Consider the following 117,828-nt stretch of genomic DNA (forward strand, 5'->3'; position numbering starts at 1 on the left):
TCAACGGCTGCTCTGCTGTCTCTCACTCAGAGCATGGAGAGGGTTCTAAGAGGACTCCCAGCCACAGTCTGAAGAGGCCCCAGTCAGCCAGACACACACAGACCATAACACATTTTCTTGTACGCACGCACACACTCACCTGCTACAAACTGAAATAAAGGCAATGATTGCATGTATACATCACAAACACACATGCATGCAGACCCACTCCTCCACAAAGTCGGTAGACTATGTTGATGTGTACAGAATATCACCATGGTACAGACAATCCCATTGTTTTTTTAGGAACTGTACACACTTTACTCAAATGATAGCAAATGACAGAGGGAAAGGGAGAGCAAGATAAATAGCCAGTGAGGGAGAGAGAGAGAGCAAGGGGCAAGATACATTGGACTGCCCGGTGACTGAACTTTGTGAGTTATAGAAAAGGGATCATGAAGAGGGGAAGTGGCGCTGGCAAGTAGTGACTGCGCTAACTAAATCATCTGCTCTGCCTATATTCAAAAAATATTGTTTTTAAGCACTGTCGACTACTAGTTCCATTTCACAGCTAACTGCCTCTCTCTCCTCTGATCCTCAGCCTAGTGATCATGGGGCTACGTCACAAGGTGATTTTTTACGGAAAGGGCTGCGCTTCAAGGGAAAGAGAAATTAAAGGAGGAGAGGCACAGAGAGATGAGGGAAAAGGAGAGTGAGAGACTAAAACAAACAGATAAAGAGAGAGAGAGCCTCCAACAGTAAACTCGGTCCTGAGTAGCGCAGCGGTCTAAGGCACTGCATCTCAGTGCAAGAGACGTCACTACAGTCCCTGGTTCGAATCCAGGCTGTATCACATCCGGCTGTGATTGGGAGTCCCATAGGTTGGCGCACAATTGGCCCAGCGTTATCCTGGTTTGACCGGGGTAGGTCGTCATTGTAAATAAGAATTTGACTTGCCTAGTTAAATAAAGGTTAAATAAAAAAATTAAAAAAGTATTGACCATAGCAATGAGTCCGCGAAGTAAATGTAATCTAAATGGGACAAGGCAAATTGAAATACAATGAATGCATACTTGACTGATATTAGGAACTGAAAGTGTAAAAAATGTGATAATATGGACAGATCAGACCCAGATAACCAGCCTGGCCTCAGAGCCACGTGAAGGACATTATGTATATTTTTTGTGCAACTCCAAGATTTATGATAATATCATGTATGTAGCAATGGTCTGGTTACTTCAGACAGGAAATAAAGTAGGGTGGTTGGTCAGGGAGGATGGCTGAGCGTATACCGCGACTGTCTAGCAATCAAAAGGTTGCGTTTTTGAGTAGCGTTGGGGACAACCGCAACATTTTAGCTAACCATTCCTCAGAGCAGTCTGTCATTATTTTGCCAGCATTAGGTAGTGATGGCATTGTTTTTAGAGCAATATGATGGCTTGATGTCAGGTGGCGTCTGGGGCCCGAAGACCATCTTGAGATATGCACATTTCACGTATATTTTCACACAAACCATGCATCTATGATGTCAATGATGGCTTTGCACACAGGTTTGCGTTCTGATGTACATACCACCTCAATTTGGCCGACCGACCAGTGCTCCCGCACTTTGGCTAACCGGGCTATCTGCATTGTGTCCCACCCACCACCCACCAACCCCTCTGTTACGCTACTGCTACTCTCTGTTCATCATATATGCATAGTCACTTTAACCATGTCTACATGTACATGCTACCTCAATCAGCCCGACTAACCGGTGCCTGTATGTAGCCTCGCTACTTTTATAGCCTCTTTTTACTGTTGTTTCATTTCTTTACCTACCTATTGTTCACCTAATCCCTTTAAGTAAGCATTCACCTGTTGTATTCGGCGCACGTGACAAATAAACTTAATCAACCACTAAATCATTACTGAATCAACCATTTGGGGAGTTGAGAAATCCGCAGGAATGGATAGAGAGGAAAGAAGAGAACAGTAAGATTTGAGAGAGATTTATGTTGTTACCGTTATTGCTTCACTGACATTTTCAACCTCACTGACCCAGTCTGTAATACCTATATGTTTCAAGCAGACCACCATAGTCCATGTGCCCAAGAAGGTCAAGGTAACCTGTGTAAATGACCACCGCCCAGTAGCACTCCCATCTGTAGCCATGAAATGCTTTAAAAGGCTGGTCATCACTCAAATTAACACCATCAGCCCAGACACCCTGGACCCACTCCATTTCGCATACCACCCCAACAGATCCACAGTGATGCAATCTCTATTGCACTCCACATTGCCCTCTCCCACCAGGACAAGAGGAACACCTACATGAGAATGGTGTTCATTGATTATAGCTCAGTGTTCAACACCCTTGCGCACTCAAGCTAATCACTAAGCTCAGCACCCTGGGACTGAACACCTCCCTGGATCCTGGGCCGAGCATGTCCAAATCCACATCGAGGGGGCTGTACTGGAGAGGGTCGAGAGCTTTAAATTCCTCTGTGGTCCACACACACCAAAACAGTCGTGAAGAAGGCACGACAACGCTTCTTTCCCCTCAGGAGATATATTCGGCATGGGCCCTCAGATCTTCAAAAAGTTCTACAGCTGCAACATTGAGAGCATCTTGACTGGTGGCTTCACCGCTTGGTACGGCAAATGCTTGGCACCCGACCGCAAGACGCTACAGAGGGTGGTGCGTACGGCCCAGTACATCACTGGGGCCGAGCTCCCTGCCATCAAGGACCTCTATACCAAGCAGTGTCAGAGGAAGGCCCTAGAAATTGTTAAAGACTCCAACCACACCCAAGTCATAGACTGTTCTCTCTCTGCTACCGCATGGCAAGCGGTACCGATGCGCCAAGTCTGGAATCAACAGGACTATGTACAGCTTCTACTGTACCCCCAAGCCATAAGACTGCTAAATAGGTAGTTTAACAGTTAACCAATAGCTACCGGGCCTATCTGCATGGACTCTTTTTCCACTAACTCATCACATACGCTGATTATATCTATCTTGTTGCCTAGTCATTTTATCCCTACCTATATGTACATATCTAGCTCAATTACCTCGTAACCCCTGCACATCGACTCAGTACTGGTAGCCCATGAATATAGCCAAGTTAGCGTTACTCATTGTGCATTTAGCTATTCCTTGTGTTATTATATTTCTCTTTTTCTCTCTGCATTGTTGGGAAGGGGGCCACAAGTAAGCATTTCACTGTTCGCCTACACCAGTTTTTTTCTAAGCATATGACATAACATTTTTACTTGATTCAATTTATTTCCACAAATCTTTCCTCTCCATCCTTTCCTTTTCTGCCTTTTATTTGCGAGAAACAAAATAATTTCTCCGGGGAATCTCCTGACGCCGATGCCTCCTCTAGCCCATAATGACCGGGACGACAGATATGAATAATTTTGCCCGGGAACGGCAACCATACTGTGCAGACATCACAAAGACGAATGGAGGACACGCACTTTTCATTAGTAAGCAAAAGTTCAGCAGCCCAGAGAGTGGCAGTGCGTGTGTATGAGAAAGAGTATGTTCAGGCCCACTATCTTGGAAATGCCAACCTCCGATACTTATAACAAGCGACTCCATAGCTACATAACTGACATAGTTATTGCATAATAAAGTGACATTTTCCTTTTTATTGACTGCGAGTCATTTTAAATCATCATCAGGAATCCCACTGTGTCATAAAACACAAATGGGACATTTTCATATAAGTTGTAGAAAGAAAGATCACTTCATGTACTCAAACACAAGTGGCATCGTTTTATAATAAGGAAAATACTCATTCATAATGGGAAAACTAGGTTTAATATAATCAAGGACTGGGTCCTTGTAGAGAGCAAAGCCATCTGTCAAGAGGTGGAATCAATCAACCTAATTGATTCAGATTGATCACTCACAAACCAAGGACATTAAAGGGTGGATACGCGCACAAACACAAGACACACAGAAGGTGGACTTGACTGTAAACACATGTCATGCACACAGACTGAAATTAAACCGTAACCATCGATTTGGCCATTTGTTCCTTCGGTCCTTCAGGTGCAAACAAACGATGCACATGTCATAGGGGACAGCTAGCTAAGTGCATTTCATTTGAGGCTTTATCAAAAATATGTAGTTACAGATTCAGCTAAATTAAGAGCATACAGAACTGTCAGGCTACCCTTTAGCTCGTTATTGCTAATTAGTCCTAGGTGAGTACTTTGCTGCACATTCTTCTAAGTGTTGTGTAAGATGCTCTTCTGACTTCAAAATAAGAGCGTGATAATTGGCACTTCCCTCGCTGTACATTAAATGCTACCCAATCAACGGTCATCAAGATGTTCCAAGAGAAAGAATCAGACGTAATGAGAGCAAGGTAAAAAAAAAAGAAGAGTTAATTCTTTAATAAAAAATACATTTATACATTTGAGATCGGCAGCATTAACTTGCATTTGCCCTCTTGCACAATTCCGAACACCCAGGGGGAAGGGGGAAAATCTACTGTACAACCATGTGAAAATAAAACACTTCCTGGGAAAGTACATTGGTACAGGTATGTCGGATTGAACTAACAAACCAACAAAAAGGTAATACAACCATAAAACATTTAAAAAAAACATGAACAGGAGAACATTGATTTGGGTAATAATACCACAAGGTCGTTTCAGTCCTTCTACAACTACAGCAGCTTGGTATCAAATATATCAACGGTGTAAGACATGGGGACAGGGTCGCCTTACGGTGACATCATCAGATGGCGCCACTAAACATTTGGAACTACAACATGGATTTTGATGCATATCAAGTTCACAGCAATGGAAGCATTCTCTTTTTGTCACGGCTGAATGGCCTTGACTGTTTGGAAGAGGATATTTATTATTGCGTACAGAAAAAGTTCAACAATGGCTGTGTTCCAAACCAAAAACGTGTACCCTTTACCGCAGCCCTTTGAGGATTGGCTTGCATAAATCCTTAGGGGAGGATAGGTAAGACAGATCGCCTCACTCTATTAAACCCTGCGTTAGGCTGTGTGGCGTACTGTCAAATTGATTTAACACATCCAGACCTTATCTGCGAGGGCAAACGACTGAAAGAACAGGGCAAAAGGAGACAAAGTTTGAGTTTGGAACATGAGCAAAGTGTTTATGAGACAGTGCACTGTGTTCACAAACAGACACCGGAGAATGTCTAGACAGTCTGTTTCACACACAGAGACAGGCACAAACCCAGTCGAACGTCCAAATTGGTACAGTGACTACAGAAAGACTGGGGAAAGACCAGCCTGCAAGCCCGCTACACTGTTAGGAGTGGACTACTAGGAATCTGCAAGTTTAACCATGTTAGTCTGTGCTGGAATTTTAGCTGATTTGAGGTCAGTTACAGCCCTTCTCAGGTAAGACTTATTTACATATTGGAATCAACTATAAAAGATCTTAATGTTCAAAAACATCATTTGAATCATAACACACAGAAAACCAACAGGTTGCGTGCAACCGTTCCAGAATCTCTGCTCCACTGGTCTACGATGAATACAGAGGATAGCACAGTATAGAAAACAGACACTCACATTTTACAATACAGTTTGCTCTAGGTTTTGAGAGGTCTGCGTACTTTATTGGCCGAGTCTAATCCAGTATTGTGACATTTTGGATCTTGCATGTGCTTGATGTGCGTAACGAACTAGGGCAGGTACTGACATTTCTTCCCCTCAGAATTCTCTGCAACCTATGGGTGCTGACTAAAGGTTTTAGCTCCTAATAGTCGAGGTAAAGACTAGTTACGAGGGGTATCGTCTCTGCTCGGGGGAATCTTTGTCCTGGAGCACTGGCAACGTTGTTAATTAATTATTTAAGTATCAATGTGCTTTGAATATAAACAAACCAGTGGGCCATTTTCAACAGTAGTTTTGTGTGGGAAAAGTGCTTCGAGTAGATAGTGAGGGGGCACAAAAAAAAGAGTCAGGTGTCAAATACACTGCACAAAAAAATAAAGGGAACACTAAAATAACACATCCTAGATCTGAATGAATGAAATATTCTTATTAAATACTTTTTTCTTTACATAGTTGAATTTGCTGACAACAAAATCACACAAAAATGATCAATGTAAATCAAATTTATCAACCCATGGAGGTCTGGATTTGGAGTCACACTCAAAATTAAAGTGGAAAACCACACTACAGGCTGATCCAACTTTGATGTAATGTCCTTAAAACAAGTCAAAATGAGGCTCAGTAGTTGTGTGGCCTCCACGTGCCTGTATGACCTCCCTACAACGCCTGGGCATGCTCCTGATGAGGTGGCGGATGGTCTCCTGAGGGATCTCCTCCCAGACCTGGACTAAAGGATCCGCCAACTCCTGGACAGTCTGTGGTGCAACGTGGCATTGGTGGATGGAGCGAGACATGATGTCCCAGATGTGCTCAATTGGATTCAGGTCTGGGGAACGGGCGGGCCAGTCCATAGCATCAATGCCTTCCTCTTGCAGGAACTGCTGACACACTCCAGCCACATGAGGTCTAGCATTGTCGTGCATTAGGAGGAACCCAGGGCCAACCGCACCAGCATATGGTCTCACAAGGGGTCTGAGGATCTCATCTCGGTACCTAATGGCAGTCAGGCTACCTCTGGCGAGCACATGGAGGGCTGTGCGGCCCCACCAAAGAAATGCCACCCCACACCATGACTGACCCACCGCCAAACCGGTCATGCTGGAGGATGTTGCAGGCAGCAGAACGTTCTCCACGGCGTCTCCAGACTCTGTCTTGTCTGTCACATGTGCTCATGTGCTCAGTGTGAACCTGCTTTCATCTGTGAAGAGCACAGGGCGCCAGTGGCGAATTTGCCAATCTTGGTGTTCTCTGGCAAATGTCAAACGTCCTGCACGGTGTTGGGCTGTAAGCACAACCCCCACCTGTGGACGTCGGGCCCTCATACCACCATCATGGAGTCCGTTTCTGACCGTTTGAGCAGACACATGCACATTTGTGGCCTGCTGGAGGTCATTTTGCAGGGCTCTGGCAGTGCTCCTCCTGCTACTCCTTGCACAAAGGCGGAGGTAGCGGTCCTGCTGCTGGGTTGTTGCCCTCCTACGGCCTCCTCCACGTCTCCTGATGTACTGGCCTGTCTCCTGGTAGCGCCTCCATGCTCTGGACACTACGCTGACAGACACAGCAAACCTTCTTGCCACAGCTCGCATTGATGTGCCATCCTGGATGAGCTGCACTACCTGAGCCACTTGTGTGGGTTGTAGACTCCGTCTCATGCTACCACTAGAGTGAAAGCACCGCCAGCATTCAAAAGTGACCAAAACATCAGCCAGGAAGCATAGGAACTGAGAAGTGGTCTGTGGTCACCACCTGCAGAACCACTCCTTTATTGGGGGTGTCTTGCTAATTGCCTATAATTTCCACCTTTTGTCTATTCCATTTGCATAACAGCATGTGAAATGTATTGTCAATCAGTGTTGCTTCCTAAGTGGACAGTTTGATTTCACAGAAGTGTGATTGACTTGGAGTTACATTGTGTTGTTTAAGTGTTCCCTTTATTTTTTTGAGCAGTGTAGGTCTGTATACCAGTAGGGAACGATTAAATGGACATATGGAGTGGATCAAATTAATAGCACTTAGAGCCACAAGTGAACTCAATTCAGGGGGAGCACATTCTAACATAAACGGCTTAACTGATCAAATGAAAATAAAAAATCTCAAGAGAGTTGAACGTTTTCAATATGTCCCCCTTTCAAACGACCGGTTCAAAAGCAACATATATGAAAGAACAGAGAACTAAAAACTAAAAACACCAACTTTCAGCGCATATTCGCTGAAAATATATAAACTCAAAACATCTGAACTCTTCTTATATATAATATATATAATATACTGTATGTGTGCATAAAAAAGTAATTCCTCTCCTTAATATAAATCAAATAGAACTCTGTAGAACAGAACATAAAAGAAGGAGTCGACTTAAACGTGGACCAGCTGCATATTGTTTAGTTCTCTTTAATGTTCGTTCTCTTCTTCCAGGTGGGCTTTTTGAACTTTGACCTCTGCTGAAACGCAGTAGAGCACCTTGGGAGGCCTGGGGAGGCGGGCATTGCAGCAGAAAGATGCTGACAACCCGAAAACAAAGTCCCTATCCAAAACAAGGAGCCTAACACAGCACACATACAGTAGGGGTGCAGGGGAGTGCTTTGGCAGAGGAGAGGTCTACTCTTTTTCTATGGTACTGCAGTTTCTGTTGATTTTCAAAGGGATGCAACACAAACCTGATTCATATAAGTTAGTAATAACACAAGGGGGAATCTAAGTTGGTCAAAGGTCTATTGTGGCAGTGATATAACTGAATTGGGTAGACCAGCACCAACATAGAGGACATTTTTCCTTCAGTGCTGAGCTATAGGTAAGGGACCAGCAGACAACATGGTCCCTTCAAGAGTATGGTTCCACTCCCTGCGTTCTAAGCAGACTTCCGCTCCTATTCGGTGTTAGTGCGGGTTAGCCTCCAGGTCCTCAGTGTGGGGAAGACTGCATATTGGATGCATCTGGCAAATCGTAACGGAGAGACGGGAGCAGACTCCGCCCCTTCAAAGACCGCTGATGAATGAAAAGAGTTCTGAACGGACTTAGCCGTGGCTCCTTGTGACATCGGTCACCGCCTGCAATCGGAGGAGAGGTTTATTTTGATGTTTCGAAAACAAATCAAAGTAAATTCACAATTCCATCTAGTTCTTTTGGTGCTAGATTAACGTGAGTCAATACTGTTGAAGTTGTGGATAGACAGAGTATATCAGAGGTTATAGGGCTGGACCAAGCAGCAACACACAACTAACTGATTCTTGATTAGTAGAATCAGTGTCTTGTACCAACCTGAATAAAACTGACTGAAATGGGGACTACCTTGACTTGCCCAATAAGAAAAGTTAATTTACATTTTTTATTTAAAAACATTTTGTAACAGTGAGTGTGCCCTACTGAACATGTCCCAGTTGTATGCCTGCTTGTCTGGAGCAAAAGCCTGCACCAGCAGGGTTAGGTTCTCCTAAATTCTCTAAGTTCCATGGGGTCCCTATTTTACCTTTGCCTGACGGAGCCGTAGGAGTCCAGGAGCTGAGTGCTGGCCACCTCCAGGTTCCAGTCATACATCTCCAGCACCTTGAGACACTCCGCCCTGGTCTTCAGGCCAAGACAGAACAGCTGCTCAACCTGAGAGCAACAGGATCAGTTACAACTCACCATCGGAACTTATGTATCCGTCATCAGATATTTCAATCCCGTTTTTAAGCTAGTGCTGTTCTATTTGCACAACGTACTAAAGAATAAATGAAGTCACACAATCTACATAAACTGCCTGTTAATAAGTTTATATTGCATGTGAATATTTTTTCACAAGTTTACTATTCCGTTAGTCAGCAACTCTCCAACTGTGGGTCAACTCATGCTTTTTCACACACAACTTCCAAAGGCTCAGATCTAATTATTTACTCTTGACTTATAGAAGGTTAACTAAGGCTGTGCAATTAAGGTGGATGTGCAACCAGGCCAACGAAGTACAGCTCAATAGTGGGGCACGGTAATAGTGTACTACCGCCAAGGGCCCCTACCTTGAGGTAGTGCACAGCTTTCTGCACGTTCCAGTTGTGGTTCTGGAGGGCTGTCTGACACTCCTCTATAGTCACGCCATGGACCGCCTCCTGCACCTGTGGATGCCACACAAACAACCAATTAGGTCAATGTTGCTGCTACACTGACCAATCAGCTCGGCAGACCTCTGCTGTCAATCAAAACAACATGAACAAAAACTTTTCAAAAGAGTAATCCACTTTTGCTTTTTTGAGTGTCTGTCATTCTTTTGGTGTGAGGGAGTGGCTACATTACGTTTCTCTACCCTTATCCCGAAGTGTGCACTCATACACTCCCCCTCATGGATTTAAAAGGAATATACTGGTGTGAGGAATATGGTGGAAAGTGTCTGCAACCATCCTTGCACAAATCCAATGCTGTTAAATGCATGAGGGAGTAAATGAGTGCACACTTTTGGAGAAGGGTGGTGAATCAGATTGCAGTGAGTGAGTAAATTCTATAATGAGTGAGTGAGTGCTTTAATTAGGGATGCACGATATATCGGTGAACATATCGGCGTTTGGTCTTTGCGTTTCAAAAAAGATACACGTCAAATAACACTATTTTCCAATAACACTATTTGACACGTCAAATAACACAGTTCTATTATAGAATGTTGTGTGTTCTGAATTTGCACGTGCAAGCCAAGTGCCACCACTACTATCAGTAGCACTGTCAAAGCTGTACAAAAAAGTCTGCAAACAAGCAACCACCGGACAGGAACGACGTGTTCACAATACCGCGTTGGTAATAAAGCATTATTTGTTCAACCGCAACTTCTGGGGTAGCTAGCTAGTTTGGTACCTAGCTAGCACCAATACAACCCGCCTGAAAACAATGACTAGTGAAAATGACTGCAGTTTCTAATGTTCTTAGCAGTGATTTAGGACTCCTTGTGAGTAAGTATTAGCTAGGTTGCCACTTGTTGTTCGCCTACTGGAATTGAACTTCAGTTCATGAAAATAAATAGCTAGCCAGCTACTTAAGCCTGTTGACAAAAGCTAACGTTATAAGCAGCCAGCTAGCTTCATCTGGCTAGTGAGGCTCGACCGGACCGCGTTGTGAAGCTAGCCACAATAAGGATTAGGCACAAGTGGAATTTGCGGATGCAGAATGTTACAGTAGGTGGAATCATGCCATATTTACACTAGATAATGTGAAGCAATGAAATGGTGTATCAGTCTACACACTGACACCCACAGAATACAACTGTGAAGAATTTACGCAAATATTATCGTTGTAGCGCTTATCGCGGGACTGTGACTGTGAAATCACCACCCCAGTCAGCCTATTGTGTGTATTGACATTGATATTGCACTGTACAGTTTTACCTAAGGATTGGGGATCAATGAAATGGGGTATCAGTCTACTCAATACCCAAGATATTTTTTCCCCAACGTCCTCCTCAGAGTTATCACACTCCAAAACATCCACGCAGCATTGTTTTTCCTCAAGAATAGTGTTCAATACACAAAGGTTGACAATAAATAAGAGCTACGACGCTAATGTTCTCTGGGTGTCACGGAGTAGACTGATACCTATGGATTGTGGATCAATGACATGGGGTAAGGCTGTACAGTGACATAAGTATGCCCCCAATGCAACTCTAAAGTATAATACATCCAGTGGGATTTCAACAGAATTTTGTCAAATTAATAAATTGTCTTGTTGATTTTATATAAAAACATTCCAACCTCATTTAGCATGATCTATTCAATTATGGCATAATTCTACTATTTGTATTAATTTGCATCACTGTCAAATACATACTTTTATTTTGAAAGCTAACAGCAAAGTCCACTATTGTGGCTAATCCTTATTGTGGCTAGCTTCACATAGATGGGTCCGACCACCATTAATCAAATAAGAACTGTCTTATAAATTAGGGTTATTTTAGATGATGACACCTAGCTATATATTAAGCTAGCTAAATATAGCTACTGGAACAGATTATTTCGTTTTGCTATGTTTTTGGGGAAGAACATTGTTGGCATCCATGAACTAGCTAGCTTTTTTTTAATGACCAGCACTGTAGGTGCACGAGACAACTTTACCAGCATCATAGCATACGCATCGATTAATCGTTGCGAATTTGAAATACGAGTGATAGTGTAATCAATGTGTAATAACTATATAAAAAAAATGTATGAATGCATTAAATTATTATGTTATTAACAAAATAACTTTTTGGTCAGTGTGGTGTGTGCGTAACCTTTATTTAACTAGGCAAGTCAGTTAAGAACAAACTCTTATTTACAATGACGGCCTACCTCGGCCAAACCCGGACGACGCTGGGCCAATTGTGCGCCGCCCTATGGGACTTCCAATCACGGCCGTATGTGATACAGCCTGGATTCGAACCAGGGACTGTAGTGACGCCTCTTGTACTGAGATGCAGTGCCTTAGACCACTGCGTCCATGTGTGTGTGTGTGTTAACTATTTAACTGTACTAGAACGCTTCAAATTCCGCATTTAAAAAAAAATTATTGGTTATCGGTATTGTTTTTTGAGGCGTAAGGAAAATATTGGATATCGATATTGGTCAAAAATATCATAGCAGTGCATCACTAGCTTTAATGAGTGAGTGACTGACAGACTGCTTTAATCCAGACTCCCTATTGATCCTTTTCCAAGACCTTTTGTACAGTATAGTCATCACCCAAGTGGTCTCTGTGCACAAATGATATATTTGGTTGTTATATATCAATTGCAATTTGGTTACAGTTTGTAAAATTTGAATTTCAGTTTAGTGAGGAAGCAATCAATCCACCAGTAAGGAGTAGATGCAAGCAAGCAAACAAAACAGTAAGCACACAAAGTGCCTAAACATGAGTTAGTGTTATGTAAAGACTGGTCAAGAATTGCCTTCTGTTGCCTCCTCCTGTTCAATGAGGGCACACGCAACAACCAAACAACGGCTGCGTCTGAAATGGCACTCTATTCCCTATAATATGCAGTATTCATACGCTTTGACTTATTCCACATTTTGTTGTGTTACAGCCTAAATTCAAAATTGCTTAAATAGATTTTTTTCTCACCCATCTACACACAATACAAAGTGAAAACATGTTTTTAGAAATGTTTGCAAATTTAAGTATTCACACCCCGGAATTAATACTTAGTAGAACCAACACCTGGATTGTGCAACATTTGCCTATTATTCCTTTCAAAATTCTTCAAGATCTGTCAAATTGGTTGTTCATCATTGCTAGACATTTTCAGGTCTTGCCATAGATTTTCAAGTAGATTTATGTCAAAACTGTAAAAATCTATTTAAGCCACTGTAACTCGTGTAGATTTGGCCTTGTGTTTTAGGTTATTGGCCTACTGAAAGATGAATCATCTCCCAGTGTCTGGTGAATCAGGTTTTCCTCTAGGATTTTGCTTGTGTTTATACAGTGGGTCCTCATTTAAAAGTTGCGTCATACAGCAGCACAGCTTGCGGGATGCTGCGGAATGTTATGGCATGTTGGCGTGCATGAAGTCACAGTAATTTACGGTCAGCCATTGTTGCCATTAATGCTAGTTCGACCACCAGAGGGGATCTTGGAGGGCGTCTTCAGGACGCGTGTTGTGCTTGCTTACTTTTCCAAATAATCAAACAGAGGTCCATGCAGGTCAGATGCTTTGATTGCTATACCCTATCTGAAAGAGCATATGCCAAGGTTTTTAACCTTTTTCAGCTAGGGGGCACTATTTTTATGTTTGGAAAAATTACATTCCCAAGGTAAACGGACTATTTCTCAGGCCCAGATGCTAGAATATGCATATAATTGACAGATTGGGATAGAAAACACTCTAAAGTTTCCAAAACTGTCAAAATATTGTCTGTGAGTATAACAGAACTGATTTTGCAGGCGAAAACCTGAGGAAATCCAACCCGGAAGTGCCTTTTATTTGGAAAAATCCCTGTTCCATTGCTTGCCCATCCTCCATTTAAAGGGGTATCAACCAGATTCCTTTTCCAATGGCTTCCTCAGGCTGTGACCAGGCTTTAGAAAGTTTCAAGCTTTTATTTTGAAAAATGAGCGAGATTTATCAAAACGCGTCAGGTGTCCTTTGATTAGTTCATGCGCCCGAGAGTTGTAGCTCGACATTTTCTTTCTCTGTAGTATTGAATAGTTTACCGTCCGGTTGAAATGTTATTGTTTATGTATGTTAAAAACAACCTGATGATTGATTATAAAAAACGTTTGACATGTTTCTATGAACATTACGGATACTTTTTGGAATTTTCATCTGCCCTTCAGGCCCGGAACGAACCTGTGGTTTTCTGAACATAATGCGCAAACCAAATGGCGGTTTTTGGTTATAAAAATAATCTTTATCGAACAAAAATAATATATATTGTGTAACTGGGAGTCTCGTGAGTGCAAACATCCGAAGATCATCAAAGGTAAGCGATTAATTTGATTGCTTTTCTGACTTTCGTGACCAAGCTAATTTGCGGCTAGCTGTTCTTACTGTTTTGTCTAGTGATTGATAAACTCACAAACGCTTGGATTGCTTTCGCTGTAAAGCATATTTTCAAAATCTGACACGATAGGTGGATTAACAACAAGCTAAGTTGTGTTTTGGTATATTTCATGATTATAAATATATATATATATATTTTGGGGCGCTCTGCAATTCAGCGGTTGTTTACGAAAATTATCCCGCTAAAGGGATCCATGCGTCAAGAAGTTAATGAACCTAGTTTTGCCAAACACAAGTTGTTTTACAGATAGTCTCTCTTTCAAAATATAATATTTTCATAGAATAACCACAGCTTACTGATTACAATCAGCAAATACAGATTTGGGGAAAATATCCTTTCTATTGTATTCTGTTATATTCCATCATGTTCATATTGTAAAGGGCTGGGGAATATAAGCATGTGATGTCTGCTAAATTAACAAGTTAAATTCTTTGACATTGCGCAGCCATAGCCTCAGCTACTATAGCACAGATAAATAAATGCTATTCTGTTATTTTTAAATAAATTGTCTTAGTAACATTTTTTTATGACCTCCTTACACAAAAAAAGAGATTTCTTTGTGATTGTGTATATTAAATAGATTTATTAGACTTGCGGCTATTGGTAGGCTACTCATCGAGTCCGTCTATTCTACTGTTAATATCCATATTGCGCAGGAGACCTTCATGGCGCTTGGAGGATGAAATGCTCAGGAAGTTTTAGTCTTGTATCATATTTATCTTTATGTAGGCCTACTGCTAGAGTGGAAAATATTAATACACTGCTCAAAAAAATAAAGGGAACACTAAAATAACACATCCTAGATCTGAATGAATGAAATATTCGTATTAAATACTTTTTTGTTTACATAGTTGAATGTGCTGACAACAAAATCACACAAAAATTATCAATGGAAATCAAATTTATCAACCCATGGAGGTCTGGATTTGGAGTCACACTCAAAATTAAAGTGGAAAACCACACTACAGGCTGATCCAACTTTGATGTAATGTCCTTAAAACAAGTCAAAATGAGGCTCAGTAGTGTGTGTGGCCTCCACGTGCCTGTATGACCTCCCTACAACGCCTTGGCATGCTCCTGATGAGGTGGCGGGGAAAAAAAGCATCCGCCAACTCCTGGACAGTCTGTGGTGCAGCGTGGCGTTGGTGGATGGAGCGAGACTTGATGTCCCAGATGTGCTCAATTGGATTCAGGTCTGGGGAACGGGCAGGCCAGTCCATAGCATCAATGCCTTCCTCTTGCAGGAACTGCTGACACACTCCAGCCACATGAGGTCTAGCATTGTCTAGCATTAGGAGGAACCCAGGTCCAACCGCACCAGCATATGGTCTCACAAGGGGTCTGAGGATCTCATCTCGGTACCTAATGGCAGTCAGGCTACCTCTGGCGAGCACATGGAGGGCTGTGCGGCCCCACAAAGAAATGCCACCCCACACCATGACTGACCCACCGCCAAACCGGTCATGCTGGAGGATGTTGCAGGCAGCAGAACGTTCTCCACGGCGTCTCCAGACTCTGTCACGTCTGTCACATGTGCTCAGTGTGAACCTGCTTTCATCTGTGAAGAGCACAGGGCGCCAGTGGCGAATTTGCCAATCTTGGTGTTCTCTGGCAAATGCCAAACGTCCTGCACGGTGTTGGGCTGTAAGCACAAACCCCACCTGTGGACGTCGGGCCCTCATACCACCCTCATGGAGTCTGTTTCTGACCGTTTGAGCAGACACATGCACATTTGTGGCCTGCTGGAGGTCATTTTGCAGGGCTCTGGCAGTGCTCCTCCTTGCACAAAGGCGGAGGTAGCGGTCCTGCTGCTGGGTTGTTGCCCTCCTACGGCCTCCTCCACGTCTCCTGATGTACTGGCCTGTCTCCTGGTAGCGCCTCCATGCTCTGGACACTATGCTGACAGACACAGCAAACCTTCTTGCCACAGCTCACATTGATGTGCCATCCTGGATGAGCTGCACTACCTGAGCCACTTGTGTGGGTTGTAGACTCCGTCTCATGCTACCACTAGAGTGAAAGCACCGCCAGCATTCAAAAGTGACCAAAACATCAGCCAGGAAGCATAGGAACTGAGAAGTGGTCTGTGGTCACCACCTGCAGAACCACTCCTTTATTGGGGGTGTCTTGCTAATTGCCTATAATTTCCACCTTTTGTCTATTCCATTTGCACAACAGCATGTGAAATTTATTGTCAATCAGTATTGCTTTCTAAGTGGACAGTTTGATTTCACAGAAGTGTGATTGTGATTGTGTTGTTTAAGTGTTCCCTTTATTTTTTTGAGCAGTGTATAATGTAGGGTTAAAGACACATTCTTTCTGACTGTCTTTAGCATATGCAGTCTCTCTCCTCTTGCTACAGCTAATTTCGTTTGAATTATGTGGATTATAATACATTTATATATTTGTAGGGATGCTATTTTTGTTAGGGCAAATCAGGTCTGTGATATTGAGTTGGACATATAAAACTTTAGATGACTTAAACGTTGAATACATTTGCACTTTTGCCCTTTTTGGCCATTAGGCTACACTCAACTCTGACTGACCGCAGCATCTATCGGTAGTCTAAACTGTGGCACAAACTGGGGGGTTTACACCCCTAGCCGAGCTATTAGACTATTAGCCTAATTTCGTCTGTCAAACAGGTAGGATGACCTTTTATTTCTTAAATAGAAGGAAATATGCTCCAACACAAAGCCAACTTGCTGTTAGTAAAGTCTAATTAAAATGAAGACGGTTGAAATTAATTATGCCTACCTGAATTTGCCTACTTTCAGTATACATGAGCTGTCCATTTCCGATAGATTGTGCTGCGGCTGCTGCTTCCAGTTACTGAAATCTGGCTTATTGTGAGGTCAATAACTCTGATAAATACATAAATGGGCAAGAAACATATTGTCTTTAATAAATTAAATTATAGTAGTAGGCAGCTATCAAAGTTGACCACCGGTCCACCTTCTCATCTTCGCACACTCCTTCTCAAATTGGGCAGAACATAGGCTAGTCAATGAGCAAGATGGTGCATTTTTTGGACTAGGCCTAATCAAAAAAAATATTAAAATCAGAAGAAACGTTTGACTTTTCTCCTGAACTGACAACGTAGCCATACACAGCACAGCCATTGGTTAAGCAGCACACACAAAAAAAAGTATTTGATCAGCAAGAACAGAGAAGGCCGGGGGCTAAGGTTTGGTGTGTAATGCAACCTAGTTTTATTTACACCTTCCCAGCAGCTATCTTAGAAATATAACTTTGCGCTATGCTTCTCTGAGCATGTACTTCATAGCCTATGGATCATTTGATCGAGACCACACTAAACAATTGACATTACGCGCCCAGTGGAGAATCAGAGATGAGGGGCTGCATCGGGCACACATCGATATATAGCCTAATAAGCAACTAATACTAACACTGACAAATATTGACATTTTGTCAATTCAATTACATGACCCTCCCCTGGACTAGATTTAAATACTAAATCTTCCCCTTGACTGAAATTGAAAAAGCAGGACCCTCCCCCATTTTCCTCTAAGTAGCCATTCTGTAAATTCCTATCCGTCCCTTAGTATTGTGGAGTAACTACAATGTTGTTCATCCTCAGTTCTCCTATCACAGCCACTAAACTATGTAACTGTTTTAAAGTCACCAGTCACCATTGGCCTCATGGTGAAATCCCAAGTGATTTCCTTCCTCTCCGGCAACTGAGTAAGGAAGGACGCCTGTATCTTTGTATTGACTGGGTGTATTGATACACCATCCAAAGTGTAATTTATATATCTTCACCATGCTCAAAGGGATAATCAAATGTATTTTTTTCTTCTTCTCCATCTACCAATAGGAGCCCTTCTTTGCGAGGCATTAGAAAACCTCCCTGGAATCTGTGTTTGAAATTCACTGCTCAACGGAGGGACCTTATGGGGTACAGAGGTACAGAGATTCCAGGGAGGTACACTACATGACCAAAAGTAGACTATATGACTGCTCGTCGAATATCTCATTCCAAATTCACGGGCATTAATATGGAGGAGTTGGTCCCCCTTTTGCTGCTATAACAGCCTCCACTCTTCTGGGCAGGCTTTCCACCAGATGTCGAAACATTGCTGCGGGGCCTTGCTTCCATTCAGCCACTAGAACATTAGTGAGGTCGGGCACTGATGTTGAGCGATTAGGCCTGGCTCGCAGTCAGCGTTCCAAATCATCTCAAAAGTGTTCAAATGGGGTCGAGGTCAGGGTTCTGTGCAGGCCAGTCAAGTTCTTCCACACAGATCTCGACAAACCATTTCTGCATTGTCCTTGCTTTGTGAACGGGGGCATTGTAATGCTGAAACAAGAAAGGGCCTTCCCCAAACTGTTGCCACAATGGTGGAAGAACAGAATCGTCTAGAATGTCATTGTATGCTGTAGCGTTAAGATTTCCCTTCACTGGAACTAAGGGGCCTAGACTGAACCATGAAAAACAGCCACAGACCATTATTCCTCTTCCATCAAACTTTACAGTTGGGCACTATGCATTCGGGCAGGTAGCCAAACCCAGATTTGTCACTCGGACTGCCAGATGGTGAAACATGATTCATCACTTCAGAGAACACGTTTCCACTGCTCCAGAGTCCAATGGCGGCGAGCTTTACACGACTCCAGCCGACGCTTGGCATTGCGCATGGTGATCTTAGGCTTGTGTGAAGCTGGTTGGTCATGGAAACCCATTTCATGACGCTCCCTACGAACAGTGCTTCTGCTGATGTTGCTTCCAGAGGCAGTTTGGAACTTGGTAGTGAGTATTTCAACCGAGCACAGAATTATTTTCAGGCACTACGCGCTTCAGCATTTAGCGGTCCCGTTCTGTGAGCTTGAGTCCATGCAGCTCATTTTTACTCCTAAACTTATTAAGGCTTGCCATGACAAAGGGGTCGGATACTTATTGACTCAAGACATTTCAGCTTTTAATTTTTAATACGTTTGTAAAAAATTCTATATTTTTTAAAATATAATTACACTTTGACATTATGGTGTATTGTGTGTAGGCCAGTTACAAAACAATTATACATGTCATACATTTTAAATTCAGGCTGTAACACAATGTGGAAAAAGTCAATGGCGTGTGAATACTTTCTGAAGGCACGTTCTGAAGGCAGATTGGGGCTGTGTCCGAAATGACACCTTCTGCCCTATATAATGCCCTACTTTTGGAGATGGGGTGCCATTTCAGACGCAGCCATACTTTCATCAATTGATCAAGAGCACAACAAGATTATGTTCAATTTAGGTGTTTATTGCAACTTAACCCCCAGACTTGCCTTTAGGAGTGTTATGCCTAGAGCTTACCTTAAGACTGTGCCAATGACATGGGTCAGGGGCAAAGATGTACTGTATTAGTGCCGCTCGCAATTGTACACTCTACACCTGATTTATGGCTAGCCCCAGGTAGAGAACCTCTTGGTATGGTAAGTCAATAAATGTCCCCCCTCTCTCTCTCTCTCTCTCTCTCTCTCTCGGACTCGCTTGCTGTATATCCTGTTGAGGATGGGGGCGCTGTTGTGACTATTTATGCTAATCGTGTAATTTTTGAAACGGCTTCCCACAAAATCCTTGATCGTACAATATGCATATTTTTATTATTATTGGATAGAAAACAGTCTATAGTTTCTATAGGAGTTGAAATTTTGTCTCTAAGTGGAACAGAGCCCATTCTACAGCAATTTCCCTGACATGGAGTCAGATTTCAGAAATTTTGGCCCCTGATCTGGAGTCAGTTAAAAGGGCACTGTTATTGCTATGAGTATACGGACACTGCTTACGTCTTCCCCTGGATGCCTTTACGTGATGACGATTTGAATGGGGTCGATTGCGCGTTCACAGGCACTACAAATTAAAAAACCCTGAGGCTAGTCACTCTTTTGGAGCTGCGTCATGCGCCTAGAGGACACCGACCCGCACCTGTTCCAAGCATTAGTGGAGGGAGTAATATTACTCGGGTCATGTTTCTACTCGATATGGGAGTTAAAAACATCATAAGGTAGTTAATTTAAAGCGTTTTATAGCAATTTATATCCGTTTAGTGCGATTTTGGGACATTTATTTCTGAAACGCTGTGAATTGCTGGGCACGCTTCCATTTCATCCCGAACGCAGTTGGCATTTCCACATGGCAAGAGGACAGCTTTCCACCAAAAGACGATTACTCCCAAGAAAGGATCCTTTGCCCAAGATACTGATGGAAGAACAGCTCAAAGTAGGACATTTTTATTATGATAAATCGTGTTTCTGTCGAAAAATGTTAGTGGCTTAGGACGCCATGTTTTTTGACGTAGCTTCGCTTGGCGCAAACTGTATTGAAAAGTAAGGATAAATAAAAAAATGTAATTCCGCGATTGTATTAAGAATTAAATTGTCTATCAATCCCTGTCCACCCTATATTTTTTAGTCACGTTTATGAGTATTTATGTATAAGAGTAGATCACTGTCTAAGTGGCGCACGGACATTTTCTCACCAGCTTGGCTACATTTCACATTGTCTAACCATGATTTTGGTGGCTAAATATAAACATTTTCGATCAAACTCTATATGGATTGTGTAATATGATGTTACAGGAGTGTCATCTGAAGAATTCTGAGAAGGTTAGTGAAAAAATTAATATATTTTGGCGATGTTGACTTTTATCGCTCACTTTGGCTAGAATTAATGCTGGGCTGCTATGTGCTATGTGCTATGCTAATATAACGATTTATTGTGTTTTCGCTGTAAGACACTTAGAAAATCTGAAATATTGTCTGTATTCACAGGATCTGTGTCTTTCGATTAGTGTATGCTGTGTATTTTTACGAAATGTTTGATGATTAGTAAGTAGGTAAACACGTTGCTCAATGTAGTTTTTCTAGTCCATTTGTGACGGTGGGTGCAATTGTAACCTATGCCATCTACCTGAAATATGCACTTTTTTCTAACAAAACCTATCCCATACCATAAATATGTTATCAGACTGTCATCTGATGAGTTTTTTTCTTGGTTAGGGGCTATAAATATCTTAGTTTAGCCGAATTGGTGATAGCTACTGGTGTTGGTGGACAAATAAAAGATGGTGGATTATGCTAATGTGTTTTTAGGTAATAGATGTACATCTTTACATATTGTGTCTTCCCTGTAAAACATTTTAAAAATCGGACATGTTGGCTGGATTCACAAGATCTGTGTCTTTCATTAGCTGTATTGGACTTTAATGTGTGAAAGTAAAATATTTAAAAAAAAATTTTTTTTTGAATTTCGCGGCTCTGCCTTTTCAGTGGGGGGGGGGGGGGGGGGGGGGGAGTGCCGCTAGCGGCACCCTCATCCTAGACAGGATATCTCTCGTTCCTTTCCACCCCCTCTTTTGCTTTCATCCACTCTCTCTATCTCCCACTTTCTCTCTCTCTTTCCATCCTCCTCTCTTACTCTCTCATTCTCTTTCTTTCTAGTCTGTACCTAGGGAACCCAATTTAAAAGTGCTGAGGAATGCTATTCTTACATTGTGTTCTGTACTTTAAATTTATTTTACATTGTATTGATCGCTGTTTTGTTTCAGATTGTATTTGATTGTTGTCTTACTGTGATCAGGGCACCCTTGTGAATTAAACCCTGGCCTCAATGGATATTCCCTGAATAAAAAAGAAATACAACAAATATTTTTCAGAATGTCATTCCAGAGTGTAATCTTTTAAATCGGTTTTGATGGATACTTGATTGGTTGAAAGTGTTGATTTAGATCGATTGGTTAGAAAGTTTTGCGCATTGTTGCAAAAAGTTAAGGCATGTGTGTGTGTCTGCGGACCACATCTCAGTACTTTAATACACTGCCCTGCTGTGGTTTATTTACATCATAAAAGTCTAAAGTCCCTGTAGCCAAGCCTTTGATTTGGCATCACAGAACAAAAGTACAAACGCAGCACAAACAAATACTGCAAAAAAATACAGTGGTGGCTGTATCCTCGATTTCTTATTTATTTCTACTTTTTTGTATCCCTTTTCTTGTGTTCTTCATTACTCAGTCTAGTTTTTGTAATATAACAGTAGTGGTTTCCTCCCCCTTTGATTTTGTGTATTAGGCCATGTTCTTTCCTGTGTTCGTTTGTTATTGAAAATCAAATCAACTGATTACTGATTAAAAAATAAATAATCTGAGGCTGGAGCCTTTGGTACTACTCACCATCTTGACCCCGTCTGCTGTGGTTCCCCCCTCTGCCCTGCCGGCTGACCCGTCAGAGGTGACCCTGGGCAGGCTGATGGAGGACTTCATGCCCAGCCGGAAGCCCAGGCTAGTGTTGTTGTTGGAGGAAAAGTTGGGCTTGAGGTCTCCCCCCTGGTTCTGGGGCTGATGGTTCACCATCATGGGCCTGACCGTGGCCGTGTTGGCCTGCCGCCTCTCCTCGCAGATCCCACCACTGCCACCAGTCGGCACATTTTCCGCTTCCCTGAAGAAGCGGTCGTAGCGGTCCAGGTAAGGCGGCCTCTCGGGCAGGAGGTAGTAGTGCGTGTTGCTGATTTTGCGGCCGTCGCGGACAATGGGCAGGATGCATGGCCCCTTGGCCAGGTCCTTACCCTGGGCTTGTGCTTGGATGACCTTGGGTGCGGCGTATTTGGGGTCCAAGGCAAAGCTATGTGTGGTGGGCATGAGTTTCCCCGGGGACGTAGAGAGGTAGGATCCGTATGTGGGCGGAGGAGGGGCACTGGGGAAAACCATTGTCCTTTGCTGGGGGGAGCCCACCTGTTGGCCCATGGGACTGGGGGTGCGCGAGCCCGGCTGGGACAGAGGGTCCCGCGGGGGGATCTGAGGGGGCCGGTCCTGAACTTCCTCAGAAGCTGGAGTCAGGGACAGGGAGAGGTCACCAGACCAGCGGGTGTAGTCCCCCCGTTTGACAGGGCGAGGTGGGATGGGTACGCGTGGAGGGATCTGGGGCTTGTCCTCAGAGAAGAACAAGATGATCTGGTGGTGGACGTCCTTGGACTGGAGGCCTGAGCTTGGGGACAACGAGGGGGGCTGGGGACCTCCTCCCGTGGGCACATTGAGCCTCCTCATGCACTCCTGCTGGAGCTCCTGAAAGATCTCAGCTGACTGAGAGAAGGATGTGGAGGCCAGGCCCTGCTTAGAGGGCAGGAAGAGGTTGTCCTCCAGGGGTTTGTCGGCTGCACCGGCCATGGCCTTCTCCTCACCAGCCGGCAAGGTCTCTGTGGGGCTGTGGCTCTCACCCATCCCCCCCTTCTGCTGATCCAGGCTGTTGATGGAGCTCACCTCCATGTCCTCCTCGTCCTGCGCCACATCATCGTACGCAGGAGGTGGAGGTAAGGGCCGGGCGTCCCAGTCCACCACTGGCGTGGGGTGTAAGGGGCGGGGCAGCGAGCGCCACGGGCTCTGGGTAGGAGTACGATCCAGAATAAACTCTGCGTCCAGGGCCAGTTTGGCCAACGAGGGCACCTGGAGCTCCACCACCGGGGAGGGGGAGGATGCGGCCGGGGGAAACTCCTCCCCAAAGTCGATGAGTGACACATCACTGGGGGTGTGGCCTGAGCCCATAGTCCGACCCCCCTGTTTGGAGGCGGAGACACATGTGGCGGGTTTCAGCTTGAGGCCTTTGATGGAGCCCGCTTTCAGTAGCGACAGCCCCTTGAGGCCTGAGGCGGTCAGCTCCTCGTCCTCAGTCACCGAGTCGTAGCACGGCTCTGGAAAAACCAACAGACAAATGCAACTTAACGACTTTGGCAACTAATGACTTTGGCAACTTTACAATACTTCTACGCCGTAACTGCTCATTACTCATGTAGCCCTGTAGTCCATCCACAATGTCCCAACGGTCTACCTTGAGTGATCAACCTTAAGCCTGCCTTTGATGCAAGATTTATATATGTACATAATGAATGACTCTGTACTTGTCCCTGAAATGAAAAGGTAATAATCCTCAGCGTGTCTATTTGTAATGTGCGGATATAAATAAACTGTTTACCATTTCATACATTGTACATGAATGGAAACAAACAACATCTTACAGAGAAGATTAGAATATTTTTTGGTGATGGAATCATACACAGACGTTACAAACAACCATAACATGTCTTTTAAGCCAGGCTGCAATACACAACAAGTTGGTCCACACATGCTTCATTTCTCAACTCTCCAGTTCGGCGTTAACCACTCAATGCACAGAAACCCAGACTGCACACCTGTTAGTGAGAGAGGTGGAGAAACAACAGTGTTAGGGAGGAGGAAGGGAAATGGAGTAACTGGGAAGAGAAGGAAAGAGAAAAAGGGAGGGATGGGGAGAAGAGGGAGAGAGAGATGAGAGGAGAGATTGCACACGGTGTTCCTTTGAAGACTGGAGCTAGGAGATAACAGAGAGGGCAGGAGCAATGGGTGAGCTGGAGCGAGAGACTACACTTACTCTTGACAAGCACCAACGGCTGGGGGGGACGAGTAGGTGCCTCCTCTGAAAATGCCACCACCAGAGAGAGAAGGAGAGGGGTACAGGAGAGAGCGATAGAGGGAGATCACAAAAGTGTGTGAAAGAGAAAAAGAAGAGGGCGAGAGAATGGAATAAATAAAGTACAACCACGGAGACGGACAAACAGATAAAAAGCAAAAAGGGACGAGTACAAGTCAGATTGGACTCATTGTGTAAACAGTCAAGTTTAGAAAAGATCAACCAAAAAATATCAACCACGAAGAAAAACATGCCATTGTGACGATCATTTCTTTAGCCTGGTAGGTTGTTTAGAAATGGGCCACTCACTTTTTGCTCGTCCTGGTAGCTGAGTAGGCCGGGCAGCGTTGAGGTCCAACCCCAAGACATCTGGTGGGTCCATGGGGTTCCCTAGGTACAGACTAGAAAGAGAGGAGGAGAGAGAGAGCCAGAGAGCAAGAGAGGAGGAGGGGAAGAGAGAAAGTGGGCGATAGAGAGAGGGAAGATGAGAGAGATAGCGGATGAGCGCAAGAGAAGGGGTAGAAAGGAAAGAGAGAGATACAGAGAGAGAGGGGACATTTATTGACTTACCATACCAAGAGGTTCTCTACCCGGTGCTAGCCATAAATCATGGTGTACAGAGGCTCGGCCCAGGTTTCACATCTGCTTATCCAACCCTGGGCTAGGTTCAGTTGTCGAACGATGCAGATAGAAATGCCAAGAATAGAGCCGAAGTGATTCCTTATTCTAAGGAGGCATGTCCTACATAGCATATTTGTATCTGACTGTTTCAAAACGTTGCGTCCTGCTGAAGGCGCCCCAGGTCTGCCTGCTACTGTCATTTCAGCTGACTAGACAGTAATATGAACAGTCTAGTCTACTGTCCTCTAGTGGTAAAAAAAGGCTGTGGGTCCTGCAAGTATAACAAATAATTACAAAAAAATGTATGCACTGTAAAGCGGCACATATCACTACAAGTAGATGGAAGCACAAGTTCTGAGGATATGTCTTACTCGTCGATGCGGTCTGGGAAGCCCCAGCAGCGGTGCGGGTCTGTGTCTCCGTGGCCTGTGTGGATGAAGCTGTGTTTGAGGGGCCTGCTGATGTCGTGGGCCGACAGGCCTGCAACCGAGGTCACCACGTTCCTGGGGAACTGGCCCAACTTCAGCGTGCGCTTGTTCTGGCCCCGCCACCAGTAGTTCTCCGCTCTGACAAAGAGAGGGAGGTAGGTCGACGTACAGGTGAATGTGAGAAAACATCCAGGTACAGACCGACACACACAGGTGGGACGCATGGCACGCACGCATCCACCACAAGCAGGCATATCAACATATAGACATAAATATAAGCAATAACAAACTAGAACAAAGCGGTTCTCCCCACCCGTTTTGGTAAAAAGCTGAGGGATGGGGCTGGAGAAACGTAACCACTCTCGGATTAATAGAGGGAGCTATGGATGCAAGGACTGACCATCCATGATATCACAATTATAGTTTTAACCATGTTAGGAGGCTTTATAGTGTGTGTTTACATTTACTTTGTTTACAAACATTGGAGTAAAACAAGCTTATATTTTGGGTTCTGATGGGGTACGACTGTTGAACTAAAAATGTCCGGGGGTAAAAATGTATGTAGCAACTGCTGATTGCCCCTTTAATGTTCTGTATTATGTAATGTGTTATGCTTTGTGTGGACCCTAGGAAAAGCAGTTGCTCCTTTAGCAACAGCTGATGGTGATCCTAATAAAATATTAATATTATACACACAGGCAGGTTGGATAAGCAGATGTGAAACCTGGGCCGTGCCTCTGTACACCTGATTTATGGCTAGCCCCGGGTAGAGAACCTCTTGGTATGGTAAGTCAATAAATGTCCCCTCTCTCTCTCTTTCCTTTCTACCCCCTCTCTTGATCTCATCCGCTCTCTCTCTCATCCTCTCTCTTCCGCTATCTCCCACTTTCTCTCTCTCCTCCTCTCTTTCTAGTCTGTACCTAGGGAACCCCATGGACCCACCAGATGTCTTTGGGTTGGACCTCAATGCTGCCCGGCCTACTCCGCTACCAGGAGAGCAAAAAGTGAGTGTCCCATTCCTAAACAACCTACTAGGCTAAAGTATTGTCTTTGTGGTTTATCTTTTTTGTGGTTGAGCTCCCTCTCATTCTGGCTTTTCTAAACGTGACTGTTTACACAGTGAGTCCAATCTGACTTGTACTCGTCCCTTTTTGCTTTTTATCTGTTTGTCCGTCTCCGTGGTTGTACTTTATTTATTCCATTCTCTCGCCCTCTTCTACTTCTCTTTCACACACGCATACGCCCACAGACACAGACACACTCCCAAAGGCATGCAAGAAGTTGCAGACACATGCACATACACAAGCATGCATAGAAAAACACAATGACAGAATATTGATTTTACAGTTCATTAGTGTGATCACACATACCTGCCCTCGATGACGGTGATCACGTCGTCGACCTGAATCTGAAGCTTGTCGGACTCTTCAAAGTCCTGCAGCGCGCACATGTCTGCTGGCATGGTCTGGAATGGAATGGACACACACATACATACGCACACAAACACCAAGTTTGAGTACAAGGCATCAAATTGTAGTCATTTGGGCCCAAAATCTACATTGAAATCAGTGTTGAGTTTTGCCCCCAAAAAATCTTCTATTGACATAAGTTCAGCGCGAACATCGAGTTAGGATTCCTCCGATGGTAATGCCCATACAGTAGAAGATTCACTAGGTGGGGCTATAGGTCCATTTAACACATGAAGGTTGTGTATTCAATCTGAAACGTACACATTGAAAATAGACTCGGGCAAAACACACTCGTGAAAACATGCACGCGGACGACTAACACTGGCTTAACACTGATGTACCCACACACACACACACAGAGAAGTGTGTACCTCGAGCAGGAACTCCCTGAGGGCGACAAAGGTGGGCCTGTCATCAGCTTTCTGGGCCCAGCACTGCAGCATGACGTTGTAGATGTCCTGGGGACAGTCCTCTGGCTTGGGTAGACGCTCACCCTCCTTGTCTATCTTGTGTAAGATCTGAAACACATACACATTCACAAAATACTTAAATCGAACCCACAATGAACCATTAACATAAAACCCTAAAATATGAGTATTTCTATTTTGTGTGTGTGTGTGTGAGAGTGAGTGAGTGTCTGCACGTGTGTTTGCTTTGTGTCTGTGTATGCGTGTACCTGGCTGCCATTGAGGCCCAGCCAGGGCTCCTGTCCGTGGGTGTACATCTCCCACAGCGACACCCCGAACATCCAGGTGTCTGTGGCGTGGGAGAATGTCCGCGTCTTCAGGCTCTCAGGGGCACACCTGGAGGGGGAGGACACACACACAGCAAACACACACAGCAAACACACCTTAAGAAGATGAGGAGAAAGTGGAAAAAACACACACACTATGCATAGCCACATCAGGGGCTCATTCCCCAGGGCACAATGTTGTAGAATGTTCAGATAAAAAAGACTTTACTTAGAACAAACATGTCCCATGCATGTAAAATAACAGAATCATGTCAGCTCTATTCGTGGCATTCTATCTGCAACGTCAGACAACGTTTGCCTACTGAATGTGGCCCTGATAACACCCGACACACGAATACACGCCGACCTCTCCTCCCCCGGTGGCAACACACACACTCCCTTTCCCACCGCACTCTCCCCCTCACCCAACCACCATCCCCTTTCCCCGTCCCGCTCACCACGCGAACGGCACCTTGCGGTGCTCCTGCATGACGTAGTGCTCGTGGTTGTCGGGCAGCGCCCGCATCAGACCGAAGTCGCCGATCTTTACCCTCTGGGCCGACGCCAGCAGGATGTTGCGGGCGGCCAGGTCGCGGTGGATGAAGCGCCGCTGCTCCAGGTAGGCCATGCCGCACGCCACCTGCACGGCGTACTGGCACAGCGTGTGGATGAGGACGGGGCCCTGCGGCCGAACGCAGCGAAGGCGCTCTAGGAGGGAGCCGAGCGGGGCTAGTTCGGTCACCTGGAGAAGCAGGGTGTGTTGTTAGTGAGCTCCCAAGAGTTTAGAGCAGTGTTTCCCAAACCTCTTCTCGAGTACCTCCAGGTATGTGATGTATTCCTGAGCTAACACACAAAATTCAAATAATGAAGGGCTTGTTGAGTAATTGAATCTGCTACCAGTCCGGCAATACGCAGAACAAGTAGAACAGCTGGTGGTACTTTAAGAGAGGTTTGGGAAACCCGGCTTTACAGGGAGTGGTGCTGAGGAGAGCGCCGGAGGAGGGGTAAGGAGGTGACAACAATAACATTATTGATCGACTCCAAACACAATGTACTCCACATCGATACAAAATAATACCGAGGAAGTACAGGGAGGTAATGACGCAGAGATGAAAAGAACAGAGCGGAACAGGCCTTTAGATTCTCCCCTAGATATTATTTTAAAGGGTTCACACAGTTTGTAAACTTGACATTGCCTGCGCTTATGAACAGTATAGGTTCCGAGTGTAAGCTGGTGGTGCTGCTATTTAGGCATGTACACAAGCATGTACAAAAGATACCGCTCCGTGTCAGCTGTCATGGGTGAAGAAGGTGCATTTTGCATCCATGATCCTTTCGCAAAATGTAATCTGATTTGAGGACTCAAATTAAATATTTAACACGTGTTGTTGTGTGTGTCCGTCCATACCATCTTCATGGGTTGTGTGAGCACCACTCCGTACAGCCTGATGAGGTTCTGGTGGTCCAGGGAGTGCATGGCGTTGACCTCGCCGATGAAGTCGTCCAACGCCTCCGGCTGGCTCAGCATGTCTGTCTTCAGACACTTGACCGCTACAGTCAACTGGAGAGAAAGATGGGGGACCATGTTAGCAAAATGCTAAATCCAAATCCAAAAGGGAAAGCTATTGATAGCCAGTTGCACTTGCTAACAGTCTGGAGGTCGCAGAACATTCTTAAACAAGGAGACAATAGAGCATTTATATTATAAATTATAAATTATGCAGTAGGATAAAAAAGACGGGAATGGAGGTCCTACTACAGCATAACATAGATCAGATGACCTTATTCGCATTAGATTGGTGGTTAGCCACTGAACTAGATGTTCTATGGCCCTCAAATTCAAATCAGGACCTCAAAGCCAGTTCCACTGCTTATTTTCATTCTTCCCCTCAAAATCAGGGAGTGATTGAGACCTGGGTCACCATGTAGGTGCAATTAATTACCAGATAGAACAGAAAAAAAAGCAGGCTCCGGACCTCAGAGGGTAAGATTTGAATACCCCTCTTCTAAAAGGTTTTGTAAACTATTCCCTTGGATACTGTTCTGTTGTGACTGTTGTGACACTGCACCTGGCTTTACTATTTCATGGGCTAATGGCCATGTTGTGGTCACTGCTGGAGAGTGTTTGGACAAGGTTCTCTCTTCATCACTCCCTTGCTCCTTCCCTCTCTCAAGGTCAAATCTATAGGGATTAGTGATCAAGGGTTTGACCAGAACGGATGTTGAAGGGAGGGTGTTTTGGTCATTTTCTCACATGCTGTCATGGTTTGAACTTTGAACCCACTGATACTTTGTTTCCCAGGGTGATCATGAGGGACTTTTATATCCTATTCCCTCTCTTCCTCTGTCTTTCTATCCTGATCCCTACTACTGTATACCTCAAGCGTTCCATAAGTGTTCCAGAAGCACGTGTGGTATTAGGTGTGTCTAGATGGGACCCTGTTTTCTAAACGGGGGCCTATAGGGGGTAAGTTGCAGACCAATACCAGTCTCACTACCAGCCTTTCCAACACACATACACATACAAACAGTACACTCCCACCCCCCAGTCCCTCTCACCACTTTCCCAGCAGGCGTGAACCACTCGCCCCTCTTGACCACCCCGAAGGAGCCGTCGCCCAGCTTCTCGAAGAGAGCAAGGTCCTTCTCGCTGATCAGACAGGTGAGGGCCTGGTGCTGGGGGGGCTGGGACAGGGACTGAGGACCCCCCTCAACCGCTGGGGGTGGCGTGGGGGACAGCTTGCGAAAGGAGGAGGTGGGTGACGCCTGCTGGAAGTCCCCGCCATCCGGACGCTTCCCACTGAACACCTGGAGAAAGAGAAGAGAGGGAAAGAGAGTGTTAATACAACATGAACAAAAAGATGTGCTCCACTCTTACTAAGTTCTGTAAACGAGTCTTTGGGTGCTGTAGCCCAGGAGTTATCCTCTACAGGATCAGTGTCCCAAAATCGGGACAGGTGCTGCTCAATATGCGATATGTGACTAGAATGGTGTTGTAAACAACAGCCAACTTTCCAGGATAGACATGTCTTATATCGTCAGAAAGCTTAAAATGATTGTTCATCTACCTGCAGTGTCCAATTTACAGTCGCTATTACAGTGAAAAAATACCATGCTATTGTTTGAAGATAGGGCAACACAAAACACTTATCAAGGCAACTGGTTTGATACATTCACCTCTGACAGTAAATAATCTACTTATATTCAGTAATCTTGCTCTGATTTGTCATCCTGAGGGTCCCAGAGAAATAATGTAGCATAGTTGTTTGATAAAATACATTTTTATATCCTAAACCGATCCATGTTGCATACAGCCTTTTGAGTGAATTCCAACTCTTTCAACAAAACAATTTATGAAATCTAAAAATTGGCAAAACGTTGTTTAACCCTGTCATGTTTGGTTTCTGTGCATTCCTCAGACACTCTAGAAGGCAACCAAACTTGTTTAATCATTCTACATTACGTATTGGCTACACAACATTTCAAATTAGCCCATGAAGGTCAGCCATTATTACGCACCAATGAGTCGAGCGGTGTTCACTTGATTGAGAGTGTCTTGGTCCAATGACTACCTATTGTTTTGAAACATAGCTAGCTAGATAGCCAATGATCTGGGCTTTCCTGAAGTATGTGAACGCCCTGCGTACGACAAACAGCCATCATGCTAGAGCTGTGCACAACAGTTTCATTTTCATGTGAAAGCAAACAGGACGCACAGTAGTTTACATTATGCAGCGGTTCGTTCTCTTCTACAAACTTTTCTCAAAACTGAAAAAGTTAAAAATGGCTACTAATAGTGGAAAAGCTCAATCGAAGTCAAAGTATACAAATTTGGATGAGATTATTGCAGAAACTGATCGTGAGAGCGACAAAAAACGAATGGATGAGGACGAATTAGTGAGCACAGTTTTGATTCTCCCAAACGTCCTGCACGGTGTTGGGCTGTAAGCACAACCCCCACCTGTGGACGTCGGGCCCTCATTACCACCCTCATGGAGTCTGTTTCTGACTGTTTGAGCAGACACATGCACATTTGTGGCCTGCTGGAGGTCATTTTGCAGGGCAGTGCACCTCCTTGCACAAAGGCGGAGGTAGCGGTCCTGCTGCTGGGTTGTTGCCCTCCTACGGCCTCCTCCACGTCTCCTGATGTACTGGCCTGTCTCCTGGTAGCGCCTCCATGCTCTGGACACTACGCTGACAGACACAGCAAACCTTTGTGCCACAGCTCGTATTGATGTGCCATCCTGGATGAACTGCACTACCTGAGCCACTTGTGTGGGTTGTAGACTCCGTCTCATGCTACCACTAGAGTGAGAGCACCGCCAGCATTCAAAAGTGACCAAAACATCAGCCAGGAAGCATAGGAACTGAGAAGTGGTCTGTGGTCACCACCTGCAGAATCACTCCTTTTTTGGGGTGTCTTGCTAATTGCCTATAATTTCCACCTTTTGTCTATTCCATTTGCACAACAGCATGTGAAATTTATTGTCAATCAGTGTTGCTTCCTAAGTGGACAGTTTGATTTCACAGAAGTGTGATTGACTTGGAGTTACATTGTGTTGTTTAAGTGTTCCCTTTATTTTTTTTGAGCAGTGTATATACACACATACATACATATACATATATAAATATATACATATACACACACACTACATACATATATACACATACCATAAACAGACAAATAAATACATTAAAAAAAGAAACAGTCACTTGAACCCAATCTGACCCAATCTATATATACACACACCATTAACCACATAGTGTCACGCCCTGGCCTTAGTATTCTTTGTTTTCTTAATTATTTTAGTTAGGTCAGGGTGTGACATGGGGAATGTATGTGTTTTTTGTAGTGTCTAGGGTGGTTGTAAAGTTTAGGGGGTTTATTAGAGTAGTTGGGTTTATGTTTAGTATAGAAGTCTAGCTGTGTCTATGGTTGAGTGTAGGTATCTAGGAAAGTCTATGGTTGCCTGAATTGGGTCTCAATCAGAGACAGCTGGTTATTGTTGTCTCTGATTGGGAGCCATATTTAAGGCAACCATAGGCTTTAGCTGTTTGTGGGGAAATGTCTATGTTGAACGTAAGTAGCTTGTGTGTGCACTTTCGTTTGTAGCTTCACGGTTGTTTGTTGTTTTTGTATAGTTTGTATAAGTGTTTTGTTTCGTGTTCATCTTCAAAATAAAGAGAAGATGTATTTTGCACACGCTGCGCCTTGGTCCACATTCTCTAAAGAAGACGATCGTGACACATAGAAGATAAATATTTGTACTATTTCATTATAGGTATCCATTTTTCTTTTATTCCATGCTTTATGTAAATATACCATCAACAGAAATACACAATGGACAAAAAAACATTTCAATATCTCCTCATCACTCAGCCACATAATGCCAAGGTATATCTGGTGTGCTTTCTGGAATAAGAGCAAGCGTATATCATGGTAGAAAGGGAAATAAAGGATAAAATGAGTTTCATTCTCTATTTCTTCCAGGTCACAATAAATACATAGTCTTTCCTCTTCCATTTCGCCACAATACTGACCTGTTTCAATATGCAAAGGCAATATCCCTGATCTTACCTCTGCACATAACGATCTCTTGTTTTTAGGTAGGTTATACATAATATATCTCTCAAACACTAATTCACCCTTAATCAAACAAAAGGTTCTCAATTTGGATTTATGACTAATCTCCCCCACCCATTTCCCCCCCCATATTGCATCAACAGTTGTTTTTTTAATCATATCTCTGTCTCCCTTAATTTGGTTTTCATACAGATGTTCACAGGCAGCCTGTTGCCCAGGCTCCCCCTATGGATAGATCCCATTGAAAAACTTCACTAGCTATTCTGGCAGTTGGGATATCCAACAGTCTATTCCAAAGTCTCACCATACACACCTTCCATCTCACCTCACAGGATTCCCAGCCCATGTCCTCTGTTATTGCAAGTATAGGTGCAAACTTGTGGACATCTAAAAAGTAACCTACTGCTCTGTTATGAACATGTTCGTTTTTAAAATACCTCTTGGCACCCCACACTCGTGCTGAATAGTCCAGAACAGGACACACGCATGTCTGACACAGTTTGGAGTACGTAGCGTAACCAATATCTTTAAGTGTTTTTGTTTTTCCTGTAACTCCCCCAAGAGCTCTACTTCCTGAGTCGGCTAGAGCAGATGTTGGTGTATAGAAAGGTCATATGTGCATCAATAAAAGGCCCCAAATATTTATAAATGCCATGTAAACTCAAGAATGTCTTCACCAAAACAAAACTGAAAAACACTTCTCTTAGTAGCTGCTTTTCTAAAATGTATTATCCGTGTTTTTGTCTGGTTAATCATGAGTCTCCATCTTTTACACCAATTGACTACACATAATAACATGTTCTGCAGGTCTTGTTCAGTTTCTGCCATCAAAATAATATAGTCAGCATATAAAAGAAAACTTAGCATTTCATCATCATATCTTACTCCAGTATTTAACTGTTTAATTTATTTTGCCAAATCATTTATAAACAAAGCAAACAGAGTCGGTGAAAAGGCGTCTCCTTGTATTACACCCGAGGGTGTGGGAAACCAATCTGTACGATATTCATTAACACGCACACAAGCAACTGGTACTTTGTAGAGAGACTGGATTGCTTGATCAAATTTCTCATCAACCCATCTTTAACAAACTATAGGCTAAAAGATCCCTATTTACAAAATCAAAAGCTTTCTGGAAATCAATGAAACACGCAAAATAGGCTTCTCTTCATGTAATCTATTTCTAATTACAGGCTCTGGATTTACAAAAATTATTTTGTTCTTCCACCAGCATGTTTTGGTGTAATTGTAATTAGCCTATTGTTGAGGATGGATTAATATAATTTATAAAATGTACTTAATAAACTTATGCCACTATAGTTCAGTGGCATTCTCGGGCCTTTTTGAAGATTTGGGAATGGGATTCACTATATAGACTTATACCAAGTGGATGGCAGTATACTGTACTCAAAACATATTTGGACCAAATTATATAGGACGTCAATTAATTTAGGGGATTTTAAAACCTCATTAGGCAATTCATCAATATCAAACGATTACCCATTTTTTGCAGGGTCAATAACCTTAACTTCTGCCACAGACAGCTCCTCATTTAAGTATGGGTTACATATATAAGAGGGTTCTAACATTGTATTTTCCAGTTTAGTCCTCAGGGAACATATGTCTTTGTAAAATTCATCCTCAAAATATGCCACATTTTCGTTACATGAGAACAAACTAGCAAACCCCTTCTCCCACTCCTTAAGTACCTGTGTAATATCAGAACTCAGCCCCCTGCTCTTCCCTGACTTCCATTGGAATTTTCTTATGTCGTTTTGGTCCTAACTTGTTTATTTGGCTCCGAAACTGTTGAGGATTTCTTGTCTGTATTTCCTCAAGGTGTAATAGCTACCCTCCCTGATATCTCCGTTTAAATAGGCGCAGTCTTTTATCAAACACATGCTGTTTTCTCTTAAATTCCTTCCTACACTGTTCTCTTGTATTCCCATCTTAACACTGTAAAAATAAGTACTCAGCCTTGCGCATTGCTGACCATAGATCCCTTAACTCATCATTCCAATAAGGCTTGTTCGGCTTGTAACCTTTCCTGGACTTGGGGGTGTATTCTTTATTCAATTTTTTTGCCATTTCAGAATATATAATATCACAAAATGTTTCATACCACACATCTAAATCAAATGTTGTTTATTGGCACCTTTCCAGAGTTTCGATGAGTTCCACCAGAGCTCTACATGCCATTTCAGTACATAGAAAGTCATTTGGCACATTTATTTTCTTCATTTAGGCCTATGCGGGGTATGTATCACAGCAATACCTGGTTGAGGAAGTTTGTGGCCAACAGAAAAGCTCATAAATAAAAGAGCATAATCAGGAAGTCCAATTAAGTCAAAACATCCGTATTTTTCAACCATCCGTGTCGGAGATAACACCTTGCGTTCCAAACAAGTTTCTAGACAGTCGTGGAGGGAAACTATATAGTCCACCACAGCTTTTCCTTTGCCAGACATGGATGTAAAGTTATCGCATGAGGGGCTTTTCCTTCCATTAATAAAACACATTTTAGGGTCACAAAGGAATTCTAATAGGGTTTCCCCATGATGACTAACAAAGTCATCCAAAGCAACACGTGATGGAATATCATCAATATAGTCATCTAACCTCCCAATTCGACTGTTAAGATCCCCACATATGTAAATAGCATCTGCATCTGGTATACTTGACTTAACAAATGACTATAGAAGGAGGATGCATCTACCCCATGTGGACTGTCAAGGTGGCAAATAGCATGAAAACACAACAAAACAAAAATCTGACTCCCTGTGTTCAAAGCGCAAACCAATAATTCCTTCTATGGCTTTATCGATCATTTAAATTGTATATGCTTTCATCCTATCAGACTTTACACATATTCCCACTCCCCTAGAGTCCCTGCGGGCGTTCACATGAGTGTTTCTGTTGTGTCCATACCATACATACGCAAATGCGTTTAATTTATTGAGATAATGTCTGGGTTTAAGGATTTTAGTAGTATTATTCGTAATTTATTGTTCAATGTAGTCCATCCGTTAACATTCCAATGTGCTATTGAAATCAAATATCGTAGGGAAACGGGAAGCCCCTCAGTATGTAGTATGTCTGTCCACCCCATGTCCTTGTCCGCGTTGTCCTTCTGGTTGATCTCGTTTCATGACCCGTCCGCTTCCCATGACAAAATAGTCCTTTCCTCCTGGTATTTCTCTCAGCAGCGTCTTGACGTTCAGTTCTATAAGGCGATCGGTGTGGGACTTGGCTGATCGAAGGAAGACTTTGTTATAATCAGGATGGTCTCGCAGCTTTCGTTTTTTCCGTAACAGAGCCACTTTCTCCTCCACAGACCGACACTCCACCTTCACAACCCCGGGACCTTTACCTCTCTCCCTCATCCTCTCAACTGCAATCATCTCTGTTTCGCAGCCTAGCCCTACCAATATCAACTGGTTCACTTTGGAGATTAGGTCCTCGTTTTCATCAGCTGGCAGTCCTGCCACTATGATAGACACGTCTGGGTCTAACTTTGTTGTTTTGGCAGAGCCTACTCTCCCAGATTCTAGGAATTCTACACGGGACTCCAGACGTCCAACTTCAAGAGCTATGTGGCCTTGTAGCTGCTTGATATTATTCTCTCGTTGAGTCAGCAAAGTTGTATGATTATCCTGAATGGCTTTCTCCAAAGATGCAGCTTTCACCTTTACTATTCATTCCTTTTTCAATACTCAGCTTCATTTTGTCCATATTTTTTTCCATTTTTGTACATAGACTCCTTTTCTCCATCATGAGATTAGCCATGCTGTTGGCACTTTCTTTCTTTGATAAATTCGGCGCCATGCTTTTCTCACCACTGCATAGATTTCTACCGGAGTCCATATGTTTTTAGCGGTTAAGTGTTTCTGTTATTGCTGGTCATGGTAACGTTAGATAGCCAGCTAAATGTAATGCTAGGCTGTAATGCAAGTCTGTCTATTGATCGTCTTTCACCCTCACGGGATTCAGACTTCAGCTACCTCCATTTATGATTGGATAGCTATGTTTTAAACTTTGAAAACGTTTAAATTAAAACAGTTTTTAATTGTTTGGTCCCATAAAGAAGCAGCAGTGATTTTCACTGTGTGCACCTGTTAATTGAAATGAATTCCAGGTGACTACCTCATAAAACTGGTTGAGAGAATGCCAAAGCTGTCATCAAGTGTGCAAAGCTGTCATCAAGGCAAAGGGTGGCTACTATGAAGAATATCATTGTTGAACACTTTATTGGTTACTACATGATTCCATTTGTGTTATTTCATAGTTTTGATGTCTTTGATATTATTCTACAATGTAGAAAATAGTAAAAATAAAGAAAATCTCTTGAATGAGTAGGTGTCCAAACTTTTGACTGGTACTGTATATGTTTATAGGTATGTGCTGTGTATTTGATGTATTGATGCAGGGCTCATCCGTAAAAGTATTGATGCAGGGCTCACCCCCTGATAAAATACAGGTAAAATAAAATAAGTAATAGTAAACTTGCGTTCTAACTGAATTAAAACAAAACTTCAATAGTGGTAAAGACTGACTCAGATGACTTCTGGGAGCCAACTCCAAAGAGACCACATTCAAGTCCTCCATCCCCCACTCATTCAAACGTAGGAACTGGTTCCTCCAGTCTGATCCCTGCTGCTGTCTCTGGCTCCACACCCACCCCACCCAGCCCAGCCATCTAGAGGTGTGAAGAGGCCAACCCAGAAGTGGAGGAGGGCCAGTGCAACAGCAGCGACTATCACCAAGGGAGAGGACTGTTGGCACACTGTGCTAGAGGATGATGTGGAGCCACTTGCACCAACATTTTGACCTAAAAGGAAGCCAGGACCTCAGCTGGACATGACTGGAAAGTACAGCCCCCTTCCTTCATCTTTTCCAGATGTTTTTCTCCAGATGTTCTTGGTTCGCTGGTGTCTAACACCAACAAGTATGGAGCTAAGAACCACGTAGGCAAGAAAGACGCATGGAAGCCCATTTCCATCCAATACCTATACTGTCACATCTCACTGGTCATTTACATGGGGCTTGTGAAGTTGAAAAACCTGAAGCTGAAGACTACCAACTGCCTTTCCCCACCACTGTCATGTCTTCTAAGAGGTTTTTGACTATTTCATGGGCACTTCATATCAGTGACTCACAAGCTGACAGCGACAATGAGAAGAAGAGAGGCACAGCAAGCTTTGATAGGCTCTGAAAAATCAAACCTCTCTACTCCAGCATTGTTGAGGCCTGCAAGACCCATTTTCACCCCGCCCAGAACCTGTCCAAAGATGAGGATGTTAGTCTTAAAGGCTAGAATTGACCTCAAACAATATATGCGTAACAAGCCAACAATATGGGGTTACAAACTGTTTGTTTTGGCTGATTCTGTGTGCCTACACTTGGAATGTTCTTGTTTACAATGGGAAATTCATCTCAGCCACCGGTAATGGACTTAGTTATGATTCCATTATGGAAATATTGGACTTTCCACTGCTGGGGATGGGCTACAAACTGTTTGTGGACAACTTACACTAGTCCTAACCTGTTTACAGACCTGAGGAAGCTGAATGTATGGTCCTGTGGCACCATTCATCCTAACAGAGTGGGTTAATTAGGGCCGATTTCAAGTTTTCATAACAATCGGAAATTGGTATTTTTGGACACCGATTTGGACTTTTTTTTACACCTTTATTTAACTAGGCAAGTCAGTTAAGAACACATTCTTAATTTCAATGACGGCCTAGGAACGGTGGGTGAAATGCCTTGTTCAGGGGCAGAACGACAGATTTTTACCTTGTCAGCTCGAGGATTCAATCTTGCTACCTTACGGTTAACTAGTCCAACGCTCTAACCACCTGATTACATTGCACTCCATGAGGAGCCTGCCTGTTACGCAAATGCAGTAAGAAGCCACGGTAAGTTGCTAGCTAGCATTAAACTTATCTTATAAAAAACAATCAATCAATCATAATCACTAGTTAACTACACATGGTTGATGATATTACTAGTTTATCTAGCGTGTCCTGCGTTGCATATAATCGATGCGGTGGCATTCGCAAAAAAGGACTGTCGTTGCTCCAACGTGTACCTAACCATAAACATCAATGCCTTTCTTAAAATCAATACACAAGTATATATTTTTTAACCTGCATATTTAGTTAATATTGCCTGCTAACATGCATTTCTTTTAACTAGGGAAAATGGTGTCACTTCTCTTGTAACAGAGTCAGGGTATATGCCGCAGTTTAGGCCGCCTAGCTCATTGCAAACTGTGTGAAGACTATTTCTTCCTAACAAAGACAGCCAACTTCGCCAAATGGGGGATGATTCAACAAAAACGCATTTGCGTAAAAAGCACAATCGTTGCACAACTGTACCTAACCATAAACATCAATGCCTTTCTTAAAATCAATACACAGAAGTTTATATTTTTAAACCTGCATATTTAGCTAAAATAAATCCAGGTTAGCAGGCAATATTAACCAGGTGAAATTGTGTCACTTCTCTTGCGTTCATTGCACGCAGAGTCAGGGTATATGCAACAGTTTGGGCCGCCTGGCTCATTGCGAACTAATTTGCCAGAATTTTACGTAATTATGACATAACATTGAAGGTTGTGCAATGTAACAGGAATATTTAGACTTATGGATGCCACCCGTTAGATAAAATACGGAACGGTTACGTATTTCACTGAAAGAATAAACGTTTTGTTTTCGAGATGATAGTTTCCGGATTCGACCATATTAATGACATAAGGCTCGTATTTCTGTGTGTTATTATGTTATAATTAAGTCTATGATGTGATAGAGCAGTCTGACTGAGCGATGGTAGGCACCAGCAGGCTCGTAAGCATTCACTCAAACAGCCATTTTGTGCGTTTTGCCAGCAGCTCTTCGCAATGCTTCAAGCTGTTTATGACTTCAAGCCTATCAACTCCCGAGATTAGTCTGGTGTAACCGATGTGAAATGGCTAGCTAGTTAGCGGGGTGCGCGCTAATAGCGTTTCAAACGTCACTCGCTCTGTGACTTGGAGTAGTTGTTCCCCTTGCCCTGCATGGGTAACGCTGCTTCGAGGGTGGCTGTTGTTGATGTGTTCCTGGTTCGAGCCCAGGTAGGAGCGAGGAGAGGGACGGAAGCTATACTGTTACACTGGCAATACTAAAGTGCCATCCAATAGTCAAAGGTATATGAAATACAAATAGTATAGAGAGAAATAGTCCTATAATTCCTATAATAACTACAACCTAAAACTTCTTACATGGGAATATTGAAGACTCATGTTAAAAGGAACCACCAGCTTTCATATGTTCTCATGTTCTGAGCAAGGAACTTAAACGTTAGCTTTCTTACATGGCACATATTGTACTTTTACTTTCTTCTCCAACACTTTGTTTTTGCAATATTTAAACCAAATTGAACACGTTTCATTATTTATTTGAGGCTAAATTGATTTTATTGATGTATTATATTATTGACTATCGAAATGGCAAAAAAGAAAGAAAAAAAATAACGTTTTGAAGTGTCTGTCCTAAATCTAGGAGAAATGTAAACTCAGGAAATATTTGTTTTTTTTGGACACATTTAACGCCTTTTTTTATTGGCACAAAACTACCTCCATACTTCCATTAATTTGTATGAGTTACCTTCAGATGAGTCCTGTGACACTTGTGGGGGACGTAGATAAAACATATTAGTTTCTAGGCACTACAGACTTTTTCGTGAGAAGACAGATTTCAGGATGTCTTATTGGTCTATATGTATTACAAGTAAAAATAAGTGTTCATTCAGTATTGTTGTAATTGTCATTATTACAAAAAAAAACAAAAAAAATGGCCGATTAATCAGTATCGGCGTTGAAAAATCATAATCGGTCGACCTCTAGTTGTGAGGCTGCACAACGCATCACCGGGGGCAAACTACCTGCCCTCCAGGACACCTACACCACCCGATGTCACAGGAAGGCCAAAAAGATCATCAAGGATAACAACCACCCGAGCCACTGCCTGTTCACCCCGCTATCATCCAGAAGGCGAGGTCAGTAAAGGTGCATCAAAGCGGGGACCGAGAGACTGAAAAACAGCTTCTATCTCAAGGCCATCAGACTGTTAAACAGCCATCACTAACAGTGAGTGGCTGCTGCCAACATACTGACTCATCTCTAGCCACTTTAATAATGAAAAAATTGGATGTAATAAATGTATCACTAGTGACTTTAAACAATGCCACTTTATATAATGTTTCGATACCTGTCACGAACTGACCGTAGAGAGCGTTTTATGTCTCTATTTTGGTTTGGTCAGGGTGTGATTTGGGTGGGCAGTCTATGTTCTATGATTTTCTATTTCTATGTGTTTGGCCGGGTGTGGTTCTCAATCAGAGGCAGCTGTCTATCGTTGTCTCTGATTGAGAACCGTACTTAGGTAGCCTTTTCCCACCTGTGTTTTGTGGGTAATTATTTTCCGTATGTGTTTGTGTGCACCTCAGTTGCGTTATGTTCTTTGCTGTTTACCTGTTTGTGTTTTAATTGTTTCGGTTTCACTTTATTAAAAGATGTGGAACTACATCTTTTAATAAAGTGAAACCGAAACAATTAAAACTACAACTTGGTCGATTTATGACAGGGAGTTTGAGGATAGCGAGCGTGACAATACCCTACATTACTCATCTCATATGTATATACTGTACTCTATACCATCTACTGCATCTTGCCTATGCCGTTCGGCCATCGCTCATCCATATATTTGTATTTACATATTCTTATTAATTCCTTTACACTTGTGTGTATAAGGTAGTTGTTGTGAAATTGGTAGATTACTTGTTAGATATTACTGCATGGTCGGAACTAGAAGCACAAGCATTTCGCTACACTCGCATTAACATCTGCTAACCATGTGTATGTGATCAATAAAATTTGATTTGATTTCGTTGTACAGTATTCAAAGAAGGAGAGTAACATTGGTTGTCTGTGTGGAGGCGGTAGGACCGCAACACCTAGTTGAGTTGAGATAGCTCAATGACCGTTAGAGTTGAAAGACATGCTATCTGCTGAGGCACTTTGTAAAGGGGAGACACGGGCTTGTGCTGTGTAGAGGGGGACGTGGGCCTGATATTGCCTTCCCTCTTTCCGTCTCCCCCATTTCTGTCTCTGTATCTCGATCCCCCCACCCATCTCCCTGTATCTCGTTTCTCCCTCTCCCCAGCCCCAGTTGTGTGAAGGGTCACTCTTTTCTCTTTTCTCTCTTCACTCTCTCCCCTTCCTCCCTCCCCCCCTGTCAACCAGTGTGTGTGTGCTGTAGCAGGTGTGTCTTGAGGCGAGCCAGGACTCAATTATGTCCAGCGCCCCGCGGTCGGCTCACTTGGCCAGGGGTGCCACAGCAGGGAGGGTGCAGAGTGATCCCTAGTCTGTTATCTTGATATGGGGGGTGGTGTGGGCAGGGGTGTATGCACACACACACACACACACACACACACACACACACACACACACACACACACACACACACACACACACACACACACACACACACACACACACACACACACACACACACACAACTAACCTTGTGGGGACACACAATTCAGTCCCATTCAAAATCCTATATTCCCTAACACTAAACCTAACCTTAACCCGTACTCTTACCCTAACCTTAACCTGAAAACCTAACCTTAACTACTAACCCTAACACTAACCCTAGCTCCTAACCCTTAATGTAATTCTAACCCTAACACTAATTCAAACGTTAACCCTAAAACCCCCCTAGAAATAGCATTTGACCTCACGGAGACTAATAAAATGTTCCCAGTTAGTCACATTTCTGTTTGTTTACTATTCTTGTGGAGAATAGTTAAACACGTCCACACACACACTCAAACAATACTGCCACAAACATGAACAAACAGACAATTACTACACACATTAACACAAATACACAAGCGTGCACGCAAGACAAATGGATGAACTCAAAACTCAGACACACATTAGTTAACACAGAATTAACAGACACACATGCACACACAAAATGATATATTCCCCAATAACTCCACGATGGTCCATTATCTTTATGAGAGGAAGAAGGAAAAATTGGCTTAAGAGCAGGCAACAGGCAACATTTTTAAGCCTGGTTCCTCTCTAGGTTTCTTCCTAGGTTCTGGCCTTTCTAGGGAGTTTTTCCTAGCCACCGTACTTCTACACCTGCATTGCTTGCTGTTTTGGGTTTTGGGTTTTAGGCTGGGTTTCTGTACAGCACTGTGACATCAGCTGATGTAAGAAGGGCTTTATAAATTCATTTGATTGAACACTGCATGAATTAGACAGCCGATCGGAAGAGCATCCGTTAGAGCACCCTATTAGTGGGCTCCCCCCCCCTCCCCCCCACCAAGCCTTGGGCTTGGTTAGAGTGGAGGCAGGGGCTGAAGTCTTAGGTAGCAGGGAGGTGTCAGTGAGTAGGAACGAATCCTCAGTATCTAAAGCTGGAGTTGGACATTACTGGCTGAGGGGATTTTTACAGCTCCACATGTCTGTGGTGTGTGTATCAATGAGTCTTCTTCAGTGTGTGCGTGTTTGTCTCGGTGGTGAGTCTGGTGTTCTAAATAGGGGACGGGACAGTTTTTTTTAAAATAGTGAAGATGGAAGACCAGCACACAACCCTAAACTGTAACCACACACACACACAGCTAGCCATACATACAAACGAACACTCCGAGCTCCCACACACACACACACACACACAGTCAGTGGCTGAGGAGGCAGATTATTTGGACGGGTGGTTGGTGCCAGAAGCGGAAACAAACACGTGTAATTTTAGAAAGCTATCATCTCCTCAGCCTGGCTGCATTCTGGCTGGAGCGGCCAACACTGCAGTCTGCATCCCAGAGGCCTGCAGCTCCGTACTACTAGACCTCAGAGGGTGACATGGCAGTGAGTAAGTGTGTGTGTGTGTGTGTGTGTGTGTGTGTGTGTGTGTGTGTGTGTGTGTGTGTGTGTGTGTGTGTGTGTGTGTGTGTGTGTGTGTGTGTGTGTGTGTGTGTGTGTGTGTGTGTGTGTGTGTGTGTGTGTGTGTGTGTGTGTGTGTGTGTGTGTGTGTGTGTGTGTGTGTGTGTGTGTGTGTGGTTATTCAGCAGAGAGTTTGGGGTACAGTTCAGAGTTATACAAGCCGACTCAGGGGTCATATGCAAACTCAATTGACAGCGATAGAGTCAGCCAAGCTGTGTGTGTGCATGCATGTGTATGTGTGCACTGTAAGTGTGTGAGCATACTAGAGTCTGTCCGTCTCTATGCGTTCTGTGTACACTGAGTGTACAACACATTAAGAACACGTGCTCTTTCCAAGACATAGAATGACGGTGTGAATCCATGTGAAAGCTATGATCCCTTAGTGATGTCACGTGTTAAATCCGCTTCAATCAGTGTAGATGAAGGGGAGGAGACAGGTTAAAAGAAGGATTTTTAAGCATTGAGACAATTGAGACATGGATTGTGTATGTGTGCCCTTCAAAAGATTTAAGTGCCTCGGATATGGTATCCTCTGACACCGCCTGGTATATAGGTCCTGGATGGCAGGAAGCTTGGCCCCAGTGATGTACTGGGCCGTACGTACTACCCTCTGTCACACCTTACGGTCGGATGTCGAGCAGTTACCATACCAGGTGGTGATGCAACCGGTCAGGATGCTCTGGATGGTGCAGCTGTATAACTTTGAGGATCCCATGCCAAATCTTTTTAGTCTCCTGAGGGGGAAATGGTGTTGTCATGCCCTCATCACTAGTGTCTTGGTGTGTTTGGACCATGATAGTTTGTTGGTGATGTGGACACCAAGGAACTTGAAACTCCCGACCCGCTCCACTACAGCCCCGTCGGTGTGAATGCGGGCATATTCGGCCCTCCTTTTCCTGTGGTACACAATCACCTCCTTTGTCCTGCTCACATTTAGGGAGAGGTTGTTGTCCTGGCAAAACACTACCAGGTCTCCGACCTCCTCCCTATAGGCTGTCTAATCGTTGTCGGTGATCAGGCCTACCATTGTCGCGTCGTCAGAAAACTTAAATGGTGGTGTTGGCGTCGTGCTTGGCCACGCAGTCGTGGGTGAACAGGGAGTACAGGAGGTGACTAAGCACGCACAGCTGAGGGGCCCCCCATGTTGAGGATCAGCGTGACACTTTAAAGACACTTTGTTGGTGTTTCCTTTATTTTGGCAGTTACCTGTACATGTGCACACTCACACAAATTAATCTGACATCTAACCTCCCCATACAACTCCATTGTATACACAACTGCTCAGCTCAATTGAACTCCGTATGTAAAACCAAGCTATGGGAACAGTGAATTCAGACCAAAGGTAACACGTACTAATGTCCACAAGGAACAGAGATTGACAATGTGCGACAGGATGGATCAAGACACCGTATGAGCAGACGAACATATACACACGATCACATGTTAATATGTTAGGGTCATTGTGCATGTGCGAGACAGATAGTTTGTACTGTAGAGTGAGTGTACTGTATATATTATATTCATATGTAGGGTATCTGCATGTATGCGTTTGTGTACTGTACCTTGCTCATCCAGGACTTCCGCTTGCACATGGCTTTCCTCCTCTTGACCGCCTCCCACAGCCGTCTCTGCCCTGTAGCGACACCCACGACAGAGAGAGGGGGAGAGCGAGAAGGATAATGTCACTGACTATGTAGACCAAGAATCAGAAACTACTTCTTCCAAACTACAGTGATATCACTATGGCATGTGATAGTGATAGTCATATTCAATTCATCATCATTAATTAATGTATGGGAAGCAGAGTGTTGTAAACCAAACATTGAGTCGCTTACATAACAATCAGTGTTATACTAATGCTAAACTCTCCGGACCTGTTCATATGGGAATATCCTATTCTATGCTGAACAAAAATATAAACGCAACTGATTGAACCATTTTATGCAGTGAAAGTGCTGTGATTGGTTACAATTTGTGTAGTGCAGTGTTTTACGTTTCCTCTGATTGGGAATCATATTTAGGTAGGCTGTTCTCACTGTTTGTTTGTGGGTGATTGTTGCTGTGTCTGTGTTTGTTTCACCACACGGTACTGTTTCGTTTCGTTCGTTCGTTTGTTCCTACCTGTTCGTGCGTTCATGTTTTATGTGTTCTCAAGTTCAGGTCTGTTAACGTCGTTTATTATTTTGTAGTTTGTTCAAGTGTTTTTTTCGTCTTCGTTATTATTATTAAAATTATTATGTATTCAACCCACGCTGCGTTTTGGTCCGATCCTTGCTCCTCTTCAGACGAGGAGGAAGACGAGCGTTACATACTGTTGTATCAACATGTTTTGACCATGACAGTTTACAATCCAGGATTGCTTAATTTCCACATTATTGGTATGTCCACAGTGAACAGTTTACTTGAGGTTAAGTGAATGATTTGTCCCAAATACAATGCTTTCAGTTTTTGAAATATTTAGCTCTAACTTATTCCTCGCCACCCATTCTGAAACTAACTGCAGCTCTTTGTTAAGTGTTGCAGTGAATGACATCGCGGTAGTAGCTGATATTTTGTATACTCAGTGTATATGAGTGATTTACAACTTTTTTTTAAAGAATCAACTCACAGGTTGCAACTCTGAGCTCACCTACAGACAATGTAAATGAAAGGAATGAAAACCAGAAGAAAAGAGAGAAAAATGAGGACAGTGGAAATCCGAGTGAGTAGAGAGGCATTGAGAGGGTGGCTTAGAGAGTGACGAATGGAAAAGGAAGACTACTTTTTTCACTCTCCCACTAATGTGCTTAAGGACGCACGCCCGTGTTAGAACGGCTTAGGGGAAATTACATTTGAAGGGTTTAATTACCGGTTAAATGTGAATTATGAAAAGATATTAAGGGCATTCGTGTTGGAAAGAAAATATCTGCTGTTTTGTACACTGCTGCTACTCGCTGTTCATTATCTATGCACAGTCACTTCACCCCTACATACATGTAGAAATTACCTCAACTAACCTGTACCCCCGCACAGACTCGGTAACAGTACCCCCTGTATACTTACTTTTTATAATGTTTATTCTTTACTTTAGTTTATTTGGTAAATCTTTTCTTAACTCTTCTTGAACTGCAATGTTGGTTAAAGGCTTGTAAGTAAGCATTTCATGTTAAGGTCTACACTTGTTGTATTCGGCGCATGTGACAAATAAAGTTTGATTTGATTTGAAAGGTGGCTGCACACACACACTCCACCCCCACTATAAAACTCACCGGGCCGCCCCATGCCGATCTTCTCCAGGTCCTCGTTCTTGACGTAGTCAAAGTGGGAGAGTCGCGTCACGTTGAGGTCGTCGCGGATACGCAGGAAGTACTGCTGCAGCTGCACCTCCATCAGCAGCTCCAGGAGCCATTCTGTGCCCTCCTCCGACTGCATAGTACTGCCCAGCTTCTGGATAACACACAGAGAAATGGAGGAGAAACTGGGTTTAAACATTGAGCCATTATGTGCTCTCCTCGCACGCATGCACACATTACCTGTACAAAAAAAACACACACTCAAAACTAACTGAAAAACCAGAAGACTACACAACCTCTTCACAGTCAGACACAGACATAGCAATTTACCACACCAGTTCCCCCCCAAGAATACACTAGCACTGTCATGGATTGGTAGACAGACACATCAGTACACAGACACAGGAAAAGAAAACGTGCATCTGGAGTCCAGATCATACACAACAGGCTTCACGTACCCTACTGCGCACCGCTCATCAGATCGTACCACGATGTACTGTAGGCCTGCCAGATGACATCCCTCAAAAGTCCCAGTCAATCTATCCAAACAGACAATCTATGCAGATAACCAATCAATCCAAACAAATGATGCCCTTTTCCTCATTCTCAAACATACCTTGCGTAGAATATATAGAGCTGTATATAGAGCTGTATGCTCTTGGTTGATAGCCTACACATCGACTACTGTGCTGAGTTGTTTATGTGGCGAAAGCGGTCAACTGAAACTGACAAACGAATGTCATCAGGATACCAAGAGTTGTTTTGACTTCTATCAAACATGTCCGGATGCTCTCCTCTCTATTTGACTCAGAGCGTTTGTCGGATATCAGGTGCTTTCAATTATCCACCTATCTAGTCCTGATAGAGATCAAGCGGGAGAGAAAAAAAAAGGAGACAGACAGACTGACAGACAGACAGACAGACAGACAGACAGAAGCTCGGAAACGATAGTGAGGGGGAAAAAGAGAGATGGAAATGTTTTATATGATTGGCTGCTGCATTTTTCTATTGGCGGAAGAGCAGCAATGACTAGTACCTCAGATACGGGGCTCCTCTTTCGCAAGAGGGTTTTGTCTAGAAGGGATACAACTTTGGTCAAAATTGACTTTTCGTAGCAGGTTTAAGATAACCTCATTCTCCTAACCTGCTGCGTTAAGGTTAGGAGAATGAGGTTAAGGTTAGGAAAAGGGTTAGGCTTAGCTAAAATTGAGAAAATAAATAAATAAATAAATATTTTTTTAAATCAGCTTTTGACAAAAGCTGTATCGATCTAGACATGACCCCATAAGAAGACAAGGGGTCACCTGAGTGTCAGGAAGTCTTTAAGTCCCTCAGTAAGTCCCTCAGTGAGTGCCTCAGTGAGTGCCTCATAAGTGTGGTGTGTGTGTGTGTAGTCTACTGCAGAAAAACATCTGATTAGTTTCCCAAAAACTGTACTGAAACGGATCTATAAAATTGCAACATCACAACAATGCTCACGAGCATACATGAAACCAACTTCCCTAGCTTTGCAGTTAAGATCTTCAAAACGAACCCAAAAAAGTTAGACATTGCAAAATGATATGATGTGACCCAGGTTTTTAAGTTGTATGTCATTTAGGTCAGAGGACTCAATCAGCCTTTTGTGACTGATGGGATTCCGGTATTGACCAAGGCAGGGTCATAGGTTAAGGAGCAAAGGGGGTCATGGCTTCCTCTTTCCCAGTTCAACTGTTAATGGGTTTGGGTTGGAGACTGGAGTGTCACTTCTTTTAGTTTCATAGTTAAAATGAGTCTACGATTAGTCAGTCAAGCAGACAGTAAAGTACAATCTCAACTCATAATTTTTGCAGACACACACCTGATAGCGCACCCACACTTATGCACCCATGTACACACACAGGTCTTTATGACCAAGTCCAAAAACCTTTCACTAACTAGCAAGACATAGACACATAGCGTATCACTCAAATGAGTGACATGAGAAGAGCTGACTTCTATTTTGATTAAAACGTGTTTCAAAATGGTTACAGCAGATGTTTGCATCCTGATACGAATCCACTACACGCACATACAACTAGGTCACATGCAGTAATATTCCTGTCTCAATATTCCAAGCAGCACTTTGGAATTTCACACCTCTTAGTGGTCTGGCAACTGGGCTTTATCCACTTCGACAACCCCCAAGTAGAAAGTAGTGGGCTCAACTGACTCACCCATGCTCAGGCTAAAGGTTATCCGTCTCATTTAAGGGGAAACACTCAACTTTAAATGTAGCGAATTCGTGAAACAAATGACCACAGCCCCAAATAGCTTTTTGGCTTAATTCCACTCATAAAAAAAAATGGCCTCATGCAGTAGGTTAAGGTCAGTCGTCTACTGAACTAGCATTGCAGCAATAGTGCAAAACAGCTGAGCTGCAAGCTTTTGTTCCAGCTCAGCGCAGAGCTGATTTGATACCTTCATTCGCTGAAAATCAGGTGTTTGAAGAAAAGCCACTCTGCTAAGCTGTATTGTGGGAAAACGGAAAAAGAAACGGATGAGAATTGCTCTACAAGGTAGTTTATTCATGCATTACCTTCTGTAGATCTTCATTTTGGTCGCGATGCTGAAACTTCCCTGCTTAGCTGTTGCAACCAGAAGTGTCACCACTCGTGGCAGTGCCTAAGACGTGAGTCGACATCCCCTGCCTGGCAGCCAGGCTTGTCAGAGCTGATACCAACAGAGGTTAAATGTCGGCCTTGAAACGTTTAAACAACCTCAGCATCTGTCCAGTCCAACACGAGAACAAGCAGGAGTCTTTTTCACGGCGTCAGGGAATAGAAAGAACTAGTAGGCCTAATCATTTTATAATGTCATTCACAGTGCTTTAAAAAGTGTCATAGACTACAGAGGTGGTATTCTATATATACGTTGCATCTAACAAGTTCAAGCAAGAATGCATGACTCGAGATATTTTGATGTGCAACCTAATCCAGTGATTGTCATGAATTTTGGGTTGGCAATTAGGCTTTTGTTATATTTTACTGTTAAAAATAGGACTACAGACTTTTGTTCAATCAAGATTCATTTCCCTAGATCTTTATCATAGGCTAATTTATTTGGGGCTAATTCACCACCCGATTAAGCGGAAACTCAAAACACACTAGCTTGATTGCATGCTAAATGTAATACCCACTGGTATAAGCTATGTATTAATCTAACAGTAAATGTAATGTCCTAAAAAGAAACTTTGCAGTCGTAGCATACTACCCAATGAGGCCCATACACTCGCAATGGCCAACGTGCATTTTGCATGCTCCGTATCTCAAAGCCATATCATATTGATTGGATGTAAAATAGGTGCTATAGAACTCAAAGGTATACCTACAGCACGCTGAGAACCTCTTCTCTTCAATGGTGACAAATATTACACAAGATAGTTGTATTTTCCCACTATTGGATTTTGAAATGTTCTACAAATCAGGACACTTTTTTTTTTCTCCCGGAGCGCAATGGGAGAGGCAGTGAGAGCAGGTCGCTCATCACAGCAGCAGGCCCCAGCGAAACAGGCACAGCATCTGACTCAGGACAGACACTTTCATTACAGGAATCATGAGAATAATGCACTTTACTATTTGACCAAATCATGTTATTAGCCTCCTACAAATAGGACGCTTAGAGTGAGGTGACTATGTAGAATGTGCAGCTCGAACCAATCGCAAGTCGCACAGTCAAGTCAAAGGGTCGCAAAATGCCACTAAATTGTATCAGTCTTGTGCCCTGGTAGTAAGTTTCCACTGACCTTTTTGGAGCAAGGCAGTTGGCGGTAGAAAGAGAAATATTGACGTTGTGTACACGGATTTGGCGCTTAGGAGGCACGAGGGGCGGAAGCTGGATGCGGTGTTCCGCTGCTAGGTGTCACTTGTCACGGGGCGGTGAGGAATGCTGGCCAACAGAAAAGGCTGCATCTCAATGGTCTAAAGTGGCTTTCTCTGCTCGTCTCCTTCCCTTGACCTGCAGTGTCTGGTCTGAAAAAAAACTGCTCAGGTCTCTGTCACCTTTCTGTCATCTGCACCTTCTGGTCTGAAACAATTGGATAGGAAGTGCAGTATAATGACAAATCCACCACAAGTTTTCAGAATGCTGTCTCTTCCTTGGGGATTGAGCTCACTAACTTTCACCTCCAAAGTGTAAGGAGAAAGGAGGGAGGGTTTGGAGTAATGGAATGGGGTTGGAAGAGCTACAAGAAGTCCCTGGTGAAAAATGCTTCTGGCCAGAACTCATTCCCCTAGTCGGAATGAAGAAATACAAAAAGGTCCTGGACTGCTCTCAAGACATGCTGTGCAAAACCCCTCCCTGTAGTCTCCACAAGTCAGCCCAGAGGAATTTGTCTGTGTTCCTGAGTCAAAATGAGTCAGGCAACAAAAAGAGACAGAGCCAGGCAAAAGCAAGCAGTGCTTTCCTCAACTGGATCTGTGGGTGCCTACTTCGACCACTTGTAACGTTAGCCTTAAAGTCAGAGCGTCTCAAGAATGAATCGAGACACGGAGACTGTTTTAGGATGTCTAGACTTGTACACTACATACCCAAAAGTATGTGGACACCCGCTCTTCAAAACATTGCATTTCAACATCATGGGCATTGGTGCTATAACAGCCTTCACTCTTCTGGGAAGGCTTTCTACTAGATGTTGGAACAATGCTGCGGGGACTTGCTTCCATTCAGCCACAAGAGCATTGGTGAGGTCGGGAACTGATGTTGGAAGATTAGGCCTGGCTCGCGGGGTGGGGTTGAGTTCAGGGCTCTGTGCAGGCCAGTCATGTTCTTCCACACCGATTTTGACAAACCATTTCTGTATGGACCTCACTTTGTGCATGGGGACATTGTCATTCTGAAACAGGAAAGGGCCTTCCCCAAACTGTTGCCACAAAGTTGGAAGCACATACTCGTCTAGAATGTCATTGTATGCTGTAGCGTTAAGATTTCCCTTCACTGGAACTAAGGGGCCTAGACTGAACCATGAAAAACAGCCCCAGACCATTATTCCTCCTCCACCAAACTTTACAGTTGGCACTATGTATTCGGGCAGGTAGCCAAACCCAGATTCGTCCGTCAGATGGTGAAGCAACGGGTGTGGCTGAAATAGCCGAATCAACTAATTTGAATTGTGTCTACATACCTTTCTATATAGTGTATTAGTGTATTCATTAGCGTGTTTAGTAGAATACATTTAGTGGGTATACTGTGTTATTATGTCGTCCTAAGCTCAAGAAGAGCAAGCACAGCTGTTGTGGTGAGCTTTGGTCAAGCCAGAGAAAATGATTAAGCAAGTTTTTTTTAAATGAGCAAATGGGCCTCATCATTGCAGTTCATAACTGGGAGAAGGCATTTAGCATTGGCCTGGCAATGTGAAACAATGACCGTCATGTGGCAGGGCTTTGACATTTGGCAAAGTGAAGCAATGTTGTCCGTCCCAGAGTGTCTCTGTTACATCGAAAATACCCAGCTGCAGAAGTTACTTCAGTTTTCATTGGCAATAAACAAATCCAGGTGTGTGACCCTCTTTGGGTCAGGGATTTATGCAATCCAAGCTAATTTACATTTTGGCCCGGGGCAGTACATCAAATTAATTTCGCGCAATATTCCAAATGCCTGTATTGCAAGAATCAAGTTTTTTTCTTATTTTTAGTTTTTATGAGCTTATATGTCCGCTTGTTCTCATGTTGATTTTTTGGTCGTATCCTTCACTCCTCCTTTTCTGTGTATCTTCCCACTTGCACACAGATACCAAACCCCTCCCCCTGCCACTCAGAGCAACAAAGATTTAAGATCCCTTCTTCCTCTCTGTCAAGAAGCAGCTTCAACTCGTTATTTCCATTTGAGGTTTGGTCCAACAGAATCCGTCATATGGACACCGAAACACAGAGAGACATTATTTTACTGTAACAGAGGAGAAGTTAAAAAGGGTATTCTTAGAAAGGTTGTGTTTTAACTCCTCAAATTGTGTGAAGAGCAGACCCTACTAAAATGGGTTGATTGATTCTGGAAAATGAATGCTCTGTTTCCATTCCGGTACCATGTACTGCTAGCATTTTAGCCAGACTTATACTAGCTGTAGTCTGTGTTTAATAAAAAGTGCAATGAGCATAAAAAACATATTATATAAGGAATTAACAACTCGTTCTCATTCTGTGAAATAAGGTAGGCCATTTGATTTCAACATCTTCACAAAGTGGACCAGCATGCTGTTCAAACAGTTGAAGACGGACAGAAGGGTGTGTTCATAATCAATGTTCCCGAGTGCGCGGGTGCATAGCTCCCCGGTACTGCCACGCAGAAGAAATATCAGATTGAACTTCACTCAAATGTCTAGTTAGTTAACACTATCAATGTTTCCCTTTACTGTGGGAACTGGGATCGAATCAACGCAATATTAGCCACTTTCACTGCAACATACCGAAACAAAATGAACTATGCAAAAAGAAAATGTTGCAGGCAGAATACATCGGAGTAAGATTCTATTGCATGCACAAATCAGCCTGTACTCTACACAGACCGGTGTGGTATAACCAATCAGATCTGCAGTAGGCCTATATGCAAATATCCCTTGCTATATATGGATCTGTGTCATTCACTTTGAACTGGACTGTGTTTACAGCATGAGCCACATGTGCAAATTTGTTCATATGCTTTGCTAGTTAGTGAGTTACTAGCCCAGTTATAGATCATTTGTAGTCAGCAAAGGGGGAGTGATTGCTTCCTACGAGAGCACAAAATGTGTACATTTCCAGACATCCTTGAAAAGTATTTTGAGACAGGCTTGAATAAGCTAAGTAACCAATAGGCAGCATAATTTGTCTGTAATTCTCTGTAATAATGGTATTGAAATAATGCATTTTATTTTGTAAAGTGGTTTCTTGCATCAAACAACACAACATTTTCAGTCAACTCATTGCCTGAAGGACAGGTGGATAAATAAGAATGTCAAGCCCTGCATGGTTTTTTTCTCAAAAGTCTCATGGAATGTAGGCCAACATTGAACACCACACATTGGCTGTTACTGTAGGCTGAACAATAGAACAGCTATTTCCATGTTAAAATGTTATGGGACGCATTTTCTCCATTGTTTTTGATGGTAGGCCACTCTGGTAAGTCTACATTATGATCGAAGAGCCACAGTAGCCTGCGTTACCACTGTCTGAAATCGTAACTTAAAGCGGGTACAGCTCAGTGTTCACAGTAAACGTGTACTGGAAGTTGCACAGAACTTTCACAACGTTCAAGTTTGCACTCAGCAGACCTGAAATTTTACTCATTGCCGTAAAAAATTTGAGGGAACATTGATCATAACAATTAAACTGTTCTACCTTGTTAGCTAGCAAATAGATAGCTGGACTTTAAATATAAAATTATTAGCTGGCTACTCACTAGCACTTGGGCTTGAGTTTAGTTTATGAGACCTGTGTTCATTTTCTATAATGCCTGTGTTCATTTTCTATAATGCCTGCTATAAAATTCGAAACCCAGATCAGTGATTGCAAAAATACAACAAGGCCTATTTAGAGAAATCCTTTTTTATTTTTGTATTTCATCGAGATATACACTGAGTATACCAAACATTAGGAACACCTTCCTAATATTGATTCGCACCACTCCCTTTTGCCCTCAGAACAGCCTCCATTCATCGGGGCATGGACATAACAAAGTGTCAAAAGCGGGGATGCTGGCCCATGTTGACTCCAATACTTCCCACAGTTGTGTCAAGTTGGTGGTATGTCCTTTGGGTGGTGGACCATTCTTGATACACAAGGGAAACTGTTGAGTGTGGAAAAACCCAGCAGCATTGCAATTCTTGACACAAACCGGTACACCTGGCACCTACTACCATACCCAGTTACAAAGACACTTAAATATTTTTTGTCTTGCCCATTCAACCTTTGAATGGCACATAAACAATCCATGTCCCAATTGTCACAAGGTTTAAAAATCCTGCTTTAAGCGGTCACCTCCCCTTCAACTACACTGATTGAAGTGGATTTCACAAGTGCCATCCATAAGGGATCATAGCTTTTACCTGGATTCACCTGATCAGTAGTTGTCATGGAAAGAGCAGGTGTCTTTAATCTTTTGTATACTCAGTGTATATTGTGAAATTGCCCATAAGTAAAAATGATTTTAAGGCCATATTGTCCAACCCTGCAAACATTGTGTACTAACCACACTAACCGTACTTGTGACGTAAATTAAGTATATAGTATGCTTATTGCTCATAGTATGGATATAGCTAGTACGCCAAAAGTTCCCGGATGAACTAAATTCGTCAAAATACGAAGTATACACGCAGTGGACACTATTTCCGTGCTTTTAGGGCCCATAATGCAATTCTGGCTTCACAACGTTTTCAGATTTTAAGAAAATGGCGGAAAATATGCAGCCGAAGTCCGACGAGAGCGGATACATATTCTTTGCTTTAACTAATGACAAATGTTAAGAAAATGTTGAGCAATGGAATCAAGTAATAAAGTAAGTTACACGTTGGCTGACAATTTGTTAGCTACGCTATCCTTACGAACCTCATAGCATATCATTACAGCAGCTGTATGTACCGGGTATGTTAGCCACCTACTTACAGTAACGTTATTAGTTGGCTACTAGTACATTGAACTTGCCAGTATATTTACTTCATGCTAACTAACTACCCAACGTTTATTGACTAGATTATTCACGTCATTCATAGCTTAGCTAAGTGGTATAGTCATTCGTGTCCGCTCGTAAATTCGCTCTGGCTATCTACTCCGATTTCAGAGCCCTCTCGTCTGACTGCCAGAGGCAGAGCGCAGAATAACTGATGAATTTACGAACGCTCAACACCCATTGAATGTAGCCGGTGTCAGTAAACATTTGCATTTTTTTTTTCAATTAAATTATTGCCAACAGCACAGTTAGTCACCAACCCTCTGGATAACATGAACAGTTTAACCAGCTCTGTTAGGGTGAGTAAAATAGTCAGAGTGAGGTGTTCTCTCATTTGTGTCTTAATTTGGGCTGCAAGCCCGAAATCGGCCGAAAATGACACCCCTGCAGGGCGCGAAATTCAAAATCTATTTTTTAAAAATATTTAACTTTTACACATTAACAAGTCCAATACAGCATTTGAAAGATAAACATCTTGTCAATCCAGCCAACATGTCCGATTTTTTAAATGTTTTACAGAGAAAACACCACATATATTTATGTTAGCTCACCACCAAATACAAAAGTGGACAGACACGTATGAATTATGATTATGAAGTATGAATTATGATTGAAGTAGCATGCACAAGCCAACCGAAATAAACTAAAACCAACCTAAAGAGCCCAGAAAAAACTACCTCAGATGACAGTCATATAACATGTTACACAATAAATCTATGTTTTGTTCATAAAAAGTGCATATTTTAGCTATAAATCAGTTTTACATTGATGCTACCCAAAAATGCTAATACATAGCTAGAGTCTGAATCCAGCCGGGAGTAGCCAGAGAAAATACATACACCAACGTCGGCTACTAATTACACCTCATAAAACATTTCAGAAAAACATATGGTGGATAACTAATGAAAGACAGATATCGTGTGAATAAAGCCAACATTTCCGATTTTTGAAGTGTTTTACAGCGAAAACACAATATATCGTTATATTAGCTAACAACATAAGCTAGCATAAGGCAGCATTGATTCTAGTCAAGCGCTAGCCTAGCACAGTTAGCAGAGTTAGCATACAACAGTTCGACATATATATGAAAAAGCATCCCAAATTGGGTCTTATCTTTCTTGATATTCCATCAGAATGTTGTAACGGGGTCCAATGTCCAGTAGAGTCTTTAGTTGGGTTCCAGAACGAATTATTTCCCTCTTTGGTTAGCAGGCACGATAGCATTGCGGCGCTAGAAAGCGTTTCTTCAAAAAATTCTTCCGTAGTTTCACATCTAAAGTCCAGAATAAATTGCAATAATATAATTAAAGTATATTGAAAAAACATACTTTAGGATGATTTTGTGACATGTATCAAATAATATCGTAGTCAGGCATCATATTCAACGTTATCTACCTTGTTCCAGAAGCCGAGAACAAATTATCCTTCGCGCCCGGAATTTTTTTTTAACTGCGCAGGTCTCACAAGAAGGTGTGTTATTCAGTCCATGGACGAGATATTCGACTCCTTTCAATTCTCACTTCCGCATTACAGTCTGACGAACGCCTGTGACGTGTCCCTATGGTCCTAAGTCAAAGGGCCTTTTATAGAGAAGGTCTTAAAGAGACACATCGCATTTTGGAAAACTCAATTCGGCTGGGAAAATGGCTGTAAAAATATTTCTGTTCGACTTAGAGAAACAATTCAAACCTTTTTAGAAACTACAGACTGTTATCTATCCAACAGTAGTAAATATATGCATATTGGAAAATAAAAAGTTTCTTAGGAGGCCGTTTGAAAATGTGCACACATTTTCCAGTTTTTTCAATATTCAGCTTGCAGCCATAACAGGTTATTAAAGTAGCTAGCAAGTTAGCCAGTTAGCTTGGGTGCTTGACTGCCGGTCAGAACGCTCGGATCAACCCTCCTACTCCTCGGCCAGAGCGTCCAGTGTCCGCTCTGAACGCTCCGAGAGCAAAACACTCCGAATTTTTGAACGGACAATCTGACAACGCCCTGAATTTACGAATGCCCAGAGCGCACTATGACACTCCATATTGAATTGACAAACACACCCAAAGTCTAGTTAGTAATTTGTTATGCTTCAAGCTAGCAAGAGGTTGCATAGCAACAGCATCAACTTCCTGTAGACAGGCAAAGCCATAGTACGCACAACTGAAAGGATACCGTTTGTTTACAATATACTAAAATGAACTAATAGTATATAGTATATACTAATTAAGTTTGTAGTATACAGTATGTTAGTATGGGTTTTCAAACACAGCTCTAGTAATTCCAGGAGGAAACCAAGAATTGTCTGGCTTCTAACTAAAACATGTTTGCCACTGAAACCAGGCTTAGTAATGTTAATTGATCTTACATATCAAAAACACATTGGATGTGGACAGGTTCAGCCTACCACTGTATATATCAAAGTTGAGACATGAAACTGAACGTGTGTGTTTGTGTCAGGTGCGTACACTTTGACATAGGATAGACCCATACAAGCATAGGCGACCCAAACATCTTTCATTTGATGAACCTTATCTTCACCCAACTTCCTCCACCTTGGTAGAAATGCCTTGGATACACTCACAATTCTATTACCAGACCAGCCACAATTATACCCATTCATTTCATTACCATATCACCAATATCAAAACAACTTGCCAACGAGAGGAAACAAGTAGACTTACTCCGTACACATGGAAGTGTGCCAGGAAAGGGAACGACTTTTTGAGCTTGTCGAAACGCCGCATCCCGAATTCCGTGTATGAACGTCTGTTTTTAAATCCTCAGAGGCGCCTTCTCCTGTGACCTGACAGTATCAGAGCAGCGGGAGTCCCAGGTCTACCACCGGAGGGGGAACACTGTGCGTCCACCGATCCGAATCCCGGGAAAGGAAAAGATCAACTTTGTGAGCTTTTGTAGCCAGGCTACATTCCATCGCGGGGCCAATCCACATAAGCTCCTTTAGTTCCTCGACACAACACAGGAAAAAGATCTAAATAAACCTAAGCAATGGTCGAAGCAGAGGGATACATCCAGAGGAAAGCGCTTTGAGGGACTGTTAGTTTGTCTGGCAGCATTCCGAGGTTGGCTGAGATCTATCTCAACACTGTCCAGTGTTCAGTAGCCAAGGTATGTCAGCTTACGTCGAGTTTGTAAGACTACTCTGACAGTCTTCCATGCAAAGCAGCAAGGTCTCTATAGCAGAACTTCTAAAACGGGTCCCCCTCCACCTCTCCCTCTCTCCTATTCCTCCCCCTCTTCTCCACCCATTCGTTTATCCATCCCCTCCATCGTGGGGCTAAAAATAGTAGCGACCTGGTCTCAGTTCACTCAGAGCAGCCAGCTGCAGAAGAGAGAAAAGGAAAGTGGGGAGCAGCGGAGCGTTTGACTCACAGTGTGTGTATGTGTGGTAAGTTATTTAAGTGAGTGAGTTTGTGTATTTATTTGTTTGTGGTGCACATTCATGTGTTTGTGCGTATGTATGCACGTTAGTGTGTGTGTGTGTGTGTGCAGTGGAAGGATGAGCTGTTCCTTCTGTGTCGCTCTGGCTCTCTCCTCACTCTCTACTCTTTCTCTTGCTGGATGGCTGGTGCTGACAGTTTGGTAATTCCTGGTATTCCCGCTCTCCCTGCTATTCTCTCCTTCCCTCGCTCTCTTTCCCTTTCAATCTCCCTTTTCCTCTAACCCCTGTCTCGATACCTCCCCTGCCCTCCCTTTTATCTCCCTTTCCCTCACCATCTACACACTAAACCCTGTCGCAACTGATAATGTAATAACTGCCATATGTAATAACTGCTAATAATGTAATAACTTTTGCATATATATAATGTAATAAAGTTATAAATATGCTAAACACAACGCAATAAAGTTTTTGTGCATAATGTAATAATTATATTACATTATGCGCTGATTGTTACATTATAAAGTGGTAAAAAAAATCAATAATGTAATAACTTGAACCAAAATTGTAATAACTAAAATCACTCTTTCTTTAATGGCATGCCTATTAACTGTCACACATTTGAGGAATACTTTGCATCTGCATCTAATGGGGGGTGAAGGGGGGAGGGGGGGGTACTATTTCACTTCCATTCTTACTTAGCAAACATCGTGTCGCCAATTAAAAAAATAATAATAACACTCCTCAATTTGAAGACACACATCGCAGCCATTAGCACAATTCTAATGATCACAAAAATATTCAAAAGGCCTTTCTGTAAGACCGCATTGCCTTACAGAGTGGAGGTGAAACCAGACTCACGTCAACACCCCCCTCCCACAATCAGAGGATAGATACGCATGTGAACAACAGGCACAACTCTGATATAAAGATGAGGGGGAGTTGAATATTCCATAAGGAATTATATGGCGAAGGCATTGTAAATTCATCGATGCCTCACACGTATATTATTAGTACACAACCATGACCACTAACTGACCTTTCAAGATTACCCCACCTGGGATTTAAACTCACAACATCTGGATTTGGGGTATGCTGATCTTATGTCCTAAAAACGTCCTTTGGGACGTCCCTGGGACAAACCGGGAACTAAACAAAACCTCCAGGGGACCATGACACGTCATCCCAAGAACATCCTAAAAACATGTTATGCATGTACATTGGGTATAGAACGTCACCACCCCCTTTGAAAATGTCCACCTTTTGTTGCCTTACAGCCTAAATTGAAAACACATCAAAATCTGACTTTTTCTGACTTTCTCAGTCACTAACAAATACAATCATAGGTGGTAACTCTACAATTCACTCGAAAAGGCAAGGCACACTGGGAAATTATATTGGAGGTGTGGTTTAGAGGGTGCGTCTGGAGCACCTACTGGGTCAAAGTCAATGTTCCCTCTAAACTGCGCGCATTCGCGGGCGCACAGCTCCCCCGGGACTGACGCACAGAAGAAATATCAGCCCGTGCAGAGAAGCACGAGATTGAACTTCACTCAGCTTTCTAGAGTTTTCACCATTAGTTAATACTATCAATGTTTCCCTTCACTGTGAGAATTGTGGTCGAATAAGAAATTGTTCTTAACTGACTTGCCTAGTTAAAAAGGTTATATAAAATATACATTAAAAAAAATGCTATATTTGCCACTTTCAATGCAACATATCAAAACAAAACAAACTATCCAAGACTGAGTATGCAAAACTAACTATGCAAGACTATGAAGGCAGAACCCATCGGAGTACAATTCTATTGCATAGATAGGCACGACTCAGGCCTGTACTCTACACAGACGGGTCCGCCCATAACCAAACCAGAGCTGCAGTAGGCCTTTATTCAAATAGACCATTGCAATAGATGGATCTATGTAATTCACTTTGCGCTGTTTTTACCGCATGAGCGGTAGTTATTAGATGCGCTTGTTTTGAGATCAAAGCGAGAGCTACATGTAGCGATGTGTGGACATTTGTTCATATGTTTGCTAGTTAGTGGGTTATTAGCCCAGTTAAGGGGCAGTGCTGAATTTTGAGACAGGCTTGAATAAGCTAAGTAGCCAATAGGACGAGTAGCATAATTTGTCTGATTCTCTGTAATAATGGTGTGGGAATAATCATGGATTTTATTTTGTAAAGTGGTTTCTTGAATCAAACATTTTCAGTCACCTCATTGTTTGAAGGACAAGTGGATAAACAGGTTAATGTCAAGCCCTGGATATATATATATATTTTTTTACAAATCTTATGGAATGCAGGCCTACATTGAAGACCACACATTGGCTGCTACTGTAGGCTGAACAATGGAGAAGCTATTTCCATGTAAAAATGCTATGGGATGCATTTTCTCCATTGTTTTTGATGGTAGGCCACTGTGGTAGACCTACATTACGATCAAATAGCCACTGTTAAAACTAAATTAAAGTGTTCACAGTAAATGCGCAATGAAAGTTGCATAGAATTTTCACAACGTTCAAGTTAGCACTCAGCACGCTCAGTGACTGAAAAGTTGAGGGAACATTGGTCACAGTGACTATCGGCTTGAGTAATGCCTACAAAATCACTAAGTAACTGTACTCAGAAATATTGTGCAATGGGTTTCCTCAAAAGTTTTGAGTAATGACATAACATTGGGGTTTACAGTGTACCCCTACCCCATGTTCTCTCCCTCTCTCCCGCTCTCAGACGGCCAGGGAAGTGCCCCGTGTCGAGGACAGAGGCTCCATGGTATTCGGCTAGAGGAGCATTTGATCCGGAGCCAAGAGGTCAGATTTAACTGCAGGACGGAGAGCTCGTTTCCTGTGCACCCCCTACTTATGTTAGGATCTTAACAGGCCCCCTCCCCACCACCACACACACTCCTCCCCTCTCTCGCTCCAACTCACTGACTCTCCTTCCCTCTCCCTCTGACCCAGTCAGCCCTTCTCTTGCCTCTCTCCCCCAGCTCCCCCCACCATTTCTCGCTTTTCCCATCCTCTCCAGCTTTTTTTTTCTCTCTCTCTCCCTGTCACCCTTTTCTTCTGTCATTCACTCCTCCCTACAGTCTCTCCATTCCCGTGGGACTAACAGGCCGACAGCATTTTCTTCTTTATTTGGTGCGGTCTTTATTTCCTGCCTGCTAACCCTCCAAAAATGTTCTCTGCAGACTATAAACTAACCCATACCAGCTGTTTTTCTCCCACTCAATGGCAGGCTATTTTCTTTTGGTCCGTCACTGCCCATGAGTCAGAACTGTTAAACTTTGTCTATCCTTGCTTTCCTTTTCTCTCCCTCTTTTTCAGTCTCACACTTCTTTCAGGCTTCAGCAGAAGGCTTCACTCTGAGCACACAGTCATAACAGCCAAAGTTATTAATTAGGCAGCTCTTTCTTTATGAGAGGAAAAGAACGGGAAGGCTACCAGACAGTAGAGAGGGTGGGAGGGAAAGGAAGGCGGGGAGAGAGAGACGTGAACTACAACAAACTGGGATCCCGTTGTCAAACAGTCTGCCTCTAATTAAAGGAGGAATGTCCGAGGAGGATCCAGCCAGTACTGCTTGGCGATACAGTTCGGCAAACACGAGGAGAATGTTTCCGTACGGTTTTTGAAAACGCTTTTTTAACGTTGAGGGGATGACTGTTTGTTGGGTCCAGGTTAACATACTCAGTCTACACCTTTCTTCATCCTCTCTGAAAAAAAAAACGAACAGCTGGGGAGCCAAAAAAGTTAATTGGTGGTTCCACAATGGCTCCTCTGTAGTTTTCAAAGCAACGTTGGTTGGTCCCCAAGCACTCCTATATTTTGAGTTGTTTTCATTCCAAATGGCTACTCCCACTAAAGGTGACAATGGTGACCCTGTTGTGTTCATTAAAATTGATGAAATTCTTTGTGTGCTCACAGCTGGTAAGAGTGAGGTGAAGTCATGTATCTGGCTCCTGACCATCACCACAGGATATGACAAAGGGAGCTCTCCTTCCCCAACGCCCACTGCCCAGGGATACAGTCTGCAAATAAACTCCCCACAGTACAGCGTGGTTAGAGACAGAGACGATTTAAAGAGACCTTTCCACCAAGTGAGCAGGTCTTATTGGTCAGTGGTCACGTCTACCTCAGAATGCAGTGCGGCTCAGCATTTCTCAATGGTCAACCACGATAAAATGAACTGCTGTCATATAAATAAAAGCGTTGTTGAATGATCGGAATCCTTTTACCCAAATCTAACGGCCTGTAGCTCAGGACCTGAAGCAAGGAAATGCATATTCTTGATACCATTTTAAAGGAAACACTTTGCCGTTTGTGGAACTGTGAAATTAATGTAGGAGAATAACACATTAGATCTGGTAAAAGATAATTCAAACAAAGAAACATGTGTTTTCGATATATATATATTTTTCTTCATCTTTGAAGTGCAAGACAAAGGCCATACTATCAGATAGGAGTTTAGGTGTAATTTAGATTTTGACCACCAGATGGAAGCAGTGTGTGCAAAGTTTCAGACAGCAGGGGTTCAAACTGTAGAACCCAGTTCCTACATTTGAATATAAAAATGGATTTTATCAAACAAATCTATGCTCCATTTTATCTCTGGAACACTCGAAGACAAAATGAGAGCAAGATTATTGAATGTAAGTTCATTATTTACCTTCAGAGGTGAATGTATCAAACCACTTGCCGTGAAAAGTGTTTTGTTGTTGTGCACTCTCCTCAAACAATAGCATGATATTTTTTCTATGTAATAGCTACTGTAAATTAGACACTGCAGTTAGATTAACAAGAATGTAAGCTTTCTGTCCATATAAGACATATCTATGTCCTGGAATGCTGGCTGTTACTTACAACGTCATTCTAATCACATTAGCGCACGTTAGCAACAACCGGACCGGTTTAGGGACACCGATCCGTACAATACACAAATAAACAAAAGTTTGTGAATTTCTGCTTTGGCCAAAAGCAGGTCTTATATGCTCAAAAAAATAAAGGGAACACTTAAACAACACAATGTAACTCCAAGTCAATCACACTTCTGTGAAATCAAACTGTCCACTTAGGAAGCAACACTGATTGACAATAAATTTCACATGCTGTTGTGCAAATGGAATAGACAACAGGTGGAAATTATAGGCAATTAGCAAGACACCCCCAATAAAGGAGTGGTTCTGCAGGTGGTGACCACAGACCACTTCTCAGTTCCTATGCTTCCTGGCTGATGTTTTGGTCACTTTTGAATGCTGGCGGTGCTTTCACTCTAGTGGTAGCATGAGACGGAGTCTACAACCCACACAAGTGGCTCAGGTAGTGCAGCTCATCCAGGATGGCACATCAATGCGAGCTGTGGCAAGAAGGTTTGCTGTGTCTGTCAGTGTAGTGTCCAGAGCATGGAGGCGCTACCAGGAGACAGGCCAGTACATCAGGAGACGTGGAGGAGGCCGTAGGAGGGCAACAACCCAGCAGCAGGACCGCTACCTCCGCCTTTGTGCAAGGAGGAGCACTGCCAGAGCCCTGCAAAATGACCCCCAGCAGGCCACAAATGTGCATGTGTCTGCTCAAACGGTCAGAAACAGACTCCATGAGGGTGGTATGAGGGCCCGACGTCCACAGGTGGGGGTTGTGCTTACAGCCCAACACCGTGCAAAACGTTTGGCATTTGCCAGAGAACACCAAGATTGGCAAATTCGCCACTGACGCCCTGTGCTCTTCACAGATGAAAGCAGGTTCACACTGAGCACATGAGCACATGTGACAGACGTGACAGAGTCTGGAGACGCCGTGGAGAACGTTCTGCTGCCTGCAACATCCTCCAGCATGACCGGTTTGTGTGGAGTGGCATTTCTTTGGGGGGCCGCACAGCCCTCCATGTGCTCGCCAGAGGTAGCCTGACTGCCATTAGGTACCGAGATGAGATCCTCAGACCCCTTGTGAGACCATATGCTGGTGCGGTTGGCCCTGGGTTCCTCCTAATGCACGACAATGCTAGACCTCATGTGGCTGGAGTGTGTCAGCAGTCCTGCAAGAGGAAGGCATTAATGCTATGGACTGGCCCGCCCGTTCCCCAGACCTGAATCCAATTGAGCACATCTGGGACATCATGTCTCGCTCCATCCACCAATGCCACGTTGCACCACAGACTGTCCAGGAGTTGGCGGATGCTTTAGTCCAGGTCTGGGAGGAGATCCCTCAGGAGACCATTCACCACCTCATCAGGAGCATGCCCAGGCGTTGTAGGGAGGTCATACAGGCACGTGGAGGCCACACACACTACTGAGCCTCATTTTGACTTATTTTAAGGACATTACATCAAAGTTGGATCAGCCTGTAGTGTGGTTTTCCACTTTAATTTTGAGTGTGACTCCAAATCCAGACCTCCATGGGTTGATAAATTTGATTTCCATTGATCATTTTTGTGTGATTTTGTTGTCAGCACATTCAACTATGTAAAGAAAAAAGTATTGAATAAGAATATTTCATTCATTCAGATCTAGGATGTGTTATTTTAGTGTTCCCTTTATTTTTTTGAGCAGTGTATGTTGCATTTCATTAAAACAGATGAGAAAATTCACAGTGTCTCATAGAGACTCATTCATTATGATTGAAAAGGGTAAAACAGATGAGCAATCTACTCAGACACATACCTTAGAACAGCCCAGTCTGTTCACACACAAGTAGGGTACCTTTTAGCTATCGGTGGTCCTGTATATCTCAGTTGGTAGAGCATGGCATTTGCAACGGCAGGATTGTGGATTTGATTCCCAGGGCAACCCATACATAAAATGTATGCATACATTAAGAATGGGCTATAGATTTGTTTTTACATTTTATTTCACCTTTATTTTACCAGTTACGCTAGTTGAGAACAAGTTCTAATTTACAACTGCGAACTGGCCAAGATAAAGCAAAGCAGTGTGCACAAACAACAGAGTTACACATGGAATAAACAAGTGTACAGTCAATAACACAATAGAAAAAAAAGAAAGTCTATATACAGACGTGGGCAAAAGTTTTGAGAATGGCACAAATATTCATTTCCAAAGTTTGCTGTTTCAGTGTCTTTAGATATTTTGTCAGATGTTACTATAGAATGCTGAAGTATAATTACAAGCATTTCATAAGTGTCAAAGGCTTTTATTGACAATTACATGAAGTTGATGCAAAGAGTCAATGTTTGCAGTGTTGACCCTTCGTCAGGTTCCCGTGCCCCAGCTGGCGTGACATCAGCAGGGGTGACCGGTCGGCTCCTGAACCCCGGGTTTGTCCCCTTTGACGGTGTCCTGCGACTGGAATTGGGCATCAAGGAAGGGGTACTGTCACGTATACTCAATCTCCTGCCTCTAGGTTATCAGGCTGCTGGTTATCCCGCACACCTGTCACCATCGTCTCACACACCTGCGCCTCATGACACTCACCTGGACTCCATCACCTCCTTGATTATCTTCCCTATATCTGTCACTCCCCTTGGTTCTTTCCTCAGGTGTTATTGACTCTGTTTTCATGTTGGTGCGTTGTTTGTGTTACGCGTTTCATTAAACATCACTCCCTGAACGTTCTTCCCGACTCTCAGCGCACTCGTTACAGATTCAGTGGCATTCTCTCTGACCCTCTTTACTGTGTCGCCACCATGCTCGATGCTAGGTACAAGGACCGCTACTTCGATGTAGACAGGAAACAGGGTTTACATGAAATGTTACATACACAGCTGGACAAGATGGAAATGGACACAGTGACAGTGCGCACTGAGGAAGAGAGGCCACGGACAGACAGAGCTGAAACTTCACTGCTTGACATGTATGATGAAATCCTGGTTGAGACTGAACAATGAAACAGCACAGCAAGTAAGTGAAAGAAATAGGTTTCGATTACATTTTACTAGTAATGGGGACACAAATGCCAACAAAATAACTTTTTGGTCAGTGTGGTGTGTGTAACCTTTATTTAACTAGGCAAGTCAGTTCAGAACAAATTCTTATTTACAATGACAGCCAAACCCGGGTGATGCTTGTGCGCCGCCTATGGGACCCCCAATCACGGCCGGATGTAATATAGCCTGGATTCGGCCCAGGGACCTCTTGCACTAAGATGCAGTGCCTTAGACCGCCGCGTCCATGTGTGTGTTAACTATTTAACTTTACTAGAATGCTTAAGGCTGCTACATTTTTAAATATCGATTATCGGTATTGTTTTTTTTGGCAAGAAAAATATTGGATTTTGGTATCGGACAAAAATGTCATATCGGCGCATCCCTAATAAAAATGCATTGACCAAAGATTACACAATACAACAGCAGTAGTGTTGTACCTGTATGCATGATTATACGTATCATCACTACTGAAATTAACTGTACTTCATTATCCTCTTTGCATTGTACTGTATTTACTGACATGCTCTACCACTATACTGCTTTGGCAATATCTACAAATTGTATTTCATGCCGATACAGCAACTGAATTGGAGAGCGCGACTCCGAGAGAACGCCAGGAGGCTTTTGCAGTAATAGGCCTGTCCATGTATCAGTCTGTCTGTTCAGGCCTAAACGATACTCCATTATATATGCTGACTCAGAGGTCATAAGCACACTCAATTGACAGCGATAGTACCAGCCAAACTGAGTGAGTGTCTGCTCCTAATGATACAGGAGCACTCCTGCTGGCCATTGAGATGAATGGTTATATGATTAATGTAGGCCTAAATCTTTGAAAACAGACCCATGCTGGGATTAACTTTCCAGAAATAAAGCTTGACAGATACTGAGGGGTTGCAAGACTGACATGTGGGAAAGAAAAATAGCTGTTTGGACCAGTTCGGGCAGAGGATTAAAAAAAAACAGACCTAAAGATATATACATACAGTACTGCATACTGTCAATTCTTACAAGAATACACAAACCCTGAACACACTGCTTCCTCTTTTTTTTAAGTGTTCGCAAATAATACAGTTATGAGTACACATGCACAACGTTTGAGGTTCAAGGGAATAATTATGCCAGTCTATGCCGGGCCAGCCCACCTGTAGCTCTAGCAGTCAGCCACAGGGTGGCACCAAACATCAGGCTCACATGGGGTGTACAGTCATTCTACCATGTTTAAAATGCAAGTAACTGTCAAAATAATGGAAACATTTGAGTAATTGAGGGATACAAAGTATATTGAAAGCAGGTGTGATTCCTAAGTTAATTAAGCAATTAACATTCCGTCATGCTTAGGGTCATGTATACACATGCTGGGCAGGCCATTATTTTGGCTACAAAGGCAATGGGGAGGATGACAATGGATGACAATGTCCCTATCCACAGGGCACGGAATGTTATCTTTTATAGACTTTTTGGGGAGGAGTTTGAGGAGTATGAAAACGATATAAACCATATGCTATGGCAGTTATCACATCTCAAACCATTTGAACACTTAAACAGAGATTCTGGAACAGTGCCTGAGACTGTGTATTGTTGATGGTGGAAAACACTCAAAATAATAGCATTTCTTGAGGAAGAACGGTGTTGCATCCCTCCAATAGAGTTCCAGACATTTGTCGAATCTATGCCACGGTGCATTGAAGCTGTTGGCTCGTGGTGGCCCAACACCCTATTAAGCCACTTTATGTTGGTGTTTCTTTTATTTTGTCAGTTAACTGTACATTCAAGCAGGCACATATGGGTTCTACAAGTACCCAAGAACCTGCCCAAATGTGCCCTCGCTTGTAAGTGCCCTACTCACAAATGTGTCCGCACAACCCAACATCCAAGCAATGCTCAAGCCTCTGTTTCAGCCTTTCCAACCAAATCTGTGTTAACAAGCTAGCTGACTAGATACCATTACCCAACTAGCTATACATATGTTACGCACGCCTCTGAGAAGAGGGAACGCAACACCCTGCTGCAACTCAACTCCCCGTGAAGCAAAAGAGGTATGAACTGTAGGTGCGAGAAAGGACAACAAAAGGCAGAATTGACCGCTTACTAGGATTTATTTCCTTACACGGTAATATGGGGAAAAGGGGCTGGACGGAACCAGAGCAAAGAAAGTAAATATCAAAGCTCCCCCTCTCCTATCTAACCTGCCTACCCACTTAACTTACCTATCTTAGCACCACCTGGTGCCCTAACCAAAATACAGGGGGTGGTCCGCCCAGGTCTTACCTAGTGTGCCTAGACAGTGAATATACTACGGGTAAATGTATGCCCGCGGGCCTCTTGCCTAAGCACTCCCTAGGTGCCTTCCCCTTCCCCCCTGGGAACAAATGAAACAGAATATCGAACAATTACTCAAACTAAGAAACAAAGGACATCAAATAAGCTCTATCTGAGCAACAATCTCACACTGAACATACCTGAACAGCCTGCAATGATCTCAGCCTGCAATGATCTCAGCCTGCAATGATCTCAGCCTGCAATGATCTCAGCCTGCAATGATCTCAGCCTGCAATGATCTCAGCCTGCAATGATCTCAGCCTGCAATGATCTCAGCCTGCAATGATCTCAGCCTGCAATGATCTCAGCCTGCAATGATCTAAGAGTGCCTATGATCTCTCTCTTCTGAACAACAGAACAGTGGCTTTTATATAGCTTCAGACGGAATGGGTAATTAGAAACAGCTGCGTCTTGACGAGGGGGCGGGGTCAGCCCTCCATCAATTGGGGCCGACCAATCAGCTGCTTGGGGATCATTTCAGGAAGACATCTCCTGAAACACACACTCAAATACAAACTACAACACAGAAACTGGGGAACGTAACAACATATAGCTTGCTATATGGGCGTTTGACTTTTGAAACGTAATTTGTGTTGTTTAATGTTTTAGGGACTCCTGAGCAAACCAGGATGTCATCTTGTGAAACCTAGTGTATGTAAAGAATCTAGCTTTGCTAGCTAAACCATTTACCGCAAATTGAATGTACAAATTTGAACGCTTGCCTTGCTGTTCATAAAAAATTCAAGTCAATCACTTGTCATCGATCTTTATTGTAGTAACGTAACAATAGAGATTGAAGATATTTACCAATGCAGATAACATAGCAGTAGTTATCTAACTTTTCTTGCAGATTGTGTAGCGGAGGATAAAATGATCTGTATGCTATGGATGTGTAGCCATGTAGTCAATCTGTTTATGGAACCTAATAAGTTTGAGAAATATCCGTTCAGGGTTTTAATTGTTCTAGCTACAATGCTTTCCCTAGCAATGACTGAGTGAAGGAAATGTGACTGTTATATGTCAAACTGCTATGGAAGTCCTGGTTCAGTACTACTCCACATTGAACCACAGCCAGAGGATGGGTACATTACACCAAGTGGGCATACATGATATTTCTGGTTGAAATCTGGCCTGGAAGTCTTATAACCAGATCACAACGTCTTCTTCATGACGTCTTTTTGACTTGTCTTATTTTGGTTGATATCTGTTTTTTGGTTGAAATCTGATTGAACTACTGACCAGTTTTCAAAATGGTACTCAATCAATAGACACCAATCTATATAAACATGTGCATAGTGTTTGTGGGACATGCACCCATTGCATATACAGTAAGACACTAGCACCATTATAAATTGTTAAAATTTGAGTAATATTCCTTTTCTGCAGGGTTTGCATGATTCAGCAAACAGCTGACTGAGACCACCAAAGCGGGTTAGGGTCTCATGGCATACAGTGCCTAAAGAAAGTATTCACAGCCCTGGTCTTTTTCCACATTTTGTTGTGGTACAGCCTGAATTTAAAATGGATAAAATTGAGATTGTGCGTCACTGGCATTCACACAATAGCCCATAATGTCAAAGTGGAATTATGTTTTTAGACATTTTTACAAATTACTAAATGTAAAAGTTGAAATGTCTTGAGTCAATAAGTATTCCCTTCGTTATGGCATTCTTTTTTAATAATGACCTCATCTCTTTACCCCATACATACAGATAATTGTAAGGTCCCTCATTCAAGCAGTAAATTTCAAAGCACAGGTTCAACCACAAAGACCAGGGAAGTTTTCAATGACTCGCAAAGAAGGACACCCATTGGTAGATGGGTAAAAAAAAAAGCAGACATTAAATATCCCTTTGAGCATGGTGTATCAATACACCCTGTCACTACAAAGATACAGGCGTCCTTCCTAACTCAGTTGCTGGAGAGGATGGAAAACAATTTCAACATGAGGCCAATGGTGATTTTAAAACAGTTATGGAGTTTAATTGCTGTCATAAGAGAACTGAGGATGGGTCAACAACATTGTAGTTACTCCACAATACTAACTTAATTGACAGAGTGAATTTACAGAACATAAATATTCCAACACATGCATCCTGTTTGCAATAATGCACTAAAGTAAAACTGCAAAGAATGTGGCAAAGAAATTAACTTCATGTCCTGAATACAAATCCAACACAACACATCATAGAGTACCACTCTTCAAATGTTCAAGTATGGTGGTGGCTGCATCATGCTATGGGTATGCCTGTCAATGGCAAAGACTATGGAGTTTTTTTAAGGGGGAAAAAAAACAGAAGGGAGGGGGGTGGACCCCCACCCCGCCACACTGGCAATACTTTAAGGGGCATTGCACTAATAATGGCGCTGACTAGGGAAACATTCCCGCTGTTCTGTTCTTAGTGCCAGTCTGCACGTTCAAACTAAAACAACGTAACTTTAATATTAATCAAATTAATTAATCCACTATTGAAGGCTATCAAATGCTTCTCAAAGATGCCCTCTGGTGGTCAAACTAGCACTAACTAGCACTTAAATAACGTGCCATAGAATTCTGCGGCACCAGTCAAGCTACGCTGCAACTTTTAAAGGACGAACCACTGTACTCAAGAAGACCCGAGGCTGTAATAGCTTACAAAGGTGCTTCAACAAAGTACTGAGTAAGGGATCTGAATCCTTATGTAAATGTAATATCAGTTTTATATTTTGTAATAAATTTGCTACAATAAAAAAACTGTTTTTGCTTTGTCATAATGGGGTATTTTGTGTAGATTGATGAGGGGGAAAAACGATTTAATTCATTTCAGAAGAAGGCTGTAACATAACAAAATGTGGAAAAAGGTAAAGGGGTCTGAATACTTTCCGAATGCACTGAATTGTACAATACAGGTGCGAAGCACCAAAGGTTCTTCTACAAATTATTGACTCAGGGGTGTGAATACTTAGGTAAATCAGATTTGCACACGTTTTCACCGTCATTATGGAGTATGGCGAAAAATCTATTTAATCCATTTTTGAATTCAGTCACTAACAACAAAATATGGAATAAGTCGATGGGTATGAATAATTTCTGAAGACACTGGATTTCACCTCCAAGTCATTGAATTTGCTAGGTCATTATAAGCTAATTTGTGACAGTCTCTGTGGTCTTATAGCAATCAGAGATGCTCCCTAATTGAGAGAATTTCCAATGCTATGAACGCTTTTGATTTTACTACAGGCTATGGCTAATGTTTTTCATAGTTGCAGTCCACTCAATAGCAAAGTGCACATTCACTTCCATAACAAATTGTTTAAAAACAGGATACCCCGGGAAAAAATAGCTGCCGTTAAAATGCAGTGAAACTTCAGTACAATGAAATGATGGTTGTCTAATGAATGATATCTGTTAGCTTGCTGGCTTCTAATGGGAATATTTAGTCTGTTAGCTAATTGCACTGTTTATTGTCCAGCACATTGTCTTCTGTTCCACTGAATGCAATTTTGATGTTCATCTATTGGGACTAACTACATTTGTTTTAAGAATTTAACAAATAACACGTAGGCCTGTCTTGTAGTTGGATATTGAAATAAAATCCACCAGGATTTACAAAACCCAATTTTTTAAATCGCATTTATTACCATCAATAATTGATGGTATGACGGATCACTTTTGAAAAAGATCATGTTTTATTGTCTCATTACACACACTTTCTTTTCTAAGACTGTCCTCAATTGGGGGAACCTTTGTTTGGGACAATGTCCTCAGGAATACGGAGCGGTATGTTTATAAAAAGTTTTTTGAATATTAGATGTATTAGGATTAAGCAACACTTTAGCGTTTACTACTGTCTAATTTTGATACCCTTTCTTAAAATGTTTCAGATTGATGACCAATAAATTAATGTCCCACTTCAACATGAAGTGACAGAAGAATAACATGCCTTTGCTACCACTCGTGTGTGTGCTCCATGACATAGACAATGAGAAATGTTTAGTAGATTCTGACTGTTAAAGATAAATTTTACTATTCTGTCGTGTCCTGCATGCCCACATTATCCCAATCGTAAATTTATTTTTATGCTTACAGTAAGTGCCATGAAAAGCCAGGAAATGTGTTGCAGGCCCTCTGGAATGTCCTAAAATATGCCGCTGACCGCCGCGTTGGAGGAGGACGCAAAGTATGTATACCAGCAAGCTGCTCTTTTTTGAAAACAAGCTATAACTGCCACAAACTTCAACTAGTACCATGGGAAAACGTTTAGCCAGCTGAGTCCAAAGTTTATTCAGGAATGTCCTTTTCTAGTTCTTTTAAAATCTCTAAGTGATAAAGTTGTAATGCGCTGATTCTCTTCACTGGAGATCTGACCCATCACACCACTCTTCAAGGCAACAACACTCCAGATCATCTTCTGTGCTCAGAGGTCCTTCACGAGGATCTACCCCATCAATCCTATAAATCATTAATACAATAAAAAGAATGGCCCTTTAATATCATCTGTATCCCAGTCTTTCTATGCCTGTAATGTCTGTGGGTGAATTATGAGAAGGAAAAAAAAAAGAGAGAAAAAAAGGCTTTATGCAGATGTGAAAAAACATAATATAGCACATATAGTACAGCATGATCATTACAAAGGTGTAATTTGTGCTGGGGACAATAAAATTGCCACTGTAAAATGTGCAGTTTTGTCACACAACACCACAGATGTCTCAAGTTGAGGGAGTGTGCAATTGGCATGCTGACTTCAGGAATGTCCACCAAAGCTGTTGCCAGATAATTGAATGTTCATTTCTCTACCATAAGCCGCCGCCAACGTCGTTTAAGAGAATTTGGCAGTACGTCCAACCGGCCTCATAACCGCAGACCATGTGTAACCACGCCAGTCCAGAACCTCCACATCTGGCTTCTTCAATTGCTGGATCGTCTGAGACCAGCCACCCGGGCAGCTAAAGCAACTGTGGGTTTGCAAAATTGAAGAATTTCTGCACAAACTGTCCCATCTCAGGGAAGCTCATCTGCATGCTCGTCATCCTCACCAGGATCTTGACCTGACTGCAGTGGCCAAATGCTCACCTTCGATAGCCACTGGCAGGTTGGAGAAGAGTGCTCTTCACAGATGAATCACAGTTTCAACTCTACCTGGGCAGATGGCAGACCGTGTGTATGGCGTCGTTAAAGCTGACGTCAACATTGTGAACAGAGTGCCCCATGGTGGCGGAGGGGTTATGGAATGGGCAGGCATAAGCTACGGACAAAGAACACAACTTAATTTTATCGATGGCAATTTGAATTCACAGAGATACCGTGACGAGATCCTAAGGCCCATTGTTGTGCTATTCATCCACCGCCATCACCTCATGTTTCAGCATGATAATGCACGGCCCCATGTCGCAAGGATCTGTACACAATTCCTGGAAGCGGACATTTTTCCAGTTCTTCCATGGCCTGCAAACTCACCATTGAGCACGCTAGGGATGCTTCGGATCTACATGTACAACAGCGTGTTCAAGTTCCCGCCAATATCCAGCAACTTCGCATAGCCAATGAAGAGGAGTGGGACATCAAGCCACAATCAACAGATACCGACTGGTTATCTGAGCCACTCCCCTACTTTTTTTTTTTAAGGTATCTGTGACCAATAGATGCATATCTGTATCCCCAGTCATGTGAGAACCATAGATTAGGACCTTATGCATTTATTTCAATTGAGTGAATTCCTTATATGAACTGTAACTCAGTCAAATCGTTTAAAATTGTTGCATGTTGAATTTACATTTTTGTTCCGTGTAAATCACCTTAAAGTTGGATTTAAAAAAAATATCACCACTGAGCAAGCAGCAGGGGTGAAATAGGCCAATAGCCTTTCAATTTGCATAAAACATCAGTTAAATACAATAATATAATGTATTATTAGTGGGTCCCATGAACTTTCAAAATATAGACTACCAGTAAGGTAGGCTTGAAATTAAAAAGTCATTACACAATTGATCAAACAATGAGTGCCTAGTTGATGTAGTCTATTCAATGCAGTCACTTCCTTTTCAGCAACACTATACTGGCCAAGACCGCAAATTGAATGCTAACCCATCCTAATATGTATAGTTGCAATTTCATCTGACAATGCAGATCACATTGGCACGAATTGACATCGTATCTCTCCAATAATGAGATTTCGGAAGGTCCCCATTTATTATAACTGACGAAAGAAAATGGACTGAAACAGGTCATTATGCTCATTTTCCTTTGCAATGCAGAATGTTTTAAAACGTTTTCTGTTGTGTATCCCTACTGGATATGACGACCCTGATCAAACTAGGCAGGACGGCATGAAAACGTTTTAAATGAAACAAGTTGTTTTAAATATGCTATGTCACACTTACAGGCACCATCATTTCATGGGCACATAATATTAAAACACAGATTATGGAGGGTTTTACGCACATACAAACTTTTCACAGTAGCTAGACAAAGATCCAATATAAAGAAAGGGAGAATGTCCACTCAGCATTATACTGCTCCTAAATAGGCCTGTTTTATGAACATAAATCGGAACTATTTACATTTACGTCATTTAGCAGACGCTCTTATCCAGAGCGACTTACAAGTACATACATTCATTCTTTTTTTTTTGTACTGGTCCCCCGTGGGAATCGAACCCACAACCCTGGCGTTGCAAGCGCCATGCTCTACCAACTGAGCCACACGGGACCCCAACTATCTTACAGATCAGATTGCATCCACACATCTCCAGAAGTTCAAGCATGCCGCGGACATTGTCACCATCAAACCAGGAAGGTAAATCATTTTAATAAATTTGGTTGCAATATATAGTTAAAATGAAAAAACAAGCAATCATGTAAAATGTAATATCATAAAATCGGCAAGATACAAAAACAAATTGCTGTTGAAGCAGCCTTTGATATAGTAGGCTGGCTTTGGTTCTACATCATAGAGGGGGTTTTACCCACGTCGAAAACAGGACCTGCCTACAATGCATAGATCGAAAGGGAATGTCAGCTCACTGTTTTACTACTCTCAAATTTGACATTTTAATAAAGCTTTGGTGATTCATATTTATTTCCAAGCGGTCTCAGGAGCCAAACCCTTTATTGACAGTCTTGACTACTGCTTATGACTAAACTGTTTATGTTTCTAAATACGAATGTATAAAAGGCACTCAAAGCACATTAGGCTACTCTTGTTCCATGCCATTATGTGACCCGTTTCAAGAAGCTAGGTGTATGTCGCACGTCACTACTTCAAAGGAGAGGCATTTGAATGTTTCCAAAAATGTTATCAAGATACATCTGTTCGCAGAAATGCCTTCTGGAACATGTGAACTTTCATGTGCCTTAATAACAAACGTGTATGCCATCTGTAAATACAATTACAATTGTTCAATTACGAGCCTAGTTGGCTAGCCACGGGAAAATACATGAACTTTCCCACTAGTCATGATTGGCTGAGATAATGTGTGGGCTGGACATGCCAAGAGATGAGTTTGGATTGGTCTGCCAAATAGCACGCTTCTGTCTATATATGTAGGTAATCCTGTCTAACACAGCTTTTCTTTTAAAGGTATCGTGTAGTAAAACTGCATTAGGTGTTGCTCTCCACTTTCTGGAGGACCAAGTTCTGAAATAAGTGGATTTCGAGTATGTTAGCTAATTAAATAGAGATGGAGAAAACACCTGTCTCCGGATTACATCTTCAAACTAAGAGCAACCATGGCATCCGACAGGAGACGCGTCCATCCATGAATGATGTATATGGGTAAGATAGTCTAGCTAGCTACATTTTTAGATATTACACGTTTCTAATTTTGACAGAAAGTGGTTTCATTTCAAGTTAAAGTGTACTGTTAGCTAGCTAGCTAACATTATGTGTATGATCTTATTCGTATTTCAGAGCCATTTGCTTGGCTAGCTTTAGCCTAATGTTAGCTAGCTAACATTGAACCTAGACGGTTAGCTACCTGAAGATTCAGGCAGGGTAGTAATGTCATGAGTTGGGATTACGGATCATTGTTTACCTACCAAGCTAGCTCGCTAGCTAACGTTACGTGTATAATATTATTATTCGTATCTCAGAGTATTTTGCTTGGCTGGCTATAGCCTAATGTTAGCAAGCTAACCAACCTGCAGATTCATCATTAGTTGGGATTATGGTTCATTGTTTACCTAGCTAGCTACATGTCTTAACAAAAGACTCCACAATGCAAGTAACCATTTCAGGTGCATTTGTATATTCAGTCTGGCCATCTACTCTCGTCTGAGTGTGCCAGAGCACAGAATAGCTCGTGAATTTATGAATGCTCAACACCAGTTGAATATGGCCGGTGTCAGTAAACATCGGCAAAAAAACGTAATTAAATTGTTGCCAGCAGCACAGTTACAGTCACCAATGCTCTGGATAACATGAAAACATCCTAACCAGCTCTGCTAGGATGAGTAAAATGGTCAGAGTGGAGTGTTCTCTCATTATGTGTCTCGAAGTAGCTAGCAAACTAGCCAATGTTAGCCAGTTAACTTGGGTGCTTGACTGCTGTTGTGAGGTCAGAACGATCAGATCAACCCTACTCATCGGCCAGAGCGTCCAGGGTGCGCTCTGAACCTGAAACGCTCAGAATTGACCAAAAGGACAATTTGACAGCACAGTTGCAGTCACCAACGCTCTGGATAACATAACAGCCTAACCAGCTCTGCTAGGGTGAGTAATGTTAGGTGAGCTGTTCTCTCTCACTTAGATGTCTGGAAGTAGCTAGCAAGTTAGCTTGGGTGCTTGACTGCTCTTAGTACAGAATGCTCGGATCAACCCTTAAAGAGATTGGTGGGGCAAAGGCTTAAGAGGATGTGAACGATGTTGAATGGGTGTAGAAAAGGAAGGGCTCTCCAGTAGTAGTATTAAAAATATTCAAAGACCATTTTCTCAAAAGTGAGTTTAGAAGTTTATCAACTTTCAAAGCAGAATTACTTTCCCATTCTTCCTCAACTGTAGTGTATTATATACCATTTTGTAGCTTTACAAGTTTATCAACTTTCAAAGCAGAATTACTTTCCCATTGTTCCTCAACTGTAGTGTATTATATACCATTTTGTAGCTCTGAGTCTCTACTTTTATCCAATGTAAAAAAAATAAAAAAATAAATGTTGCTACGTAGGACCGAATACAGATGGTGGGTCACATATGGGCACTGTGATTCACGGCTGGATAGGATTCGTATCCGCTGTCAAAATTCATGCCATAACCAACTGCGTTACCGCTAAAACCAGCTTTGGTCGGTCTTAAATATCCCTATCAGCGCTGCCTGAAATTAGCACTTTGGATCATGTTTTTAAGGACACACCTCAAACATTTCCACCACGCCCATCTCAGGGCAAGCGAGCTAATAGAAGACAGGTAAATTGCCAAACCTGGCTTTAGGGCTGGAAAACGCCAGTGCGCCAGTTTTTACATGACAAAATATCAAACTAACGTGCGTTTGACACGAGCTCCACCTTAAAGCCAGCCGAATAATTGAGCCTACAGCCAACCAACCCGAGCACCGACATTCTGGTCAGAGACAACGCACACCTGACTTCTTTGTAAAGGTCAATATGTACTTTACAAACCCGGCAAAAAAAAGAGAAACCAATTGAGGGAAAAAGACAAAAACACACACGCTGGGTAATGTACTGGTTATGGAAAAACCTAATGTAACAAAGTCAAAAGACACTTTTCTCCTCAGAAGGCACTCCCTGGCATAGCTAGTTCCTCTTTGGCAACCGTAGCCCTCCTCCCCCGAGCTAACAGAACAGGCTACTCTGTCAATGCAGAGACACACACAGCCCTCTAATGACTGCATATCACACTAATGAGAAAGGAGGGAAAGAACATGAGAGAGAAGGATGGATGGAGGACAGAGCAGGGTGTGGGTGAGTCCTGTCACGAAGCTCATTCAGCAGCACTTCATCAATGACCTCATGGTTCTGCATTCAATAACGTAGGCTGGGTGAGTGTGTGTGTGTCTGTATGCGTGAGTGTGTGACTGGGCCATGAACAGAAGGGTTGAGCAGACACACAGACCATTACAGATAGAGACACAAACAATATAGCTAGCTTAGCCGTAAACACTGCATTTGTTCAACCAATGGGAGAAAAAGGATGGCTATGATTATTCTACCAGATGGGTACCTGGAACACATACAGCATAAATTGAGTATACACACACAGAGGGCACATTAGCCTGGTGGTGTGCTTTAAATTCAGACTACAATACAAGGCACTAGACTTGGGGAGATATGAAAAGACAGTCATTTGTTGAATCAGTAGACTTGAAATACCTCACCCACAATCAAAATAATGACTAATAAATAATACACTGACTCCTTTCAGGTACACCCACAAGAACAGGACCTGAAAAACACACAGACATATACTTCCTGGCATGTCATAATGCAGGCTACATATTCTACCGATAAATAGCCAGACCGCAGTGCTGTTAGAAAACAAGTGACCGTCATTATATGATAGGTGTGGGTGTGAAGGGAACTACCTCCTCGTCATCGCTGGACAGTCGCTGGTACTCGGCCGTCTCTCCCATGTTGAGGTCAAAGGCCGCCTGTCTGACGGTCAGTCTGTCTGTCAGCTCTCCGATTGCCTCAGCCTACCCCTCCAGTATGTGTTTACATCAACCGATACAGATACTCCTGTTTGTAGTACAGTAGCAGTGTAGGGATACTAGAGAATAGGGATGTCTCTTTAGTTAGCTGTACACCTAGTCCGCCTTCGTTTGAGACACATTCACCAATCCAGTGTGTGTTCTCGTGAACAACAGATGAGGCTATTCCTCTTAGCAGCGGATGGTCAAAGATAGTACCTTCTTCCTTTCTGTAGACAGAGGCCAATTCCTGGTTTGGGTCGCAGTCAAAAGGGGATGTTGTGGTCAGATAGTCATAACGAGTGACCAAGTTCTTTGGTTAGGTACATTTAGAAGGATAGGAACAAGGTAGGAGTGTCCTCTTCAGGTTGAGTCAGGTTCTGTGGAGGGGTTTCCTATATGCGAATGCAGCAGGATTCAGCTCTTTAGTTGATTTGTGTTGAAAGTAGCCTTTAAGAGAGTAGGTGTCAAAGGGTGACGGATCCCTGTTTATTTCTGTCTCGCCTAGTGGTAATGACCTTCCAGTCTTGCTCTCTCGCTCCCTCTCCCTTGCACTCCTCCTCCATCACAGGCTGTCACCGTCTCCTTCTCTCACACGCCGCTCCTTCCTTCATCCTGCCTCAGTGCTGATGCACGCTGCACTCGTTCAGCGATGCACCTCTCCCTCAGTATATGATGGTGGCGTTGGAAAACAAGAGGATGCAGAATGAGTCTTTTACCCCAGGGCTGTTTTTTTATTTCACTCGTTTTTCCCTCCATCCTTCTTCCCTTGTTTTTGAACAGCTGTCCACTCCGACCAGCAACTTAGCACACACAGAGAGAGACAGAGAGAGAGAGAGAATCTGGGTGTGTTTTTTGGTGCCGTTTAACGAACTCCCTGATTGCTCCGTTGAAGCCGACAGTTAATCCCTTGTTATTGTATTTTTCTCTATTTCCTTCCCAATCCTTTTTTTCCCCCTCACATTTTTTTGGGGGTCCCAGCTGGTCGGTGATTTGGTGAGTGGTCGCCTCCCCACCGCCACGGCAATAACAGAACCCCCCCCCCCCCCCCCCCTTCCTGGTCGTCGTCACAGTGATCTCCAGTCAGCGGTGGTCCTGAGAGCAGCAGCCAATGAGGTGGCAGGAGGCCGAAGAGGGCGGCGGCAGGCACTGATGAAGAGCACTAATCCTCCCCGGAGAGGGAGAAAAACACAGCCACGATGGGCGGTGTGTGTGTGTGCGTAGAAAGCACCTCTCCACTATGGGAGGGGAGGGAGAGGACATCTGGAGGCTAGCTGAGTAGACATCTGGATGAAGGGGGGAGTAGAGAGAGAACGAACGGGGGGGAAAAAATGAGAACAAGAAGCAGAACCAGAAACAGCTTCTGCGCGCCCACTGATTCTCTCTCCGCAGTCTAAATTTGACGGTAGAGTCATGGTCTCGATGGCACTGTCAAATGTATTAGCACTGCGGTTGTTGATCGTCTCTCTCTCCCCCCTCTATGTTTGGCCGGTCCAGTCCAGTCCTGTTCTTGTCCTGGGGCCTGCTATTCGCAGCCTGCTGAGCAGGCTTAATGCTCTCATCCCCTCTCCAGCTCCGTTGCTAAATCTGTACCCTCCTAGTCCTGCACAGCGAGCAAATACTGTACACACACGGAGGTAGACACAAACATACTGTACAGTTGTGTACATAGTTGTGTCCTCTGCTCCTGTGACTTTTCTGGGCGCTGCAATTAATCAAGATATTGGGCAAATGAAGATGATTCATTGACTTCCCTCCCATTTAAAATGGTGCTTGAAGCTTTGTATGTCTAAGAAAATATTTAGGAGAAACTATTGCAAACAACTCACACTACACACAGTTCTACAGACTTGGGACTAGAGGAATGCCTCATTCCATCCCCTATCCCCGTCATGTAGGTTAGGATTGGTGTAGTCAATTAAGAATTTATTACAATTTATTTAAGTAACAAACAATACTTTCTTCTACAAGTTGTTTGGCAAGGTTAAGACAGAAGGTCCAATTAGTTCCAGAATGAAGTCCAAAAACACACAGATAAGAGCGATAACCTGCCGACTCTTCACCCATGCTCCCTCCTCTTTCTCTCTCCCGAACGAGAGGCTTTGTTGTCCTGTCCTTGCAATGTGCTGTTGTGGGCGCTCCCACCCCCTCTCACAGCTCAATCCGTAATCACACATTTTCAGTGGGCTTAAACCTCCCTGCCTTGCTTGACTTCTTTCTCACCCTCACTTCCACTCTCACAGAACATTTGGTTGTTCAATCCCTCTCTCCATCCTCCCTCATTCGTTCTCTATTGAAGCAGTGGCCTCCATAGAGCTGTAATTCATAGATGAGCTGCTGTTCCTCTCCCCCTCTTTGAGTCTATCCTCATCTACTCCTTTTGATATAGGTGGATATCCCATGCTGGTGTGTTTCTATAGAGTGAGATGTGTTACTTTATTCTGTAACTATGTCGACCACGACCCGTGTGTATATTCAACACAACACAAATAAAACTATATAAATATAGCAAAACATTTAGTAAATAAAACCATAATCTGTAAATGTAAAAATATTTCACAAATTTTCACCATAAATCACAAATAAATTCATGAACTGTAAATATATTCAACATAGCTCACAAATAAAAACTACAATTTTGACAAATGTAAAATTATTTTTGAGCAAATGTTTAGAAATATTTAACATTTTAAAACTGTGAGATGTGCATTTCCGCATTGAAAAAGTGCTTGTGGATCTGTATTCTGTGAGTCTTTCTGCGGAAGTCTAAGAGCTTTGCATACCTGGATTGTACAATATTTGCAGATTATTATTTTAAAAATTCTTCAAACTCGTTCAAGTTGGTTGTTGATCATTGCTAGACAGCCATTGTTTATGTCTTGCCATCGATTTTAAAGACGATTTAAGTCTAAACTGTAACTAGGCCACTCAGGAACATTCAATGTCATTTTGGTAAGCAACTCCAGGGTATATTTGGCCTTGTTTTGTCTGTTGGAAAGCAGACTGAACCAGATTTTGCCTGTGCTTAGCTCTATTCCGTTTCCTCTTGTCCAAAAATAAAACTATAGTACTTGCTGATAACAAGCATACCCATAACATGATGCAGCCATGAAAATATGAAGAGTGGTACTCAGTGATGTGTTGGATTTGACCCAAACATAACGCTTTGTATTCAGAACATAAAGTTCATTTCTTTGCCACATTTTTTGCAGTTTTAGTTTAGTGCCTTATTGCAAACAGGATGAATGTTTTGGAATATTCTGTACAGGACTCCTTTTCACTCTGTTATTTTGGATAGTATTTTGGTGTAACTACAATGTTGTTCATCCTCAGTTCTCTCCTATCGCAGCCATTAAACTCGGTAATTGTTTTAAAGTCACCATTGGCCTCATGGTGAAATCCTTGAGCGGTTTCCTTCCTCTCCAGCAACTGAGTTAGGAAGGACGCCTGTATCTTTGTAGTGATTGGGTGTATTGATACACCATCCAAAGTGTAATTAGGAACTTCAGATGGTAAAGCGTGATTCATCACTCTAGAGAACACGTTTCCACTGCTCCAGAGTCCAAAGGCGGCCAGCTTTACACCACTCCAGCCGACGCTTGGCCTTGCACATGGCGATCTTAGGCTTGCGTGTGGCTGCTCGGCCACGGAAACCCATTACATGACGATCCTGAGGAACAGTTATTGTGCTGACCTTGCTTCCAGAAACAGTTAGGAACTCGGTAGTGAGTGTTGCAACCTAGGACAGACAATTTTTTACGCGCCACACACTTCAGCACTCAGCGGTCCCGTTCTGTGATCTTGTGTGGCCTACCATTTCGCGGCTGAGCCATTGTTGCTCCTAGATGTTTCCACTTCACAATAACAGCACTTAGTTGACCAGGGCAGCTCTAGCATGGGCCAAAATTTTACAAACTGACTTGTTGGAAAGGTGGCATCCTCAGCCCCGTTGAAAGTCACTGAGCTCTTCAGTAAGGCCAGTCTACTGCCAATGTTTGTCTATGGAGATTACATGGCTGTTAGCTGGATTTTATACACCTGTCAGCAACAGGTGTGGCTGAAATCGCCAAATCTAAAACCGCCAAATTTAAATAGGTGTCCACATACTTTTGGATAGTGTATTTAAAGATCATGAGTTAATTTGTGACTTAAGGTGAATATAGGTGAAATATTTTTACATATTTACAGATTATGATTTTATTTATAAAATATTTGTATATATTCACAGATCATAGTTATATTTGTGACTTATGCCGAATACACACAGCGATTGTGGTAGACTAAAGAAACAAATCTCACTCCATGTGTTTTGCTCGAGTCACATTCAATCTGTTATCGCTCTTTCTCTCACTTCCGACACATTTTGTTACTCAGTCTCTCATAAACACACACACACACACACACACACACACACACACACACACACACACACACACACCAGATGGCTGCAGAATCAACAGCAATGTCATTAAACACCCACCCCCCCAGATCTCTTTACCCTCATTCTCACATCAGCACCAGCACTTATCCCTCCAGGAAGCATACAGTACTGACACAAAAACATAGTGGGGGAGAGAATAAGAGAGAAAGAGATGTATAAGTGGAGGAGAGCGCGAGAGACCGAGGAAAAAAAGAACAATAGCGTGGGAGAGAGCATAAGGAAGTGGGGAGGCATGCGTGGGCCAAGGCCGCACCAGGCTGAGCTGAGCCGTGCTGGGTCACTGCCTCACCGATTAAGTTAACACGCTCCGTTAATGGCCAAATCAGGTTTAGGAAGTGGGGGGGGGGGCTCTCTGGTTCTATTTGCCCGCCATTTTGTCTCAAGGTAGACATTTAGCCGAGGCCTGTTAAACATGTAGGCTTACGCCTTTTATTTCCCTCTGATAGAAAGTGCCGGAGGCTGGGGGTGTACGCTACTAATTGTATCATTCTGAACTCCGACCTCACAGCCCATTTTTGGCAGGAGCAACCCTTCATGAAGACATGGCTCCCAGTCCCACCAGTCTCTTTACGACAGTCAGTGGGTAGACCGCAGGCACTCCTGAGGTAAGCTTTAAATCAGCACTGCATTATGTCCCCGTGGTCGACCGTTTCGCGTGCAGGAAAGTATGTCACCGCCAGAACTTGTTTTACATACATACTAGATGCTAGCAGATGGTGCATCGTTATACTTGGCAGTTTGAGATGACACTTAGGGAAACACAGTTAGGGTGCGAGGGAAGTTCCCGAGGAGCCCCAAGAAGAATCAAAAGTCCTACCATCCTTTGGAGATCGTATCAGCTCTGTCCAGACCAATTCAATTCATACACACACATGTACACTCACAACTCTGCTATTAGCCTACATCCTCTCTTAAACAATGAAATAGCCAGAGTGATCCCAGTTGGGTGTATAAAGTAAAACGGAACCATAGGACTCATCGCAGCATTAATAGAATAGACACTTGAGCTTCATTAAGGCATTAAGTCATGAGGTAGAATCTGTCAAGCACAGTTAGTGGCTGCGTGGCGTCTCATAGGTCAGGAAGACGACCAATATGCTGGTCGCCATGAGACGAACACCGGTACAGAATCCGAGATGATCACCCGCAGGCATCTGGGGAACTTTGTGAGTTTTGGGAAACCGTGACCCAGATCTTAAAGATGGCGCCACTATCCCATTTCCCTCGGAACTAACGTCTAGCCTTTAGGCGAGCATGTTAATGCAGACCGGCATTATTATCACGCTCGTGCACACCAGGAATACAGGAAGAGCCATTCAAGAACAACAGATCTACACCATTACAGTAACCACTGACCAGTGGCGACAAGTTAACGGCAAATTCAATGTGTGTGCGGGTGTGCCACCTTTTCCAGTGTAAGATCAACTGCTGTTGACTTAGTGGGTGACTTCATCCTTGAGGGTGAAACCTTCAGACATGCTATTGTATGAAACCCATTTTAAAGAGGAGGTAGTAACGATTGCAATACTGTCCTATTAATGTTAGATTTCCTGATTAAAGAAATTGAACTTCAAAAATGATACTGTCAAGGTGTTATACTTATGTGACCCACTGGAAAGCAATATGGCGATAGCCCCAAGTCCTTTTGATTGAGGAAAAATGATGGCTGAAGTAAGACAGCCTTGAATTAAAAACTATATAGGTTACGATGACAGGTGGATGTATAACATCCAAGGATGTAGAACTAATATTTCTGAAACAAAATTATACTTCTTTATCACAAACAAATAATGACTGGTCATTTCATACGACAGTTGATATTGTGAGCTTGGGATAAAGATTGTTGATTTCTACTGCAGAGAACTGTTTAGCTGGGTAGCTTTTCCATTTGATTCCTGCTTTAGGCTAAAAGCTATAGTTTGCCAGTGGCAGGTCACTGGTAAAGCCAGACTCCCAGGCCATGTGCTAGCGGTCATATCTGAAAACAAAATGTCCTTTCCTCCTCTTATGTCCCAAGTCCCCACTATGTGTTGCAAAGCGGGAGAGACCGAAAGACGAGATAAATACTCTTGATATTAAGACTTGTTTCTCTGTAGGATCAAGAACAGGTGGTGATGTAGAAGCTTTGCAACAACTCAAAACATAATTTGAGGAAATAGTTGTCAGTAGAAGCTACACAGCAAACCATCTAGGTGCTAGTTCTGTATAACATGGATCCATTCAAATCAGGCCAATGCGCTAACTCAGTGGTCACCAGTCGATCTCCAATGAATTCCTAGTTGATCATTTCTGTTAAAAAAATATTTTAAAAATTCTGTATTCGTGTCGCGCTGTTGGCGGTAGGGGCACTTGATTCAGCAGCCGTAGCACCGGGAAGACACAGTGTTCCCATTTTGAACCACTTCATGCGTGTGATGATAGAACTCCGCCTACCCAGCAGGCCCAGAGAGCAAATCAAGTGCGCCCATAAGCCTACCTCTGGCCAATCAGGTAGCTCAGATCACCATGTCTGCACGGTTTCCTTCAAGCTGTAGACTGTAAAAAGAAGCCCCGAAGTTCGACAGGCACAGCATAGTTGATACGGTGAGATTTCAAAATGTTTAAAACCATGACTAGAGAGACTCAACGAATACGGCAAAGAGCTGCTGTTTGTGTGAGTTCATGTTGAAGTTGTTATTCAGCGTTGTCAACACTTTGTTCAACACCTTCATAAGCCATCAAATGTGCTTTCTTCCTACTTCCACACGCTGCAACCAGCACTGCAGCTGCAACGAAGGAGTGTAGCAAAGTGTTCCGATAAGCTTGCGTCGTTATTACTGGTGTTTCTCTTTTTTAATATTGAGGAATAGTTCACTTTTCTGGTGATAAGAGTAACATGAATTGGTGCACGAGGCAGAAATAAATTAGTGCGACTTCGGTTTGGCCATCAGCTGGAAGCCTGTGTCCCTTTTTCTCAGCGGAAGGAAGAGGGGCGGAGGGATGGTCAGAGGCAGCCACTATGCTGCCCCCCTTCCTCTCAGACTGACCATCAGATGCAGGCCATCAGTCCAGTTATACAATTCAAATAAATGTTTGACATTTATTATGCTCACAAGTAATACAACAAATGATCTATTACCAGGGTGATCATATATACATTTTTAAAATATAATTTCCAAATGGTCTGAGAAGAACAACATTGGCAGGGCAATCCAAGCATAGCCAATATGCAGTGATAATGCAATGGGCCTGTAGCCTGCTTTACAAACCTAATTGCTACCGAAATGCTTTTAATATTATGTTCACATTTTTTAAGTCATGCTTTAGCATTTTGACTCAAAGGTTGGTTACCACTGCTGTAAATGTACTGAGCAGATTGAGTGCATTTCAAAGCATTTCAAGGTTCAATTCATTAAAACCCTGCCCCCAAAAAAATATTTAAAAAAGTGATTTTGTATCCTAGAAGCACTTCCCTTTTCTTTCTACTAGCTTTTAAGGAATTGTTTAAATGTTATCAGTGTGTTTATATTATTGTAGCATTCTAAATGCCCTAACCAGAACTTGTTAAAATGCAAAAGCTGAGGTTGGGGTAGAAACCTACAGGTAAGTGCAACCAGCGGAAGTTATAGGGGAAAAATACCCACAGTGCAGTGCTGGTACAAACCACCTGGCCCAGTCAGTGCAGTAGAGTTCTGTAAACTATGGTTCCTCCCTCATTTACCCTCTGAGGGCTACTGTGTTCCGTGGAGAGCTGCCTGTATCATACTGAACGCAGCACTTGGCTGGAGTCACCAGATCCAGACACGAACACAACAAAGCCCTTTCATCATTCCTTTTCCTAGAAAAGCTTTTCCGCTTTGCAACAAAAGGAGGACGGGCTTCGGCATGGTGACAATGAGAAAATCCCCAGGAGATACAAATGCATGTTCATGAGAGTCAGTGTGGGCATGTGTGATTGCGTATGCGAGCAACCGGCAATTCCGTGCCATATAGGCCTAATCCTCGCTCGCTTGCACCTTTCTAGGAAAGTGGGGTGACACGTTATGTTCAGAGGTCTTTCCGGGCTCTGGGTGGACGTGAGGGGAGCAGTGAGAGGATTAGGGGTCAGGAGAGGGAGGGAGGCCAGGGCCCAGGCAGGACTCAAGGTCACATTCTGAGGTATGGCACTGTTGAACCTTTATTTAACCAGGCAAGTCACTTAAGAACAAATGTTTATTTACAATGACGGCCTACCAAAAGGCCTCATGCTGGGATTAAAAAATAAAAATAAATATATAGAACAACACACACATCACGACAAGAGAGACACCACAACACTACATAAAGAGAGACCTAATACAACAAGATAGCATGGCAGCAACACATGACAACACAACATGGCAGCAGCACAAAGCATGGTACAAACACTATTGGGCACAGACAACAGCACAAAGGGCAAGAAGGTAGAGACAAAAATACATCACACAAAGCAGCCACAACTGTCAGTAAGAGTGTCCATGAATGAGTCTTTGAATGAAGAGATCAAATGGTCAAGTTTGAGTGTTTTTTGCAGCTCGTTCCAGTCGCTAGCTGCAGCGAACTGAAAAGAAGAGCGAAACAGGGATGTGTGTGCTTTGGGGACCTTTAACAGAATGTGACTGGCAGAACGGGTGTTGTATGTGGAGGATGAGGGCTGCAGTAGGTATCTCAGAATAGGGAGGAGTGAGGCCTAAGAGGATTTTATAAATAAGCATCAACCAGTGGGTCTTGCGACGGGTACACAGAGATGACCAGTTTACAAAGTGCAGTGATGTGTCCTATAAGGAGCATTGGTGGCAAATCAGAAGGCCGAATGGTAAAGAACATCTAGCCGCTCGAGAGCACCCTTCCCATCTCATCTATATATTACGTCTAAGTAGTCTAGCATGGGCAGGATGGTCATCTGAATCAGGGTTAGTTTGGCAGCTGGGGTGATAGAGGAGCGATTACGATAGAGGAAACCAAGTCTAGATTTATCCTTAGCCTGTAGCTTTAATATGTGCTGAGAGAAGGACAGTGTACCGTCTAGCCATACTCCCAGGTACTTGTATGAGGCGACCACCTCAAGCTCTAAACCCTCAGAGGTGGTATTAACACCTGTGGGGAGAGAGGCATTCTTCATACCAAACCAGGAGCTACAAGCTGCCAGCCAGCTATGTGGCCTATCCCTGCACAGAGCAAGGAGCTTAGTGAGGAGAAAGAGAACGGTTCAAAGCCAGAGTCAGGTCATAACACCAACCCAAAAAACTGGTACTTCCAAATAATCATTGCCTCAGTTCTCCAGTCTATCATCGATATCCCATAAAAAAACATATAAAAAATAACTCAAATGCTAATAGGCCTGTTCGTATGAAACAAATTAGAGGGCTGATAGCTGCATCTGGATTGAGTTTCTTTTAACGGCCTCACCAGTATAAATCCACTTTTTAGAGCTGAAAGACAATGTCCAGAACTTCCCATATTTAAGTAAATAAGTAATCGTTTTAGTGAACATATGATATACAGTGCATTCCGAAAGTTCAGACCACTTGACATTTTCACATTTTGTTATGTTTCAGCCTTATTCTAAAATTGATAAAATGGTTTATTTTCCTCATCAAACTACACACAATACCCCATAATGACAAAGTAAAAACAGGTATAGAAATTGTTAAAAATGTAATTTAAAAAATAAAATACAAATAAAACTACATTTACATAACTATTCAGACCCTTTACTCAGTACTTTGATGATGAAGTCTAAGACTTTGTGGTGACGTTTTCCCTAAATCAATTTTTTTATTTTATTTATTTTACCGTTATTTTACCAGGTAAGTTGACTGAGAACACGTTCTCATTTGCAGCAACGACCTGGGGAATAGTTACATGGGAGAGGAGGGGGATGAATGAGCCAATTGTAAACTGGGGATTATTAGGTGACCATGATGGTTTGAGGGCCAGATTGGGAATTTAGCCAGGACACCGGGGTTAACACCCCTACTCTTACGATAAGTGCCATGGGATCTTTAATGACCTCAGAGAGTCAGGACACCCGTTTAACGTCCCATCCGAAAGACGGCACCCTACACAATGCTTATAACAAATCTAGTTCTAGTACCAGCCATAGAGCCAGCTGGCTAATCTTTTGAATATGGTATAGTTTAAAAAAATCCAGCAACAATAGCTAATCTAGCTAGCTAGATTAGGTTAGCAAGATAGCTAGCTACACAGAGCGGTCAGTGCACTATTTGTTGATGTTCATCAACTCCACATGGAAATACCCACACCCATGAATATGTTTAAGTAGCCTTTGTCATTCCTTGGAGGTGGAACCTGAACATGCATTTCATCTCACTTTACGCTGAAGGAATTAAAAGAAAAATAGCTTTGACTGAGTTGGAACTTGTTTTGTTCCATAGGCTATTACATGAAAATGACAAAGATAGGGGCCCAAAAATCCCCCAGAGATTGGCATGATTACACGAGCAAATGTCCCAAAGCTGCTGGGCTTTGATGGCATCTCATGGATTCAGCTTCTCTAGCAGCTAAAAACTGCTGCACGGGCACAAACAGCATCACGCACAGCTTGACCTTCAGCCTGACACGTTTGTGTGGCTTATTCTGCTGCCACCACAGTCCCTCCAGCCCCACTCCTCAGTACCACCCCTTATCATACCATCACATCAACAACAAATAACCTACGTTAACCTCAATATGGGCAGCCGCTTCCGTTGAATTCAGTAGGACGCACCGTCACTTGTGACTTGTCTTTCTGGGATTAGTCTACTTTCAAAATATAATAACAATAATTGTAGAGTGGAAAAAAACAGCTTTTTACTTTTAGACATGTAGGCAGGTGGAGGCGGTGGACTAAGGCAGTATTTTCTCAGACTCATGCACTCTATGACCTGGGGGAGGTAAGTAATATAATGCTCTAGATTCACAATAGATTAAAGAATTACCAGCTCTTCTAATAAGAACGTGGTTTGAAACAGGGCAACGTTCAGTAGAGTACAACATTGTGGAGCTTTCAGATATATACATATTATGTAGAGAACAGTCCTCACTGACATGTATTTATTTTATTTAACCTTTATTTAAACTAAGCAAGTCAGTTAAGAATAACTTCTAATTTACAATGACTGTCTACACCGGCCAAACCCGGACGACACTGGGCCAATTGTGCGCCGCCCTATGGGACTCCCAATCACGGCCGGTTGTGATACAGCCTGGATTCGAACCAGGGACTGCAGTGACACCTCTTGCACTGAGATGCAGTGACTTAGAGCGCTGCGCCACCCGGGAGCCCTAAATGTGTGCCAAGCTCGTAGCGTCATACCCAAGAAGACTCGAGGCTGCTTTGTCATTATGGGGCAGTGTGTAGATTGATAATCCATTTTAGAATAAGGCTGTAACGTATCAAAATGTAGAAAAGGCAAGGGGTCTGAATACTTTCAAGATTTCACTATCTAGCCTTATTTTACTTGTTGATCTATTTCAGATCTGTGCTGCTGAGTTGGATGAAGGACAGGAGACGATCAAAGGAAGCCAGAACCAGCACCAGAAACATGCAAACATTTACCCGAGTGCCTCATTGGCGTGTTGAAGTTCTTTGCACGTTAATAGTTCCCTGTCTGTAGAACTTTCCTGAGGCATTTGTTCTATTTATAGAGAATCGAGGCATCTGCAAACTAGCTAACTAGTGTGTCCGTTTTCCATCTCTCAACTCTGTTGTCCACTGACATACTCCTGATGTGCACAGTGCTCAAATGGGATGAACTGAGAACAGGCACAGTGGCACAGGTGCCTGTTCAGGCACTGTTTTTCATGATAGGTTGGTTATGTGGACACGCGTAGGCGTAAGCATGCTAGTGTGGCGTATGTATGTGTGGTGTTGCTGATGTGCTCTGTCAAAGATCGCATTGAATCACACCTGCGGTGAGTGCGCTAGACTACACTGCCAATCTGGTCGATGTGTTACCTGCTCTTCCGGTGTTTTCCTGAGTGAAAGAATAAAAAGGAAAAGAGAAGAGAAGCGGCACATAACAGCCTGATGAACCAGAGAGTGAGAGGGGGGGAAAGAGAAGAAAGAAAATAGAAACTTTAAGAGAGGTGTGTGCCGAAGCAAGAAATGTACCCAAGACACGGAGATTGTGAGACGAAAAGATGAAGAGACTAGAGGTGGAAACACATGGAGAGAGAGTCTAGAAATAAGGGGCAGAGAAGAGAGGAGAGAAAAAAAATAGATTACACGAGATTGAGATGAATGCAGTCTCCCACCTACTACAGGGCTGTCTGTGTTACTAGGACTCCTGTTAACACAGACAATCTAAGTGAGTGAGTCGTACGTACGCTTAGCAGACGCTCCATCTCCAGCACGTCCTTGATATGTTTCCGGTTGCCGTGAATCACGAGTGTATGGGCAAGGTTAGTAACTAGTGGCGTTACAGCCTTCGGATAGCTAGTCTGACTGCATGCCAACGTGTGACAACTAGCTTAGAGCAGCTCAACACTCCCAGGTGGTCCTGGAGAACACATGTCACTGTCCAACTGACAAGAACTGGATTGAAGCCTGCAGATTTTTCCTAAAGCATACTATAGCAGACAACACATGGTGTGTGTTTGCCCGGTTATTGGCAAAAGATCTGTTCTGATTGGTGAAAAGACCAATTAGTGGAAAAATATCAGAATTGAGCTGCCTGTGTGTGGGCAGAGTAGAGTAGAGTAGGATACATGAAAAAAAGCTGTATATGTGTTGGGGTAATTTATCTCTTTAAGAACACCACACCACTGGGCCCCACACACTGTACTGAAAAACGAGTGGGCTATTATTCGTAACAGTATTTCATCCCAAAATGAAAAATGAAAATGAAACCAATGCACCACAAACACATACAGTCCATTGGGGAGGAGGAACATTGAAAACGAGACACCACCACCAACCTGTAACTGGAGAACGCAACGGCCTGCCCCCGTTAAAAGGGCCATATGAACACGCTTCCGGACACGTTAATGACACACCTGACATATATCCGGATTAGGCACACCGCATGTCCTTGACTGTGGTAAGGCGATAACTGTGTGTGCTTATGTTGGGAGAGAGAGGAGAGAGTTGGTAGAGCATGGCGCTTGCAACGGCAGGATAGTGGGTTCCATTCCCAGGACCACCCGTATGTAAAATGTATGCGTGCATGACTAAATCACTTTGGATAAAAGCATCTGCTAAAATGGCATACATTATTACAGCGAGAGAGTGTGAGCAAAAGCACTGAAGAAGAGCTCAAATGGGGAAGGATGAAGGGAGAGGTGTGTGCAGAATGAGAGCAAGAAGGAACAGAAAAGAAGATCATTTCAGAGGGAAAATTGTTTGAGGGACAGAGAGCGAGAGGGTTGGTGGGGGGGGGGGAACGTGGCACCCTGATTAAAATAACACTCCCCATGCCACCACCCGCTAGGGCTCCTTCCTCTTACTTCTCTGCCGTCAGTCTGGGCCCCCCAGGCCCTCCCAACATTGACAGACACTTCACAAGAAGCGCACCCGCTGCTATTCCGGGCCGGCCTCACACTCCTCCCCCCCATTTACCCAAAGACTGTTGGTCTACCAGAGAAAAGAAGATAATAGCTGCTAAGTAGGGAGCGTTCACTAATTATTTCCTGTACACACCTCTCAGGCAGTCCTCTTTAAACAGCAACAGTGAGCAGCAGACAGCTGTTTGGGTGCATGGCTGGCCTGTATCTCGTCTGAGTGGGCGGAAGGAACAGAGGAGCTCTTGTGTAGCCAAGCAGGGCCTAACGGACTGACTCTTACCTCATAAGCTCAGCTGGCTCTGGAAACGCCACTGTCATGCAGACATTTCAGCCAAAGAGAGAAAAAACCCCCCACTGCTCTCAGATATGCTTCGCTTTTGCGTGGGTACACGCCTGTTTTCGCAGGAAATGGCCAACCAATCAGCATCGCTTTGTCTGTTTGCGTGTGTAGGAGTATGTGGTTGGGTGGTTGTGTACACACAGTACAAAGTGCAATGTGTGTGTGCAACTTTGTTTTGGTCTTACTACTACAAAAACACAAAAAGCCAAAACACCACCATGTACATTGAAAATTGCTCCAGCAGTCTCAGTCAGAGAACACTGGACAACCTGTGACCCCCGAATGACATCCTCCTTAGCTAACCCTATTAAAGTGAATAAATACCCTCCATTCAAAACTGGATCTCACTTGCACATTCCGTCCACCAAGCAAAGCAAGTCAGACTGATTTCATTGCATGTCTGCATTGCTGAGATGCTTTGGACATAAGAATTTGGACTGGAAACTGAATGAACACGGCTTTGACAGCGAGGGTGAATCTCAATGGGCATCTTTGCATCGTTCCTTTATCTGAATTCGCAGACCAAGACAACTTAGCCCAGACTCTAGATTCAGACTACATTTGACAGAACAACTTTCTTGCAACACACACACACACACACACACAGCCTAACTAACAAAGATTTGCACCAAGCGTTCATAATGTAAACACACATCCAATGTCTTACCTCCTAGGTGATGGTAGGCTGAAGGCCGAAAGTAGAAGTTGTCCCTCCGTCTGTCTGTAGACCCTCTCCCTCTCTCTCTGTGGACGAGCCTACCCTCAGGGACAGTAGGGTGTACGGCTGGGTGTGGGGGTTGGGGGGGGGGGGGGGGTAGGAAGGTCAGAGGTCACGCACGGACTGGATGGCGGCAGGCCCCGGTCCGTGGCGAGGCGCAGCCCCGGCTAAGAGTCCATTATGTCGCTGTGGGATGGTGCGTAAAGGTCAGCGGGTCACATGGTCTCGCACGTCCCCGTCCATGGGAAACCACACACACCCAAGGAGTCTATTTCAGGAAACTGCCTGAGAGAAAAAAGCACACCCTCAGAATCAATACCATTGCATAACAATTCATGTCAATATATGGTCATATTTACTGGAAGTTGTAATCAAGGTTGGTCCTACTTGACGAAGAACACGGTACAACATCGATGCTGTATTAGTCCTACTATCAAATTTGGTAGCGTGGCAGTGCACTTCTTCCTCTCCAACTCTCACCGACTGAAAACATAACCCTCTTGTTCTTGGGACACATACAACCACCGTAATCATGACACCCTGATGAGTGATGGGGTCAGAGTGAGAAAGCAGAGTGCTCAGCAGGGGGCCAACTGCCTCCCAGGGCCCTTATCTCCAACAAGCATTAATATCTAATGAGGTAAAACATTGGGGAGTTGTACTTGGTCTCTGATGTTACTTTATTTCTGCATGAGATTCAGAGTAGCTAGAAATATGATAGCCTCTGTGTGAAAGGAAGTGTTGAAGACATCGTCAGAGACAGCGCTTTGAAATATAGTAGGAATTTGTGATAGTTGGTGGGCTTGAGAACGTACTTAAGTGCAGTCCACCAGACAGTTTTTCTGTAAAGTCAAGTGCCACGGCCACCTCTACAGACAAATCGGACAATTCTACAACCTGAGGGGGAAATGATCCCTAATAAAATGAAACCTGTAGGGATGTCGTTTTACAGTGACCGTACGTACAATGCATTGAGAAAGAATTCATTCACCTTGACTTATTCCACATTTTGTTTTGTTACAGACACAACTCAAAATGGATAACAAAAAAAATACCCCATAATGACAAAGTGAAAACATGTTTTTGGAAATCTTTGCTAATGTAGTGAACATTTAATACAGAAACATCTCATTTATATACGTTCTCATCTTTGGCAGCGATTACAGCTGTGAGTCTTTCTAGGTAAGTCCATAAGAAATTTCTACACCTGAAGTCCTGGAATTATTTTTGCACGTTAATCTTTTTACCATTCTTCAAGTTCTGTCAAGTTGGTTGCTGATCATTGCTAGACAGCTATTTTCAAGTCTTGCCCTAGATTTCCATGGCGATTTATGTCAAAACTGCAAAAAGACAACTGAGGAAAATTCAATGTCGTCTTGGGAAGCAATTCCAGAGTATATTTGGCTTTGTGTTTTAGGTTATTGTCCTGCTGAAGGAAAAAGGAAACCGCACACTGCTCTTGATAGTATCACCGATATTTAATAAGCTTACGTATCGGCCACACGGCCTTCGTCAGAGCCGCGTGGCCGATACGTAAGCATATTAAATATCGGTGATACTATCAAGAGCAGTGTGTGGTTTCCTTTTTCCCTCATCTTGTTCAATTGTTGCCATGCACCTGCAAATAAGATTGCTCAGATGTGAGAGTGCCTTTTGAATTTTGTATAAGGTTATTGTCCTGCTGAAAGTTGAAATTGTCTCCGCGTATCTTTTGGACAGCAGACTGACACAGGTTTTCCTCAGGGATTTTGCCTGTTCTACTACAGTGCCTTATTGCTCAACAGGATGCATGTTTTGGAATATTTTTATTCTGTACAGGCTTCCTTCTTTTCACTCTGTCATTTAGTTCAGTATTGTGGAGTAACTACAATGTTGTTGATCCATTCTCAGTTTTCTCCTATCACAGCCATGAAACTCTAAACGGTTTTAAAGTCACCATTGGCCTCATGGTGAAATCCCTGAGCTGTTCCCTTCCTCTCCAGCCACTGAGTTAGCCTGTATCTTTGTAGTGACTGGGTGTATTGATACACCATCCAAAGTGTCATTAATTACTTCACCATGCTCAAAGGGATATTAAAATGTCAGCTTTTTTCATTTGCATTTTTGCAAGGCATTGGAAAACCTACCTGGTCTTTGTCGTTGAATCCGTGTTTGTAATTCACTGCTCGACTGAGGGACCTTGCATAAAATTGTATCTGTGGGGTACAGAGATGAGGTAGTCATTCAAAAATCATGTTAAACACTATTATTGCCCATACAGTAGAGTGAGCCTATGCAACTTATTATGTGACTTGTTAAGCACATTTTTAGTTACAGTCTCATTTTTAGTTACAGTTACAGTCCCATCGCTGCATCTCCCGTACGGACTCGGGAGATGTGAAGGTCGAGAGCCATGCGTCCTTCGAAACACAACCCGCCAATCCGCACTGCTTCTTGACACACTGCTCGCTTAACCCGGGAGCCAGCCGCACCGTACAGCTGGCGACCTGAAGTCAGTGTGCATGCGCCTGGCAGGGCGCAGGGCATCCCAGCCGGCCAAACCCTCCCCTAACCCGAACGACGCGGTGCCAATTATGCGCCGTCTCATGGGTCTGCTGCGACACAGCCCAGGATCGAACCCGGATCTCTAGCACTGCGACGCAATGCCTTAGACCGCTGCGACACTCCGGGAATTACTCCGGGAATTTCTCCGGGAATTTCTAACAACAAAATTCCACTTCGACATTATGGGGTTATTGTGTGTAGGCCAGTGACACAAAATCTCAATATAATACATTTTCAATTCAGGCTGTAACAACAAAATGTGGAAAAAGTAAAGGGGTGTGAATACTCTCTGAAGGCACCGTACATACTAGAGGTCGACCGATTATGATTTTTCAATGACGATACTGATACCGATTATTGGAGGACAAAAAAAGCCGATACCGATTAATCGGACGATTTATTTAAAAAAATGTTTTTTAATATATATATCATACACACACACATTTTTGTAATAATGACAATTGCAACAATACTGAATGAACAATGAACACTTTTATTTTAACTTAATATAATACATAAATACACACACACGCACACAGCTCTGAAGTGACAATGATACTGAAGAGTCTGCTTAGGAGACAAATACTCTCAACTGTTTGAATAAAAATAGAGTTTAAGTTACCTGTGATGAATGTTGAAAACAAAAATCTTAATTTCTATATGCAGGAAATCCTATTTTAATAATGGGCATGGTAAGAATTGACAACCAAAGTGCGAGTCATAATTCCCATGACACCTAGCAAAATCTGAAAAGCGGTTCCTTCATTTATTGCATAGGATATTTTTAGATTCACTTAAAATAAGGTCTGTGTTTCGTGTAGGCTTACACCGCCAATTTTATAACTGTGTAGATATCCATAGGACAAGGTAACTCTGATCAATATTGGCTAAATATAAGCGAAGGTAATTGTTTTTGTAGAGTGGATTTATGAAAATATGTTGACAAACGTTACCTTATCCTAGTGAGATTTACACGGGTATCAAAACTCCGAGGCGGTTTAAGCCTGCACGAAACACAGACCTTATTTGAAGTAGATCAAGACATTCTCTATGGAAGACATGAACGGTAAAATAACGAAGGAACCCCTTTCAAATTCAGCCGCAAGTTATTACAGGAATTATAACGCGTCGACTATTTCTCTCTAAACCATATACCTTTGGCTAATCTGGAAACTATCACCTCGAAAACAAAACGTTTATTCCGTTCCGTATTTTATCTAACGGGTGGCATCCATGAGTCTAAATATTCCTGTTACATTGCACAACCTTCAATGTTATGTCATAATTAGTTCGCAAAGAGCCAGACTGTTGCATATACCCTAACTCTGCGTGCAATGAACGCAAGAGAAATGACACAATTTCACCTGGTTAATATTGCCTGCTAACCTGGATGTTTTTTAGCTAAATATGCAGGTTTAAAAATATATACTTGTGTATTGATTTTAAGAAAGGCATTGATGTTTATGGTTAAGTACACATTGGAGCGATGACAGTCATTGATTGATTGTTTTTTTATAAGATAAGTTTAATGCTAGCTAGCAACTTACTTTACAACTTGCTCCTCGTGGAGTGCAATGTAATCAGGTGTTAGAGCATTGGACTAGTTAACTGCAAGGTTGCAAGATTGGATCCCCCGAGCTGACAAGGTTAAAAATCTGTCGTTCTGCCCCTAAACGAGGCAGAACGTTCCTAGGCCGTCATTGAAAATAAGAATGTGTTCTTAACTGACTTGCCTAGTTAAATAAAGATTAAATAAAGGTGTTAAAAAAAATAAAAATAAAAAAATTGGCAAATCTGCGCCCAAAAATACCGATTTCCGATTGTTATGAAAACGGCCCCGATTAATCGGCCATTCCGATTAATCGGTCGACCTCTAGTACATACCCCAACCAGAAGCCATGGATTACAGGTAACATCCACATTTAAGGACTGGGAAACTAATTTGGACGCTTGTAAGAAATCCCGCTACGACCTCCGAGCCATTACACAGGCAAAACGTCAATACAGGACAAAGATCGAATCCTACAATGCCGGCTATGACGAATGTGGCAGGGCTTGCAAACTATCATAGATTACAAAGGGAAACCCAGCCCAGAGCTGCCCAGCAACAAGAGCCTGCCTGGTGAGTGTTGCTTCTGAAGCAAACAACACTAAACCATGCATGAGAGCACCAGCTGTACCGGACGACTGTGTGATCTTGCTCTCCGTAGCCGATGTGAGTTTAACACATTTAACACTAGAACCTTCCCTGACTTTTCCTAAATGTTTTTATTTTACATTGCTAATTTCTCAGAACTATGAAATCACAAACAGAAAAGTATTGAGCCTTTTTACCGTTTTTTTCCACCCACACTTTCACCAAACTTAACTCGCCAAGACAACGCACAGTAGAACGTTGGTACCCAGACAGACGCCGATGCTTCTCTCTCTCTCCTCACTGAATGAATGGCCGTTAATTTAAATTAGAATAATATAAGAATAAGAATTTGTAAATAACAATTTGTTCTTAACTGACTTGCCTAGTTAAATAAAGGTAACATTTTTTATATAATAATAATATTATTATTATTAATAATAATTCAATTTGGCCTAAATGAATGAGGGTGAAGTGGTTGATTTAATTAAAAAAAGATTGTGTTATGCCTATTTATCAGCAGCAAAAAATTTGACCAGGTGACCTTGCAGGTTGATATCATTCACTTTTACTTTATAAAAATAATCTGTTATGGGACTGTTTTATTTACTATAACTAATCAAATGTATTGTAAGGGAAACAAAAACATGCTGTGTGTTGCAGTAGGCCTTTAGAATAATGCTAAACATATTCTTGACTCTATCCAAGCTGATGAGTGGGAAACAAACGTGTCAGTCAGCCTGCACAGCCTAAACTATACCGTCTATAAACTATAGCCAAGATTAAATTGACCATAATCTGATGTGTCAAATCAAAATCAAATTGTATTTGTCACATGCACAGAATACAAAACAGGTGTAGTAGACCTTACAGTGAAATGCTTACTTACAAGCTCTTAACCAACAATGCAGTTTTAAGAAAATACCCCCCCAAAAAGTAAGAGATAAGAAACAAATTATTAAAGAACAATAGCGGGGCTATTTACAGGGGGCACCAGTACAGAGTCAATGTGCGGGGGCACTGGTGTCGAGGTAACTGAGGTAATATTTACATGTAGGTAGAGGTATTAAAGTGACTATGCATAGATAATAACAGAAGGGGGGGGGGGCAATGTAAATAGTCTGGGTAACCATTTGATTAGCTGTTCAGAAGTCTTATGGCTTGGGGGTAGAAGCTATTTAGGAGCCACTTGGACCTAGACTTGGCACTCCGTTATCTCTTGCCGTGCGGTAGCAAAGAGAACAGTCTATGACAAGGGTGGCTGGAGTCTTTGACAATTTTTAGGGCCACCTCTGACACCGCCTGGTATAGAGGTCCTGGATGGCAAGAAGCTTGGCCCCAGTAATGTCCCGTTGATAGGATAAATGCGCTTTCAGTTCGTCCCATTTATTTTCCAGAGATTGAACGTTAGCTAGCAGGACGGAAGGCAAGGACAGATTATCAAAATGTTGATATAGTATCTAAATTGACTTGCATATGTCAAAATGTTGTATTATCAAAATGTATATATTTTTGGGGTGGTGACCCCAAGTGAGTACCAAAAAAGAAATAATAATAAATACATATGTTGGCAGTTGAGGAATTCCCAAGGGGCCCCCAGGGAGCTCGATGAATCAAACCGATTCACAGACAGGACTGACTGTACACCCACCTAGTGTAGGGTTAGGACCGGAGAGAAACACCACTCCATTCTTTGCCATGCCCTCACAAATGATTCCTTTGTCCTTAGAAAATACACACTTCAGACTTCCTGGGATATAAACCACCAAGAGATATACATGAAGAGGCTTATACTATACATATATATACTTATATATATATACTTATACTATACACACGCTACTATACATAGCTAAAAAGCCATACAACCCTAGCTTGCATTTATTTGATCATTGTAGATTTTATTTACATACTGCCCCCCCCCCAAACCCAGGGAGGACAGTCATTGATACAGACCAGTCCTTTCACTTAGGCCTAATGTAGATCGTCAATGTTGTAAGGTTCATTACCGTATCTGAATTGTCATTAAAAACAGGCAATTTTCCATGGTACAACATTGCGTCAGAATTGCACCATGGCTGTGATATGACTGTGATCCATTAATTGGGTGAACTTTTCTGAACGACAAACTGCAGAGAAAATGGAAGTGGTCCAGTTCACCCAGTCGAGTAATTGCTGATTCATGCGCCAACAGTACAGCGAGGCCTTTCTCTGATGTGGTCATAATGAAGTCATCACGCCACTGTTAGAAAAACAAGGGCGATTGAATGGGCAATCTTTATTAATCATGAGCACTTGAACACAGACAACTGCCATTGTTTCTTTGCGCAATTGTTCCACGTGTGCGGACAAAACCCATTAAGAGGTGACGTTTAAGGGCAGTACTATTGGTACTGACTAAGGCTTTGCTTTAAGTGTTGTAACATGCAATGCTGTTTGTCTTGATCTCCCGTTATTTGAATCTTGTAAGTAGCCTACTCGACAAATATATTTTAAAAAGGCCCAGCGTGTAGTAAAAAATATAGGCCTAATTAGATCCTACTGATTTAACATTCACAAACTCTTCTTTGTATCGCTAACCTTCACTTGTAGTAAAAACTGAAGGTTTGCATGAAATTGTGAACCTACTTTCATCCACAACATACTGTATTTCAATAGAAGATACTAAAGAATGTTCCTTCACAGTTGGTAACAGATAGAGGACCATCATTTAAAGCAAGGCTTAAATGTACAAAGTCGTAGCAGGAAATTTGATACAGTACTACAGGGACCAATGTTCTCTCTATCAATTGGAGGAGGTGGATGATATGACAAAGATGAGTGGGCTCGAAATAATTTCAATCCTCTAAGGAACAATGAGACAATACAGTGAATCATGTTCTCACACTCATTCACAGACTGACCCAGATTAAGACATTTTAATAGTGGCTTGATTGCACAGAAGCGGCACATCTGCCTCAGGTAGAAACTGGGGATGTGCACGGTTATTTGAATATCCAAATGGACGTTAGTATTCGAGTACTTGTGTGGGTATTCATTTTTGCAGCGAAAGAATGTATAGTTCTATTTTAACACTGAAAAGGCTTTTTAAAAATAAATAAAAACTTTTCAATGCAGTTTATGACATGCAGCCCATAAAAAGAGACTGGTTGCTGTCCGGTATCCTTCATGAGTGCAGCTTGTTATTTACATTGGCCAATCAAAGTGGCAAAGAGGCTCAATGTGTAGCGAGTGTAGTGGGAGTTCACTAATGCAATGTAAGATAGCATTAAATGTACGGAATAAAAAATGAGAAGCAGTAGCTAGGCTAAAATCAAAATGTATCGTTGGTTTGAGGTTAAAACTGCAATATGTAACTTTTTGGGTGACCCGACCAAATTCACAGAAAAATTTGAGTTATAGATCTGTCACTCATTGAAAGAAAAGTATAGGAAGCAGTAGATTGGTTGTAAGTGCACCATTTCTACGCTTCCTTTGCTTAAGTTTCGTTTTAGCATATTTTACTTTCGGTTTTGTACACCAGCTTCAAACAGCTGAGAATATAATATTTTTGGTAATGGAAAACATATTTCACAGCGGTTTAGATTGTACAATGCTTCTCTAAAATATAATTGCTTGTTTTGTCACAAACTGAAATTAGGCGAACTATTCGAATTTTTGCAACCAGGAAATGGCGGAGCAATTTCTGTATAGTGCATCTTTAATTGATCTGGCCTTAATAATTGTGCTAATAGCTTACTTATTTGGAAGTAATCATCCAATTGTCACCCCATCACTACAGCTACTGGATTCTGAAGGGAGTTCCGGCTGGCATCAGGAGTTGGTGAAGAAAATACATCATAGCTGTTTGGTGAGGCAATTAATTAAAGGAGATTGACAAATATATTGTCACATAGATCATTTGTCACTTATTGTTATCATGACAAAAAAAGTTGACTATTTGACAATCCATTAAAGGTGAAAAATACAAGGAAGAAAATTGTTTAGCCTATACATTGGGTCTGTAAAAGACAAGTCATATCCTGTTTGATTAGCAAACACTAGGCAAGATTATAAAACATTTTTTGTCTCTCAAAATGCGTGGCCTTCTATGGCTCCATATAGGCAATTAGGCATTACTCATGGCATAACATGCTATTGTTTTGATCACGAGCACTTGTTAGTGCCAGAAAAGGCATTGATCCTCTCAGGCAGTCAATGAGATATCAGCACCCTAAGCGGTCAGATATTGACTGAGTCCAAAATGCACTCAGGACTCACTGAGGCATGGGGGAGCCAGTCGTTCAGCTTCTGTGAAGAGATTACTGCACTTAATTTAACAACTCCACTTTGCACTGATCAAATAAACTTCCTGATTCGGCCATTCTCACCATTCCCTGTGAGGTTTGTTGAGTGATTCATTATCTAAATTTAAAACACTGAGGGGAGAAGCTTGCCATATAGTGTATGAGAGTGAGTGAAAGTTTGGTGCCTAGTGAATAAGACTCATGTGGTGGTCAGTGAGTAGCCTAAATAGTCCATTCAAACACAGTAAAATAAAACAAATTAAAAGGGGGAAAACCCACATGGGACTTCATGCTGTTGGTCACAATCAGGGACTTCAGTTCTACAATTAGCGAAGAGCCATTAACCTTAATTGCTCCAGTAAAAACACTAGATGTGTATAAATTGGTTACGTAATGACAGGTATAAAACCATAACCACAGTTGCTATCAGATCTCCATATAATGGCACCGGTCTATGCTAATGAGTAGGCTAATGTGCATGTCAGCATGCAGGGGTCTCTACAAAAGACAAATGATCAAATTTGGGTACATGTAAATAATTCCATTAGCAGTAGATTATTTTTGCATCATACAGGTCGTCAGATTCTTTGAATGATCCCTACATGGTTAAGGCACTGAGATTATCCCACTTATATGACTTACATTTACATGCAATAAGATCATTTGTTGACTAAAAACAGTTCAAATCAATGAAATCACTCATTATTATGACTTTTTCTATTCATACTTGTAAGACATTACAACTGTATCAACAGTATTACCATTGTCTATGGTAGGATTTTGTCATTATTAGTATAATCCCTGTGAATATGTACCTTCTGGTTTCTGTATGGGAGTTCTTTGACAGTCTCTGTGGTTTGGCTGTGTTGGGCTGGGCTGGGGTGAGGCAGGGCACAGTGCGTAGGAGGTAGAGAGCCGTGCTCAGTCAGTAGGCCTAACTGCTGCCCTCAGGCCCCGTATCTGACACCAGGTGTGAGATAAGACACTGCGTGTGAAGGCAGGCAGGGCCCCTATAGAGTGGAGCTACACGTTTACTCTCCTTTTCTTGTGCAGGTTCACCTACCTTCTTTTATGGCGGTTTTCTAACGCTGTTAAACTTGCTTCGTATTGCTAGAGAAGTCTGAATGTGATGCAAAGTACAGCAAACACAAATAATTGACAATGTACAATGTATTTAGATTCTCACACCAGCCATTGTTTTTGTTTTTATCCCCAGTCGGTCAAATATTATTAATCTCTTCTCAGCAGTGGTATGATCTGTGAGAATGATTTTACAAATCTGTGACAACAGTGCATTCTATAAGTATTCAGACCCATTTACTTTTTCCACATTTTATTACGTTACAGGCTTAATCTAAAATGGCAAAAAAATATATATTAATCTCAGTCTACACACACATACCTCACATTGACAAAGCAAAAACAGGTTTAGAAATTTGGGGAATTTTTTAAATTTAAAAACTGAAAATATAAAATTTACATAAGGATTCAGATCCTTTACTCAGTACTTTGTTGAAGCACCTTTGGCAGCGCTTACAGCCTCGGGTCTTCTTCAGTACATTGGTTCGTCCTTTAAAAAAGTTGCGGCACAGCATGCATGGTGCCGCAGAATTCTATGGCACGTTATTTAAGCGTCAGCCATTGTAACCATTAATGCTAGTTAGTGCTAGTTTGACCACCAGAGGGCATCTTTGAGAAGCATTTGATAGCCTTCAATAGTGGCTGTACTAGAGAATCTAAAACATTTTTGTAAGAACATAGTACATGGAATTGATTAAGAAATGTTGCTAAATTAATTAGATTAATATTATGGGGTATATATTACAAGAAAACGAAAAACCCTCGGTTTCAGTTAGGATGGAACAGAAAATATGGCGCTGTACAACGTGACGGTCGGGACTAGGCTACAGTGCTGGGCTATTTAGCAAAGTCTTCTTGGGTATGACGCTACAAGCTTGGCACACCTGTATTTGGGGAGTTTCTCCCATTCTTCTCTGCAGTTTCTCTCAAGCTCTGTCTCGTTGGATGGGGAGTATCGCCACACAGCTATTTTCAGGTCTCTCTAGAGATGTTCGATTGGGTTCAAGTCTGGGCTCGGCTGGGCCACTCAAGGTCATTCAGAGATTTGTCCCGAAGCCACTCCTGCGTTGTCTTGGCTGTGTGCTTAGGGTCGATTGCTCAGTTTGGCCGGGTTGTGGTGGTTCTAAACTTCTTCCATTTAAGAATGATGGAGGCCACTGTGTTCTTGGGGATCTTCTATGCTATATAAATGTTTTGGTAACCTTCCCCAGATCTGTGCCTCGACACAATCCTGTCTCAGAGCTCTACAGACAATTCCTTCGACCTCATGGTTTGGTTTTTGCTCTGACATGCACTGTTAACTGTGGGATCTTATATAACCAGGTGTGCGCCTTTACAAATCATGTCCAATCAATTGAATTGACCACAGGTGGACTCCAATCAAGTTGGATTAACATCTCAAGGATGATCAATGGAAACAGGATGTACTTGAGCTCAATTTTGAGTCTCATAGCAAAGGTTCTGAATACTTATGTAAATAAGGTACCTGTTTTTTATTTTTTATCAATTTGCTAAAATTTCTAAAAACCTGTTTTCGCTTTGTCATTACGGGGTAATGTGTGAGGATTGATGAGGATTTTTTATTTCATCAATTTTAGAACAAGGTTGTAATGTAACAAAATGTGGAAAAAGTCAAGGGGTCTGAATATTTTTTCTGAATGCACTGTATATGACTCTGGTTGTCTCTATCATGTACGGTTCACGGATCATTGGGTCTTCATTACAAAAATGTCTGTAGTGTCCAAATGGTTTGAGCTACAAACTATTAAAAGCTATCTATGAAAACAACACGCACATGTACAGTTGAAGTTGAAAGAATACATACACATAGGTTGGAGTTACTTAAACTCATTTTTCAAACATTCCACAGATTTCTTGTTAACAAACTATAGTTTTGGCAGGTTAGGACATCTACTTTGTGCATGACAAGTAATTTTTCCAACAATTGTTTACAGACAGATTATTTCACTGTATCACAATTCCAGTGGGTCAGAAGTTTACACACAGGAAGTTGACTGTGTCTTTAAACAGCTAGGAAAATTCCAGAAAATGATGTCATGGCTTTAGAAGCTTCTGATAGGCTAATTGACATCATTTGAGTCAATTGGAGGTGAACCTGTGGATGTATTTCAAGACCTACTCATGGGAATATCAAAAGAAATCAGCCAAGATCTCAGAAAAAAAATTGTAGACCTCCACAAGTCTGGTTCATCCTTGGGAGAAATTTCCTGAAGGTCTGAAGGTACAACGTTCATCTGTACAAACAATAGTACGCAAGTATAAACACCATGGGACCACGCAGCCATCATACCGCTCAGGAAGGAGAAGCATTCTGTCTCCTAAAGATGAACGTGTTTTGGTGCGAAAAGAGCAAATCAATCCCAGAACAACAGCGAAGGACCTTGTGAAGATGCTGGAGGAAACAGGTACAAAAGTATCTATATCCACAGTAAAACGAGTCCTATATCGACATAACCTGAATGGCCGCTCAGCAAGGAAGAAGCCACTGCTCCAAAACCGCCATAAAAAAGCCAGACTACGGTTTGCAACTGCACATGGGGACAAAGATCATATTTTTTGGAGAAATGTCCTCTGGTCTGATGAAACAAAAATAGAACTGTTTGGACATAATGAGCATCATTATGTTTGGAGGAAAAAGGGGGAGGCTTGCAAGCCGAAGAACACCATCCCAACCATGAAGCACGTGGGTGGCAGCATCATGTTGTGGGGGTGCTTTGCTGCAGGAGGGACTGGTACATTTCACAAAATAGACGGCATCATGAGGAGGAAAATGGTGTGGATATATTGAAGCAACATCTCAAGACACCAGTCAGGAAGTTAAAGCTTGGTCGCAAATGGGTCTTCCAAATGGACAATGACCCCAAGCATGCTTCCAAAGTTGTGGCAAAATGGCTTAACTTCTCTAGGGTAGGGGGCAGCATTCGGAATTTTGGATGAAATGCATGCCCAAATTAAACTGCCTGTTTCTCGGGCCCAGAAGATATGATATGCAAATAACTTGTAGATTTGAATAGAAAACACTCTAAAGTTTCCAAAACGGTTAAAGTAGTGTCTATGAGTATAACAGAACTGATTTGGCAGGCGAAAACCTGAGTATTCTTCCTGAATGGATTTTTTGGGGGGGGGTTTTGTAGTTTTCTATTCAATGCCATTACAGTATCCATTGACTTAGAACTCAAATTGCAGTTCTATGCCTTCCACTAGATGTCAACAGTCTTTAGAAATTGGTTCAGTCTTGTATTCTGAAAAATGAGGAAGTAAGGGCAGTCAATGAGTGGACCCTAAAGTGTCACGGAGCTTTTTCATGTGCACAACCGAGAGAGTGTCTTTCTTGTTTACATTTTATATTGACGACGTTATTGTCCGGTTAAAATATTATCGATTATTTAGGCTAAAAACAACCTGAGGTTTGAATATAAACATCGCTTGACATGTTTCTATGAACTTTACGGATACAATTTAGATTTTTTTGTCTTCCTGTTTTGACTGTGTTTGAGCCTGTGGATTACTGAAGAAAACGTGCAAACAAAACGGAGGTTTTTGGGTATAAAGAGACTTTATCGAACAAAAGGAACATCTATTGAGTAAATGAATGTCTGCTGAGTGCAACCATATGAAGATCAAAGGTAAGGGATTAATTTTTTCTCTATTTCTAAATTGTGTAACTGTTCTACATGGCTGGTTACTGTTTAATGATTTGTCTAGTGGGCTATGTTCTCAAATAATCGTACGGTATGCTTTCGCCGTAAAGCATTTTTTAAATCTGACACCGTGGTTGGATTCACAAGAAGGTAATCTTTAAACCTATGTAAAATATGTTTTGTTTTCTGAATTTGTAGAATGAGTAATTCTGTATTTGAATTTGGCGCCCAGCAGTTTCACTGGCTGTTGAAGAGGTGGGACGATAACGTCTCACGTACCCAAGAGAGGTTAAGGACAACAAAGTCAAGGTATTGGAGTGGCCATCACAAAGCCCTGACCTCAATTCTATAGAAAATTTGTGGGCAGAACTGAAAAAGCGTGTGCGAGCAAGGAGGCCTTACAACCTGACTCAGTTACACCAGCTCTGTCAGGAGGAATGGGCCAAAATTCACCCAACTTATTGTGGGAAGCTTGTGGAAGGCTACCCGACACGTTTGAACCAATTTAAAGGTAACACTACCAAATCTAATTGAGTGTATGTAAACTTCTGACCCACTGGGAATGTGATGAAAGAAATAAAACCTTAAATAATTCTCTACTTTTATTCAGACATTTCTATTTCTTAAAATAAAGTGGTGATCCTCACTGACCTAAGGCAGGGAATTTTTACTTGGATTAAATGTCAGGAATTGTGAAAAACGGAGTTAATGTATTTGGCTAAGGTGTATGTAAACTTCCAACTTCAACTGTAACATGTTTTGCGCTGTCACTCATAAGCCAGCAGAATAGCACCCTGCATCCTCCTGTCTTGCTTCTGAAGCTAAGCAGGGTTGGTCTTGGTCAGTCCCTGGATGGGAGACCAGATGCTGGAAGCAGTAGGAGGCACCCTTTCCTCTGGTCTAAAAAAAATACCCAATGCCCCAGGGCAGTGATTGGGGACATTTCCCTGTGTAGGGTGCTGTCTTTCAGGTGGGACATTAAACAGGTGTCCTGACGCTCTGTGGTCACTAAAGATCCCATGGCACTTATCATAAGAGTGGATAAAATCTCAATCTGTCCTTCATACCATCATGGCCACCTAATCATCCCCAGTTTACAATTGGCTCATTCATCCCCTCTCCCTTGTAACTATTCCCCAGGTTGTTGCTGTAAATGAGAATGTGTTCTCAGTCAACTTACTTGGTAAAATAAATAAATAATTGCTACACGAGTAGTTAAGAGCTTCATCTTCATAGGAAATTGTGTCTATAATAAGCTCACATAGTTTCTCTCACAAACACTGAACTCCACACAGTTGTCATTGACTAATTGGATATTAAATTCCCAGTGAGCAAACACTTACCTGCAAAATGTAATATAAATATACACCATTAAAAGGCTTTAACTTATCTGCACATGATAGACAGGCATTGCCAGAGCTCCAAATTGAAGACTGGACATGGTTAGTGAACTTGACTTGCAGTTGACAAATGGCCCATTGCCATACCACACCTATACTCTATCAATATAGCATACCGAAGTTCACAAAGTTGTCACGTGTAGTAGCCTGGGTATCTGTTCTTTAACCAGGCAGCAAATATTATTATTATAGAAAAAGGCTAACATTGACATCCTGCACCCGAGAACAGTGAACAAACTACCAGGTTTCTGGGTATTCTGCTCTATGAATTGTGGCGTTGTTGGACTAGCTAGCGAACTAGCCCTAGATCATGACTCTCAGTTCCATTTATTACTTACACAGAAGTCATTGGACAATGGCGACTTCTGTACAGATGAGTTTTGTTAAGAGCCCCACATTTCGGTCTAAACCGCTAAGGCTGTTTTGGAAGCTTGACAAGGACCTTATCTTTCATATCAACAATAAATCATTTTCAGAAAACAAAAGGTTAAATTGATAGTACACCTTTATAGGGTTGGCTATATGTCCATGTCACAGCGCTTGTTTACGGAAAAGGGAAGATACAGTGTGGACTACCTATGCTATTAGCTATCTGTCTCCCCGAACACCTGTGTGTAAACAGAAGACCGACGCCACAAACGTGGTGTTACTTAAAACTGTTGGCTGCCACTATTTTGCATTGTAAAATAATTTGGGATGTTTTATGGAAGTATAGGTATTAATGTTTCTAGATCCGTACCACAATTGAGAATCGATTCACGTTTAGATTGAGTATTTGGCTGTTTTGGCTTCCAGAGCCAATTTGCCTTTATGAAAACCATAGCAAAGTTCCTTGGACTATACTGCACGAACGTTACGCTACTTTAATCCATTATTGGGCTAGCGAGCTACATGTTCTCTTTCCGTCTTAGCTATACGTTCACAATTATGAAGTGGACAGGGTGTCAATTGTTAGACTGACAAAGTGTAGCTACAATTAATTAAATGGAGGGGGAAAAAATTTAAAGAGTATTTTTCTCAAAGGCATTTTCGTTAAGAGCCCACTGTCACAGCCTACCTACCTGCCGATCTCTGCTCGTTTCTCTCACAGCGTTGCTCCCTCGCGATGCCTGTTTCTCTAACAAACAAGTAAATTACCTTAAGGCATGACTTGACATTTTCTAAACTCTTCAGTTCTTTCTGAAAACTTAAACATGGATAACTTATTTCAACTATTCTATTCTCAATTGGCTGTATTTTATGCTTGCTTGCATCTGCTCGAGACAAATTGGGTATTGCATTGCTGGCGTCAACACTCAATGGGCCAGTTCATTTTGCAAGGCCTGGTGCCCCGGTTGAGTCGAGATTTAATTTATGGACCAATGGAATGGTGTAAAATGTTTATACCCCGCAACCCTTTGCACCGGGACATGTAAAAGGAACTCGCCCAATTCGTCGCTTTCTCTGTACACGCTCAACGCTGTCAACCCACTCTTAAAGCTACTTGTCCCTGTTTTAACACAATGTATGACTACTCGTAAAATACAGTACTTTCTGAACGTTAATAGTAGTGCCTATACGTACACCTACACTATTTAAAATACATTTGACTGCAATTTCACCTATACACACAAAATAATGCTGAATGCAATTATTAAATGTTTCTTTGCTTACTGACTTTGCTGTCATGTGCAGCCAGTGTTTTTTATATTCATATATACTTAATATTAAACTGTAAGTGGTTTCACATAATTGTAATACTGTAAATAAAAAGTGTAGGAAGAGCATGTGCTGGTTAACTGCTCTATTCACTTCATATGGCAATCATATTTGGAAGAAATACTGTATCTCCATTGACTGTAATGTATGCAATGATGTATATAAACCCTTGATAGAATATGCTGTTTTGTCCATGGAGAGGTTTGAAGCAACCGGTCAGCCATATTGGCACTTCTCAGAAAAGCAGTCCTCCATAGGAATGCCATAGGAATGAATGTAATTCTGCATTTAAAATAAATGTAATTTATTTATGTATTTTTGTTGTTGTAGTGGGGACAGTAAAATTATACTTTAAGGAAAATGTTCTATATAATTTTCATGGTGGGCTCCCGAGTGGCGCAGCGGTCTAAGGCACTGCAGATCAGTGCTAGAGGCATCACTACAGACCCTGGTTCAATTCCAGGCTGTAACCAGCTGTGATTGGGAGTCCCATAGGGGACAATTGGCCCAGTTTCGTCTGGGTTAGAGTTTGGCCGGGGTAGGCCGTCATTGTAAATAAGAATTTGTTCTTAACTGACTTGCCTAGTTAAATAAAAATGATGTTTAGCTCACATAATATAATGTAAAAGTATGCATTAAGGTGTCTGTAATAGAACACACTTGGCAAAAACACATTAGTAAATGTATTTCTATAACTTCCAAAATATTTTTTACAATGTTGGGGAATGCCAAAATGGAGGCACGGTGCTTGACATATTATCCTGTGAATCAACTTGTGTATATGTAAATCATTGTGTTTGTCACTGGATTTGTGCATGTAAAAAGAGTCCCTGGTAGGTTGTTATCATTGTCCTCTGTCGTCATCAAGTGGTGATATAATGAAACTACATGGCCAGGCTAACACCCGTGTGTGCGTTCATGCGTCCATCACTCAATGTGTTCATGCCTTCATTACTCAATCTCACATTTATGTATTCATATAATAAGCAATGTATTATCAAACGTATACCTACCATGTAGTGCAAGCACTACAATTGACAGTCAAAGAGGAAGCGTATCTCTACAACCAACAATCCCAGAATGGCCTCCAGTTGCTCCATCTCATCAGGCAAGGGAATATAACGGGTTCTACAAACTGTGGACTTTGGTGGAGACAGGGTTTATATGCATAGATTTACGATATCCTTTGTTATAGGGTGGTTCGAGTTTAGTCTCACATGGGCTGGATTAGTAATTCTCTTTAGGTCTTTCTGTAGAGCACCGGGTATACCTGCTGCTTTCTCCCTGCATCGAGTAGACAGGAATATAGCATTGACGTGAATATCAGTTGAACTATAACTCAGTAAAATCTTTGAAATTGTTGCATTTATATTTTTGTTCAGTGTACATGGGCAAAAATCCTCCATGACACACCAAGGTGAAAAGCAACATTGAACTGAAAATGTCTACCCTACGCTGAAATGTATATTCCTACTCCTGCAATAGTCTATACATATTGCCTTTCAGACATGTGTTACATGTTTTACATTCTTGACATTTGACAAAAGACAAAAACACCATGATATATTGCAGCAAACAAACACAGGAGACAAGCAATTTTGCCTGCTGTCCTAAACCCCCCAAAAACATTTTGTCAAACATCCGATAAGTAGTCTTTTCAAAATATGCTACCCATAGTTTTTCAATCTGTAAAAAATAATAATTTAAATGCCCCCAAAGGGATTTGAAAGCCATGTTATCCAGTCCTAAAAAAAATAAAACATTTTGTGACTTGTGAAATGACAACTCAGTCTACCTGTAGAGCAGATGTGTGTCGGACGGTCAAATACTCAGTCAACGAGTCTCCCATAAACAAATAAACAACACGTTTTAAGAACAATACTTTTAGTGACTGCTGTGCAAGTTGTGCTCTAGAACATTCATGTTATTTCCCATCAGTAATACTCCGTTCTAAATTCATAACGTCTGGCTTTTTGTGTGAGCATAATTGGATAGGGTAAACTTCTCAAAAACAACATCTCCCTTGGTCTTACACTAACAAATGACAGGTTCACATACACATCCAAATTATACTCAAACATCTTAAAATCACTAACTACAATGATTGCAAAGAAGTGTCGATAAAGAAAAAACAATATACACCACAGAAAACTGGATTTCTTTACATTACCATTCGCAAAATAACAAGGAGCAGATAGATTACCTAAGCCCATAAAGAAAACAGAACGTACAGCAGCCGAAAAAAAAGGTAACTTGCTTACCCTTTACTCAACCTGCAGGTATAATGCAAATATAATGCATTGTAAGACTTGTCATAAGCATTTATGACCCTCTATAATGTCTTATTGTAACGAAAGTTGTCGGGAGAAGGAGAGGAGGACCAAAGTGCAGCATGGTACGTATCCATAATACACGAACAAAAACAACAAAACGACCAACGAACCGTTCTGACAGGTGCAACAAACACTAACTACCCACAAACACAAGTGGGAAAACAAGCTACCTAAGTATGGCTCTCAATCAGAGACAACGATAGACAGCTGCCTCTGATTGAGAACCATACCAGGCCAAACACATAGAAACAGAAAACCTAGACCTACAACATAGAATACCCACCCACATCACACCCTGACCAAACTAAAAATAGGTCAGGGCGTGACACTTATCTCGTAATGATCCGGACTAAATAAACAGCCGCTGAGTCAGTCAAACGTTACTTACATAGAAATATATCATTATTAGCCTTAAAATAAGACAATGGCACATACATGCTTTTAAACTAATAAAACATTATACCTGCAGTCTACGTTAAGTGTAACTGATAATTTCATACGAACAGAATCATCCAGGAAATAAGATCCACATTTAGGTCTTAAATCTTTTGTGGAAACAAACTGCTTTGACCACATCGATTACACACAGTCTCGACTTTAACATTTGCACTACTAAATCAGTTCCTTATGAAACTAATCAACAAGAGAACAGCACTTGGTAGAAATCAGATGCTAGCTCACTACAGTGTCCCGGTTATAGGGGTTGCGATGACATGATAGGGAACGTCAAGCGCCGCAAGAGGTTTGTAGATGCAAACATTATATACCACATTATGGAAGACACTGCTCCCGATAATGTTTCAGGATTAGAAAGTGTACATACTGTACACCAAGAGACCTGTACTAGAGACCGCCTTGAGTGTTCACCTAAAGACAATTACACAACAAACGTCTTTTGAACGTCAGTTTGAGGTGTCGATTCTGAATAAATTAACGGCTGGTGGCCTCCTGACTGTGTAAGTGTAGTGTAAGGCTATGCATTGCAGTGCTTTGGCGCCACTACATCCTGGGGTTTGATCTGTGGCCGGGAATCCCACAAGGGTGGTGCACATTGGCCCAGCGCCGCCCGGGTTTGGGGGAGGGATGGCCGGTTGGGGATTCCTTGTCTCATCGCGCTCCTTGTGGCAGGCCGGGCGCCTGCAAGCTTACATCGGTCATCAGTCAAACGGTGTTTCCTCCGACACATTGGTACAGCTGACTTCCGAGTTAAGCGAGAAGTGTGCTAAGAAGCAGCGCTTCTTGACGAGTCATGTTTCTGAGGACACGTCTCGACTTCCGCCTCTCCCGAGACCGTTGGGGAGTTGTAGCGATGAGACAATTGGATATTACGAAATTGGGGAGAAAAATGGGTCAAATAATAACAGCTACCTCGCAGGACCTGCAGTCGTTTGTAAAATAATTGAGTGAATGGATTGCGGTATGGGCTGGTCTCTAGTATGAGTTGGTCGGTCTGACAGGTACACTGCCATAGCAGATGCTGCTTTGTCGTTCTGCCCCTGAACAAGGCAGTTAACCCACTGTTCCTAGGCCGTCATTGAAAATAAGAATTTGTTCTTTGGGTTGTGCCGTGGCGGAGATCTGGGCTATACTCGGCCTTGTCTCAGGAGGGTAAGTTGGTGGTTGAAGATATCCCTCTAGTGGTGTGGGGGCTGTGCTTTGGAAAAGTGGGTGGGGTTATATCCTGCCTGTTTGGCCCTGTCCGGGGGGTATCATCTGATGGGGCCACAGTGTCTCCTGACCCCTCCTGTCTCAGCCTCCAGTATTTATGCTGCAGTAGTTTATGTGTCGGGGGGCTAGGGTCAGTCTGTTATATCTGGAGTACTTCTCCTGTCTTTTCCGGTGTCCTGTGTGAATTTAAGTATGCTCTCTCTAATTCTCTCTTTCTTTCTTTCTCTCTCTCGGAGGACCTGAGCCCTAGGACCATGCCTCAGGACTAACTGACTCCTTGCTGTCCCCAGTCCACTCAACTGTTCTGCCTGCGGCTATGGAACACTGACCTGTTCACCGGACGTGCTACCTGTCCCAGACCTGCTGTTTTCAACTCTCTAGAAACAGCAGGAGCGGTAGAGATACTCTCAATGATCGGCTGTGAAAAGCCAACTGACATTTACTCCTGACGTTCTGACTTGTTGCACCCTCGACAACTACTGTGATTATTATTATTTGACCATGCTGGTCATTTATGAACATTTGAACATCTTGGCCATGTTCTGTTATAATCTCCACCCGGCACAGCCAGAAGAGGACTGGCCACCCCTCAAAGCCTGGTTCCCCTCTAGGTTTCTTCCTAGGTTTTGGCCTTTCTAGGGAGTTTTTCCTAGCCACCGTGCTTCTACACCTGCATTGCTTGCGGTTTGGGGTTTTAGGCTGGGTTAATGTACAGCACTTTGAGATATCAGCTGATGTAAGAAGGGCTATATAAATAAATTTGATTTGATCCAGGACCTCTATACCATGCGGTGTCCGAGGAAGGCCCGAAAAATTGTCAAAGACTCCAGCCACCCTAGTCATAGACTGTTCTCTCTGCTACCGCATGTCAAGCTGTACCGGAGCGCCAAGTCTAGGTCCAAGAGGCTTCTAAATAGCTTATACCCCCAAGCCATAAGACTCCTGAACATCTAATCAAATGGCTACCCAGACTGTTTGCATTGCCCCCCCCCCCCCCCCTTTTTTTTTTTACACTGCTGCTACTCTGTTATTATCTATGCATAGTCAAGTAATAACTCTTACCTACGTGTACACATGACCTTGACTAACCGGTGCCACCGCACCGGTACACACTCTGTACCGGTACCCCCTCTATATAGCCTCGCTATTTTTATGTTACTGCTGCTCTTTAATTGTTTGCTACTTTTATTTCTCATTTTTTTCTTCTAATTATTATTTTTCTTAACTGCATTGTTGGTTAGGGCTTGTAAGTAAGCATTTCACTGTAAGTGAAATGTTGTATTCGGCGCATGTGACAAATACAATTTGATTGTGAAGGCTTTCAACACTGTTGACCATTCATTACTAATATGTAGACTGTCTGAAATTGTCCTGGTCAGGCATGCAATTGGTTTGAAAACTATCTGACAGAGAGGACATGCGTTTCTTCTGATGGCGTTGTCAAGTTTCCTTAATATTACCAAAGGGTCGATTTTTTTCTATATTAACAATATTGGTTCGTCTGTAAGAAATGATAACCTCCACTTGTATGCGGACGATACTGTT

General features: G+C 42.5%; 1 protein-coding gene and 1 non-coding gene across 4 annotated transcripts; both read right to left on the reverse strand.

The window, feature by feature from the left end:
- Positions 1–4,344: 4,344 nt before the first annotated feature.
- On the reverse strand, positions 4,345–81,504 carry LOC129814441 (activated CDC42 kinase 1-like). Of its 3 annotated transcripts, XM_055867554.1 has the most exons (16): positions 80,371–81,504; positions 47,587–47,764; positions 45,901–45,971; positions 30,321–30,569; positions 29,170–29,322; positions 28,220–28,503; positions 27,705–27,831; positions 27,400–27,546; positions 26,930–27,024; positions 25,503–25,697; positions 24,820–24,911; positions 24,472–24,516; positions 22,245–23,755; positions 9,572–9,667; positions 9,046–9,173; positions 4,345–8,626 (listed from the first exon to the last, which is right to left on the reverse strand). In XM_055867554.1, the coding sequence occupies exons 1-16, from the start codon at positions 80,416–80,418 to the stop codon at positions 8,620–8,622; spliced, it is 3,426 nt and encodes a 1,141-aa protein (XP_055723529.1). In that variant the 5' UTR covers positions 80,419–81,504; the 3' UTR covers positions 4,345–8,619. The 3 variants fall into 3 exon arrangements, with proteins under 3 accessions (XP_055723529.1, XP_055723530.1, XP_055723531.1); XM_055867555.1 differs by lacking the exon at positions 24,472–24,516; XM_055867556.1 differs by lacking the exons at positions 4,345–8,626; positions 80,371–81,504 and adding an exon at positions 58,941–59,476 and having other exon boundaries at positions 9,042–9,173.
- trnaa-ugc (transfer RNA alanine (anticodon UGC)) lies at positions 76,471–76,546 on the reverse strand. The gene has a single exon. It is a non-coding gene; the product is annotated as a tRNA-Ala (tRNA).
- Positions 81,505–117,828: the final 36,324 nt, after the last annotated feature.

This window comes from Salvelinus fontinalis, chromosome 17 (genome assembly GCF_029448725.1).
Source record: "Salvelinus fontinalis isolate EN_2023a chromosome 17, ASM2944872v1, whole genome shotgun sequence".
NCBI lineage: Eukaryota > Metazoa > Chordata > Actinopteri > Salmoniformes > Salmonidae > Salvelinus > Salvelinus fontinalis.

Bases quoted from the DNA above. Each gene is read 5' to 3' on its own strand.
- LOC129814441 (XM_055867556.1), bottom strand. From the start codon at position 59,003: ATGCGGCGTTTCGACAAGCTCAAAAAGTCGTTCCCTTTCCTGGCACAC. The intron at 29,323-30,320 runs GTGAGAGGGACT...CTTTCTCTCCAG, and splicing joins TCACGCCTGCTGGGAAAGTG to TTGACTGTAGCGGTCAAGTG. The intron at 27,025-27,399 runs GTACACACTTCT...ATTCCATTCCAG, and splicing joins TCAGGGAGTTCCTGCTCGAG to ACCATGCCAGCAGACATGTG.